At 36.7% G+C, this 144,179-nt stretch overlaps 9 protein-coding genes and 3 long non-coding RNA genes across 27 annotated transcripts in view; 6 read left to right on the forward strand and 6 right to left on the reverse strand.

Annotated features, from left to right (window-relative positions):
- The first annotated feature begins 554 nt into the window (after positions 1-554).
- Positions 555-21,957, forward strand: nfascb (neurofascin homolog (chicken) b). 3 transcript variants are annotated; one of them, XM_055188446.2, is made up of 28 exons: positions 555-749; positions 857-926; positions 1,764-1,881; positions 1,994-2,099; positions 2,679-2,869; positions 2,963-3,085; positions 3,631-3,801; positions 4,095-4,206; positions 6,683-6,867; positions 7,350-7,481; positions 7,559-7,702; positions 7,784-7,895; positions 9,621-9,784; positions 11,530-11,677; positions 11,768-11,892; positions 12,179-12,280; positions 12,372-12,584; positions 12,911-12,987; positions 14,022-14,247; positions 14,432-14,547; positions 14,830-15,040; positions 15,125-15,247; positions 15,474-15,647; positions 15,732-15,863; positions 16,671-16,737; positions 17,103-17,114; positions 19,372-19,407; positions 19,741-21,957. In XM_055188446.2, the coding sequence occupies exons 3-28, from the start codon at positions 1,779-1,781 to the stop codon at positions 19,970-19,972; spliced, it is 3,537 nt and encodes a 1,178-aa protein (XP_055044421.2). In that variant the 5' UTR covers positions 555-749; positions 857-926; positions 1,764-1,778; the 3' UTR covers positions 19,973-21,957. The 3 variants fall into 3 exon arrangements, with proteins under 3 accessions (XP_055044421.2, XP_055044422.2, XP_055044423.2); XM_055188447.2 differs by lacking the exon at positions 17,103-17,114; XM_055188448.2 differs by lacking the exons at positions 555-749; positions 857-926; positions 1,764-1,881; ... (1 more) ...; positions 2,679-2,869; positions 2,963-3,085 and adding an exon at positions 3,902-3,947 and having other exon boundaries at positions 3,709-3,801.
- A 5,702-nt stretch (positions 21,958-27,659) lies between these two features.
- LOC129431244 (acidic mammalian chitinase) lies at positions 27,660-36,741 on the forward strand. Its single transcript, XM_055189030.2, has 12 exons — positions 27,660-27,789; positions 30,605-30,674; positions 30,761-30,787; positions 30,867-31,071; positions 31,164-31,220; positions 31,300-31,465; positions 32,591-32,715; positions 33,060-33,183; positions 34,013-34,195; positions 34,297-34,413; positions 34,703-34,835; positions 36,127-36,741. Exons 2-12 carry the CDS (start codon positions 30,647-30,649, stop codon positions 36,480-36,482), a joined length of 1,521 nt encoding a protein of 506 aa, XP_055045005.2. The 5' UTR covers positions 27,660-27,789; positions 30,605-30,646; the 3' UTR covers positions 36,483-36,741.
- Positions 36,742-37,573: 832 nt separating this feature from the next.
- On the reverse strand, positions 37,574-46,274 carry pm20d1.2 (peptidase M20 domain containing 1, tandem duplicate 2). 2 transcript variants are annotated; one of them, XM_055188068.2, is made up of 13 exons: positions 45,990-46,273; positions 45,711-45,797; positions 43,423-43,658; positions 43,248-43,334; positions 43,026-43,159; positions 42,816-42,935; positions 42,642-42,717; positions 42,446-42,507; positions 42,287-42,365; positions 39,787-39,858; positions 39,374-39,539; positions 39,165-39,264; positions 37,575-39,082 (listed from the first exon to the last, which is right to left on the reverse strand). In XM_055188068.2, exons 1-13 carry the CDS (start codon positions 46,207-46,209, stop codon positions 38,953-38,955), a joined length of 1,569 nt encoding a protein of 522 aa, XP_055044043.2. In that variant the 5' UTR covers positions 46,210-46,273; the 3' UTR covers positions 37,575-38,952. The 2 variants fall into 2 exon arrangements, with proteins under 2 accessions (XP_055044044.2, XP_055044043.2); XM_055188069.2 differs by lacking the exon at positions 39,787-39,858 and having other exon boundaries at positions 37,574-39,082; positions 45,990-46,274.
- Positions 46,275-47,818: 1,544 nt separating this feature from the next.
- On the reverse strand, positions 47,819-55,642 carry LOC129430661 (N-fatty-acyl-amino acid synthase/hydrolase PM20D1.1). Its single transcript, XM_055188070.2, has 13 exons — positions 55,301-55,642; positions 54,958-55,044; positions 51,514-51,749; positions 51,351-51,437; positions 51,143-51,276; positions 50,942-51,061; positions 50,390-50,465; positions 50,231-50,292; positions 50,076-50,154; positions 49,912-49,983; positions 48,369-48,534; positions 48,162-48,261; positions 47,819-48,087 (listed from the first exon to the last, which is right to left on the reverse strand). The coding sequence occupies exons 1-13, from the start codon at positions 55,503-55,505 to the stop codon at positions 47,973-47,975; spliced, it is 1,539 nt and encodes a 512-aa protein (XP_055044045.2). The 5' UTR covers positions 55,506-55,642; the 3' UTR covers positions 47,819-47,972.
- A 19-nt stretch (positions 55,643-55,661) lies between these two features.
- On the reverse strand, positions 55,662-72,007 carry lemd1 (LEM domain containing 1). 10 transcript variants are annotated; one of them, XM_055188080.2, is made up of 12 exons: positions 71,856-72,007; positions 71,514-71,732; positions 64,289-64,372; positions 60,846-60,951; positions 60,609-60,758; positions 60,432-60,487; positions 59,776-59,838; positions 59,358-59,462; positions 58,686-58,781; positions 58,519-58,605; positions 56,502-56,566; positions 55,662-56,417 (listed from the first exon to the last, which is right to left on the reverse strand). In XM_055188080.2, the coding sequence occupies exons 4-12, from the start codon at positions 60,925-60,927 to the stop codon at positions 56,147-56,149; spliced, it is 975 nt and encodes a 324-aa protein (XP_055044055.2). In that variant the 5' UTR covers positions 60,928-60,951; positions 64,289-64,372; positions 71,514-71,732; positions 71,856-72,007; the 3' UTR covers positions 55,662-56,146. The 10 variants fall into 10 exon arrangements, with proteins under 10 accessions (XP_055044055.2, XP_055044053.2, XP_055044054.2 ...); XM_055188078.2 differs by having other exon boundaries at positions 64,168-64,372; XM_055188079.2 differs by lacking the exon at positions 64,289-64,372.
- A 14,336-nt stretch (positions 72,008-86,343) lies between these two features.
- mfsd4ab (major facilitator superfamily domain containing 4Ab) lies at positions 86,344-96,070 on the forward strand. 2 transcript variants are annotated; one of them, XM_073875118.1, is made up of 10 exons: positions 86,344-86,837; positions 89,709-89,907; positions 90,317-90,535; positions 90,614-90,770; positions 91,005-91,123; positions 91,207-91,380; positions 92,886-93,033; positions 94,596-94,666; positions 94,747-94,864; positions 95,096-96,070. In XM_073875118.1, the coding sequence occupies exons 1-10, from the start codon at positions 86,608-86,610 to the stop codon at positions 95,179-95,181; spliced, it is 1,521 nt and encodes a 506-aa protein (XP_073731219.1). In that variant the 5' UTR covers positions 86,344-86,607; the 3' UTR covers positions 95,182-96,070. The 2 variants fall into 2 exon arrangements, with proteins under 2 accessions (XP_073731219.1, XP_055044389.2); XM_055188414.2 differs by having other exon boundaries at positions 86,354-86,837; positions 90,999-91,123; positions 95,096-96,068.
- A 782-nt stretch (positions 96,071-96,852) lies between these two features.
- nucks1b (nuclear casein kinase and cyclin-dependent kinase substrate 1b) lies at positions 96,853-103,786 on the reverse strand. Of its 2 annotated transcripts, XM_073875120.1 has the most exons (9): positions 103,652-103,786; positions 103,384-103,543; positions 102,045-102,094; positions 101,886-101,940; positions 101,665-101,693; positions 101,430-101,567; positions 100,934-101,104; positions 100,237-100,377; positions 96,853-98,299 (listed from the first exon to the last, which is right to left on the reverse strand). In XM_073875120.1, the coding sequence occupies exons 2-9, from the start codon at positions 103,398-103,400 to the stop codon at positions 98,001-98,003; spliced, it is 900 nt and encodes a 299-aa protein (XP_073731221.1). In that variant the 5' UTR covers positions 103,401-103,543; positions 103,652-103,786; the 3' UTR covers positions 96,853-98,000. The 2 variants fall into 2 exon arrangements, with proteins under 2 accessions (XP_073731221.1, XP_073731220.1); XM_073875119.1 differs by having other exon boundaries at positions 103,384-103,741.
- A 3,767-nt stretch (positions 103,787-107,553) lies between these two features.
- LOC129431507 (chemokine-like protein TAFA-4) lies at positions 107,554-112,347 on the forward strand. The gene is made up of 6 exons (XM_073875121.1): positions 107,554-107,743; positions 108,751-108,815; positions 109,010-109,165; positions 110,824-110,986; positions 111,608-111,732; positions 111,964-112,347. Exons 3-6 carry the CDS (start codon positions 109,022-109,024, stop codon positions 111,973-111,975), a joined length of 444 nt encoding a protein of 147 aa, XP_073731222.1. The 5' UTR covers positions 107,554-107,743; positions 108,751-108,815; positions 109,010-109,021; the 3' UTR covers positions 111,976-112,347.
- A 3,995-nt stretch (positions 112,348-116,342) lies between these two features.
- On the reverse strand, positions 116,343-119,357 carry LOC129437642 (uncharacterized). Its single transcript, XR_012372885.1, has 2 exons — positions 118,163-119,357; positions 116,343-118,074 (listed from the first exon to the last, which is right to left on the reverse strand). It is a non-coding gene; the product is annotated as an uncharacterized lncRNA (long non-coding RNA).
- A 15,616-nt stretch (positions 119,358-134,973) lies between these two features.
- The window catches only part of tafa1a (TAFA chemokine like family member 1a), a 59,616-nt gene continuing 50,410 nt past the window's right edge, over positions 134,974-144,179 (reverse strand). For both annotated transcript variants that reach the window (XM_055189113.2, XM_055189114.2), the window contains exons 4-6: positions 142,265-142,389; positions 137,058-137,131; positions 134,974-135,654 (exon numbers count right to left, since the gene is read on the reverse strand). In XM_055189113.2, the coding sequence (XP_055045088.1) occupies positions 137,105-137,131; positions 142,265-142,389 (152 nt within the window). In that variant the 3' untranslated portion in view covers positions 134,974-135,654; positions 137,058-137,104. The remainder of the gene's footprint in view (positions 135,655-137,057; positions 137,132-142,264; positions 142,390-144,179) is intronic.
- LOC141369391 (uncharacterized) lies at positions 138,289-140,055 on the forward strand. Its single transcript, XR_012373067.1, has 3 exons — positions 138,289-138,534; positions 139,374-139,464; positions 139,578-140,055. It is a non-coding gene; the product is annotated as an uncharacterized lncRNA (long non-coding RNA).
- LOC129413528 (uncharacterized) lies at positions 140,155-141,319 on the forward strand. The gene is made up of 3 exons (XR_012373068.1): positions 140,155-140,289; positions 140,438-140,526; positions 140,616-141,319. It is a non-coding gene; the product is annotated as an uncharacterized lncRNA (long non-coding RNA).

Consider the following 144,179-nt stretch of genomic DNA (forward strand, 5'->3'; position numbering starts at 1 on the left):
ATCATACAGCGATTACAGCATTTTCAAGCATTCTGCAATTCAAAGCAAAAATGCAAAGTTGGGTTTATTTAATATTAAATGCTTATAATCCATAAACAATGTAAATCTTTTTTAGGTGAAGTCACGGGTCGCATGACCACATTTAAATTTTTCAGGAGAAACAAACATTTCATTCATTCAGTTTGCTTAGTTTTTCACGGCCGAACAATGAGGCCCACACATTGATGTCATATTCAAAAAGAATGCAAAATATCTTTGAGATCAGTATGGGCTATTTCTGGCCTAAAGATTTGTAAATCATATTTTAATGTAAATATGGGGTATAAAAAGTTACAAAATTAAAATAATAAAATTCATTCATTTACTTAATTTACATTATTTACTTTATAATAAAGCGTTTGTCATTCTCAACAACAACCGTTGTACTTTGTAGCATTCTTATTAAAAAATGAGCTAGTTAGATTTAAAGGATGTGATTATGAGAGAGAGAGAGAGAGAGAGAGAGAGAGAGAGAGAGATTGTGTGACAGTGAGAGAGAGCGAGGGGGTGGGACGTCATTCATGGTCAATGGGCAAAGTGGACAAATGGATTAAGACAATGAAGAGAAATGAATTACAGACAACATCTGCTGAGCCATCACACTCAGTTTTTGGATGTTTATAAAAAAACAAAGGAAATTATTTTGGAGTGGAATTCTGCCTTTGGAATATGATGAAATTATGACAGCTTAACATTGCCATAATAAGAAGGTAAATAGATAGAAATGTTAAATGCAAATGTGTGTTTTTGTTATATAACCATGTGAAATTTAGAACTGTTTTTAACATCAAATGTCTAATGCAATATTGTTTATTAGCATTGTGAAATGACCTCCAAACACAGATAGAGAAGAATTTGTGAAACTGGATACTACTGTTCTGCTATAGGTGAGTCACTTTCTCTATATAGTGTTTATAACCTAACACTGTGTATTATAACACTGTACACTGCAAAATGCAGCATTAAATTAAAACAACTTGGTTTTGCAAATCAATTCAACCTACAATTATTTGTATAAATATTTAATTTTTTGACTGTGATAAGTTGACATAACTTAAAAAACAATTAGAAGTTGTTTAACTTAATTTTTTAAAGTTAAAGTAGCATAAAATATATGTTGATTTGACAAAAATGCTGCATTTTTACAGTGTATGTGTTCAGAAGCATATTTGAAAGCAAAGCTTTTACAGTAAAATGCTAAAATTTGTAAACTAAGCTATAGAAACAGATGATATGCATATTCACTGTAAAAAAGATTTGTTGTTTCAACTTAATATGCTGCCTTTAAAGTGCAATTCAACAATTTTTGAGTTAACTAATATTTTTAAGTTGAATTAACTAAAAAATGTTAAGGCAGCACGAACACTTACTTTTTTAAGTAGTAGTAACCACATCTTTTTGCAGTGTGAATTACTAATGCAAGTTTCTTTTATTGCAACATTAGTGTGTTTTACTGTCTACAAACAAATTTCAATTCTTTTCAAAGCATAAAAAGCAAGTAAATGTGTTTGTTATTGTTTGCACCTCCATTGATGGAGTGTGTGAATACAAAAACCTCTATTATGAGCAGAGAATCACAGTTGTTGGCTACTATGTGAAATGCTTTTCTTTTATTGCTCACCATTAACAAACATGAAAAACAAGATGGATTAACATTTCACCACCGTGTTTTTTCAAACAAGATGATTCAAAACATAATCGTTTTACATTTTGTTTGTTGTCAGAGCGCAACACAGCAGATGTTGTCTATAGCAGACATGAGAACTCTGACATGTTGGAGGATTTCAGCCTTATTTATTATACAGCAAACATGGATATTAGCTATGGAAATACCACCTGAAGGTAAATGTTCTGCTGTTATTTTAATGACTGAAGGTCACATGCCATCCTTTACTCTCATACATTGACATTTTAATTGGTTAAAACATGACATTAATAAATGTGTAACCCACAGTTAGACAACCTCCAATGATCATCAAAGAAAGTGTTCAAGATCACATTGTAGATCCGGTTGATCCGATTATAGTGGAGTGTGAAGCGACAGGCAACCCTCCTCCAGTGTAAGTAACCAAAACTTTACTTATACTTAATCTGATTTTATAATGTAATAGATGTGTATTGTTATAATAATGTCTGATATGGCTGTACACACTTGGAAAAATGGTCCCTAGATGTTATCTGGGTCTGTTCCTTTTCTAAAAGTACCCTACCTAAAGAAGTCATATTAGTACCTCACAGGTACATATTGGTGCCAAACGTCTTAATAATTAAAAGGAAAGAAAATTGAAACTTAAACTTAAGTCTCTTGCGTCTCAGATATTTCTCCTGAGAAAAAGACAGAAATCTCAACAATGTCACAAACTGAGCTCAGATTTGTCAAGTTTGCAAACGTCAATATTTCTTATTTAATTTACTCAAGTCTATTATTTTAACTTTACAGTCTACAATAATTTTACTGTACCAGTGTCTCATTTGTATCTATTTAAATTATTTTTAGGAAAAACATCCAAGACTAAATTGATCCTCAAATGAAACACAGCTGAGAACTCCATTAATTCTCCTATAGCTAAAAGCAAACTCTGACCAATATGTTTTATTACACATAATGAATAAACACTTCCACTTGTTTGCCTCTGTAGCTTTACATGGACGCGCAATGGTGTGTACCTGAACGTAGCTCGAGATCCCCAGGTCAGCATGAGAAGACGTTCTGGCACGTTGGAGATCTTCTTTTGGGGTCGTCCTGCAGACTATGAGGGAGTGTATCAGTGCACAGCAACCAATGAGTTTGGCTCTGCTTTGTCAAGTTACATCCACCTGCGTGTCTCTAGTAAGCAAGCATTCACACTTAAACTGTTACTGAACTAGAGTTTATGTTTTTTTTAATGTGAGGTTATTGTTGTTTTTGCCATTCTGTGAATAGAGGCCCGCACGTGGTTAAAAGAATATCTGGAGCCAGTCTCGGTGGTTGTTGGACTTCCTCTGATTCTCCCCTGCAATCCTCCTGAAGGTCCTCCAAAACCTGACACCTTCTGGTTGAACAGCAGTAAGTATTCAGTTATATAGTTATTGCTAGCTGGTTATTTACTCGCACAAGTTTACCACACTGTCAGAAAACAATGATCACAAATGGTCCCTATAGCTGTCACTGGGGGTGGTACACCTTTTGCATCTAAAGAGTTCATAGTAGTACCACAGAGGTACATAATGGTACAAAATATATACATATCTGTACCTAATGGTACATATTATAAAGGGTACTGCAGCAGTGATAGCTGGCAACATTTTTTGACAATTTTTTTCTGACGGTGCATTAGCCAGCTTGGCACTCTTTAGCTGGTATGAACATCTGGTAGCTGGTTTGGTGCTGGTCTGGGGTGGTCTAACATAAAACCAACATTTTTGAACATTGAATAAACTAGTAGTAAATATACTTTCATTTTACATTTATCCAATTTTTTCAGATGCTTTTATCCTAAATGACTTGCAGTACATTGAAGCCATACATTTGACCAGTATGTTTATTCCCTGGGAATCAAACCCATAACCTTTGCACTGCTAGCATAACATTACTTTGTTTTTTTTCCAAAGCTATGGCTCCAATCCGTCAAGATCGGCGAGTTTCCAAGGCAGAGAATGGAGATCTGTACTTCTCCAGTATCGTAGCAGAAGATGCTCTTACCAATTACGTCTGTGTTGCTCGCTTCCCCTTCACAAACACCATCCAGCAGAAGCCACCACTCATCCTACAGGTGCTCACAGGTCTGAAACCACAATTTGGTTTCTCTGTATAACAGCACATTTGAGTTTTTACTCAGTTGGTCTAATATTTTACTATGTGTCTGTGGTTGTGCGTGTTCAGTCGGTGAAGAACGATGATTAAACCCATCTAACAGTCTAATACAGTGGTGAGTTGGGAGTCTTATTATGGTTATGCTTTTTAAACACTCAACACGATGCTACTAAACCACTAATTCATTGCTTTGGCCTGCTGTGGAAGTATGTGAGTGTTATTAATATACATGCCTCTTATGTGTTGATTTATGTTCATGTAGCTCGAATGGCGGCCAACGCAGCACCCAAGTTCTTGAAACCTAAAGGATCTATGAGCACAACAATTGCAATGCTGGGCAAAGAACTCATTTTGGAGTGTTTTGCTGCTGGAGTGTGAGTTTTAAAAGCATGATGATAAAAGTTCACCCAATAATGAAAATTACCTCATAATTTACTCACTGTAATGCCATTCTAGGTGAATATGACTTCCCATCTCCAGTTGAAAACATTTAGAGTTATATTAAATAACATCATGACTATTACTTGCTTTATAATGGCATTGAATGGTACCTGTTTTTTAAGCCTATTCATCATCAGATAAAGGAATCCAACTCTAGTGGGTTAAAGTGATACTTTACCCCAAAATTCTAACTAAACTGATCTTGAGCCCCATTTACTTCTATAGTAAATAAGAATACTAAGTGAATAGGGGTCATGAACTGTTTGGTTACAAACATTCATCAAAATATCTTCCTTCGTGTTCATTAGAACAAAGAATTTTATACAGGTTTGTAACAACATGAGAGTGAGTAAATAATAAGAGAATTTTCATTTTTGGGTGAATATATGTCTTTTGAAGTGAAACGATACATTTGTGAAAGGAAACAATTTGCATTTTGGCATATTTAGCGACTGATACATTGTATTTTAATGTAAACGCATCTAGATAAAAAATAGCAGCACGTTGACTCCACGTCAGTACGCAAAAACTTGTGACTGCGTGTTTGATCACAACACTTTAACTGGTCATGAGATTTGTGAGAACTAATGATCGTTTTACTTACTTATGTGGAGCCGGTGTGCTTGAATTGTTGATATAACTCTAACCCTGCGTCCAAAATCGCATACAGTGACAGTAAGGAATAGAGCCACATTACCGCTTTCGAATATTTTTTAATGAAACAACACTTGTCTTCTTCGTTGGATAACTCCCCGGGGGCTCACGGAATAGTAAAGTGTCCTTCGAATGAACACTTCGGCCCTGTCTCAAATGGCACACTCTGGACTTGTGTACTTCCTCAAAGCCCACACTTTGATGACATCATAAAGTCGATCCTTAGGGACCCTTGACGTGAGTCCATGAGGGTGCACCGGAGTCGTATTTTGGGACCGGGTTGTGTAATTCTCCCGTTTTAGACACGCACTCGCAAACTTCCCTAAACACTTCCCCTCGGGGGAATACCTGTCACCATTTTGAAGTGCGTTCCACTTCATCAAGTGGACGAGGGAAGTTTATATGGACAGACCCTCACTCCCTTGATTTTGACCGAGGGAGCGAGTTTATTTCATATACAAATGATGGAGGGGGCGGTCTCTACTTTCCATGTGATCAAGGGCTTAGGATGATCCATTTGAACCTACTTCAAGTGTTCCAGCAGTAGTGGGCACTCGTACAACGTTAGCAGTGACGTATATCCGAGTGAACGAGACTGAGGGAAGTTAGAGAGGGACATAAAAAAACCTGGAATGCAGGGAGACTCAAGAGTCACGCCGGAAATAGGAAGAGAAGTTGCCCATCAGTGTGAACTCTTCCCTACCCTCGTCTGATTGGTCTGATTGCCCTTTCGCAATGACTTCTGGGTTGGCAAAGTGCGTAAAGCCTGTTGCAGTGCGGGCTTTGCCGAAGACCGCATCAAGGGTGCAAAGGGGGTGCTGATGGGCACACTTCGGAGCGTAAAAATGACAGATGGGACTCATAGAGTAAAGCCCGATTTATAGTCGTAGGCTATCCGTAGCCTGTGCGTAGCCTGACGTGCACCGCACAAAAATTTTAACAGCGCGTCAGTTCTACACGGACCGCAAACGCTGTGACTGGTCCACCAGAACCCCTCCCGTCAGGTTAAAAGACTGCGTCATAGGTATTTTCGTTTGCGACAGTGAAAACAAAGATGAGCCAAGTTGAGGAGTGATTTAACTCAAACTGTAACGAAAGTCACTGTTTATTTACTTCCATCATTGCTGGTCTTCTCAAATCATACACAACAAGTTGCTGTTTCTTCTTCGTTTGTGGGTTACCTTGCCAAGCTTCTTCTTCTTTGACGGTCACGCTGCTACTGTGGTTACACGCGTGGATACTGCCTAGCCTACCAGCGTCCTGCGCGTGTGTTTGCACTTCGACGCGGACGACGACGCAAAAGTATAAATGAAAAGCGACGCGGAACCTTCGCCGTCGCGGTTACGCCGTAGGACCTATGCACGACTATAATGAGCACTTTAGCGAGCACACGCAATTTAAGGCCACAAGACCGAAAGTCCACATGAAATGCACCATTTGGGACAGGGCCTTTGGCATCTTGTCGGAAGTAGTTGGTCACCTGGGTACATTTTGCCTACTATGATTTCATACATACTACTCGCCTCGCTTACTGCTTTTGGCCTACTATATAGTGTGGAAGTAGGCGGTTTCGAGGGCAGTCTAAATGTGTTTGACTGAAAAAAGAAGTCATATACACATTAAGGTGAGAAATTCCTTAAAAAAATATTAAAGACATGATGCTGATCATCTAAACTGTTAATCTTATTTAAAAAAAAAGATTTTAGTCATCAACATTGAAGAAAAATATGACTGATTCTCTTGTATATATTGCAGTCCAACTCCCTCCATCAAATGGACTAAGAATTGGGGCGAGCTGTCCATGACAGGGAAGAAATTGGAGAACTTCAACAAGACGCTCAGGATAAAGAGGGTCGGCATAGATGATGGAGGAGACTACATCTGCACCGCTTCCAACAGAATGGGCAGTCTGGACCACACCATCACTGTCAGGGTCAAATGTAGAATACTTCATTACTCTTTAACTATAGCTCAAGTCCATCATTATTGGCTTATTAAGGAACAGTTCAGCAGTAAACTGATGTTATTTTTCATGTAGCCTACAGCACAAATTCTCTACGAACCCTGCTGGGGAATCCAGCTGAGGCCAGCGTAGGCTGGTGGCTGGTTTTGGCTGGTTAAAGGTGGTTTACGCTGGTCCTCCCAGCCTGACAAAGCTGGTCATGCTGGTAGGCCAGCTGGTATTCCAGCCTGACCAGCTAAGTCCAGCTAGACCAGCTTAAAATGTGACCAAAACACAGCTAGACCAGCTTTCTACACCAGCAAAACCAGCTAAAACCAAGCTGGAGACCAGCTGAAGCCAGCTCATCAGCTTATACTGGTCTTAGCTGGATTTTTCAGTAGGGAATGAGAACCTGTAATGCTTTTTATAGATGCAAACAAGCTTTTTTGGTTTTCTCGAATCAAAACTCTTCTTCTACAGCGGTTCCTTTCTGGGTGGAGAAACCTGAGAGTCTGGTGTTGTCGCGTGATGATGGTGGCAGTATAGTGTGTAGAGCTGATGGTATTCCTCGACCTCAGATCCAGTGGATGGTCAATGGAGAGCCAATCGATGGTGAGAAAGACAACATTATCATGAACAACCTGGTGAACAGTAGAGCTCTTTAACCCTTGTTTCTGTATTTACATCAGAAGCCCCTAAGAGCCCCGGCAGACAGGTGTTAGGAGACACTTTGACATTTCGTTCTGTGGTTCCCGACAGCGTTGCGGTTTTCCAGTGTAACGCTTCAAACCCCTATGGTTACATCATGGCCAATGCATTCCTGGCTGTGATGGGTAAGAGCTACAAAAGGTTGAATAGAAACATATTAGCATTTGTATGTACCACTAATGCATTCAACTGACTGTTGTGTGTAGATATGAGACCACGTCTGTTGGGACCCAGAGATGAAGTTGTTAAAACAACAGAAGGCAATCATACTCATTTAGACTGTCCATATTTTGGCTCTCCCAAACCCAACCTGCGGTGGTGAGTATACTTTGTTGTTGTTGTCATTATCCATTAATGGAATACGTAAAATCATATTCACCATCATGCCATCCCAGCCCATTTCACAAACTAATAATTTTTTATTTAAATGACATGACGATAGTGTTGAATCTCATTGGTTTTTGTGTGTTTTGATATGCATTGTCATATGTTTCATCACTAGACACATGTAAACCAATGAGATTCAAGGTTATTGATGTGCCAACTTATTTGAACTTACCGTGAACTATGCAGTTCTGAATTGTGAATTTACACCGTCAGTTTATCCACATTTTTGTGTTATGGATTATTTGGGGGGGGCTATAACTGAGCATGGCCCCGCCCCTTACACAATCGCAAGCATCCATTCACGTTGTAGCGTTTTTTTAAAGGGTTCTGGCTAGAGGGGCTACAGCTCCTCTGGGTTTAGGGTTAGGATACAGCTACAGCCTAAATCCTGTAAAATGTTGGGTTGAGGGTACGGGATAGGATTAGGATTAAAAAAGCACTCTTCCCGCGAGATTTCATGAGATTTTGGCCGTAGCTGTATCCCTTCTAGCCACAACCGTTTCAAAGTTGAAAGAGGCGGCAGCTTTCCCTCGAGTGGGCGTGGTTTCAGCATCAACAGTGGACACTCCCCAAGCGTTAAGGTACATAAGCGACTTTGTCGCTGTGTGTTGCTCGTCTCTTTCAAAAGAGGCATATTTAAATCTGGTTGAGACAAACAAGTGAGTAACGTCCACTCCAGTACCTGACGAGAGACAGATGACGTGAGCTCCCCTGCTTCGTTCTCATTGGTAGTCGCTCCTGAAAGTCGCTAATAATATGCATAAAGATAAACATTTCTCAACTTTGTCGCGCTGCTGGACACACCCCATCCAGTCGCCAATGGTTACTGTCGCTCATGTTGAAGGAAGTCGCCAAGCTTCCATTGAAATCAGTGAGATTCTGTCGCTCTGCTACTGCTAGTCGCTGCTAGTCTGAATGCAGCTTTAGACAGCAGAGAATCCTGCCTGTTTTCCGTTTTATTAATCATTCAAATTTGGCTGGGTGGTTAATGTCATATTTTTCTGTGGTGTCATAAAATGAAAACACATTCGATATCGTTCATTACACTGACTTTTTTCTACCGACAGCTCCATAATAACAGACAGGAGTCATTTGGTTTACTTAAAGATGGATGTATGTGCTAGAGCTTCGACATGTTGACCCTTATGTGGCATTTTAATATCAAGTTAGTTGTTGGTTTTCAACTGAAGAAAGGAACTCATATCATCTGCGATAGCATAAGGGTGAATAATAAGATAATTCAGAATATTTTGAACTATTCCTTTAAAGGTGGGGTGGGGTGCATGATTTTTGAAAAGCACTTTGGAAAAGGAAGTCGGGCCTAGTACCAAAAGCCACTTGTAGCCAATCAGCAGTAAGGGGCGTGTCTACTAACCAACATCATTGCCTGGGTTGCATATGTGTGGGGTGGGTTTCTGAAAAGAAGGTCCAGATTCTATTGCAAAAGTTTTTTTTTAGGTGATTTTAATGTCAACATTGGCTTTCAGAGATGCACCCTGTCTTTTTATTAAAAACTACAACAGACACACTAAAGTAATTCGAATGTATCTTGGTAACATTGTTTAATGTTAAAAATTTTAAATCATATACAGTATATGTACAGTATATTTTAAACTTTAAGGTAGAGATGATAGCTTGTCATACATATGTGTGTAGGTCAAAAGGTGTAACAGGTTCCTTAGGAGGAGGTCATTATAGGGTTCTTCCAAATGGCACACTAGAGATCCAAAACACGAGGATGCAAGATCAGGGAACCTACGTTTGTACTGCGAGCAACGTCATTGGACAAGATCAGAAGGAGGTTCAACTAGAGGTCAAAGGTTAGTTTGCTTTTTAAAATATCAGATATATTTTGATTTTAATATAAATGTTTTTGTTTCATAAATATGGACAAAATTAATTGTAATTTTTTAATATACAATGAAAAAAGATCACACGACTTGAGATATAATTTAAGATTTTCTATGCTGTACACTATTTTTCGGACAGTGTTTAGATTATCCCAGGACTGAGCCTTTGTTATATTAGGACAATTAAGTAGTTTTTACAAACATACCTTGAAAATAACATTACGGGTGTGCATCTTGAGACAAAACATTTGCATATATATACTTAAGCAATATCGCTTGAGTGTGATATAGCTCTATAACATCACGGCTGTGATTAGGCCAGAGGCAATCACAGCCGTGATGATATAGAGCTATATCACACGACTCCGAGAGCGATATTGCTTTTATACAACAGTTCGACGGCACACGTTTGAAAAACGAAAACTAGAAAACAACAACGGAGTAATTTTAAAAGCCTCTTTGTTTGAGAACTACTTCTTCCGCCACGGATTTGAGGGCGGCCAGAATGACAGGTAACACTTTCGGCTGCTTTGAATCTCATATTAACTCAATGGACGGATTTGCCGTTTGTAAATATTACAATTTCTTGGTCACAAAGTGTAGTTTTAAGATTTGTTCAGTCGAGAATATATATGTATTATATTTAAATCTACAGTCGTTTAGTAAAGATAGCGCCTGTTTGAGCGTTTGCTTCGTGAAATTCAGTACGTATGAGAACCAAAGCATGAGCGGACGTCAGTGTTCACTCGCCCTGCTGACCACCGCCCTCTCTGGGCTACATCTCTGACAGGGATTCCCTGGCTCTCATGTTGGCCTGATGGTCAAAAAATAGATCAAATCACCAGTATTTGGTGTCATGATGAAACTATTACTTGTTTTCTTATTCATATTTAGTGTCTTTTGTGTTGTTATTGTTTTGGCGCGAGGTAAAAGTTAATAAAGCTATACTTCTATAATGTTACTGTTGGTTTACCATTTCATCTTAACGCGATACAAGCACTCGGTTATTATTAGACTTCGTTCTTGTCAGTACTATATAAAACTGTTTTTTATAAGTGTCAGAGAGATGTTTTTGCATGCTGCTTATAAATATACCAGTGGCGATATCTCATAACATGTTTTAATAGTCACGTCGCGATTAAGTAAATGATCAATGTCCACATTTAAAAGCTGCGGTGCTTACCTGCAGTTCCACGGTGTTTTCGCGTTCTGATAAGAGATATAGCTCCAGAGAAAAATGAGTGTTTACATTCCTCTTTGCAAGTGTTAATCATCCACACGATGTGACAAGACATTACTCCCATTAACTTTAACGTAACATCCAAGAGCGCTGATCTTTGACGGAATAATAACTTCCGATTGGGGATTCACAGACTGATTTATGAGCTAGTGAACTAATGAGACACACGGAGAGTTATTCAAAACAGCGCGGTTGTGTGTGTCTGCAGTTTTTCCATTCAGAGATGAGCCTGTTTAGAGGACCTCCATTCACTAGGTGGCGGAATGATACGAAAGGTGAAGCGGTTACTGTGCCGTTATCAGTAGAATATTGCACGCCTCTTAGCCAATCAGATTCGAGAACCAAAAAGAACTGTTGTATAATTTACGATATGTCAGTACATGCTGTTTTCAATTAAGGCAGCTCAAAAAAGCACTTTAGTCTTGGACTAGATTGTCTCGGGATCTTTGGTTATCTAAACCTGTTTATTTCACAGAGCCCATTAAAATAATTCGTGCCCCACACAATACCGAAGTCATCAGAGGGAGTCTCGCTCGCTTTGACTGCAAGATTAATTTTGACCCGACTCTGGACATTACTGTTACTTGGCTTAAGGACAAGAAGTTCTTGATACTTGGAAGAAGGTAAACACGAATACCATTTAAGCTCTAAAATCTAACTATCCTGACCGATGTGTTATTTGTACTGTATGTCTTATTGTGTATGTGTTATAGGATGACAAAGGATGAAGATACTCTGAGTATTGTTGATGTGTACAGAAGGGATGAAGGCTTGTACACCTGCAGAATTAAAAGTGAACTGGAGGAGGTCACTGTTTCAGCCAAACTTACTGTGATGGGTACCTAGCACACTTACTCCCATCGTGCACTTAAATGCATATACTGTACACCAACTGTGGTACTGGACACATGTGCATATATCTCTAATATATAAACATGTCATCCAGTCTGTGAAAACCCATCTAAAGTCATCTTTTTATGATTTACTGTAAAAATGTAACCTTGATATCTTAAATATTGACTGAGTAAGGTCATGTCAAAGATTGAAATCAAATCTCATCATTAGATTATGAGACTTCACCGTGGATTTCATCATCAGGGTCACATATATACTTTTGCTTTTAGATCGTCCAGATCCCCCCACTGATTTAGAGATCTCTGACCCATCGGAGAGGAGTGTTAGACTCACCTGGATACCAGGACTGAGCAACCACAATCCTATAAAAGGTACACAATACTGAGATTCATCCTAATCCTCAAATATTTAGGAAAATGTCAAGAACTCTATAGCCATACAATAACATTCATTATTTTGTAGAATACTTGGTTCAATATACTGAAGATCTGCTCGCTGACTATTGGCTGATCCCCAGTGGCTGGAAGAACCTGACCAGTTATCCTGGCAACCTAAACTCTGTCGTTTTACAGCTGACACCATTTGTGGAGTACCGATTCCGGGTCATTGCTATAAATGGTATCGGACCCAGTAAACCCAGTTGGCCATCTGCGTACTACCAGACTGGTGGAGCAGGTACAGATCCTGTTGTCATATACAAGATCCATATGGTATTATATTATGACACACACATATATTGTGTGCGCGTGCGTGTGTGTTATATACTGTCAGACAAAAGCTGTCATGGGACAGTACCCTTTAAGGTCCTAAAATGTACCAATGTGTACCAATATGTGCCTTTGAAGTACTAACATGCACCCTTTTGGTAAGGTGTACTTTGTCTTTGTGAAAGTGTACTGGCCTAGTAACAGCTTTTTACCGTTTTTCTAAAAGTGACATTATTTGATGTATATTTATACATTTGATTTAATTTTTATTTTTTATTTAACTTTTCTCTTTAGTGCCTGATGCCATTCCAAGAAACATCCAAGGACTGGGCACAGGAGTGTTCAGAAATAACATGGAAATTAGCTGGGAGGTGATGGAAAGATGATTGACAAATGTTACTGTTAATTTATTATAATATATCCTGTTTCAGGACCAAAGCTTGAAATGATGTGTAAGATTAGCAATGTGAACACAACCACCCTACAATAAAAAAAATCCACCCACTCGTTTTTTAATCCCCATTAAACCAAAGCAGACTCATTAGACATGCTGTTATGATTGTCTTGTTAATGTGACATCATAAAAACAAAGCCCCGCCCAAGACCACTGACTGACTGGTTAAAGGGAAACACCGCCGTTTTTCAATATTTTAATGTTCTTACCTCAACTTAGACAAATTAATAAATCTTTATTCAATACGTGCACTTAATCTTTGTACAGCATGTCGTGAATGTGTTAGCATTTAGCCTAGCCCCATTCATTCCTTAAGATCCAAACAGGGATAAATTTAGAAGACACCAAACACTTCCATGTTTTCCCTATTTAAAGACTGTTACACGAGTAAGTATGGTGGCACAAAATAAAACATGGTGATTTTTTAAGCTGATAAAAAAAGAGAACTATATTGTATGGTGGAAGAGCACTTAGTTGTTTGGTGGCTTCTAAATTCATCCCTGTTTGGTTCCTAAGGAATAAATGGGGCTAAGCTAAATGCTAACACATTTACAACGCGCTGTACAAAGATTAACTGCACACATTGAATAAATATAGGTATGTATTCATTTCTCTAAGTGGAGGTAAGAACATAGTAAATTATTAAAAAATTGTGTTGTTTTTTCTTTAATTTTACCCAAAAGCTTTGCTTAAACGTGTTTGTTAGCGGCTAAGGATACTATTGTCCCATACTGTATTCACAGGAATCAGATCTATTTTTAACCAAAAGCAGTAGCTCATTTGCATTTAAACATACACACATGAAAACAGCACTTTTTTGCTTCCGCCCAAATAGTGGAACTTTGTGACATGCTATAACAAATGATCTGTGCTGTGGGGTATTTTGAGCTGAAACTTCACAGACAGATTTTTAGGCATAATATTGACCCTGATATTTTTTCCTGTTTGAAGCCACTGGAATACAGGGAGTGGAACGGCCCGAAACTAGGCTACATGGTTTGGTGGAGACGCAGGGATTCAAGGGAGGAGTGGAAGAACTACACAACATATTGGTGGTGCAGCTACATCGTCTATGACACCGACACCTTCACGCCCTATGAGATTAAAGTTCAGGCCATCAACTTCTTCGGCTATGGCCCAGAATCCCCCGTCATCCTTGGCTACTCCGGAGAGGACCGTACGTTGCATCACACAATTCTTTAACATTTCCAAACACTTGCCCTTGGTCAAACAAGAGATTGACCACACGATTGGTGTGCCAGCTTTGCTGTGTCTTGCGAGTTGGGATTCTCAATGGAGAATTACACACACTGCATTTTATAGAAAAGATGTGCTTTACTCAACTTGTGTTTTTTGAACAGGTCCTATTGCTGCCCCATCTGATCTAAGAGTAGATGACATCGAAAGCACAAAGCTGACGGTTCATTGGGAACCAGTGGCACGAGCTGACATCATGGGTGAAATAAAGGAGTACAAGGTAAGACTTTTAAAACAATGATGTCATTATGAGTCAGAGATGAGATAAGTACATACTTCTTAATTTTTTCTTGCAGTAGAGATTTTTTGTTTTCCTGTGTAGCTCAATTGGTAAAGCATTGCACTAGCAACACAAATGTCATGGGTTTGAATCCGAGTAATCACATAGCCTATTGATAAAAGGAAAACAATGTATAGATTGAATGCACTGTAAGTCACTTTGGATAAATTTCCATGCAGTAAGTTATATAAGCCACCAATAGAGCTGTGTTTGATGTTTCAGGTTTATTACTGGCGAGAAAGCAGCCGCCTAGCGTCGCATATTGTGAGCAGGAGAATTAAGACCAAGAGTTTTAAAGCGAATGGGCCACGTCTGTCTGGAACATTGACTGGTCTTGTCCCTTATAGTAACTACAAGATGTATATTGTAGTGGCCAATAATCGCTTTGAGGGTCCACCTAGCCACACCATTGAGTTTCAGACGCCTGAAGGAGGTATTCACAGCAGAAAATGTACATTTTTGACTAATTGTACACACTCATGAATGTGAACAAAAATATATTTCCGTTCCACCGCAGTGCCATCGATTCCCAGATCGTTTAGGATAATGCACCGGCACTATGACACCATCTATCTGGACTGGGAAGAGCCTGCAGAACCCAATGGTGTTCTGACCGGATATATTCTCAAATACCAGACCTGTAAGTGTTATTTATGCGCACATGCAGGGATATAGGTAACAATTTTGGGGCCCATGACCCAAATATATTTCCAGTATGATCTCACTGAAATTCATATTTAACAAGATGGATCTATTTTCTTAACATTGTTTATGACACTGTGGCCCCGTGGTCAAATTTCACGGACACATGCTTGAACATACGTGCGTTCTCTCTGAATAAAATTGTGATGAGATTTCTTCTGTAGTGAACGTAACACTTGGGGACCGAATCAAGGTAGAAGACATTCCTCCAAACATCACCTACTTCTCTCTCCGCCGTTTTGACCGATACACACGATACAAGTTTTCACTGGCGGCACAAACGCAGGTCGGAGTCGGGGAGGCGTTCACGGAAGAATCGCCACATTTTACAACCGAGGGTAAGAGCCTACGATTATAAGAACAACTGATACTTTCTTTAAATGATTGTAAGCTCCTCACCACGTGTTTGTGTTCACGAACAGAATACGCTCGGGAGCAGGTGGACATCGTGACACAGGGCTGGTTCATTGGTTTGATGTGTGCGGTTGCCCTACTGGTTCTCATCATGCTTATAGTGTTTTTCATCAAGAGAACCCGTGGAGGAAAATACCCAGGTACAAAATTGTGTCACTCAAAAAAATCATCAGTTATACTGATACCAATCTTAAAGGCGGGGTGCATGATTTGTGAAAGCCAATGTTGACATTTGAAATCACCTAAACAAACACGCCCCTACCCCAATAGAATCTGGACCTTCTTTTGATAGACCCGCCCCACACATACGCAACCCAGGCAATGATGATGTTAGTAGACATGCACTTTACTGCTGATTGGCTACAAGTGTGTTTTGGTAGTCGGCCCGACTCTTCCTTTCCAAAGTTTTTCTCTAAAATCATGCACCCCGCCTTTAAGTAGCATTGGGTATATTTGTAGCAATAGCCAAATATACATTGTATGGGTCAGGTTAGGATTAGGATTTTCGGATAGTTACAACATCTCCCCCAATCCAGCACTCATTTGGAAAGATTTGAAATAGGGAGAATGAGGAGAAGGCATGGGCAGACGCATGATAGACTATACCATGTCGCCTGTGATTGTCATTAGGATATTATGTTAAGGTCATGTTCCATGATGATATTTTGTAAATTGTTTACTTTAAATATATCAAAACTTTATTTTTGTGAGTGGATGCAGTTGCTAAAGACTTCCTTTGGAGACGATAAAGACGATTTTCTTCTTTTTTTGTTTTTTTTTGAACCCTCAGATTCTAGATTTTTTAATAATTGTATATCGACCAAAGATTGTACTATACTAACAAAGCATACATAAATGTAAAGCTTACTTGAAATAATAAATATTTAAAAAATATATTTTTGTGGTCCAGGGTCACAATTTTTTTTTGGTATTTTGTTTATTGATAGTGCGGGACAAGAAAGATTTTGCATTGGAACCAATGGATGATAGAGAGAACGGGACATTTGACTACAGGTAAGTGTTTGATAAGAGAATGCCTGTAAGGTAACAACACCAAAGTAAAAAGTCAGTGATTGGTCTGTCAGGCATATGGGTTGCACTAGTGATGAAAGTTATTCCTGTGATCCTGTACAACTCAGTGGTAGAGTTGCATAAGCACCACAACAGGTCATGGGTTTACACACACACACACTTATCCTGTCATATACATACATCATCATAATATCATATTAGCACAGATTTGAAGTACACAATGTATGTCACAATAATTGTCCCTCTTTCCCTCCTGATTTATTCATTCATTCATCACCATCATTATCTGTACTTCTCTCATCACTCCTTTATTTTTCACTCCATGTGTTGCGATTGGACCACTGAAGGTCTCTTGAGAGGTATGATACATTTCATACATAACAAGTGTTAACTGTATGTTTTAAAGGGATAGTTGACCCAAAAATTTAATTCAGTTTTTATTTACTTATTCTCATGTTGTTACAAACCTGTATAAATGTCTTTGTTCTGATAAAGAAAAAAGGAAGATAATGCGTGGCAATCAAAGGGGCGCGTCATGATGAAAATTAAAATATTTTTATTTAAAACTTAATTTTGAAGAAACTATGACAGAAAATGAACACATACTAGATTATTGGTGAATTAAATGTTTTTACCTCTAATAGGAATATCTGCGTATTGAAGTGAAACTAAAGGGTTAAAGGTAGGGTAACAGATTTGATCCCGAAACACTTTTTAGTTATGCTGGGCAAAAGTCTCCCCACATACTGATAGCAATCACTGTGTTAAGTTGTTTAAATGTATTTGTAGAAATGTATGTTATCTGTGAAAGGCGTAGGACCAAAAAATGTTTAACCAATCATAGATTTTGGTTCGAACGGACGTTTCCTTTTTTGTCCCTCATACGTAAGTGTAATTTGAATGCCCACCACGCAGCGAGTCCACGCAGACACCATACGTCATCGGCGCGTTCACGTGCGCTCACCTCCTGTCTGTAAACAGCGAGAATAGCAAACTTTTCTGCTGAATTGACAACCTGCACAGGAGGCACAAAACGAAACACATGTTTTATAACAACAACAGCAAAAACTGCCTGGATCAGCAAAGAGCAAAAACCCAAATTAACATCAGTAACTTTACTGCTTTACCACGTGATGCAAACAGCTGCAGGAGGCAAAGGGTCTGAAAGGGTCGTTGCACTGTTTATTTTGGTAAAGTAGGTACGCGACATGTTTGTATCAAGATGGATTCAGATATTCTACTTTGATGAAACGTTGTGTTGCTTATGAAATTTGTGTTCGTTTACGAATTAGCATAACAATATAGTTACTACCTCTACACAACCGAAAGTGTGCTTAAACTAATTCTGATGTAAACCAGTTGTTTATGTTGGTTATTTTGGAAATGTTATTCACTTTGTACTGCAAAGGTTTCTCACTGCTGAATGAGACATGAGATGTGACCGTATGATCTGCCCGTGTTCATGTGTTTTGAAAGAGGCGTGACTTTGGATGGCGATTTGACTTGAGGGCGGGATCGTGATTTCATTGCTAGGCGGCTACCGTTAGCATTTTTCAAAATGTGAAACCCTAAATAAGTACAAACTAAAGCAGATGTTGTAGAACGTCTAGCGAATGATGATAGATTTTAAATTTTAAAAACTGATTATTTCCCACTATTAAGTTAATTACATTATCTTAAAGGAGTGTAACTACTGTAGCATGTAAATAATGCACATAAATAACAAGAACAAGATCGCTCAATAATTATATCTAATCAACAGGCACGTGAAACCTAGCTAGCAGGTTGCTCAAACAACAAAATCACAAGCTAACTTACTTTAAATTTACAAGAACAATAGACTAATACAATAACAGGCTTAAATAAACCCAAAACATAAGTCCACTTACAGTTCTCACGGACACGTGTTTTATCAACTGGCTATCCTCCATACATGAGGACCACGCCTTTATCTCATTTCGGCCGTGTGCCGCGCGTGCACGCTTGCGTTGTGAAGCGCGTCCACGCTATTCTCTGAGATGTTTTATTAACTGGCTAGTTATCCTCCAGTGACCGTCCGGACCACGTCTTTCTCATTTCGGCCGTGTGGCGCACGTGCCCCCTCGCGGTGTTAAGCGCGTCCGTGCTATTCTCCGAGATGCACTTGACTGCCTTTTGTGCAGCGAATTTATTTATTTATTTTTTGGACGACCTAGTTAAGGCGGTAGGGTTTCCCAGCTTAGGCGGGCCGCCCGAACTGCAAAGTGCTGTCGGAAACCCTGCTATGGAAGTGAATGTGGCTCACAAACTGTTTGATTACAAATATTTTTCACAATATCTTCATTCGTGTTCATCAAAACAAAAGAAATGTATAAAGGTTTGTAACAACATGAGAGTAAGTAAATGATGACAGAACTTAAATTTTTGTGTGAACTATCTCTTTAATTGTCTTGTTTGTTTTTCTTTAGTACTTAACATAATAACTGCAAGGGATATTCTTATCTATAAAATATGAAGCTTTTATTTTTTCTATTTTTATTGACTTTGTTGTACAATTTATTTCTCAATTCCTTTATGTTCCGCTTTTCCATTAAGATATGACATTATTTGAGTATTTGACTTTGATATCTACTGCAGGATAACACGAGCGCCCACGCTGCCCTACTCCAGACGGTACGTATCTTTTCAAGCTTTGTTTCACACACTTTATTTAAAATAATAGTTACCTAATTTCCTGTTAAATAATGGTAATCTTAAAGGAATGGATCAGTGGAAAATACATACTCATTCCATCCTAGATGTATATCACATCATGAAACATATATATGACAACTAGTCATGACGCATGCGAGAACAAATGAGATTTGATGTTATCGATGTGCGGTCACATATGCATTTACTGCATATACACAATGCATTGATTGAAAATATGAATCGCCCAAATTCATCCCAACAGCTGTTATATTTTATTAATGATATAAATTTCATTTGTATCGTCCTAACCAGAGAGGAGGAAAGCTATCAAGGACGCGGTCAAGGTTCAATTGAGCACATTGGGAGAAGAGCGAACAGTGATGACAGCCTGATGGAGTATGGAGAGGGGGACGAGATCGAGTTTAATGAAGACGGCTCTTTCATTGGAGAGTACACGGGCGTCAGCAAGAGGAACATAGACAGGAGCCCATACAATGACAGCTCTGAGCCCACATCTCCTGTGGCCATCTACTCTTTTGCTTAGAGCTCACGGTGGTCGAAATACAGAACTGAGAGTGATACGATGCTCCACGTGACCTGTCGAACAGGTTTTTAAAGGTATTTGGGCATAAAGGTAAATGAAGCGGTGTTTCTGGGGATTTTCCAAATCACAAATCATGTTATGATTGAAATCAAGGAAGCAAGACAAGGACGTCCTGATGATTTTATCATGTTGATAAGACGACAGAAGAGCAACTATGACTGATGGATAAGCTGGACAAACCTGTGTTTGTTCACCAAAATTCAAGAACTTCAGCAATGCTTTGTCACATAAAATCACTGATAGTTCTTACTAATGCTTGATTATTTTATATTGCAAGATACATTTGTATTTGTGTGTTAATTCTTTATTAATGTTGGTGACATTAATAGGATACAGTCTACCCCTAAGCTGCTGGTTGTGGTACACTAATTTATTGTGCATGATGTTTATTGTGTTTATCTATCACAGGTGTTTTAGTGCTTTAGTCATTAAAATGCATGAGCTGAATAAATGACTGTGTCTGTGTGAAGCAGACCTTCAATATAGGCTTCATGTGCATGTAATGACTTTTTATGCAATACTGGAGTGTACACTGTCAGAAGAAATGGTAAAAAAGGTCACTGGGGAAGTACCCTTTTAAAAGTACCATTTGTGTATAGATATGTACACTCTATAAAGGTTATTTTCGACCCAGCGTTGGGTTAAATTAACCCAGAAATGTTTATTTCACCCAACAACCCAGTATTTTGTTACATGGCATTTGGTCACACACATCAGAGACAATGCAATTTGTCAGTAAAATCACAAACTTTGTTTAAAATAATAGTTACCTAATTTCCTGTTAAAGGTGCAGTGTGTAAATTTTAGCAGCATCTAGTGGTGAGATTGCGAATTGCAACCAACGGCTCAGTCCACTGCTCACCCCTCGCTTTTGAAACACATAGAAAAGCTACGGTTGCCGCCACCAGACAAACATGTCATCGTCGGAGACAACTTAGTAAAAAAAATTTGTCCATTAAGGGCTTTTGTAGAAACATGGCGGCAAAAAATGGCGACTTCCATTTAAGGGGACCCTCTGTGTATGTAGATAAAAACGTCTCATTCTAAGGTAATAAACACATAATGGTTTATTATGAAAGGTCTTTATACACCCCTAATAATATAGTTTTGTATATTATTTTGCATTTCGGTCAAGAGATCCTTGTAAAAATTACATACTGCACCTTTAAAAGTCATCTTAAAGAAATGGTTCAGTGGAAAATCTAAAAATTCTCTCAATGTACACACACTCATTCCATACTAGATGTATATCACATCATGAAACATATATATGACAACTAGTCATGACGCATGCGAGAACCAATGAGATTTGATGTTATCGATGTGCCCAAATGCAATTTCTCAGTCAAATCAATACACATGTTTAACTAATAGGATTTTCCTGTTAGTTAACTATTACTACTAACTAACAGGATACTCTCCACTAGATGGCAGACCTTGATCTAGTATCATTTTTATCACAATACAGGTTTACAACAATCATTAAAAAAGCTTGAGATTAACATTCTCACATGTGAAATTAGCCAGATAAAGTTAATGATTTTTGTTCAAGTTCCCTGTGCTAAACAAAGTATTTTACGTCATTTTCTTGCAGCACTTCCTCATTACTTAATCCAGCAGCTATTAGTTTAAAGATCCATCCAGTTAAAACACTAAATGAGCGATTTAGTTAAAGCCAAATGGATCCAATAACACACATGTAAATGAGTAAATGACCCCACACTGTTTTATGACCACATCGCCAGTTTGCTATGTAACACATTTATCCAAAGCTATGAATAGTCTCTGATGTGGCAAAGTAGTTATCTTTAAAAATGAAAGACAAAGTTAGTCATTAGACAACTATTGGTTCTGAGAATTAATTTTTGCACACAATGTTTCAGTTTTTTAAATATTGTTTTATGTTTGGAGGGATAGTTCACCCAAAAATGAAAATAATGTCATTAGTGACTCACCCTCATGTCGCTTCAGGCTCGTGGGGCCTCCGTTCACCTTCAGAGCACAGTTTAAGATGTTAGTCCGAGAGCTTTCTGACCCTCCATTGAAATCTATGTACATTTTGGTCCAAAAATATAAAAAATTACGACTTTATTCAGCATTGTCTTCTCTTCCGCGTTTGTTTTGAAGTGCATGCACAAGACTAAAGTCACGTGACTGCAGTGACGCGGATGATGCATGATGTGTTATCTGGTGCGCCCCAGCTGTTTTTTTATGCGCCCGGGCTTCATTTACAGTCTGAGGGAGAAGCACGCTGTAAGTAAAAAAAAAAAACTTCACAAACATGTCTGAGGATAACACGTCATCCGTGTCATTGCAGTCACGTGACTTTAGAAGACAGTGCTGAATAGAGTCGTAATTTTTTGGACCAAAATGCATTTTAGATGCTTCAACACATTTTACCTGACCCACTGATATCACATGGATTACTTTGATGATGTTTTTATTACCTTTCTGGACATGTACAGTATACCGTATACGTAGATTTTCAATGAGGGGTCTACAAGCTCTCAAACTGTGTTCTGGGGAAGAGCGGAGGTCTTGTGAGTTTGGAACGACATGAGGGTATATTTGTGACATTGTTTTTATTTTGGGGTGAACTATCCCTTTAAGATACATAATGAATAATAAAAGGGTAAATTTATGGGTAAATTGCCTATTACGTTCAAAAATCAATGATGTGGTACACTTTTTTAAGGTGAAACACAAATAGATATATACAAATACAAGCAATCTACACAAATGTGGATTGCCGTAGAAGCTAGCCAGGGAAACGTCATTGGCAGGGAGGAGTTTTCTCTTGGAGGGACACTCCACTTTTTTTGGGAGTGGGCCCATTTTTTAGCTCCCCTTGAGTTGGGCACTTGATTTTTGCAGTTTTGGGGTCCATTCGGCTGATCTCCGGGTCTGGCGCTGGCACTTTTGGCGTGGCTTGGCATGATTCATTGGATCTGATTAGAGCATTAGCATCGCACTCGAAAATGACCAAAGAGTTTGGATGTTTTTCCTATTTGAAACTTGACTCTTCTTTGGTTGCGTTGTGTGCTGAAGCTGACAGAAGGTTGAAAGTTGCCATTTTCTAGGCAGATGTGTCTAGGAACTATTCTCTCATTCTGTCGTAATAATTAAGGACTTTACTGCCGTACCATGGCTGCAGGAGGCGCAATGATATGACGCAGTGCCCGAAAATAGTCCCCTGCTATTGAAAGTTACTAAGGGGACTATTTTCGGGCACTGCGTAAAATCATTGCACCTCCTGCAGCCATGTTACGGTATAGTTCCTAGCCATATTGGCCTTGAGGATCGCAGCTTTGGATTTTCTGGCGGTTTTAGTGCACGGTGTGGCTACAGAGGAGTCAAGTTTGGAAGGGGAAGTATCGGAACTCTTTGGTTATTTTTTAGCCCGATGCTGATCAGATTAAATGGATTAAGCTAAGCTATGCTAAAAGTGCTAGCGCCAGACCTGGAGATTAGCTGAAGGGATTCCAAAATGGTAAAAATCAAGTGTTTAACTCTAGAGGAGCTGAAGGGTGAGCCTATTTTCAGGGAAGTGAGGTGTCCCTTTGAGAAAAAACTGCCAATGATGTTTCCCTGGCTGGTTTTTATGGCAATCTATATTTCTGCTATTATCGACTAGGTGGCGCTCTTACACCCAACTTATAAAACACTTAAGCACCCACTGATTCAAAAACAGTAAAATCTCTATGTATTTTGATCATCGCTTCGAATCTGATCGCTAACAAAAATCCTTTACAAAAATGCATTTATATCAGCCTTTTGCTCAAAATTTGGTATTTTTAAAGAAACCTACCCATATTTTAGAGGTGATAAAAACAGAACAAATAAAGATGGATGAAACTTTTCAATGTATTTTATTCGTTTGAAAGCAGAGTGTCTGTTCTTTTTTGATTTGATATATTGTATGCTGATATATTTACAAAGGAACATTTTCTGAAAGGTATTAAATTTTTGTGAAAATCATAAAACTGCTGGCACTGGCTGGCAACTACTTTAAATGCTGGCAGGGAAAGAGTTAACTTCATGTTGCATTTTTTTATGTAACAAGAGCATCATTATTAAAGTCCTTTGACATTCTGTTTGTCCATTAAGGTTGTATTTATTGAAGGGATTAACAATTGTTTCCAATGTTAGGAATTAAAATGAGCAGATGTCATGCTGTTTAACAAAGGCTTGACATCAGTGCTACGTTAAATGGGTGTTACTTTGTTTTGTTATTATTGTTTTCTGCATAACTGACATTTGCCCTAATGATATGGTAATAGCATTATGTTTTTACATTTTGGAACAGAAAACTGTCATGACTTGAATAGCTGTCATTCATCTTTATGTTATTCGTTTTGTACAGATACATTATTATGAAATTAAATAAAGTAAAACTAAAAGTAGGCGTGAGCAGGGCACAACCCAACACTGGGGTAATTTTAACATCATTCTTTTACATTACAAAGGATCAACTGTTTTGTGCTTATTTTGAGGACATGAAAGTACCTTTTGGTCATATTTTTGTATTTATTTCTAAATTAGACGTATATGTCTCCAAATGCAACATTAGTAGTTTAATCACTTCAAAAACAATGCACTATTTGGAAGCAACAAATTTCATACATCAAAATGTTAACTGTATTTACAATATCAGAACAATCCACATTAATATCACAGATTTTGAAATATTAGTGGATATACACATGTATATTACTGTTAAAGTAGCTCTCACAAAGTAATTGCTGATAAGTTACTGATATAATATTTAATACAACAGTATTTTAAAATGTTGTATATGATGCACAGTATAACATAAATTGTTATTTGCATCCATAATTCACTACTAAATCATAAAAAACGCTGGCGCTAGTTGGCAACTTTTTTAAAATGCTGGCAGGGAAAGAGTTAACTTCATGCTGCATCTTTTAAGAGCAGCATTATTAAAGTCCTTTGACATTCTGTTTGTCCATTAAGGTTGCATTTATTGAAGGGATTAACAATTGTTCACTACTAATTCACTACTAAATCATATTTAGGGATATAAAGGGGGCACGTCGGTATCATAAATATAGCAATATTTTATTTGAATTGTGTGTATTTTTAACAAAGACTTGAGCTTTGTAGTCCAAACCATTACAACATTTAGAAACTATTTAGTACTAACAAATACAGTGAGTAGTGTAAAAATAGTCCTGTATAGAATGAATTTTATTAACAATGGCCATTCATCATCATTCATTGACAACCAATCAAATAATGCACATTGCGTGTCTGCAGGTGTTTGCTAACTACTAAAGTGCGTCAAACAAGCACAGAACAGAGTAGCACAGAAGCGCATTATTATTTGTTAAATAATAAGCATCATTTCAAAATCTTGAATTAAGGGCCCCTAACATGCAATGCCCATATATACTTCTATATGTCACCCTTCCCCACACACTTAACATATAAATCAATTAATTATAAAAGAGGGATAGATATCTATTATTGATAGATGTACAAACAAAATCCACCTCCACTTCATGAATAGAATAGAATAGTCAGTGGTGGCTCGTGACTTCTCTTCCAAGGGGCGCAAATTCAAAATATACGTTCGGAGTGTAATGTATGTTGCTCGTGTTTCAAAATATATGTTTGTTGCGTCATGTGAACCATGTGCATCACGTGTTTTGTTAAAATAAGTGCCTGCTGCACACGCGTCAAAACCGTTTATGATAAGAGAGACGCTCACGGTCACAAAATACACGCAAGACACTATCTTAAAGGATTAGTCCATTTTCTTAAAAAAATCTTGATAATTTACTCACCACCATATCATCCAAAATGTTGATGTCTTTCTTTGTTCAGTCGAGAAGAAATTATGTTTTTTGAGGAAAACATTCTAGGATTTTTCTCATTTTAATGGACTTTAATGGACACCAACACGTAACAGTTTTAATGCAGTTTAAAATTGCAGTCTAAACGATCCCAAACGAAACGAGGCATAAGGGTCTTATGTAGCAAACGATTGTCATTTTTGACAATAAAAATAAAAATATGCACTTTTAAACCACAACTTCTTGTCTATCTCCGGTCATGTGATGCGCCAACGCGACCTCACCTAATACGTCATCACGTCAAGAGGTCACGGAGGACTTACACGAAACTACGCCCCAGCGTTTACAAGTGTGGAGAAAGAGGACCGTTCCGACGTTGTCGAATGATACTGATTAATGTCTTTGTGTCAGATTATTGTTTAAAATGGTCAGCAAATGTGCGTTTCATATATGTAACACGTGACCTTTCCACGTCATTACGCAATTACGTGAGGTCGCGCTGGCGCATCACAGGACCGGAGATAGACGAGAAGTTGTAGTTTACAATCGTTTCGCTAGAAAAGACCCTTATGCATCGTTTGGGACTGTTAAGAGTCCTTTGAAACTGCAATTTTAAACTACATTAAAACTGTTACGTTTTGGTGTCCATTAAAGTCCATTAAAATGTGAAAAATCCTGGAATGTTTTCTTCAAAAAACATAACTTCTTCTCGACTGAACAAAGAAAGGCATCAACATTTTAGATGACATGGTGGTAAGTAAATTATCTGGTTTTTTTTTAGGAAAATGGACTAATCCTTTATCAGTAAACTCTGATTACGCATGAGATTATGCAAGTATTTGGCAACTGCGAGCGTCTCTTTTATCATAAACCCTTTAGACGTGTCTGCAGCAGGCACTTATTTTGACAAGACATGTGACGCACACACTGGCCGCCACTGAGAGTAGTATTGAAACATTTCTGTTAAAATAGAAAAGTGTTACAACAAACTCTCTTGTCTGTTACAATTAACCCCACATATGGGGTAAGTTGTAGCATTTGCACCAGTGGTGGCTCGTGACTGCTCTTCTGAGGGGCGCAAATTCAAAATAAGTGTCATGTGTGTTGCTTGCCCTTCCAAAATATGTGTTTGTTGCGTCATGTGAACCATGTGCATCATGTGTTTTGTCAAAATAAGTGCCTTCTGCATACGCGTCAAAACTGTTTATGATAAAAGAGACGCTCACGTTCACATAATACACGCAAGACACTTAACAGTAAACTCATTACGCATGAGATTACGTATGCGAGTATCTGGCAAACGCAAGCATCTCTTTTATTTTTAGCAAGCATCTCTCTGCAATAGTGAATGTTTATTTTTTGGCTCCAGGCTCAGTTCTTCACAGTATTTTCTACCAAAGAAGGAAGAGTACAGAACTGGTAAAGTAAGATTCCTGTTAAATAATGATCATTTAAGCGCTTGACAAAAATCCCAAGACTCTCAAGTCTTTTCTAGTGATCTGATTTATGGAACACAGACTTTTTTTTTAAACTGGTATGAAATACAATAGACCAGTCCATTAGTCTGGTCAGGTGTGTGCATTGTCCAGAGGAAAGTAACATAGAGACCAAACCACTATCATATCTTATGAGGAAATCTCATTTTCCCCCTTGTCTCAGTTTATCTGCTCACAAATCAAAAACTGCCGCAAGCTGTCCTTGTTTGGTATCTCCTACCTTGTCATGTGGGCGAGTTTACATAAAGGTAGTTTTAAGGATATATATACAGGAAGAGAACGAGCTTGTAATGCACAGGCACGTATAGTCTGCACGTGTAACAACAAATAGCTGACAGTGTGCTGACAGGCTTTAGTCTCGAAGCTTTCGGCTGTACCGGTGTGTTTTTGGATTTATCCGAAAAAATCAGACTGCAGTGTGGCGCCATTTTCATCTGTTTTAAAGGTATGTAGTTATGAATTGCATGGTCTACAATGTTTGTTATTGGGTTAAAATACATATAGATAATTGCTTATTATTAAGGATATAAATAAAGAATGTTTTATAATTGCTTTTATAAAGGCACTTTATTTAATAGTATGAGCATAATTACAGCGCACTTACCCAACAAAATATTACTTGTAACTACATGTTTGGATTAATATGGATTAGGTTTAGGGTTAGGTTCAGGGCTTGTATCTGGTAATTACTAAATTACCCAGTAAGTAAAAGCTATCTGTACCTTACATGATGTCACTTCAAAACAAAGCATCTTTCACATCCACTATTAAAACTTTACAATAATTTGCCACCCTATTTTTCACTTCTGTGTATTGTATGATTGTATCTTTTTCTCTTTTCTCATGCTTTTACTTCTCTAGATTACTTCTGAAACTCATTTTTACAGTTCTTCATGTATAACAGGCTATTGTTTGTTGTTCCTCATTTATGATTTGCTTAGGATGAAAGCATCTGCTAAAGGACTAATTGTAAATGTTCAGATTTGGTTGTTCCATTTGAATGCTGTCTAATGAAGCACACCGTGTAACTCATGACTCACGAGCAGATACTGAACCAATCTGTAACTTGTGTAAATCAGATACAAATGTATAGTATAACTTATTTTAGATGATGTCATGGTAAATTGTTGGAGAATAACATTTTAAGAAGGAAGTTTTGTTCATTTTGCCACCCGCAGCTGGAAGCAGCTTCCAGATAAGATCGGATGCGCTTCAATAGTAACACTTTGAAAAACAAACATTTTTCTAGCTGTACATTTACTAACTGAGGACTGTGCTGTCTCACACATACTGCACTTTTATGTCAGTCTTTTTATTTCTTTTTATGTGCATTTATAATTTTTTTCCATTTTATTTCCTTTCATTTTAAAGTTTTAGGCACTGTAAAAAGTGAAACGTTGGATCAAACGTTGGCAACACTTAAAAAATAAAAAATGTAAATGTTACTTTAGGTGAAAGATTTAAGTTTAAGTGTTACCAAGTGAAGTAATGTTTTAAGTGTATCTGACTTTTTACTTCTTGCAGTGTATCTAACTTCTCTAAATAGCACTTGGTGAATTACATTAATTACTACATTAATTACATGTATGAAATCTGCTATAAAACTTTTCTTTCCTTGATATTGTAAACACAATGTTACAAGAAAAAATGTGATATCACAGTAATAATAATAGGCTACCAAGTTATTTGCTTTATTATTGGAAATGGGTGCAGAGCAGTGTTCAATAAGCATTAAGGCATCCCTATAAAGCACAAAAATATAAATTGGGGGGGTCACCTGGTTTTTATTAAAAATAAAATTTAAACACAAAGCATTAGGGGAAAGCAGGGGCATTATCATAAAAAACTTAATTTTAAAAGATAATGTTATAGACAGAGATATATTTTTGCTGGTCAATAACTCACAAGTGTGGTCTATCAATACCAGGTTGAATTTTGTAAAAATTTAAAACATCTTAAGTATAATTTCACTTTAAACATAAGTAGTGAATTGTTACTTTCAACCCCACCTGCAGGGACGAAAGTAACACACAGGTGGATCAAATGTAATACAACAAAACAAGATTTTTTGTGTTACACGTGTTTTTATTAAATATACATGACTATGACCTTGTTAATATGTAACTGCAAACATATTTTTTAATTTATCTTTGTAAAAAAATATGAAATTACATTTTCATTTAAAATTTCAGTTTTATCAAATTTTTCAAAAGCAACCAACAGTACAAACTTCAATTGTTGAAAATAAACTTTTTTAACAGTTTGAACACTACGTAAATTAAATTAAATCAGATTAGAATAATATACATTTTCAACGTATACAACAGTATTAGCAGCAGGACAAAAGTAACAAGTGTTACTTTCAACCCGACAGGATCTCCTCACATTTAAACCAGATTTACTTTTATTTTGAAAAACTCAGAAAAGTCAAACTTCAGGATGTGTTAGAGCACTAAATAACCTTTAGATTGATCAATACTTTAACACATGAAACCAGAAACACAACGGGTTATAAGAACAAAATTACCGCTTTTTAGGTACCGCTTTGTGACAACTTTTGTACATTCTTGTATGATATGACTTAATTTGTGTTACTTTTACTTAATTCTTAGAATAATTTAATTTAATTTAATTTAATTTAATTTAATTTAATTTAATTTAATTTAATTTAATTTAATTTAATTTAATTTAATTTAATTTAATTTAATTTAATTTAATTTAATTTAACTGTAATCTTATAATTCTACAACTGTTTTGAGTTTATACTCAAATTATGAATACTTTGATCTCATAATTAACATCTTTTTATTTAAAAAAATGTATGACTTCTCGTACTTGATGCAGAAAACAGCATACATCACTCTTACTAGTATTTTTTAAGGAAAGCTGTGGTGAAATCCAAATGATTGCATTAGTTACACCAGATTGACTGTGTCATTTTTAAATCGGTTCGATCATCAACTGCGTGACAGGAAACTGAACTTGTTTATGACCTTTAGAGATTTATTTAAATGGATTTGAGTCCCTCAATTATGTTACTGAAAAATCCCCTAAACTAAAGCCTACAGCTATTGTGCAACGTTTGCTTACCAAACATGTAATTTGTGACATTATCTGAAGTGGATGACGTCACAACAGCTATATTTGGGCATTTTGGTTCATTTGCATTTTGGTTAATCATTGGTGTCATCCAGGGGGTGTGTGTTGTCTGTGTTGGGAAATAAGAGGAAAAATATAACCAATGTCACTTTCTTTCTTAGAGCATTAGCAAGCAATCTCGTGCCTGACACAACCACAACCATATGATGGCTAAATTCATTTGTTTAGCTGGTGAGTATTTTTTACTTGGTGATGTATTTACTTTTTGGAGTTTGATAGTGTTTAATTTTAGTGTTTAACATTTCCCATCTTTTCAGGGTTTTGTTTGGCATTTTGTCATTTTGGTAAGTTTTTTCCTCAAGTAAAATTTGATGTTAATTTTAATAAATTCACATTGTTTTAAATTCCTTTTTGTCATTCCAGCATTGGGTTCTGATCTCGCATGCTACTTTACAAACTGGTCCCAGTACAGGCCTGACGTTGGCAAGTACTTGCCTTCAAACATAGACCCACAGTTATGCACCCATTTGATTTACGCATTTTCAGTAATTAATCAGGCAAATCAGCTGACCACCTATGAATGGAACGATGAAACTCTCTACCAATCTTTCAACGGATTGAAGCAAACGTAAGTGTTATCAAATTATATAAAGTATATAGCAAAGTGATTATTTGCCATTTCAAAAGGCACGTTTGAATAATGAGATAAATATTTGACAGAAATCCTGGTTTGAAAACACTTTTGGCTGTGGGAGGCTGGAACTTTGGCATAACTCAGTAAGTGTCCTGCTTCAATACTGCAACATTGAATGGTTTTCATCAAACTGAACTGGATTTATTCTTGCCATTATTTCAGGTTCAGTGCCATGGTGTCAACCCCACAAAACAGGCAGACGTTTATTCAGTCCACCATCAGTTTTTTGAGGCAACATGGTTTTGATGGTTTGGATCTGGACTGGGAATATCCTGGTTCCCGTGGAAGTCCACCAGAAGACAAGCAAAGGTTCACATTGCTCTGCAAGGTACTTTAGCATTTACTCTTTGAAATAATCAAAACACCACATTGTCTGGGACACAAATACATAAAAATGATTTTAAAAGTGTAAAAAACTAGAAATAGAACGCAATTATTATTATGAATGGGAGAATATAGGGTATGCATTGACATCACTTCCACGTGACCACCCCCGAACTTGAACTGTTGAGTGGCAAAGGTTCAACAAAATGGCTGGTTTTCATAGCGGGTGCTGCGAAAATGCCAGTAAAACTGCCTATTATCAGCTTAAATTGAATTTAGTTGGACTTCATAGCAGAGGTGAACAATACTTAGTTACATTAGTTTCATTTCCCAAGCATCTGTGCTTTATTACAGTGTTTGTCTTGGTAAAAAAATTAACTTCACTACAAGCAGAATCATACTGTGTATTCTTTAATATTGCATATTAAAATTGATTTAATACCTAATTACATTAAAATTGTGTACTTTTACTTGAGCAAAAGTATGTTAATGTACTTAAATATTAAATGTAAAACAAAAACGTGTATTTATGAAATGTAATATAGTAAAATATGCTTTGGAATGTATGTTTTCCCAAGAAAACACGGATAAAACACAAATACTTGAAAAAATACTTTTAAGTAGAAAGTAAAACCTCTGTTTTAGTGACCCTAGCAACTTATCAACCCACCTGTGGTCTGTGGACGTTGGCATGAACGATCAATTTACTTCTCCTTTCAGTGTTTTTTGGCAGTCTGTAAAACAATAGCTCCAAATTCTTGTTAATCTGTTAGTACAGTCTATCGCACAACAGATTTTTCCAATTTACATGCGTTTTCACAATGTTTTCGCCGATTTTACACTGTACATAAATGCTCTGTCTTTTGCCACTCAGTGGGCGTAACAGCAGTCACTTTTGCCAACGGTGACGTCACGTGCATACCCTTAGCCCCAATCATCAATTGTTCGTCAAGAGTGACGATTCTCAGGGGTAGGGGCTATGTACGGAGTGTTGTCAGGTCTCACCAGCTTTTGTAGCCTATATGCGTAGTATATGAAAATGCACCCTGGAATTTTTTTTATTTTTTATTGCAAAGTTAGAGGTTTAAATTAACACTTTTTAACTGTATTATAACTGTGAACTTAACAGGAGCTCCTGGAAGCTTATGAGGCAGAGAGTCAAACTACTGGAAAGCCCAGACTCATGCTCTCTGCTGCAGTGGCTGGTGGGAAAGCGTCTATTGATGCTGGTTATGAAATTGCAGAAATTTCCAAGTATGTCTTTTGTGTTGTTTATTAGATAGATAGAGAGTTTTATTCACTTTGAATCCTGAGTATCTACCTGTTAAAGCAGTGTTTCCCAACCCTGGTCCTCGGGCACCCCCTCCCAGAAAGTTTTAGATGTCTCCTTATTTAAAACACCTGATTTGACTCATCAGCCTCCTTCTAAAATGGTAAACATGTCTCCCTAACAAGCTGATGATTTAAATCAGGTGTGTTAAATAAGGAGACATCTAAAACTTTCTGGGAGGGGGTGCCCGAGGACCAGGGTTGGGAAACACTGTGTTAATGCATGTGAAAATGATACCATAAACTTGTGGTTGATCATGGTAATGCAGGTATTTGGACTTCATCAGTGTCATGACTTACGACTTCCACGGCTCATGGGAGAGTGTCACCGGACACAACAGTCCTTTGTATCGTGGGTCTAAAGACACAGGGGACAACATCTACTTTAATACCGTAAGAATACTTTACAATGTTCTTAATTTAAAGGTCACATGTTATGCCAATTTTTACAAGATGTAATATAAGTCTCAGGTGTGCCTTAAATCTGTCTGTGAAGTTTCAGCTTAAAATACCCCACGGATCATTTGTTATAGCATGTACACAAAGCCCCTATTTTGGTGAGGTTTAAATGCAAATGAGCTGCTGCTCCTCACTCCCTTATTAACAGACAATAAGGCGCTTTCAGTTAAAAACAGATCTGATTCCTGTGAATATAGTCTGAGACAATAGTATATTTAGCTGCATTAGCGCGACAATGTGCTAACAGACACATTTAGAAAAGCTTTTGGGTAAAACGAACCAGTTAGTCAGTGGCCGTGGGCGGGGCTTTGTTTGTTTGATGTCGCATTTACAAACAAATCAAAACAGCATGCTTTGGTTTAATAGGGAATAAAAAAGAAGGAGGGTGGATTTTTGAATTGTAGGGTTGTGTTCACTGCCAACAAACATTTATGTCCAAACACCTTAAGTGGATTTTGCGTAAAAGGTGCCCTAAGTCAAAATGTAAAAAATATACCAGCACAATCTCACAGTAATTGTATTTTACAAGGTGGATACCTAGCAACCAATCTCATCTGTACATTTAAGTACGATCTGGTATTGCCCCAATGATGTTAAGAGAATGAGCTTCCTTATTGTTTATTGTTTTATAGAAATTCATATAATTCACCACCTTGTAAGGTAGAATCACATTTCTTAGAGATCAGGCTGGACATACAAATATGAAATGTTATTGACGCAGTGAAGCATCAGAAAAACTAAATATCTCGCAATGTCAACGCAGGATTTTGCAATGACATACTGGAGAGATCAGGGCGCTCCCGTGGAGAAGCTGAGGATGGGGTTTGCAACATATGGACGAACGTTTCGTCTGTCGTCCACGGCTAGTGGAGTGGGAGACCCAGCGGGTGGTCCGGCTTCAGCTGGAACGTACACCAGAGAGGCCGGATTCTGGTCCTATTTCGAGGTCTTGTCTATAAACTCATATATAACGCATTATATTCTTGTATGAAGTATTTTATACATGCAGCCTAATTGCAATATAATCATTTGCTTATTTCCCATCAGGTCTGCACTTTCCTTCAAGGTGCCTCTTTGCAACTCATCGATGACCAAAAAGTTCCATATGCAACCAAAGAACAAGAATGGGTGGGGTTTGACAACAAGGACAGCTTTGAGACGAAGGTAATTGTGAAAATGAGGTTAGCCTACAGCCGGGATTATAAACCCTGACCTCTTCTACTGCATACTTTGGTTACCACCCTGCTCCAACACACCTGCCTACAATTTTTAGATAGCCCTGAGCAACTTGATAAGCTGGTTTAGGTGTGTTTGAAAAGGGTTGGAGCTGAAATCTGCAGGACAGTAGCCATCCAAAAAAAGGGTCGAGACCTCTGGCCTACACACTGCACTACATTGGATGTCTGTCAAACAATATTAAGGTACTAATAAATGTAATCTGGTTCTGCTTCAGGTGCGCTACCTCAAGGACAATAAGTTTGGAGGAGCCGTTGTCTGGGCTCTGGATCTCGATGACTTTTCAGGACAGTTCTGCGGGCAGGGCAATAACCCTCTCATCGGTCACCTGCATCAACTTCTTAACATTGGTAAACTGATAAATAATGAATATTAAAAGAATAGTTTACACAAATATGAAAATTATCTTATAATTGACCCTAATGCCATTTTTCCCCCTTCACAACTTCCTATAATTGGGTTAAATTTAAATGCCATTATTTCATCTTCTAATATGGGATAATCTATAAAAAGCAAATCCATTCATCATTAAAGTAATCCAAATGCCAAATATAAAAGGTTTGTGAAAGACAATTATAATATTTTTAAGCTTTTTAGTGAAACTGAAAATAAAGCAAACAGTTAATTATGGTGGCATGACAGCTTTAAATCTCATACACTGTAAAAATTAAGTTTAACCAACTTGAATTTAAAATTAATTTCCACTTTTCACTTTGCTATAAATTATAAAAAATAAAGTTGTAATAACTAAAGCCAATTCAACTTAATATGTTTAATTTATACCAACTTCGTTCTCACTAGTTGAGAGGAACTTTTTTACAGTGTACAGGTTCATGAGAGAATATACTTTAATATAAACTGTATTATGCATTAATATAATTAAATATTTGGTTGAACTATTCCTTAAAAGATTGACAGCCTTTATACATACAAAGATGGTATGAACCTATGAAAGGAGCACATTTCCGCCACATAAGAAAAATCATGTTCTGGTAAAAGTTGAAATTATGACTTTTAACGTCAAAATAATGAGATAAGAACTCAAAATTATGACCAGAAGTGGACACTACTTAGGTATTTAGTTACATTTTTCAAGCATCTGTGCTTTATCGGAGTGTTCGTCTTGGGAAAAAATTTACTTTACTAAAAAATGTTCACTACATTCTAAAGCATAGAATCATACTGTGTATTCCTTTAATATTGCATATGATTTAATACCTAATTATATAAAAATTGTGTACTTTTAATTTTCTTGCGTAAAGTACGAAAGTACTTTTTACTTAAGTAAAAAATTACTAAATGTTTAATGTACTTAAATATTAATTATAAACCAAAGACTTGAAATTATGAAATGTAGTGGAGTAAAAATTATGATAATATGCTTTGAAACGTATGTTTTTCAAAGAAAAACACTGATAAAATACAAATATTTAAAAATTTACTTTCATGTAGATACTTTTCACTTTTATATGACTTTTATATACCTTTTTATATCAATCATAATTTCTTTAAAAGTCATAATTTCGACTTTTACCAGAACATGTTTTTTTTTCCTTATGGCGGAAATGGGCTTCCATATAAACCAAATGAATGATGCAAAAAAATTAAATAAAGTATAACATCGCTTAAATTCTTCTCCAGAATTCTCTCCAAATGCAACCCATCAGGCTGGTGGGACAACGAAAACACCTTATGCCCTGCCAACAAATACAAGACCTAATGAACAGCCAGTAAAAACAACACTTCCTCATGGTCAGCCAACAAATATGCCTACAACAAGACCTTATGTTTTGCCAACAGGTACAGCTGGAGGAAGATATTGTGTAGGCCAACCAGATGGTATTTATTCTAACCCAGATGACGTGGCATCCTTTATTCAGTGTGCCAATGAAAGAACATTTGTTCAGAAATGTCCTGCAAGAACTATCTTTAATACTGCCTGTTTGTGCTGTGACTGGCCTCCTGCGCTTTCTAATGTGGCTGTGAATGTGGAGTGACAGGCCCATGTAATCTAATGTGTAGTACTGTAACACTCCTGTAGGAGAAATGTGTGCAATGTTATTGGTCCAGTGCATCTGGTAACAGTCACACAAACGTGTGCTTTTGATATTAAAATACTTTCTTTAAATTGGGATGGGGAAACCACATACTTTTATGTATTGTGTTGTAATACTTCTTTATACTAATATTATGCTACACCGTCTAAAATTGTATGATTATACTAACCTGAATAAAAAAAGGCTAATTAGTTTGCAAGATTGTTGTACAGGTTTATGATTTCACATATAGCAGGACTGGATGCCGCTTAAATTTACACAGTGCACCATTAACTATTAAACTGAGCTAAAATTATTGTAAAATGAATGTATACAATGTTAGCTACAGTGCAAGTCCCTGAATTCCCGCCTGGCTGCCAAACCTCTCCACACAGTTGTGATCTATCCTCGTCGTCTCCCCTCATCTTTAGCAAACCCAAACATTTTATTTTCGACAAATTATTTAATTCAGAGATCAGTTTAGCCAGTAGCCAGACTGATAAGTGAATACAGACCGGAAGTTCATTTTGGATTAGGCCTGTGCGTAAAACATCTATATATCGTATCTAAAATATACAGTACTGTGCAAAAGTCTTAAGCCACCATGCCAGAATTAGATTTGTTGTTTTTGCAATGTTATAGTGATCATATATAATTGTTTCCTCAGTCTCTTTAATAGAATACATCCAGAAAATACAGGAAATGTGTATATAGTATTAAAATCTATATAAACATGTAAACTGATGTGTGTTTTTAGGATAAACTTCCACTAGAGCAATAGCAGGAAATTGCAGGATCTCTGAAACCTAAATAAAAATAAATCCAAGAGAGGTCACACTAAACACTGGCGATGGCTAAAGACATTTAGTTCTGAAAATGTAAGTTTTTATTTTTTGTACATATTTCCTGTATTTTCTGTTTGTATCTTAATAAAACAGATTGAAAAATAAATATGGATGGACATTAAAGCTTCTAAAACAACAAGTCTGGTGGTGGTGGCCTAAGCCTTTTGCACAGTACTGTATAAGAGATCAATTCCTCTGAATCAGTAAAAATACTACATATGTTTGTGTTTTTTAATTATTTATTATCCATCATGAAATGTTGAGATAATCAAAACAATACATTAAAAAAATTACAGTACAGATCAGTGCAAAACAGAATCAAGAATTCAAGGTAACGTCCAAAAATCAAAAGCACTCTTTGTTTAGCTCAGTACAGATCTCTAACAGCAAACTTTATGTAACTGATCTCCAAAAGCAACTTTGGGTTTATTGACCCACACTTTAAACCTTTCACCAGACTAAAACTTTTTACCTTCCTTTAAGGGTGAAATAAAGCACTTCAGTCTTTTTCGGCAGATGATTATTAGACAGACTGAATCTAAAAAGAACCTGTTGGCCCATATTTGAAAAAAAAAACCCCATACAAATGCAAAACACATTTGTGAATAACTAGGAAGTGCTCAGGGTATGTCTGAAACAAAGGGTTTATCCAAACCGGTAACACGGCATATCTGCACCTCGTAAACAAGCATGTAGGATCCAAACAATGCAAACTGGTAGGATGTTTTTTCAAACTGTATTCGTGTATCCCTAAAATACCAAACACTGGCTGTGATTCCCTACAGTAAGTGTGTGAGGAACTGTATTGGTGATCAGTCACTTTAAAGGAGTTTTTATATTTCAGCCAATAAAGTTACTCATAGCAATCATTAATATTTTCAGTGCAATGCCTTGTTCATGATATCACTCCATTAAGAGTTCAGGTTAATGAATTGTTAGAAATGATGCCCTTTGTTTTCCTATCACTACAATCTATCTACTAGGGCTGGGTATCGATTCAGATGTTCCGGATTGATTCGATTTTGATTCATAAGCTATCGGATCGATTCGATTTCGATTCTCGGTTTGATTCAGATTCTCGGACCGATTTTTATAGTCGATTCAACTCAATGAATATAGATTTAATACAAATACTTATTTTTTGTTGGTAAGGTGGGTAATTAATAAAAAGAAATTAAAAATTACACTTTTTTATTTTAGGTACACTTGGGTACATTAAAACAGAACCCATCTCTAATTTTCAAATGCATACAATTATGTTAAATACAATGCAATTTTGATGCAAGATGAAAAATGTATGCTGAAAAAAATCAAAACAGCCGCAGTCCTTATTAAACAGGATCAGCTTATTTCATTAAAAAAATTTGATTCGTGGCCTTTGAGAATCGACCACGTAAAAAAATATTAATCGAAAAATCGATTTTTTCCCCAGCCATACTATCTATGTCACTAAAATGTATAGGGCCCCAAAACGCCTTTCTGTAGTGGTTCTACTTATGATTTTGTATACATTAAAATTTTACATTCATTAAAACAAATCTCCCTATGCTGAGTGTCAACCTTAATGTCTTGTATTGCCGAAAGTCCTACAGCTCATGCTGGCTGCTGTGAGGTGAAGGCAACGTCCTTACATCATTATTCTGGATGAGCTGGAAGTAAAACAGCACGAGCTCTTCATAGTTCTTGATGGAGATTCTCTCATTCACTCCATGAAATCTATTAGGGGGACATAAAGGTAAAGACATTTCACTGGGACAGCCATACAACAGCAATACTGCAGTACAAGCATGTGTCGTACCTCTGAGGATCACCTGGTTTAAACCACGATGGGGCAAAGCGATAAATGTCTCGAGCGATGTCCTTATAGTGACGACTGTCAGTATTGCCAACACAAATACCTGGGAGAGGAAGTCATTGAACAGCTAAGAGTGAATGATACCTCTTCATGAGTCGATTAAGTGTGTAAGAGGCACTCAAGTAGATATGAAGTACCCAATGCGGACTTACCAGGAGCCACACTGACGTGAGGAAACATGCCTTGCACAGTTTTCTTAATGATTTGGTAACCAAATGACCGTTCGTCATAGGAACTGATGGGCAATGGATCGAACCCGTTGACCAACTCTATCTTCACACGCTCATCTGATACAATTGACCCGATCAAGTCCATAACCTAAAAGAAAACAAAGTGGGGTATGATAATATGTAATACTCATTTAAATAGAAAGAGTTGGATTCTGAACATTTTCACTTTTGGTACTCATATCGTATATTGATTTTAGGTTGTTAGGTCTTTCACCTGAAACATGTACATAGCAAAAGTTAATAAATAAACTTTTAGAAGTGAAGCATGAACTCTGTGCTTTAGTTTAGGTTGAATGTGTCAACATTATTGCTGTGGTTACATCATGACCCCTCACCTCCTGCAACGTTTGGGCCGAGTGGATTCGCAGATTGACGAAAGCTTCCGCGTGCGGCGGTAAGACATTAACCTGTCAAGAGACATCAGGAAAAACAACGTGACAAAGTCTGTAAAATCCAGGCTTAAACGGATACTCCAGCCAAGTATCAAAATTACCCCATGATTTACTCACCCTTAACCTGTTAATCCCACTTTTAGCACCAACCATGAAAATGACATGCCCACACTAAACTGTTTTGCTCCTAAACTATTTGACGTACAGGCATGATTGTGATATATTCTGAAAGGAGACACTTAATTTTCAGAATGTAAGATTTAAGATAAGTAAAAAAAAAAGTTATAAATGTTAAGGTACATTGGAATTTTTTTATTTAAAAAATATATAATAGAAGTCCAATAGCAGACTAGAAAATCAATTGTCTTAAAGCCACAAATCTAACCAAGTTATTTTTAAAATTTAAGATTTATATCACATTAAATGTTGCTTTTGTAAGATTTTATCTTTATCATGGCACATTTCCAAAAACGTCATTACTGGAAGCTAGTTATTATGGTTTATGAAGTTTAAAATATTTTTCTTACAATTTCGCATTGATTACCTACGGTAGACCTTTATTAACCCCTTGTAGCCGTGTGAATTACTTCTGTAAATGATGGATGCACTTTTTTGGGATTCAGTGCCAGAAGTTGTTCCCTGATCCCTGTTTTCTATCGTTAAAAAGCTTGGGAAATCAAGGACATTTACTAAAATAACTCCAAATGTGTTAGTCTGAAGATGATGGACATGTGTATCTCGGATTGCTTGATGGCGATTAAATTATGGGTTAATTTTGATATTTGGCTGGAGTTTTGCTTTAAATCTTACAATCTGATGAGATTTGGAACATCAACGTTTCATATTGATTTTAATCTCTTACTCAGTCAATATTAAAGATATCAAGATTATATTTTCACAGAATGTTCTTTATTAAACAAAAATGACTTTAGCTGACTGGGTCACAAATAATCTGATATTTGGTTATATGTACTACTATATCTATTACAAAAGTAGGTAACACTTAACTTAAAGAGGAGTTCATAAGACTGACATGACGCCTTCATAATCATGACATGAAGGCTGATTTGAACCAAAATAAGGAAGATTTTATGCACATATTTATGACAACTTTCATTAAAGGGTTCAGTTTAAAATCAACATTTTATAATCATTTTCTCATCCTCATGTTGTTCTAAACCTGTATGAATTTATTTTTTCTGATGAACACAAAAGATGATATTTTGAGAAATTATGATAAACACACAGCAGTAAGTGATCATAGACTTCCATAGTAGGAATAAAAAATATGAAGGAATTTAATGGGTACCATCAACTCTATGCTTACCATCATTTCTCAAAATATTTTCTTCATCATTTATTACAATACTTCCAAAATATTTTTTCCCTACTATGGAAGTCAATGGTCACTTACTGCTGTATGTTTACTATCATTTCTCAAATTCTAAATATATATTTTTGTGTTCATCAGAAAAAAAATCATGCAGGTTTAGAACAACATGAGGATGAGTAAATGATGACATGATTTTCATTTTTGGGTGAACTCTCTCTTAAAGTGTCATTTGCTCAATTATGTCATTTTTAACGCAAAGATGACATTGTTTGAAATGTCTTTGTTATGACAACTTGACATAAACCAATACATCATAACTTGTCATAAATCTGTCATAAACATGACATAACAGTCATTTAAATGTCAAATAATTTTGAATACCTTAACAAAATGCAACAGACATGTCAAAAGATTATACTTAACTTTATGTATGTGCACAATACATAAAAAACTGACAACTAACAGAACTTGTTCTTCCTCACAAAGAGGGTTCTGATATTTTCTGACATAGAAGAAAAAATAACAAAACGTTTAATTAAATTTAATGTAGTTAACTTTGCGGCAATATGGACCCAACGCTGCATGGCTTAACCCATTATTGTATTGTTTACATTTAATTTTGGGTGAATGGTCTCCAAATGCAATAAAATATAATTTTAACAATTTTAATTATTATTATTAATTTTATTTCTTGAATAGATGAAGGAAACTTAAAAAAAACATTATGAACTAAAGACTATTCATGATGCTGTTATAAAACGATTTGACAGAGTATTAACACTTAATGACGTTTTAATGACAAATTCAATTTGTATTACTGGTAAAAGTTGGTCAGTTGTGTTGTCTTGTTAATGTCAAGTTGTCGTGACAAGTTATGATGTATTGGTTAATGTGAAGTTTCCATAACAAAAACATCACAAACAACGTCACCTTTGCTTTAAAAATGACACAATTGAACAAACGACACTCAATGACAGCTGTCACAAAATCTCCTTCATGTTCACGACACGTGTCATGTCATAACCGTGAAGGTGCCATGCCAGTCCCATGAACACCCCCTCAAGTAAAGTGCTACCCAAAAGAAAAATGCATTTTCTATTTTATGCCCACCTTTACACCGGAGTTAAACATGGTTACGGCTGTTGTTGTCCTCACAAATGCGTTTGTATCAGGTTTTCGCTCCATTACTCTGCAGGTGTAAGAGCCACAGGTCTATGTGTTATTACATGAGATACTGCAGTGAGTTTAAACACAACAAATGTGAATTACCTGCTGATCAATGGAGAGAATAACCACAGATTAGACATGATGAATCTGAGAGGTAGGCCAAACTACAAAAGAAAGATTTATTAATCTTGCAGTATATGCAAAAAGCAACTCATTATTTTTGGTGGTGCTCGGTGAAATGTGTTTAAGGTTGTGACATTCTGTTAATCTTTTAAATATTAAGTTCGGATGGTTTTACCCGATGTGCCAGGTGTTCAAATGTGCCACGTTCAGGTCCATAACCAAACAGTCTTGGCATTGGATTATCCTCCAACCTGTGATATTATGAAAAATCGAATTCTTTACTAATGCTTCATATTTCACTTTTCAGTTATGTTCATAACATTAAAGTGTGTTAGGGTTTTCTTCTTGCCTTCTGACTGCTGAAGCCAATATGCCAATACTGGTTTCTCTTGGAGGCATTGATGAATGTCCTGGTGCAGTATTAACAGTCAGCTTTACTGTGGCCTGACCTTTTTCACTGACACCTATTCTGCAAAACACAAAGCAGGCTTCAAACACTCACTTATTCAATAATGAAATAACTATTTTAGGTGAACTGTTGAAAATAATATAGTCTCACAAAGCAACAGGTCCATCCAGACCGTTTATGATACCATCCAGCACTGCTAGACCTTCATCTAAAACGTACTGAAGCTTCACCCCACGACTCTTGAGAACCTTCACAATATTCACTGCACCCTGTAAGCCATTCACCTGTGAAAATATAGTTTTGGGCTACTTAATAATTTACCTATGGGTAGCAGGCCAATGGTTATGAAGGGTCAGTGGTCTTGAGACTGACCTCCTCATCGTGACCCAAACCAATGTAGAAGGTGCGTCGAGGAGTGTAACCTCGTTCCAGTAGATATTCCAACGCCTGAAGGATCCCCTTCAAGAGTAAATATCATTACAGTGAATAGCAGGTTAAACTGAACACATGCATTATTATGAAGCACTGCTGATTCATCATACTGTACCATCACAGACTGTTTATTGTCGATGGTCCCTCGTCCATAAATGAAGCCATTCATTTCTTTAGCAGAGAAAGGAGGAGCATCCCACCCGTCCGCCTCATCGGCGGGCACTACATCAATGTGTGCCAGCAACATGTAGGGCTCCAGATTGAGTTCAGTGCCTGACACTGTAAACAGGTGACTGTAGTTTGATATTGTCTCATGTTTGACCAGGCTGGATGAGAAGACCTTTGGGAAAGCTAACAAAGAAACACAGTTACTTTTCTAAATCTTTTCACCTATTTTTATACAAAAAAAAAAAAAACATGTTTATTAAGTATAAAAACAGTGATCTTGAACCTTTTTTGCATTAACAATTTATTAACTTATTCTGCTAAAAAACAATGCTCTTTCACCATTCAAGGGTTAGTACATAAAAAAACCTTAACAATTTGTCATAAATTAATAGTTTAAACTTTTTAAAAAAATGTTAAGTGGTTTAAAGGGCATAAAGGTGAGTAAATTACAAATTTTTAATTTTTGAGTAAACAAACCCCACCTAAACTGCTAATTGCTACCTTTAATTCAAGAAGAAAATAGCTGAAAGCAGCAATTACGGGGTAAAGCCAAGAAAGACACAAAAGGAAATAAACACTCTAAAAATGGCTTGGTTATTTTTGGTTATTGGACAGAAGAACACATGCTAGGTTAAAAATGTCCCATGCTGGGTTAAAAATGACCCAATGTTGGGTTGTTGTTATGCAACCATGGGGTATAATAACCAGGTGGGTTAAAACAATCCAGCATTGGGTCAATTTGAACCCAGTTGTGTGTTCTGTCCAATATTTACCCATTATGGGTCAAAAATAACCAATTTTTAGACTGAAGCTGAGTTTGGGTGAGCAGTTGAAAAACTTGTGAGTGGTGCTTGCCGTGGCAAAAGTTGGGTCTCAAAATTTAACAATATGATTAATAAGTCAAAAAAGATCCCAACCTCATGCATCTACAATGTTCTGATGCAGAGATATAGGTCTTGCTAAATGGTTGCTATGGTATTCTCATTGGTTTCTTATGAGTAAAATGGCCCCCAATTATTGATATACTCCAAACCACCAAGTAAAATGAGACCACCCCTGTGTCTCTATGATGTACTGACACCTAGAAATAAAATGCTAAATGGTTGCTAGGGAACTGTTTAGTTACTAGGGAGTGAATTGGCATTCACCAATGATTATACTCCAAGCCACGAAAGGAATCATCCATGATGACTCATGATTTTAGATCCAAGTTTGCAATAGATTTAAGCCAAAAAATATCACCAATTTTTCATGTCTCGAGACCACTAGTTGGCACTCTGACGAAACCTCGGGTCATGACTATGATGACACAAAACAAGTTTCATGACAATATACTCTAGTTTTGCGAAGATACAGCTGTATAACCATATGGCTTGATTGCCGTCAAAGGTTTCGTTCAATTATAAGGGCCTACTAGTGTCGCAGGAACAACTTCTAATTTGTGTGGCCTCAGACAGTACCCATACATCAGCGTGTCAAATCTGGTAAAATATCTCATTTCGTTGAGGTGTTATACACATTTAGAGCTAAAACACAAAACTTTTCAGTTTTGCAATATTCGGCCATTTCTAATGAAAATGTTGACGTTCGTCATTAGTAGTACATAGTCTAAAAGCTATACGTATATGTATAGGCTATCTGGAAAAAGTGGTTTTAAGTAGATCGGAAAAAGGCTTGCGTAGATATTTGCAATTGTTTTTTTTAAGAATCATTTTCCACCGCTGGACTAATCGTACACAAACACGGCAAAATCTGGTATGGATACTGCCGATATATCCCTCACTGTAAAGCCAGCTTGGCCAATCAGAAGCCGTTACAAAAAGCCATTGACTCATGAAAAAACGAACTTTTTATAAACCCACCCCAGATTGCACAGGAGATCTAGAATGCATCTGGTTTGTTAAAAGGTCTTAGAAACAGCTGTTTGTGTGTCTACATCTTGCAGAAATCTTATAATGACATCTTTTAGGAAATGTCTCAGTGACGTTTTGCAGATGAGCAAACAAGCAATATATCTTGCAGACGTAAATATTGACATTAAATAGACGTCTCCGAGATGTGTGTGTGTTATTTGTAGTAATAAATTCCGAGAAAACGCATTAAGTGTCTCCAGTTGCAAATTCCGGACAATAATTAGTATGTTTAAAACATAATGCAGCTTTAATCATGACAGGTACATCATCTCAAATGACTGATCACTGTAAAGGTCATGCTTTACAAGCATGCATTTCTCACCTCTCCTCATCAGCGCGTCAAACTCACGCAGCGCATTCGTGTTTATATTCGTCTCCGTAAATGCAACTGTGGGAATCTGAATAGCAGCTGTAAATAAAAAGAAGACAATAAAACAATTACACTTATTATTGATAGGTACAATAGCGGTCAACACGCGTTAACAACACATCCATGATCCATAAATGTTAACCGCGTTAGCGCTTTCACGTGATGCGAAGATTTTAAAGCACATTTGTCCGAGATGTTATCTAGACTTTAGCGTTTTAACGTTTTTGTTACCTTTGAAGTTGGCCAGCAGATCCTTTCTCTGTTGTGGAGTTAAACGAGGAGCAATTGTGTTTGTATTTTCCCATTTTCCTAAATGAAGTCCCGCACTGACATCAAATGTAAACGTCCTAACTGTGGCAACAAGAAACAACAGCGTAACCGATAAAATAAAGCTCAGCAATAATACTTTAAAAAGCGTGAATAATTTCCACTGAGTTTTATAGCCCGTCATGACTCAGGAAGTACAAACAGCAGTCATTTCATAATCCATGTTTGTTTAATGCTGCTCATTTGATGATGTTACATGATCGCCCTCTGCTGGTTTAAATAGATTGTACTTTTGTATTGTACATTAACAACACAATAAAGGCCTTTCAATTATTTTTGGATTGAGGAGGAAGCAGAGGCCCTTGGTACATATGGTATAAAATTGAGTATTTTACGTCTGAATTATAACATCAATATAGCACAATATGGGTTTACATACTTTATGATGCTTGCATAACATGGCACACAAAATCATACTACAAAAGATTTTAATTAACTTAATAGATTCTAAGGTGGACAATGTATGCAATTTAAATTAGTTTTAAAATGTATTATTAACTTGTTGCACTTTATTTGATGCCTAATAAACGGAGCACCTGCACCCAACCATAAACAATACCAAATTTAAAACGGACAAAAACAAATGCAGTAATGTTTTATCTAATTTAAACTAAATGTTCAATATATACACGCATTAAAGGGCAGTCTAGTCATGTTATAGCAAAAATATTTCAGAATGTCTCAGCTTTTTTAGGCGACACGTTACATAAGGTTGTTTTTGTTAACATTAAATGCATTAACTATGAAGAAACAATAGCTAATATAGTTTTTCATCATTTATTAAGGTTATTCATATTAGTTCATGGTGCATTAACAAATGTTAACAACTTTTTTTAGTGAATGCTGAAATTAACATGAACTAAGATTAATAAATGCTGTAGAAGTATTGTTCATCGTTAGTTCATGTAAGCTAATGCGTTATAATACAAATACATTTTTTTATAAATTAAAAAAGAGAAAGCAAATTATTGAGTGGAAATTGACACCAAGGAGATTTACAGTATATGATACAAAGGTTAAATACGTAACAGATGTTATGAAATATTTCTGGTCATGTTGGAAAAGAGTCTTTATCAGGTCTTTGAATCTTGATGAATTTATAGAACAGTTTTGTGTGCAGGGCAACATAAACATTTTAACACTATATCATGCTGTAATAGTTTGACACGGTAATACATCAAAAATACAAGCTGCTATTATTAAAATTACATAGTAGTTTTACTGTTCCTCAGGTTACCGCCCTATGACCTCTCTCAAACAACAGCACCTGAGATGCAAAGTTATGTGTAGGAAAGCTGAATGAGACGTGTGTGTGAGAATCAATAAATATGAGATAATGGCCAGCAAATTCAGGACATAATGTTAATGAGCTTTGCAGTAAATTTACTGTAAAAAAATATTTACTGTAATTCTCCATCTCAGTACAGACCATTTCACTTACTTAAAAAGCAAATTGATCACGCAAACAGCCAAAACATCCATTTGTTTAACTTACAGTGATATAGGGGGACAGTAAAGCTTTATTGAGCTGCTTTGTAAATCTTTCACCAGACATTATCAAAGCATTCCGATTGTACGATCTTATAATAAAACACTTTAGTCTAACCTTGATAATCCTGTCGCTGAGTTTGTTATCTTCAACACCAAAGCAATCCACAACAAAAGATTGTTGAGTAACACTCCCTAATTTAAAATAAAAAAGCCCAATATAAACAAAGACTCAGAATACAGAGTTGAAATCAGGGAGAGAAATTTATTTCAAGACAAAAGCAACAATTCCAACAGCAATTGTAGGCAGGACTGAAAACAAATAAGTATGAAAAAGACCAAAAATAGACATAAAAGTAAAGGGGACGTGTCAATCCATCCCTTCAAGCTCCATTTATGTTATGTGTGAGGTAATGGCAAGTTCCTGACATCACCGTTCTGGATGAGTTGCATGAAGAAGAGCATAATGTCCTCATAGTTTTGAATGGCGATTCTCTCATTCACACCATGGAATCTAAATAGTTTAATAAACAGTTTTAGGTTTTGTTGTTTGTATGCGTGTCAGTATGCTATACTCCATCATCCTACCTTGCAGAGTCACCAGGTTTGTACCACGATGGCACAAAGCGATAAATGTTTGAAGTCAGTTCTGTATAATGACGGCTGTCAGTGTTGCCAATACAGATCCCTGTAAAAGGAAATCATAGAGTACCACTGTTGACAAAACAATAAATAAAGGCTCTTTCTAGAGTCAGTAATGTATGTTCAAGACACAAAACTGACTAAACGTCTTACCGGGGGTTACAGTGATCTGAGGGAAAATGTCCTTTGCTGTTTTCTTAATGATCTGGTAGCCAAACGTATATTCATTATAGTAGCTGATGGGCAGCGGGTCAAAGCCTTCGATTAACTCTACCTTCACACGTTTATCTGATATTGTGGACTCAACCAGTTTCAAAACCTAAAGAATGAAGAAACATCTATAAAAAAATGTGAACGTTTATACAATAACTTTCCGAAACGGCACAAACTGAATCTGCTCCCAAACACGTTTTTTTTTTTTTATTATTATACATGCAATGTGGTGTTTTGGTTCATTTCGAATTTTAAAGGGGTCACTCCAATTTTTTTTGAAGATATGCTCATTTTCCAGCTCCCCTAGAGTTAAACATTTGTTTTTAAAGTTTTGTAATCCACTCAGCCAATCCCCAGGTCTGGCAGTACCACTTTTAGCATAGCTTAGCACAATCCATTGAATCTGATTAAACCATTAGCATCATGCTCAAAAATAACCAAAGAGTTTCGATATTTTTCCTATTTAAAACTTGCCTCTTCTGTAGTTACATCAGGACAATTTTTAGGTGCTGCGTAATATCATTGCGCCTCCTGCACCCATGTTATGGCAGCAAAGTCCTTGATTATTGGTTATTTTTTAGTGTGATGCTAATGGTCTAATCAGATTCAATGGATTATGCTAAGCTATGCTAAAAGTGCTAGCGCCAGACTGGAGATCAGCTGAATAGATTCCAAAATGGTAAAAATCAAATGTTTAACTCTAGGGGAGCTGGAAAATTAGCATATTTTCAAAAAAGTGGAGTGTCCCTTTATGCATTTTAAGATTAGTGTGTTTTTTGCGACATCTAGCGGTGAGATTGCAACCAACAACTGAGTCCACAGCTACGGTAGCTGCCAAAGGACAAACACGTCATCGTCTAAGACAGTGGTTCTCAAACTTTTTCAGCGTGCGGCCCACTTTGTGTACGATGCATTCCTTCGCGGCCCCCCCAAAGAAAAAATGTTCTAAAACGTCACATTTTAATTAAACAAAACATTAAATTACACAAAGTAGTGCTGCCTTATTTTTTTAGGTTTAATTTCACAGAATTCATGATAAATAATGTATTTTACAAAATGTCATAAAACTGGGGCCCCCCTGGCACCATCTCGCGGCCCCCCTGAGGGCCCCGGACCCCAGTTTGGGAACCACTAGTCTAAGACAACATAGTGACGAAAAGTGCTCTGTATAGCAGTTTGTCCATTTAGGGCTACTGTAGAAACATGATGCCGACTTTCAAGTAAGGAGACCCGCGGAGTATGTAGATAAAAATGGAAGATGCTAAGGTAATTAAAACAATACAGTTCAATGTGTAAGGTCTTTATACACCACTGACAATATAGTAATGTATATTATATTGCATTTCAAGTCCCATTGCACCTTTAAATAGTGTCTTATTAACTTTCATTGCTAGAATAATAAAGATTAAGTATATGTCGTCTATTATCTGTTTGCAAACAAATATATATGGGCCATTTATTCATTTATTTGAGTGCGATTTACCTCATCCACTGTCTGAGATGAGTGGATACGGAAATTGACAAAGGCCTCTGCGTATGGCGGCAATACATTAATCTGTCAAAGAGAGAGAGAGAGAGAGAAAATAGGAGATCTTTATCCATCATTAAAGTGTGAATAACAGAGAAAAGATACGAATGACAGCCCACCTTTACACCAGAGTTAAACATTGTTACAGCAGTCGTTGTTCTCACAAAGGCATTTGTGTCTGGCTGTCCTTCCAGAATACTGTGATGTGAATGTACTACAGATCAGATCATGTACGCATTACTTTAGTGTTTTATTACAAAGGAGATGTGCTTACCCGCTGAGCAGTGAAGAGAAGAGCCACAGATTAGACATGACCATTCTGTGTGGAAAGCCGAACTAGAAAGCAAAAAAAAACCTGGGTTGTACATCAGCATTTTTATGAGTGTTCAACAAAATCTATTTGCTCTGTAAGAATCATTTTTGTCGTGTTTACCTTATGTGCCAGCTGTTCAAATGTGGCACGCTCAGGACCCCGTCCAAAGAGATTGGGCATCCTGTTCTGCTCCAATCTGAAATAGGTTATAACCAAAAAAATAAAAACTTAAATTTGTTGTAACTTACTGTATCACTTGGGTAATCCATTAATATTTTAACATAACATTTTTGGGGTTACTTTAACCAAATGGTTGGGTTTCTCCATTTTTGACCCAGCTAAGGGTTAAAAATAACTCAATCACAATGTGCACCTTGTTGTTTATTGGCATCTCATGGCACACTTTTAAGATATTTAACAATATTTTCATTCATCCTGCAGCTAATTTTTATAATAAACTGTTTTGTTTCTTTTGTTAAGGTGACATCACACTGATAAAGCCCCGCCCACAGCCACTTACTGACTGGTTAATTTTACCCCAACGCTTTTTTAATGTGTTTGTTAGCACATTGTACTGTTAATGCACTAATCACAGACACACCTGAGAATTAAATCATATATTGTAAAAATGGGCATAATAGGTGCCCTTTAAATATCGAAGTTTCCTCTTGCCTTCTGACTGCTGAAGCCAATATGCCAATACTGGTTTCTCGTGGAGGCATTGATGAATGTCCTGGTGCAGTATTAACAGTCAGCTTTACTGTGGCCTGACCCTTCTCACTGACACCTATTCTACAAAACACAAACCAGGATTCGAATACACACTCAAAATTATATAATAAAATTAAACATTTGCTCTTAACATAGTCTCACAGGGCAGCAGGTCCATCCAGGCCATCTATAATTCCATCCATAATAGTAAGACCTTCATCTAAAACATACAGAAGCTTCACCCCACGACTCTTGAGAAGCTTTACAATGTTCACTGCACCGTGTAAGCCATGCACCTGACAAAACAGAAGAAAGTAATCATGTTTATTTTGTTTGGCAGGCTGGACGACCCACTGATCTTGGGACTGACCTCCTCATCGTGACCCAAACCAATGTAGAAGCTTCGTCGAGGGGTGTAACCTCTCTCCAGTAGATGTTCTAACGCTTCGAGAATCCCCTTTAAGAGTAAATATCATTAGCAGATTCTGAACACATGTATTATTATGAAGCACTGCTGATTCACCATACTGTACCATCACAGACTGTTTATTGTCGATGGTCCCTCGTCCATAAATGAAGCCATTCATTTCTTTAGCAGAGAAAGGAGGAGCATCCCATCCGTCCGCCTCATTGGCGGGCACTACATCAATGTGTGCCAGTAACATGTACGGCATCAGATCGAGTTCAGTGCCCGACACTGTAAACAGGTGACTGTAGGTTGATATTGTCTCATGTTTGACCAGGCTGGATGAGAAGACCTTTGGAAAGGCTGTGAAAGGAACAAAGCACAACAATATCACACAAAAGTTTAAATTTGCCTTGTACTACTCAAATCTATTGATAGAAACATTAAATATTTTCATTATTTCAACAAATCCCAACATGTAATACTCATTTTAAACCTTAGAGGGCGCCATTGGCAGTAGTCTACAACCTTGTTCAATCCGTTTTTTTCTAATCCGTTTCAGGCTACATCCAGAGGTGGTTTGAAATCCTTTTCAAATCGCATTTTTAGAAATCCATTTCAGTCTGATTGCTCTGATCGTATTTGTGCAGCTTTTCGGTAACGTCATGCTGCCGCGTCACGCAAACACATCAGAATGCTACAGGACGCATAGATTGGATCTGAACAGTTGTAATACACAACGTGGACAGTGAGTCTGTCACATCGGATATGCACCAAAATCGGATTTGACCGACAGTATGAACAAGGTCTATGTTTTTGTATTTAAAGAATTTACTACCGACTAAACCACGATTCAAACGCGAGTTTTGTGCGGTGCAGAGTAGCGCTGCTTGTTTATCGTTTCTAAGATCACAAAAGCAGACATGGTTTTGATGTTTTAGTATCCTTACCTAACCAATCTGTTACGTTCTGCTCAAGCCGCGCTGGTAAAGTTGATCGATCAGCTTGGCCATCTGCATTTTCTAGATCAGATTCCGCTCATATTGATAAGGTAGTAAAGCCGATATTAACTTCTGTCTGTATTGCATTAGAAGCTGATCTTCCAAACATGATAAGGAGCGTCACATTTCTGTCTGACGACAAAGGTACTCAGGCCAATCATAACGTTCTGGTTACTTGGCCAATCAGAGGACACTGACCTTTCAGACAGATGAGCTATGCACAAAATCAATGCGTTTCAGGGAGGCAGGGCATAGAGGAGCAACAATAATGTACGGAATGTGGAAAATAATAGCCGTTTCTCAATATGCGTTCTTGTCTGTACTTGCGTTCTTGTGGACTTGTGAAACGTCATCAGTCGCGGCCCAAGTACTGTTCCAATTCAAAGTTCGCATCAAGCCCAAGTTCACATAAAATCCCCGGATGTGTTCTTGATCCGCCCATTTTATCGAGGATGCATCGGAGGAGACTTGTGTGGACTTATGACAGCGAAGTTTCCCAGAATGCATTTCGCGTCAGGAGTTCGTTCTTCCGAGTCTGAACTTGCAAGTTCGAACTACGAAGGACACAAGTCCGAGTTTGGGGTACTTGGTATTGAGAAACGGCTAATGTGTGTTTTGAACAAGCCTGCCGCACAAGCCCTGAAAAGTGAGGCCAAAATGTCTCGATCGCCCCCCAGTGACTGGTCCTAGTATAGGTCATACACCCCGCCTCCCCCATGTTATTCATGGGACTTGAGACCAACTAAACAATTTAATTACACTTCAAATAACTTTTTTATCACGCTGATGTAAATTCAACACTGAAAAAAATTATTCATTGAATTTAATAAATTTTTTTAAGGTAAGTGGTTGCAATCAATTTATTTAAGCTACATTTAAACAAAAAAGATTAGTAAAATAAAATATAAAACTTGTTTAAATGTAGCTTAAAAAATTGATTGCAACCACTTACCTTAAAAAAATTGATTAAATTCAATGAATCATTTTTTTCAGTGAAGTGTTTGTTTTTAAAATACGTTTTTTTTAGTTAGTTATTTAATACTATAAAAACGGTGGTGTAACGTCATGATGGACAGCTGTGATATGCGCATTATGCGAAAGCGAGGGCGGGGCCTTGATTTCGCTGCTTTACTTCCTGCTCATGCTGCGCAGGATGGTCCCAAAATCTTTACTGCACAGACTCAAGACCCAAGATGTCAGCGCCATATCGGGACATTGGCAGCTTCACTTTTTTTACAGCCTATGGTTTTGAACCATAATTGATTGCAAACTTTTGACCTCACGTATTAAGGGTGTCGCACACCGGACACGCAGCTCAGCGCCGCGTTGCGTCTAGGACAACTCAGAGATTTCTTAAACCGAAAGTGCACATTAAATGACGTGAGCTTAGTCTGATATCGTGTACTTCAAAATGCAAAATATACGCTAGAAGCCAATGTTAATCGCTAACGATTTGGGACAAATATGATGTTATTTAATGTTAAACTGAGTGATGCTCTGTGGGGCGACAGGGATTTGAGCAACTTCCTGAGTCAAAACTGGGCGCCGCGGACAGGCGCCACCTGTGTGCGTATACTCATAGAAAACAATGTGTTCGATTTTTTTTTAGAACGGTGCGGCGCGTCTGGTGTGCGACCCCCTTTAACACTGAAAAAAATGATTCATTGGATTTAATCAATTTTTTTAAGGTAAGTGGTTGCAATCAATTTATTTAAGCTACATTTAAACAAAAGTTTTACATTTTATTTTACTTTACTAATCTTTTTTGTTTAAATGTAGCTTAAATAAATTGATTAAATTCAATGAATCATTTTTTTCAGTGAAGTTGTAAACAAAATGGCGTCCTCTGAGTTGATCAAAGTTGTTGAGTTCAACGTTGATCAAGCTATGACTTTTGTAGGGGTGGTTTCCCGTACAGGGATTAGCTTAAGCCAGGACTAGGCCTTAGATTTAATAGGAAATATAACTAGTTTTAACAAACATGCCTTACTAAAAACATTACCTGTGTGCATTTTGAGGCAAAACAAAGGGCACTGATGTATTTTAAGATATGTCAGTGCAAATTGTTTTCAGTTTGGACAGCTCTTACATTTATTTGAGTCTAGGAGAAGTCTAATCCCTGTCCGGGAAACTGTCCCGTAGTGTTTTTAATTTCACATGCATACACACTGAAAAAAATGATTCATTAAATTTAATAAAAAAATTTAAGGTAAGTGGTTGCAATCAATTTATTTAAGCTACATTTAAACAAAAAAGATTAGTAAAGTAAAACAAAATATAAAACTTTTGTTTAAATGTAGCTTAAATAAATTGATTGCAACCACTTACCTTAAAAAATTGATTAAATTCAATTAATAATTTTTTTCAGTGCAGTATAGCCAATCCTAGTGTTAATCTATTACGTCATACATGTGTTTATAACCGGGGTACCCTTTCAACCTTTCACTCGTCATGTGTAAGCTGTGCAAATTAAAACATAAATTACCACTTATGCATCATTATTATAATATGGTCCCACAATTTAAAGACCATTTTCCAGTTAGTATTATATTTAACAATCAATCTTTAACCTCTTCTCAGCAGCAGGTCAAATTCATGCAGGGCACTTGTGTTCTGTTGTGTTTCTGAAAACGACACGGTGGGAAGCTGGATTGCCTCTAAAAGAGATACAAAGAAAAGTCATAAGCAATGAAATACGCATTTTTTTTTAATAAAATGTCCATATTGTGGTTATGCATGGGGTCCAGAAAGTTTATGCATGAGGTTTTTGCATATTTTGCCCAAATAGGTGTTTGGTAAATAAATGTACTATATCCAAAATAACACAAATAAAAAGTTCACATTAAGCAAATTCATATTAATAAGCTATAAAGTGTGTGCTAAAATAAACTTGATATGTTCTTGTGTTTTTACCTTTAAAATTTGCCAGAAGTCTGTCTTTCTGTTCAGCATTTAAAACTGGATAAATGATGGTTGTATTTTCCCACTGTCCAAGCTCTGTGTTCAAGTTGAATGTAAATGTCCTGCCTATCACAACAAGAAACAAAATTAAAACGGGAAGAAGAACAATTGCCAGTAGTATTAGAAAAAATCTCTTCTTGGGAATTCTGATCTTCATCTTTCAGGACGTTCAAGACAAATGACACTTTGTCAAAGCAATCTCACGGCTTTTGCACGATCAGGGTTCACATTTTTATTGCTCGACCTGTAATTCATCACAAGCAGCCTCTGCTGGCATGATAGATACAACTTTATGACCACACACACAACAATCTTAGGACAAAAACAAATTTATTTATTTACTCACACATAAAAACAAACATCAGTACACAATAACTTATAAAATTGAAAGGGCATAATGCATTACATAACAGTCCAGCTAGATAAGACAGAATGTAAATGTTCCCTTGTGAAGTCTGCTGTGTCACTGTGAATTAAGAAAAGGTACAAACAACCCACATTAACTTTAAATGAGGAAAACCTGCATAAAATACATGGTAAAAGATCAATCAGGCACGGACAACACCTTAAACTACCCAAACCATCAGTAACCGTTCAGTTTTAAAATCACATACTGTTTTCTAAGGCAGGTTTGTGATTAACAGAATAACTTTAGCACCCAAAGTAGCGTTGTGATGTAGATCGTCTTCATTTTCATTCAGTCCAAAGTCCACACAGTTTATCCAACAGAGACAGATTAGAAGACAGGACGCCTAGTATTTACATAACTATTGTGTTTATATCCTGTGTATGGTTGACCTAAGCAGCAGAATCAGTTGTATGCATGTACTCGTATAGCCCATCTAGCAGAGGAGTGAAAGGATTGGACGGTGGCTCTTCCATGGACAAGTAGATGATGTAAAGCAGACAGGCCACCAGGAGAAAGACAAGGATCTGAACCCACAAAGGCACCAGACGCTGCTGGATCTCTTGCCTCTCTAATGTAGTGGGACTTAGTAGAGGCATCTCTGGGTATTTAAACTGCACGGGACGGCCTGCAGCTCCCTTTATAGGTCGCCTCTTTGTAGCGCTGCAGATAGAAAAGCAAGCATGTTGGTACAAACCTTTACTGTTAGAATAAGAGAAGTTAAATGTACAGGTAGGCGTTACTCACTAGATTCCAGTGGGAGTTTTGGCAGTGTCGGGGAACAACTCTGTGAGAACATCAGTTGCAGAATCCTGGAAACCAAAAATAAGGTATCAGAAAAACAGGATTTAATAGTGCACTCTGTAAGAGAGGTACGGAGTGAACCAGATGTCCCAAAACTCCAACAAGACTGGGGAGAGTGAATACAGAGGATGAGCAGCCCAAAACCATAATGTGAAAGATTTGAACAGGAATGATTTAAGAGCACCACCCTAGTGTAAAAAAAATTCTCATGCATAAATGCATAATAAACCGAAAAGTTTAGAAGAAACCGTATTTTCGCATTGACTTTTATAACCATTATGCATTTTTGTACATTTGCAAACCTTTACAAAAACATTTTTTTTTACAAATCCATTTTATAGTGCAGTACAAGAAAGACAATCATTTAGCTGCAGGGTGCATAATGTTTAAGGATAAGTGCAGACTTTTCTAAATGAAAGTCTTGAAAACAAAACTACGATAACCCAAAATAAAAAAACAACAAAAACTGCTCTATTGTACAGGATTTGAGCCTCACATGAGCTGAATGTCCACAAAAATACCATAATTTAAAAGGCTGTTTATAATATTAAGATGTGTTTTGGTCCAACAACATAGGAGGTCGAAAGTGAATGAGCTCAAAATGTTTCACACCTCATTTACACCTGTATTTAGCGCTGTCCACTTATGATCCGGTCGATCAAAATGCATCTGGGTGATTCTCACGAAATTAGACTTATGAGGTGTCATGAAACATTTTGATAAAAAAATTTAAATGCTATAAAAATAAGACAACTTACATTTAAAAAAAAAATTGTTGGAAGGGACATAATTGACTGTGACATTCAAGATGGCTACCAGTTAAGCAGTTCTTACTTTTTCTCTCCAGATAAAAGTTAAAAATTTTGTTTGTAATAGTACCTACTACCTAGACAACTTTGTAGTTCTCATTACCGAAACATGAGTTTGTAAATGCATATATTTAATTTAATATCATGTTGCGGTAATGATAATTTTTGATAATGATAATCTAAAAAAATGAAATATTTCTATAGGAAATATTTTTTAAATCCTCTAAAATTAATGGTTATAGTAAGTTCAGACCTTAAACGTGCAGTGTGTAATTTTTAGAAGGATCTTTTGACAGAAATGCAAAATAATACACAAAACTATATTATCAGGGGTGTATAAAGACCTTTCATAATGAACCGTTATGTTTATATTACCTTAGAACAAGACCTTTTTATCTACATACACTGAGGGTCCCCTTACATGGAAGTCGCCATTTTGTGCTGCTATTTTTCTACAGAAGCCCTTAATGGACAATTTTTTTACTAAGTTCTCTCCAACGATGACATGTTTGTCCGGTGGCGGCTACCATAGCTTCTCTGTGTGTTTTGAAAAGCGAGGGGTGAGCCGTGGACTAAGCCATTTATTGCAATTCGCAACCTCACCACTAAATGCCGCTAAAATGTACACACTGCACCTTTAATCTTATATGTGCAAAATTAAATTGGCTTCAAGGGCTTTTTAAAAATTCTGATGCTGGATACTAAATCTGGATTCATGAGAATCACCCATCTTAATTCCACGTATAAACAGGGCCTAAGTCCTTTTGATATGACTGATGACGAGTTAGACGGTAGACAGATCTACTGTACCATGGCTACTCATCGTACCTTTGAACAGCCTACATTTGAACCAGCAGGAAGAAAATAAAAACCAGACTGTCCCCAAAAATTAACTACAGATGTCACGTCTTGATTTTTCTTTTATACATTTCACACAATTTTAAGCTCTCAGATGTAGAAACTCAATGCAACACAAAAAGGAAGAGAATTCTGAGGGATTTCCCACAGGACATAGAAAGAGTGAGGACGCCCATTAGATTTGAGGCAATGTGGCAAGCCTGCTGAATTAAACATCCACCGAAACAGTGAGGACAAATGAAGAGACGGACCCTGAGGAGAGGAAGTTTGAGAGGAAAGAAGAAAGCAGTTACTGTGACGGTTTGTTTCTGATGGGATGGCGGAGACATTAAACACAGGGATCTGCCGGTCATGGTGTCTTTATTTAGCCTCATGAAATCCTTATGAGAAAAGCAGAGATTATGTGAGATTTATTGAGCATTAGAATAAAAATGTATTGTCTGTGTGTGTGGCTGCAAACCTGCGGGGTCTTGCCGTTTGCTACATAGTCAGATCTTTGACCGGACCTTCTTTCGATTTCTGTCTGTTTTGACTGAGGACTGAATCTATTCTCAATCTGCAGACAAAATAAGTGTAATCCGACAATATATACTCACAATACAAGTCAAACAGGGGATTAACAATATAATTTATGTATCTAAATGGGTGCAAACCACAGACTTTATTATTAAGCTAGTCATAATTGTTATTGACTAAGGGGGGGCATGTACGTTGACACCGACTGTGGGTGCTTGCCAGTACATACTTTTGCTTTGTTTATCATTCGTTGAACGATGCAGCGGTTGATTGTTATGATTTGTGCCGCCCCGCCTCCACTGCGACTGAGTGTACACACTTTACACTCATTGAACATTTCCCCCAATGTTAAACATTTTTCAACTCTGGGCGCTTAGCGCTGAGAGCGAAAAACGCAAGAGTGCGAGCGTTTTCGAAAATTGGGGCACAAAACAATAAAAAAGCAGGGGTGGTATACATGCCCCCCTGAGCCAACCCTAGAAAGAAATTTCCCCTTAAAACAAGCATTTGCTTTATGACTCCAATATTTAAACCTAAATGTCTCCAGGGTAGCTTTTTTGTCATATTAGCTCAAATTTAGCATCACATTCGGCTATGCACACATATACACACTTCCCTCTTCCACCATCTGAGAGATGCTGAAGGATCTACATGGAGACTCGATCAAAATCAAAGAACCGTTTTTGCTGGTGTCTGATGCAGACCTGTGCCGAGTCTTTCCCTGCAACGAGCAAAACTGTGTGAAGGACAAAAGTAAACTGTGCACAATATGACACAAATGACCTGGAACTCTCAATCATCTGGAAATCAACAATCCCACAATCCAGCAGTGCAATGTGCCTAGAGAACCAAAGGTGCAAAGAAAAATAACTGGTTATAAAAAAACAGTATGATAGAAGACATAACAATGGGTGACCAAAATCAAAACAACTTGTGCAAGAAAATATTTTGTGCCTTTTAACTCTTATCCCCCGCAAAAAACAAACAATTATGTGAGACTTGTGCCAAAAGATCAGCTCATGGTGTACATTTACCCATCCAGCTGAGGGTAAAAAGCATTGCGGGTAAAAATCTTTGCTCTTAGAGGACGTCCCCATCTGTGGATGTATGAAGTTTAGTATAACATTACTTAATGACATACCAACTTTGACCACAGTGTGGTGCAACTGTTTAAACCACTAGAAACCAAAAGACATTAAAGGGATAGTTCTCCCAAAAATGAAAATTCTGTCATCATTCGTTTATTTTTTGCTCTGCTGAACACAAAGGAAGATATTTTGAGCAAGGTGTGTAACCAAACCGTTTTTGATCACGATTGACTTCCATAGTATTTTCTTTCCTACTATAGAAGTCAATGGTGCTCCTGTTTCCTACTTGATTACAAATATCTCCCTTTGTGTTCAGCAAAACAGAAATTTATACAGGTTTGTAACAACCTGAGGTTGAAGAAATGACAGAATTTTCATTTCTGGGTGAAGTATCTCTTTAAATTTCATCATGCCACCAGAGAAGAGTAGAAATGACAAGTAATGATCAAGGACCTGTTTGAAACACCCGGACTCTGCCACATACATCATTTATGACGATACACAAAGAAAGTGATGGATAGCTTGTTGCAACTTTATACACAAAAATTCAAGCAATATGTACACATGTAAACACACAGATTTAGAGATTTTGTGACACTCACTCTGCTTGTGCTGTTCTCTGTCTGGGACGCAGTTTTAGAAAGGTGTTGCTCTGTCTCTACAAAATAAAACAAAATCATATTACTAGCAGGAACATCAATACACAAGCTTACTATAAAAAAAAGTGCAATAAATTTGCATTTGACAACAAAGGGTTAAAAAACTATTTGCTCTCTTACCTGACTCTTTATCTTCATCTCCCTCAATATCTTCCTCACTGTCAGAGTACTGGGTAGTCCAAGCTGTGCCATTAACACTGTGCTGTGATGTCTGTGCTGGACCTTCCATCAGCCTGTGCAGCTTCTTTTCATATAAGGCTCTAGTAGTAGCTATTTACAAACAACACACTATTTTATTGCATCTGCTCAGTTTATTTTCTGCTTTGAAAGGAACGGACTTCAATTTGATGGACTGACCTACAATGGGTCCAGCTTTGACTCCATATTGGAGCAGCATGGCTTTCAGCTGGTCATCAGTCAGTTGGTGCAGGTCTACCATATCTGACACCTCTTCGTTCTCTACCTGCACGGTGAAATACACAAACAACACACAATTTAATCAAAAATACTGTTGAGGCAGAGAAATTATAGCAATTCATCACAGCGGATTGTGGAATCAGCACATTTTAGCATAATCTAATAAACACACACTGACACTGGCTTGCCAAAGGGTGAACCTCGACTCACGCAATACTCAATAGACTGTTGTTCTGCGCTGTTTTTGCCCTCATATACGCATTGATAGATTCTAAAAAGGAGGCCACATTCAATATTAGCTGCTCTAGCAGTTTCCCAACTCATACAATATTCAGGCTAAAAAGAGATTTTTACTTTTTTACATGATGAAAAGCAAAACAAGATGTGTGGGGGAAAATGTGCTGTTAAATCAAACTTCTACACATTTGAGATGGAAAGTTGGTCATTTTGTAACATTCAGTAATATCCCACTTTTATTAAATCGCAGGGGAATTTGACAATAATGTATACAAAAATTTGAATTACAAAAGCAAAGCTTTTTTGTCACTATGAAAAGGGTGTTACATAAATATTTGACTTGCAGTGTAGACATGAATATTACAAAAATCCCATCTGTTCTGAACCATTAACAGTGCATTGTATTCATCTGAGCAGTCTTGTAACATTTATTCGGCTATCCCTCTAGCATAAACTTAAGTTATGAGAGTTATTTGATGCTATAACTATTGACGCTATGGTATTAGAAATATAATAACAACTGGCAGAGAGTTAGTGCTTCATTATGTATCGCAAATGGTTTAAACGATTTGTCCATGCACCATCTATCTACAGTGGCAAACTAATACAAGATGCATTATGTAATGAATCTTAATGGTTTTGGGCCATACTGAAAGTGCAACAATCTCCAACTCTTTAAAAAGTGTATATACTTTACGAAACTAAAAAAGGGTTGTTGGTTTGTTACGAAACCTGCCGAAGACAAACTGCTTTATACTGTGATCACACACTGGTCATCACGGTCAGCACTTCTAATCATAAACTGAGAATTTGACACCTGAGTCTAAGATGGCTGTGACCCAGATTTCCCAGCCCCCTTTGACGGGCCCCTCTGCCCCCCACAAACACCTGCAGTGGTCTTGCATGCCACCAGAGATCAGTTACACTCACAATTTGAGAAAGAGAGAGACAGAGCAAAAGAAAGAGAGTGAGCAATGTAGCCTATACTTTATCAGTATGCACATTTCTTAATATTAGGGCTGTATAAACGATTCATCGCAACCAATCGCTTGCAAAACAAAAGTTCTTGTTTACATCATATATGTGGGTGTACGTGTATAATAATTATGTATAAATAAATACACACAAATGTAGATATTTAGGTATTTACATGTGTATATACATTTTTATATTTATATTATATATAAATATTTAATCTATAATATAAAAAATCTTTAAATTATACAAGCATGTGTGTGTATTTATATATACGTAATTATTATACACAGTACACACACATATATGATATAAACAAAAACTTTTATTCTGCAAACGATTAGTCGCGATCAATCGCTATGCAGCCGTACTTAATATTGAACCTATGACCTTTGCACTACTAACGCAATGCTATACTGACAGTTAAAAATGTTTCGGTCACAGGAAAAGTTTTGTGGTGTTTTGACATGCGTAACTGTTATAACGTTAACTATAATAGAGATCTGACAACCCATTGCCTACAAATTCCTCAACAGTTTGTGTACGAATAAAAGCAAAGACCATGCGTGTATCATCCATCATAAAACGACAAATCAACCCACTTGGTTTACACTGTTAGATAGATAATAAGAAAATGTTAAGAACTTTTATTACAGAAGCTGTGTTCGACTTCATGCAGTGCTGCGCAGACAAATTGGAGTATGACGTCAAGCTACCGCGAGAGCCAATCGTTTTGCGGCCCTTTGTGTCATACACCGATTGCCCTGCGCAGCAAAAAACAAACACGCATATCTGTTTGTTTGCACATTGCAATATATTTTAAATCTCCGATAATAATATCAGGCATTATTAATGTGACCTCTACAGCAGTAAAAGCGCTATCAACTCACGTCGCCGACAAGACCGTCGTCCTCTTCGTCGCTAGAAAAATCTGGGCTGTTTGTCTTTACACTTGTGAGATAAAGCTCCAAATAAACACGTTTCTTGCTGTCGGCGGGTGGCAGCTCCACATTATTCGCTATAAGCTCAGACTTCAGTCTCTCTACAGAGAACTGATCGGGGTCTTCAATAAACGCTGGCATTAACAAAACTGCAGCAGGTGTGAAGTGAAGAACTAATAAAACCGAACACCCCAAACTATTTTCAATACAAACCGGTTGGCTTTGTCACCCAAGAAGCTTTCTGTAGTGGGCTCACTGTGTTTCGAGAGCGTCAAAACAGCCGTGCCACCAACAACAGCTGCTCAACTCACAGACGTCTCCCTATATGTGCTCCCTGACTCTTGATTCATTCATTTTTGGTTCCTAAACTTTTAGGAGCCTGCACTTGTTTAGTGTTTATTAACTATCAAAAAAAACAGACCACCACGTTATTTCACATTTACATTACATTTAACTGCAATACACAAATATTCACTGTATACTGGTAAGCATTAAAATCAATGTCAGTTTTAGATAAAATAAAATAACTGTTGTTTCATACCTCCTGGTGAGAGGATGCCGTTTGTCCATTTTAATTTATCAATGTAATAGCAAGCTATTAAATAACAATGCTAACGTTAATAAAACTTCATATGAAAAAGGCGGAGTTATAGTGACGAAGCCTGTAATCAGGAGATGAGGAAACTAGTAGCTTTCTTTAGCTCATAAAAAACTAAAACATTGACATATAAAGTTTATTTTAGTTCAATATGTAAATATTTAAAGACAACTAATATTTTCCGCCATTAACTTACAACATACAAACATTAACTCGGGCACCCAAGTTTAGGAACCGCTGGTTCAAAAGAGCAAACGATGTAACGTTAACTTATCAAATTAAAACACGACTTTACAACATGACGCCATGATTAAATCTGTAGTGTTAACACGTGAGCATCAAATAACACCAAAACTAGGACTTAAAAATGGAAACGCAGTCAAGTAATTTATTAAATAAATACGGCGTGTAAAGTTGCAGGCTGCAGGCGTGTGGCACATTTCACATTAACATCTTAGTTCATAAATTATTTAGACTGAAGAATATTTTTTTGTTTGTTTTGTAGACTCACCTTGCTTAAACAGTAGTGTTATTCACTGAGTACAAAGTGAAATATGATTCACTTTTGATATGAGGCTCCAAACGGTGCTTTAAACAAACGTCCCTCGGTTTAAACTCAAATGAAACGTTACCTGGATGCGTGATGACGTCTTCCGCGGACAATAAGTGACGTCACACACTTGGCGTTCCCCCGCTTTTCTTCAATGAAATGGCAACTGCAAAAAGTATATTATGTTGTTAGTGTTTGTTATTGATTTAGTTCAAACTTGACATATTTACATTTAGTTAAAATAATGAATAGTGTAATAATGTAATGAATATTGCAATGGACTCACTGCTGAGCTTTCTGTCAATAATTGCTTATGTTATTTAAATAGCTATTTATACACGAAGATATTTTTTCCTTATTCTTTTCTTATTTTGACAGGATGTAGGTTTTGGATTCTATGCTGGCCTGGCTGCATTTTGGTTATTCACCAGGCTTATATCTGTCTGATACATTACTCTATTGGGCTCTGAGCAAAAGGATTATCCTGTACTACAAGCCACTTTAATAAGCTTCAAGAGTCCAGAAGGATCTGCCAACTGGAAACGTGCCGTGCATCACAACCATGCTCCGTCTCCCTCATGTCACGACGGGTGCGGGCACAGATGCTTCACTGCTGAGGTGCATCCCGAGTGGATGAACTGTGATTTAGTCAGATCCTTATTCGGGAAATGAAATGCTTTGCCTGTTGCCCAGATTAGACTGGGATTCATTCGCTCATCTACATGCATAACCAATGTGTTTCCAACCCCCAAGCCCCATCACACCCCCCCCCCCCCTGGTTGTCTCATCTTTTTTGTTTACTGTTTTCTCTGTTCATTCTCAAATGAATGCATCTTTTCTCCTAGGAAACCATGATGGAAGAGAGGGCAAATGAGAATATACATCACCCCTAAACCTTGCGCGGTCAGGCTTTGAAGCAAATAAATATAAAGAGGCTGCCATTGCATATACATTCAACTCTGGCATCCTGATATCTGTTGAAAGAGTATTATGTTGCTGTAAGTACTTCTAAATGCACTTTTACCCCATTCAACAGAAAATTTAGCAGAAATCACAACAAAAGTGCTTTAGCAACAAGCGTTATTGATCTCAGGAGCTTTATGTAATGAGTCAAGTCATGTTGATAAGACACTCTGTACCTAATGGCTTTGAACCCTACATGATAAACTGTATCAAAATCACATAGGAATAGAAAGCCATAAAGCACAGTAGTATTTTGAGTTGAACCGGCTGTACTGACTTGTGTTTGATTGTAACATTAACGTACAACCATCATGATACACGTCTTAAGATTCAACCACTTGAGTCAAGTTGCAGAAAGCAGAGAAGATTAAAGCGCAAAAAATATATATCTACATGAATAATTAAACAAACGAGAGACTATTATTCAGTTTCCCTGGCCTGGGAGGATTAAAGAGTTTGCATCTCATTGTTCTTTTTCAAGTTTCTCCTGAGGGAAAAGTATGGATTTTCTTTATTTATGTATTCATTTCTCTTAATGTATTGCACCCTGCGATCGTCCCACTTCAATGGAGGTATCTGTTTTTTGTCAGTCAGTCTCCGAAAACATTTCAAACTGTCATTAAAATGTTGACAAGAAATTTAAAGGTACGGCTGTAATCAAAAAAGGCTTTCGTGATTTCCACAGTGGCTTGGTGAATGCTGAGGGGATTATGTAAACATTCGATTTACAATTAGACTCCAGAAGTCTTGCTGACTTTCTGGCTTTGACAAAAGACTATAAGAATTACATCATTGCTCAAGTCTGGTGCCCAGGGAGTTCATTAGATTTGATTAATGAACTAAGTCTTTGCCGAAACTGTTGAGTGAATTTGTAGATCAGACATCAATAAAATGCATAATACTAACTGCATTATAATCAGATTTACCCATGCTATGATTTATTCGCATAACTTAGTCAGGTACGTGTTTTGGGAATCCAAATAAAGTACAAAATATTATTGATTAAGATCATTTTCCGTAATAGAATGAATGATTTATAATAAATTTTATTTGCTCCATACGCATTACATTTATGCATTTAAAGCAACACTATGTAGTTTTTTTTACCTTTAAATAATGTCTTTAAAATTATTTCAGTGTTAGAACAACTTTTAACTGGACAAATTGTACTGTTGCTGCAACCTGAGCAACCTCCTAGCTGCTACAAGCACACTCTGAAAGTGGCGGTGGAGGGTAGAGCACACAGCCCCGCCCCTCCCCCTGCCTGCAGAAGAGTGTGTGATACCAGGCACTGTTGCGCTTTTCAACCACATGGGGGAGCTGTAAGTCATTTTTACATGGAAACTACATAGTGTTGCTTTAAGCAGATGCTTTATCCAAAGTGTCTCATACAGAATGTAAGGTATACATTTTTATGTGTTTTTTTTTGGGTTTGAACCCATGCCCTTTTATACTGCTGCTAACGCAATGCTCTACCACTGAGCAATAAATATGAATGTATGTTATGTATGTGGGTGCTGACATTGCTTCTTATTGTCTAGATTGCAGGACATGTTTCAGTACTTAAATAGTTTTTCATCAGAGAGTTTAATGTTTCACAAGCATTAAAGGGCACCTATTTCATTGCTAAAAAACAACGTTATTTTGTGCATTTGGTATAATACAATGTGTTCGCATGGTTTATGGTTACAAACACTTTATTTTTTCACATACCGTACATTTTTGTAGCTCCAGATTTCACTCTCTTACTGAAACGCACTGATTTTGTACAAAACTCATTGATTTGAAAAGCGCTGTGTCTCTGATTGGCCAGCTAATTTGTACGTTGTGGAAATATGACGCTCCTTACCATGTTTGAAAGATTCGGTCACAGGTGCTAACTTACTGAGTTCGAAGTGGGAGGAATTATGATAATGTCAGTCTTTACTACATCACCAATCCCAGGGAGCAAACTGTCACCTACAATCTGTGTGCTTGTTGTAGTCCAAGAAAAGAGATTTACGTTTGGAGACGATAACTTGCGTCATCGTTTACTTTGAGGTATGTACCTTTTGCATATTGTTAACATGTACTAATACACACACACCAAAGGAAATGTAAAACCGTGAATCGGATAATTGGTGCTCTTTAAAGATTCAAATATATTTTAAGACATTTATTTAGATAACAGTCTGTACAAGCATGCATCATATTTTTTTAATGTTTATCTGTTTAAAATAATAGACAGTTGTTTTCTTTGAGCATCACATTGTGCCAATATTGTCAGTTTTGGCAGCTGGCTCTCTATTTCTCTGGATATTCTATGGAAATAAGAATATATTGAATGTCTGTGCCCATTCACCCTCATAAAAGCTTGGCAGAGATCTGATTAGTGTGTGCGTGTGTGTGTGCACATGTCATCAAATCCACTGTTTATCTCAGAGATTAATATTTGATTAACATTTATATTCATAGTGTATTGTAAAGCTGTCTGAATAAAAATGAAGTGTGTGTTTGCCTGTACGTGGTCTTGGTAATCGTTGTGGGGATCCAATTTCCCCACAAAGCTAGTAATACCAAATATTTTTTACCTCTAGGGGACATTTTTTGGTCTCTAAGAGAACAACAGTTTATAAATCATACTAAATGACGAAAAAGAAAGGACCACTAATTATAATGAAAATTTGCCAATATTGGCTAAATCTGGCGCAATTAGCATATTTATGTATTATTAATGTGCATGGTCCCTGAATAAATTAATAAATAATAATTTTTTTTATTTTAAAATGTAAAAATGCACAAAGTTTTCTGTTTGGGTTAGGTTCAGGAGTTGGGTATACAGTCATTATGTAAAGTCTCTACAATGTATTAAAAACAAAAGTGTGTGTGTGTGTGTGATGACTACCAAATATATTTGCATACTGTAAATTATATACGTAACATTTCATATCTGAGTGTGATAACTGATAAGCTCAGACATTACCCTTAAAGGGGCCATGGCACAAGACTTTTTTAAAATGTCAAATAAATCTTTGGTGTCCCCAGAGCACATATGTGAAGTTTTAGCTCAAAATACCATATAAATAATTTATTATAACATGTTAAAAATTGACACTTTGTTTGGTGTGTGCAAAAATGTGCCATTTTGGGTGTGTCCTTTAAAATGCAGATGAGCTGATGAAATTTAAACACTGATCACAATGATGGTGGTTTGTTGCAATTGAAACTCAATTGTGCTGTCAATTATTTTTTCTCTCTCTCTTTTCTCTGCACTAAATGGAAGTGCTGTGATTGGATAGTGCAGATTAAGGGGGCGGTATTATTCTTATAAGAGCTTCTTATGACATCATAAAGAGGGCCAAATTTCAACGACCTATTTTTGTATGTGCTTGTAGAGAATGGTTTACCAAAACTAAGTTAATGGGTTGATCTTTTTCACATTTTCTAGGTTGATAGAAGCACTGGGGACCCAATTATAGCACTTAAACATTGAAAAAGTAAGATTTTCATGCCATGGCCCCTTTAAATCAGACCAATATTTGGAGAACCCAAAACATTTGAAATGTTTGCAGGCTAACCAGTAATAACTTCATCAATTTGAAGACAGATCACCAACAAAACTAAATGAATGCCTATCTTTGATAAAATATTTGTAAAACTGCTTTATTTGCACACAAACCTGTTCAAAATGTAAACCTGTCTAAAATTATAAATTCTTCCCATAATGAAAATAACCATATCATCTTTGCACCCAAACATTCCCTAAACTGATCCAAGATAAGGCATTTATAATCTTCTTAGAAGCCTGCATAACACTGATAACACACGAATCTTCAAAGTACTAGTTTCTAAGCAAAAAAAGGTTGTTAAAGCCCATGAAAAACCTGTTGTTTTCTGTCTTTGTCAGTCATACGGGTGGGTGTATGATCGTAACACTACACACCTTAACTTATAGCAATAGTGTGTATCAGAGCTCATTAAATCTCAGATATCAAGCAGTCAAGGCTATCTCGCCCCCTTACCGAGGATTGTTCAGGGATGTTCATTCAAACAGCATAACTAATAGCAACAGCAAGACAAGTGTGGTAAATCACCATATCTCAGCTCATGCTTTATGTCTCACGTATGTGACTAAGCAGCAAACCTAGCCAATTAAAATTTTGTCAAAATGGGTGATAGAAGAGAGTTACAGAGTTAATAATCTCATTCAGGTTTTTCAGGCATAACAGTAATAACTGACATTACCATAGATAACACACTAATGATCATTATGCCAAGCCTGTGGGACACAGTAAAGCACTCTCTTTAGAGGCTCTTAGTCTTTCTCTGATTGGCTGATAACTGTGACTCTTGCCAGATTAATGTAGGACTCACGAGCTAATCAGACAAAATCATCACAGTACTCAACAAATGATAGAGCTTGATAAAACTGCACTGACAACCCAGCATTTGTGTGTATAATTTAAACATAATTATATATTAAAGCATGCATGTACTTTGCCTCCAGAGCCCCATCAGTATGACGCAAGTACCTCTTTGATCAATGTTTGGCAGATCTAGGCTTTGCACTTATGCTAATAAAGTTGTAAATACTGTTCAGTTTCTTGCAAAAACAAAAAATCGATTGGCTTCACAAGATGTCAATATGTCATGGGAACTCTCAAAGTGGTGGAAACATTTACTCTAAAAATGTCTGGGTTATTTTTAATCCATGCTGGGTAAATATTGGACAGTACACAGCACTCAGTTAATAATGACTCAATGCTGGGTTATTGTAACACAATTTCTGGATTATTATAACCCATGGTTGCATAATAACAACCCAACATTGGGTCATTTATAACCCAGCATGTGTTTTGTCCAATATTTACCCAGCATGGATAAAAAATAACTCTGGCATTTTCAGAGTGTTGCAATATATACATCACAGGGCACTGCAGTTTCTGCAAAATATCATCTTTATTGTTCCACTGAAGAAAAAATGTCACCAACATATCAGATGGCCTGCCTGTGAGTAAATATTATTATTGGGTAAACTATCCCTTTAAAGGTGCAGTGTGTAAATTTTAGTGCATCTAGTGGTGAGGTTGCAAATTGCAACCAACGTTTCAGTCCACCGTTCACCGAAACGCATAGAAAAGCTACGGTAGCCGCCACCGGACAACCATGTCATCGTTGGAGACAACTTAGTAAAAAAGTTTGTCCGTTAGAAACAAAATGGCGACTTCCATGTAAGGGGACCCTCTGTGTATGTAGATAAAAACGTCTCATTCTAAGGTAATAAAAACATAACAGTTCATTATGAAAGGTCTTTATACACAACTGATAATATAGTTATGTATTTTATATTGCATTTCCGTCAAGAGATCCTTATAAAACGTACACATTGCACCTTTAAGATCATTACCTAATTTTTAACGGAGGTGGCGTTTATTGGCTTTTGCATCTGAGCTCTTCATATGTACCATGCTATTAAAAATAAACAAAATACTACAACAAAAATACAACAACCTTGGGGGCAGTCCACAGTCTCACAAAAAGCCTTAAGAAATTCTAAATCTGGTCATAATGTGCAATGTTAGTTTGGAAAACAAGAAGTGTTGAACCGAAAAGTGCAATTCAACAAAAAGAAGTTTGAACATTTTCACATACCCGAAAAAAATCTGAACCAAGGGTGAAAATGGGCCCCATTCTTTACTAAGCCTCTGTCTTACTGCATTCAATAAGTCCTTGTGCTTCAGTTTTGGCACTGAGCCGATACCTTTTAGATGGGGTTGGGGGGGCTATTGTATGCGTTCCCCTCTACTCAACACCACAACTGATATTTGAGTCACACAGACACCGGATGCTGTGCTCTTCATAGTCCGATGGTTCAACCGCTACTGAATGGGACCACCAGAACATGCCCTTTTCAGGTGAATTCTCTCATTTGAACACAAATGCATTTATTATTGTTTAGTCGGAGGTTTCCCACAGCAGCCATTTAGGAAGTTCAATGGCACAGCATCTCGGATGGGTGGGGCTCAAAACTCATGGCCGATCAGATGGCATTTCAAGTGGGGAGGGCAGATTCACGACCAACTGTTGAGATCATACTTTTACCATCTTACATGAATATATGTGACCCGTCTGTGAAATCGAGGCTAAAATCTCATAATTATAAGTTTCAATCTTATATCAAAAGATATCAAGGTTATATTTTCCAAGAACGTTCTTTATGTAGGATGACTTTATGTAAAAAAAAAAAATATATATATATATATATATATATATAGGCGTAGGACTGTGCTTTATAAAAAATAAAATCTATAATATACATTGCATATTAATAACAAAAACAGATGCAACAAATAAATGCGTCTTACCTTCTTTCAGTGTTTTGTTGCATGGTCTTTTCTTTTGTAGTGCCCCATTAGGTTGATGGAGGAACATAAGGGTCTCTGTGCAGGTGCTCTACCTCTTCGCCGTGTTTTCCTCCAGTGCTCTTTTTCTGTTTCACTGTCTGTCTCTTTCTTTTTTTTCCTCACACCACCATCTCCAAAATACCTCTCTTGAAGGAATTCCGGCATACTTTTGCTGGAAAACTGGTGGAAGAGAAAACAAATTGCAAAAATTTCAATACTATATATCTTAAGAACTCTTTCCATTTAAAAATCCTGCAATGAACAGGTGGGAAAGACGATGTTCGGTTCGGCTGCACGTCTTACTCTTTTCATCTGACACACACGGAAAACAGGGCAGGTGTGAAGGAATGGAAAGAGGGATTGTTCATCTGCCTCTGTTCTCCTCTGCATCCCTGTAGTGCTCTATACTCCGTCTCTCTCTGCAATAGTACACACACACACACACACAAAGCCCCCACCTCTTTCCCCTCTTCTTCTGCTCCGTCAAATAGACACACAAGCTTACTTCATTACTATTCACTGGGTTTTCTTCAGACGCACATCGCTGCCCTACTCAGACAGAAAGAAAGCGAGGAGAAACAGCAAAAGCATTTATTGCAAACAAACAGTTTAATATGATCAAAATATATCAAAATATTCCCCTAAAAACCGTATCTGCTTAAAAATGCAATGCTGCCATGTAATATATATTCCTTTGTCTTATAAACGGCCTTTTGTTTCTCTGTAATATGGTACTAGATACGTGATACATGTATGTGCAGTCGTATCTCAAACTTCCTCTGCCACCATCCTAAAATGCTGTCTGAGCCCATTCACCAAAAACCCTCTCCTGTTACCTCTTGTTTTTCACCTTTCTCCCTCTGCTAGCATTTGTTGGGGATCTGTCTCGCTTGGTTAGAGAGCTGGCAGGAGGGCTTAGATGAAGAGAGAGAGGGTGGGCACACAAAGGTTAGCCATGTGAGCTCTCCGACACACCGTGTACAGCCACTCAACTTTAGCAGCCACTTTACTCCAAGGAGCCGTGTGCCTTTGGGCTGAAATATCAAAAAACTATTTGATAGAGACTTTTTTTTGGTTATTTGAAGCTCTGAGTTTTTTTACTGTAAGAACTTTGATAGATTGAGTGCAGTGTATGAGAAACTAGTTGACATGTTTGAATTAAATTGCCATTTTAGTAAGCTTGCGATGTGCGTGTTGGTACAGAGAAAGTGTTTGTGTGTGTTTTTGGCGACAAATAGCCTACCTCTTAGAGGTATTTTACTTGTGCCAAATTATTGGCAAGGACGAGGTTCTTGTGAGTGGCCTTTCTTGTATTCCAGCTCCCAGCCTCACGTTGTCAGCAGAGGATTGAAATGGGAGAAAAAATCCTTTTAACTATGACCTGGTCCATCAGTGGAGCCTTTTTGCTGCTTTTGGCTACTTGTCATTTTGCAGATGCAATTTATGTAAGGCTTCATACAATAAGATGTAAGGACAGATTCCTGGCAAACCAAAAATGTGGTTAAGTCTCTTTTAAGTGTGCAATATTATATTAAGTTTTGTTTTGTTTTATCCTTTTTAAATAGCTATTAAAAACGAGGTGAGCCCATCATATGTTGGCTATTAGTGAATAGTCTTTAGTTTACTTTACAGCCATGAATCCTGATTTACAGCTTTCTGTTGCTAGATGAAACAGGTGGTATAAGGAGGGAAAGACAAATTACTAGAGACAAAAATTTAGATGTGAGTGCAGGATGAGTCATCCATATTTTTGGAATGTTTCCCAGAAAAGTACATTTTAACAACAAATTTGATCATTTTTCAATTAGTCAATTTTGTTCCCATTTAAGAGTACTCCAGCATTTAAATGACTTCATTGTAAAAACTTACATTTTCATTTTATGCTGTTTTTATAGCAACACTATGTAGTTTCCATGTAAAAAGGACTTACAGCTCCCCCATGTGGTTGAAAAGCGCAACAGTGCCTGGTATCCGACACTCTTCTGCAGGCCTGGGGAGGGGCGGGGCTGTGTGCTCTACCCTCCACCGCCACTTTCAGAGTGTGCTTGTAGCAGCTAGGAGGTTGCTTAGGTTGCAGCAACAGTACAATTTGTCCAGTTAAAAGTTGTTCTATCACTGAAATAATTTTAGAGACATTATTTAAAGGTAAAAAACTACATAGTGATGTAATAATTTTAAGGGAACTTCAGTCTAAACTTAATTCAATAAAATTAATTTCTTTTACTTACACCACTGGCAGATTTTTTGTTATTTTAGGCATTAACTCACTTAATTTAGATTTTTTTTCCCCAGAAAGCAACTTCTTAGGTTCTTCATTTTGCTTCTGTAGTACACTTTTAAGTTTTTCATATGATGCTATAAAACTCTCCTGCATCCGAAACTGCCTACTTCCATACTATATAGTACTCGAAAAGCACTATATACACTCACCTAAAGGATTATTAAGAACACATGTTCAATTTCTCATTAATGTTATTATCTAATCAACCAATCACATGGCAGTAGCTTCAATGCATTTAGGGGTGTGGTCCTGGTCAAGACAATCTCCTGAACTCCAAACTGAATGTCAGAATGAGAAAGAACGGTGATTTAAGCCATTTTGAGCGTGGCATGGTTGTTGATGCCAGACGGGCCGGTCTGAGTATTTCACAATCTGCTCAGTTACTGGGATTTTCATGCACAACCATTTCTAGAGTTTACAAAGAATGGTGCTAAAAGGGAAAAACATCCAGTATGCAGCAGTCCTGTGGACGAAAATGCCTTGTTGATGCTAGAGGTCAGAGGAGAATGGGCAGAATGATTCAAGCTGATAAAAGAACAACTTTGAATGGAATAACCACTCGTTACAACCGAGGTATGCAGCAAAGCATTTGTGAAGCCACACCACGCACAACCTTGAGGTGGATGGGCTACAACAGCAGAAGACCCCACCGGGTACCACTCATCTCCACTACAAATAGGAAAAAGAGGCTGCAATTTGCACAAGCTCACCAAAAATGGACAGTTGAAGACTGGAAAAATGTTGCGTGGTCTGATGAGTCTCGATTTCTGTTGAGACATTTAGATGGTAGAGTCAGAATTTGGCGTTAAACAGAATGAGAACATGGATCCATCATGCCTTGTTACCACTGTGCCGGCTGGTGGTGGTGATGTAATGGTGTGGGGGATGTTTTCCTGGCAGACTTTAGGCCCCTTAGTGCCAATTGGGCATCGTTTAAATGCCACAGCCTACCTGAGCATTGTTTCTGACCATGTCCATCCCTTTATGACCACCATGTACACATCCTCTGATCGCTACTTCCAGAAGGATAATTCACCATGTCACAAAGCTCAAATTATTTCAAATTGGTTTCTTGAACATGACAATGAGTTCACTGTACTAAAATGGCCCCCACAGTCACCAGATCTCAACCCAATAGAGCATCTTTGGGATGTGGTGGAACAGGAACTTCATGCCCTGGATGTGCATGACACAAATTTCCATCAACTGCAAGATGCTATCCTATCAATATTGGCCAACATTTCTAAAGAATGCAGCACCTTGTTGATCTACTTCCGATTAGATTTTGAAGATTGCATACGACGGACACTTCACTATCCCATGATGCTCCGGAGCGGAGTTATCCAACGAAGAAGGCGTCATCATATTAGGAAATGCGGCTGTATTCGCGCTGGTATGACATGACGTGATGATGACGTATTTTATGTGATGTATCAACATGGCGGATGTAGTACGTCTGAATTGCATTCATACTACCAGGATTCATCCTATACAGTACCTTCTGTTTTAATGGTCAGTAAGTAGGTACTTAATCTCATTCAGTACGTACTGCACAGTATGCGGTTTTGGACGCAGTCCATGTCTCTCTAACAAGCTGATAAGCTAAATCAGGTGTTTTAAATAAAGAGACATCCAAAACTTTCTGGGATATACTTTCGAGGACCCGGATTGGGAAACACTGCCATAGAAGAACCCTTTTTGGTTCCACAAAGAACCATTCAGTCAAAAGTTCTTAAAGTCTGCCTGTGGTAAAAAAACTACTATATTTTATGACCAAAGAGCACTTAGTTTGCAGCACTTCGACCTCGGGTGCAATAATATTAACGGAAGTTTGAGCGAGAGGGGGAGTAGTCAAGAGTGATGATGTTACTGCACAAGTGCTCTTCCGTCATACAATATAGTTATCATTTTTATCCGCTTAAAAATGGCCACGTTTTATTTTGTGCCACCATACTTACTCATGTAACAGTCTTTAAATAGAGAAAACTTGGAAGTGTTTGGTGGCTTCTAAATTCATCCCTGTTTGGATCCTAAGGAATAAATGGGGCTAGGCTAAATGCTAACACATCCATGACATGCTGTACAAAGATTAAGTGCACGCATTGAAAAAAGATAGATATGTATTAATTCATCTAAGTTGAGGTAAAAACATAATAAAATATTAAAATATGGTGGTGTTTTCCTTTAAGAATTTGTAGGTATTTTACTAGAAAACAAGACAAAAATACTTAATAAGAAATTCAGTTTTTGCAATGTATAAAATCACAAATGAATGCTGAGCACTACTGTAAAGCATGGTTTGCATCGAATAACCTTAACATTGGAGACCCATGCTTTTATATTACATTCAGGTTTGCAACGGAATGAGTAAATGACGAATGAATTAACATTTTGAGGTGAGCTATCACTTTAAGTAATTTGTGTGGTGCTTGGTGCACTAATGGGGACATTTTTCATCTCTCTCCCTGTCTTCCTCATGCTCTCTCTCTTTTTCTCAGCTGTCAGTCTGGTCAGGTCCAGTCTGTTTGTAGCTCTATTTTAAGCGAGGACACAGGCGGGCAGAGGGGAGGGGGAACACACGGGAGCACGGGAGGATGGAAGCTTTAGGGGCGAGAGGGCGTCGTAATGAAAGACTTATCAGCAGGGCAGAACCCCCATCCAGACAGTCTATATGAGATAAAGCAGCAGGTACATTTTCATATCTGTCCATTGACACTCACCTCACATATCAAAACCGTCAATAATTAACCAAGCCCGAAGCCATAATTATTCATTATCCATCAGAGGTGATCGTAATCTGGTCATGGGCATTATGATTCTGCTGAAGGTTATTTAGAAAAGACTTTTATTAAAGTGACCTGGTGTGCGTATAAAAGGTCTTATGCACAATTATAAATCTACATCATCAAATAGACCACGTCCTGCTATTGCTTTTATGAGAAAATGTCCATTTTGGCGACGTTTGGCAGCATCTGGCTTTGAACCTCAGAAGTGAAGCTGCGTTTTCATATGGCGAGGCTCAAAACAAATTGTGGTTGATGTGGCTGCCAAAACAAGAGCTGTCTCATCAGAATTATGGTCATCTTATCTTCTCTCAGCCAGACGGCGGTGTGCGAGCACGACATAAAACTCTCAGAAGCCTTCAGAGCATCTTCTGTTTAATCTGCATATTCAGATGCTATTTAGTGTTGTTGTTGTGATCATCACATGACTGCTCTTGTGTAAACAGACCATTCAGATCTCTATAGACATTTACCAACTGGCAGAAGAGCAAAAAGGATTTCATTCTTATTCATCAAAAAACTTACAGACAGCTATCAATAGAGAGATCGACCAAAATCACATGTACTCATGTAGACACCTCATCAAGCATGCTAAATTTTTCTTATAGGAAATGCACATCTGTCAAAGGCATGCATGTAATACAAAAACATTTTTAAAATAAACCGCATAAAGCACATAGCTCATACCAAAGCAGTCATATACATAAGTAGTGGTGTGAAAAAGTGTTGGCCCCCTTCCTGATTTGTAATTTTTTTGCATGTTTGTCACACTTTAATGTTTTCTACCGAGCCCCTAAGGTTACATTGGAGTAAAAAAATCTAAAGTTTAGCTTCATGTGCTCAAGTGAAACTTTCATGTGCTCACGCGAAAGCTTCATTTTTTACAATTTTTTATTTTAAAACTGCATGTTGTGTTATCTTTGATTAATATTGATTTGAAGACTACGGAGCCCCTAAGGGGACATGGAGCAAAAATTAAATAAAGTTAAGTTAGTAAACTATCGCGGGCGCACGTGAAACTACCAAGTTTAGTTTCACGTGCCCACGTGAAAGCATGTTTCACGTGCACACGCGCAAAAGTTTCATGTGAGCACGCGAAACTAAACGCGGTAGTTTACAACACTAAACTTTATTTAATTTTTGCTCCATATCCCCTTAGGGGCTCCGTAATCTTCAAATCAATATTAATCAAAGATAACACAACATATAAATAAAAAAATTTTAACATTTAAAAAAAGTTTTTAAAAACAAAATCGAAACACACATGGCCCTGTGTGAAAAGTGTTTGCCACCTAAACCTAATAGCAGGTTTAGCCACCCTTAGCAGCAACAACTGCAATAAGCGTTTGTACTGTGGAGCAATTTTGGCCCACTCATCTTTGCAGAATTGTTGTAATTCAGCCACATTGGAGGGTTTTCGAGCATGAACCACCTTTTTAATTTCATGCTACCACATCTCAATAGGATTGAGGTCAGGACTTTGACTTCGCCACTTCAAAGTCTTTATTTTGTTTATCTTCAGCCATTCAGAGGTGGACTTGCTGGTGTGTTTTGGATCATTGTCCTGCTGCAGAACCCAAGTTCGCTTCAGCTTGAGGTCACGAACAGATGGCCGGACATTGTCCTTTGGGACTTTTGGTAGACAGCAGAATTCATGGTTCCATTTATAACAGCAAGTCTTGAAATGTCATGAAGCAGCAAAACAGCCCCAGTCCATCACACTACCACCACTATATTTTACTGTTGGTATGATATTCTTATTCTGAAATGCTGTGTTATTTTAATGCCGGACATAATGGGACACAAACCTTCGAAAAGTTCAACTTTTGTCTCGTCAGTACTCTGAGTATTTTCCCAAAAGTCTTGGGGATCATCAAGATGCTTTCTGGCTAAACTGAGATAAGCCTTTATGTACTTTTTGCTCAGCAGCAGTTTTGGTCTTGGAAATCTGCCATGCAGGCATTTTTGCCCAGTCTCTTTCTTATAGGAGAGTCATGAACACTGACATTAACTGAGGCAAGTGAGGCCTGCAGTTTTTTGGATGTTGTTGTGGGGTCTTTTGTGACCTCTTGGACCACATCGTTGGAAAGCTTAGACTTTCAGGATTCCATTAAGCGCACACACAAAGCATAATATGATTTATAGCAGTCCTAAAACTGTAATCTAGTTGTTAGTTACCTGAACCGGGCGGTGCCGATTTAGGATATTTAATAACCTTCAAAATCTTCCCTTTATCCACTTCGGTGAAATTGTCCCAAAAATTTTTTTCATAAATCCCCAAAAGTCCAAGGAAATGGAATATCCAAGCCTTTTAATTCAAAACGATTTGTTCGTCTCACAATCTTGACATTTCTGACCGAATTACGATATAAATAGTGTATACAATTAGTTCACTAACGGACATTCGTTCCAATCTCACTTTTCATTCACGATTTATAATGAATATATTCAGATGTCACGTTTATTATGCAACGTCTGAGGAACAAATACGCCCCCATGTGGAATTTCAGCCATTCCATAAGAGGCTACGTGATTTCTTTATTGCGAACAGGTGTGGCAGTAATCAGGCCTGGGTGTGGCTAGAGAAACTGAACTCAGGTGTTAATTTTTAAATTTGTTTCATGATCTGAAACAATAAAGCGTGACAAACATGTAAAAATATGGAAGGGGGTCAACGCTTTTTTTAATCCATTGCATGTTTTTCAATGTCAGGAAAAAATGACTCCACCTGTCCCTATGGCAGTACCCTTTTACAGTTAAAGGTCTTAACATGTACCTATACATTTGGTACCAATATGTACCTCTGAGGTACTAATATGAACTCTTTAGGGACAATGCTGTAATTTTTGAAAGGGTACCGCAGTGATACATATTTTGACAATTTTTTCTGACAGTGTACTTCAGTATTAGACTAGTAATAGTCTTCCCTTAGCTATAAAGCACTGCATTATTAATCCAAAGGTCATGGGTTCAATCCCAGGGAACACATACTGATAAAGTTGCTTTGGGCATAAATGTAAAATGTACATAATATAATAATGGATTAATAAACATCATAAAGCAAAAACAGAAGCATCATACAGCAACGGTAGCATGCATACCAGAACACCAACAACAAATAGGATCCATCTTAAACATCATACTGCACTAATAGGGTGCATATAAACATTATGATGCAGCAGCAAGGGTGCATTCCTCGTCCAGGACTCCGTTCAATCTCCGTCAGAGGAGTAACTATAGCGAAGTCTATAGGTCTCTAATTATGACAGAGCAGTCTGGCCGTAACCAACCTGCAAACAGCCTCATCTCACGCCTCTCATTTATCTTGTTTGCAGCAGGGGAATTGGGTTTCAGATAAAGCAGGGGATATGCTCCTGCTCGTGCCTCAAGGCGGTGGGATAGATAGTCTACCTTGGTGTGTCAAGGTGAAATAGATTGATTTGCCGTGGTTGAGACGTGTGCGACTGATGTTGGAAAATCTTTATTGCATTTAAGGCCTTGTGAAGGTGTGTTTTGCATTGCACACCAGAGAGCATTTGGTGAAGATACCAGAATAGGCATTCATTCAGGTTTTCTCCGCCACCTTGCATTATGTGATGAAACTTTCGGTTTGAGTAAATCATAAAAAATGAAATCACACGTTTGAATACTGTATTGAATACGCCAATACTGTGCAAATTTCTTAGGCCACCACCATTAGAATTAATACTGTTCTTGGTGTTATCTCGAATGGCATCATGTAATGACATCACGTACATGCCAACATTTAGCATAACTTGACAGATATTTAGAGAAAGACTTTTTTAAATATTTCCTGTTTATTAACGTCAACCTGTCCTTTGGGAAATCCTCCCAGATCCACTTAATGTCACATTCATCCGAGCTTTCCCTGCTGTAACTGTACAGCATTCATTAAAAACCTGCAGAGATTTTGTGTGTGTGTGTGTGTGTGTGTGTGTGTGTGTGTGTGTGCAGTGGGGTGTACGTGAGCGAGAAAATGAGATGGAAGATATTTAAAGATTCACTGTGTGAGATAATTAAAAATTCACAGCGGAGGAATCCAACAATTATTCCGTATACAGATTATTAATTATGCTCAATTTACATTTGTACGTGTGTACACATTTGTGTGTTTGGTGGGAGTAAATGTGTTGTTAAATGTCAAGCAGGGGAAGAGGGTCATGCCAGCTGCGCCGAGCATGCAGACGTGGCAGAAATACCAAATTACGGCAGACATAAACTAAATACAGGAGTCTGGGTTCGTGTTATTTTGGGCTTGATTTGGTTGATGTGGGACATTGTTTAATCTGATAAATAGCATAGTTTTGTGCGCAGATGAAGGTTGACTTAATGACGTAACTAAAGTTGAACTTTTTGTTGATTTCTATAACAAGTATTACAATTCAGAACAGGCAGAAGATTCAACTTTTGTACTTTATTATGGCTGTAAATGCTGCAATGGGCTTATATTTCATTTCCAGTTAACATAGCTTTGAGCAATAAAAGTGCATGGCTGTGTGACTGAAACTATAACAAAATAGTAGCCTCTAAAAATAAATGAATAAATAAATCAAAGATTTTTATACCGTGTTGTAATTTTCATCTCTTTTTATTTTTAGGGCCTACATCATGCGGTTTACCATCGTCTACTCACAACCTGAGATGATTTACTAAGTCACATCAGATTAATAAATATGAACGTTGATAGTTGTGTGGTTATATTAGCAGTTTCTCAAATTTCTTTAAAGGGATAGTTCACTTTAAATGAAAATTCTGTCATCATTTACTCATCCTCATGTTGTTCCAAATCTGTATGAATTTCTTTTTTCTGATGAACACAAAAGAAGATATTTTGAGAAATGATGGTAAACACACAGAAGTAAGTGACCATAGACTTCCATAGTAGGAATAAAAAATATGATGAAATTTAATGGGTACTGTCAACTGTATGCATCATTTATCAAAATATTTTCTTACTCATTTATCACAATACTTCCAAAATATTTTTGTCCTAACATGGAAGTCTATGGTCACTTACTGCTGTGTGTTTACCATCATTTCTCAAAATATTTTCTTTTGTGTTCATCAGAAAAAAGAAATTCATACAGGTTTACAACAACATGAGGATGAGAAAATGATGACAGAATTTTCATTTTAAAGTGAACTATCCCTTTAAGAGAAGGCTGAGCTCATATATAAACCTCAAAATTATTCAGTTGCATTGATTAATCTTCGTTTTATACTGCCACCTAATGGTAGCAATAAGAAATGGTATCACTTTGATCATCAATTATTTGAGATTCAGTTTCAAACAACTAACATCAAACTGGAATAAAGACAAAAATCCCCTTTGTATGAGACTTTCAACATCAGTCCCTTCCTCGTCTTTTATGACGCAAGTCTCTCAGGAGCAACAGCATGAAAATGCTACAATAGTTAACTAATGTTCATAGTGTCTGAATTCTCACGGTTATAACTTGGAGGGATTAAGTTAAAAATAATTAACCTGGATGTTGTGTACTCTCTATTGCTATGTGTCTGACATTGTTGCATTAGTTTTGCTGAACTGTGTTAGCTATCTGTACCTGTTGCTTAAGTGATATCCAAGCATGATAACTCCTCTTTCATGACAAGAAAAAGATTTCTTCATAAAAATTGTGTATAAAGCAAGTTTGCTATAAAATATGCCATTTGGGTAAATGTGCAGAATCACAACTCATACAAACTATTTTAGAGTTGATTGAATTCGAACTACTACAGTATATATTGTAGAAAAGGGATTACAAAAATCAATACTGCCAATTGTAGTTGAAATAAGCAGTAACATTTCAAACCAAACAAACAAAAAGAATTCACAATTAAAAGTTTTCCAGTGCAAAGTCACCATTAGGGGGATTTGTGGTCCCTTTGTTGAACTTTGTTGCACCCTGCATAATTAAAACAATTTCTCACCCTGGTAAGTGCAATGTAACACAATGTGATGTTGTTGTATTGTAGCATATTATGAGGGAAAACACATGCTGGAGGATTGACCGCTATCTGGTCATATATTACAGCTTTCTCAGTCGCTTTGGAGCATTTCTCAATTTTTCAATTTTCAGTTGCACTTTGTTCAACCTGTACACCATTAAGTCATTTATTTTGTGCACAACATAAAAGCAAATATTTATTGTTTTGGAAAAAATTGCAAATGCTTTTATATAATCATGCAGATGATTATGTATCCAATTGTCTGCTGTTTGCAACATTTTCAATGGCTTATATCATTTTCTATTTAAAAAAATGGTTTTTACTGGTTTCTATTGAATAGTACATCAAAACATTTAAAAAGTGGTTCATCGTACAAGTCATGTCATGCAAAATTGTTGACCTTTGTGTCATAATCTGTTATATGCATGCCTTCCAGTTTTTTTTAGTCTTTTGTAAATGTGAACCGAATTAATAAATTGCTGTCAAGTGAATCTTTATATTTATATTTTGAGTTATAGAAAATGTGACGTTTCTTACAGTGAACAGTGATCCTTTTAAATTTTGTAATTTTTTATTTGTACTGTAAAATATGATTTTTTTCAATGTATTTTGTTTACAGAAGAAACGTAAAAGGTTTAAATGTGAATTTAAATGTGAAATAATTGTGCACTGTTGTTATATTGACAACATGGCTAAACATTTTTGACTGTCTTGTTCATGAACAAGCTTGCTATTTTAATGGGACTGACATGTTCACTGATGTAAAGATTTACTTTTGAGGGATGAACTATAAGGACTTTAACCAAGTTACAGGCTTTTGCAGGAAATCAATGATGTTGCACAGTTTGTAGAAATTGTTCTGAGAAATGCACGCATTATTTTGCTCATTTTAAGAAATGCGACTAACAAAAATTGTAATTAACATTACACTGTTACAAAAAAATGTTCAAAATCTGTACCCCAGCATTCACTGGGGCAGTTCAGATACTTTAAGAAGTTAAACATTTTAAATCATTTGCAATAATTTTTCACATAAATGTTTTAGTAGCTGGTGATGCCTACATTTGAAGGCAAATGTAATATGCAATAGCTGATGAAAACTGGGCAATACTTTTAGTAATCAGTTTTATTTTGATCTCTGATCTTTCAGAATGAGTTCAAAGCCATATTTTCATAAAGCCTAGTGGACTCAGTACCTCAAAAATTCATTCTCAAACATTAATGCATTTACATTCACATTAAGCAAAAGCTTGTATTCAAAGCAACTTCCTAATGAAAAGAAAAACAAAGGGGCTATTCGTCTATGCAATAATATGAAGTTCTGTACAAAGTTACTTTTAACTTATACCGTGCCAATGTTTTTAAAGACACCACATGTTTATGGAGAGAGAAAATGTTAAACGTTTTTTATATACATATAGGGCATTCAAATTGTTCCTACACTCTAAAAACAAACGGTGCTATATAGCACCAAAAGTGGTTCTTTCTTTGCTCATAAGAAGAACCGTTTTAGTGCCATATAGCAATGGTGAAGCACCTGTGTAGAACCATATGAGGGCCATATAGCACCACTTTAGCACCACATATGGTTCTACATAGCACTATGTGGTTCTACACAGGTGCTTCACTGGTGCTTCACCGGTGCTATATAGCACTAAAAATGGTTCTTCTATGATTACGAGCAAAGAACCACTTTGGTGCTATATAGCACCATTTGTTTTTAGAGTGTACGTATATGCAGGGCTCCAGACTAACTTTTTTCACTAGGAGCACATTGGCCCCCAACTAAAAATTTTAGGGGCACAACCAGAAAATGTAGGGGCACACACCGTAAATCAACATGCTAACCAATTATTCATATTTCTACTAACTTCCACTGTATTACTAATAAATACGTTGATAGATAGATGCAGAAAGTACAATGTTTTGTTTCAAATTCAGTGTCACATTACAAAAAAAGGTCAAATTTACTGGTTGCACATGTGCGACTGGATGTAAAATTCAGTGGCACACTCTCAAATTTGGTGGCAAAATGCGACCATTTGGTAGCAGTCTGGAGCCCTGATATGGACAAAACTTTTTCATCTGAGCTATTATGTTTTTAAATGTTTTTTTGTGAGGGACCAGGCTGACAGACAGAGTTTAGAGGAAGTTCACCCAAAATAAACAAAGAAGTCACATGTCTAAAACTCTTCAGATATGCAAAATCACATACAGTCCGCACGACACAAAATTATAGCTGATGTTAAAAATTAACACATCTTCATTCAGAATGTCAGACACATTCGAGATCTTAGTCTAAAATTATTATAATAAGTGACTTTTGGTTGAAATAAATTGTGTAAAGGAAGATGGACAATGTTTAAAGGTGTTAATCAATGTCTTTTATAAAAACACACATCTGCCAACAGCTTCCACTTCTAGAAGATCAAAGGCAACCATTTTATATGCTCCTCAAATCAGATCTCTCTCTCTCTCTCTCTCTCTCTCTCACACACACACACACACACACACACACACACACACACACACACACACACACACACACACACACACACACACACACACACACACACACACACACACACACACACACACACACACACAGCATTACTGGCTATTGTTATCTAATCATACTTGAGAAAGAAATAATCAGTATATATGGAGCCTAACTGATGATGATTTAAGATTTTTAAAAGCTGGATCAGTAGTTGTAGCGTTCATTAAGTTGACATGCACTGAAAGGTTTTTGTTGCTAGGAGAAATTCACATGATGGTTTCTGTAAATTCCCAGACTGGTCCCTGAAAAGACATCTGGGATATGCAGATTTGAATATGTTGCAATGAGAATATGTTGTTGTGCTGTTGTCTGACGGACGGACAGACAGATAGATAATAATGATAAATTCAAGACACATTTAAAATACAAGACATGGCTATAAATGCAAATGTGTATTACTTATTTCACAAAAACATCAATGCTGGATCAGCACAGATTATTGCACGTTTTAACTAAACTGACAGGGAAAATGTTTTTTTTTCTTTCTTGGTCTTAGTAGTTTCATGCCGCCAATAGTCCTTGATGTCTATCTGAACTTAATGTCTATATGGCAGAATTGATGTAACCTAAGGCTGTCATCTACCACTGAAAATAACTTCACCTAGCCTTCCCATAAGTGATCTAACATAATACTTTATTTAGGATCAGGCCATTCATATAAATAAGTGACAAATTGAAAATGTGAAAGAAAATTGAGGGAGAGTCTGCTGAGATAGATGTCCATGAAACAATACTTTGTGTTTGTACAGTGTGATTGAATGGTATTATAGTCGAATGAATAAAAATTTGACCTACAGCACAAATGCATCGGAAAGTAAAAAAAGCAAAGATTACATTTCAAACAAAGCCTTAGGATGAGTCCATAGGGCATCGTTTAACCCATACTTCAGATATAAGTAACACTGTGTGGATGTAAAAAGCTAATGATTCTCCCCTTGCTTTCTGGATTATAATGTAAATCATGTAGCTGCACAAAACCGCATAGATTTTGACTTAAAAAGCCAAAAATTTAAACTCAGTCCATGTTATTATTTTTTATATGGATTTGGTCTGTTTGTATAGGTTAAAGACACATCATGCCCCATAATGCCGTATTACACATGATGATTCAATAGAAACGTTTTAGGTTCACAAAATCACAAACGTCCTTAAGGATCTTTGGTAAGAATGTTAAGGTTATAACATTCTGATCCACATCCCTCATCAAGCATCAAAATCATTGACAGCTCAACAGAAAATCATTGACAGTTTCGAAGAGCTCAGTTGAGATGGTCATTTTTAGGCATTAACTTCAGATTCATTGCACAAAGGTACAAATGGGAGGAGTAAAGGAATATAAATGCGGGGACGTGAATGCTTATTCTGTGATCTGCAGTATCATCTAAGCAAGTGAGTTGCTAAAAGAACTAACAGGATTACCTACAAAAAGTACAGGAGGAGGGAACGTTTGGAGACCAAGCTATGTTAATTGAGGAGCGAATATTGACACTTTTCAGAAGGAACTGTCAACATACATTGACATACTGGAGCGTGTTCTTCAGTTTTGGACTAAGCATAGCTTTCCTGGGGCCTACGATTTTAGATCTGAAATATCAAACCAGCTCCACGCTACAGGAGATCACCTGGGTGTTCTTCTCTCAGCAGTTTTGCTTGCTCATCGGGATCTCATTCGGCGGCGTTTTCAAAAAAACGTGAGTATCTGCAGGTGAGCTGTGCAGATACTCAAGATGAAGATCTACACGTGTGGTGTTCAAGTTAACTCTCTGATGCATAACACAATTCTATAATTTACAGTTATGTGTAAAAAGCTGTGCCTGGAGTATTTATGCATCTCTTGATCCTTTTTTTAGCATTGTGTGGTTTAGACAGTAGTGGTTTTTACATTGTTTTTTTTTCTGTGCTGTTAAAAATGGTTAATAACATCCTTCACCAATGTGATTTGAACATGGCAATGTAAAACGTTTCTACTGTCACAAAACTGTAAAAAAATTATCATTATGTCTTTTAATATATCTCCAAACTATCACGTTTAGTTTTGCGTGCTCACGTGAAAGTTTTGCGTGCTCACGTGAAAGTATTGCATGCGCACGTAAACTATCGCGTACGTACGTGAAACTATCGTGTGAAACTACCACGTTTAGTTTTGCATGCTCACGTGAAAGTTTCGCGTGCTCACGTGAAAGTATTGCGTGCGCACGTGAAACTTTCGCTTACACGTGCGCACGCGATAGTTTACGTGCGCACGTTTAGAATCTAAACTTTAAGAAGTTAAACGTGAAACTATCTCGTGCGCACGTTTAGAATCTAAACTTTATTTAATTTTTGCTCCATGTCCCCTTAGGGGCTCCGTAATAAGCCCCTCCTATTACTTCTAAAATCTTAAATCATGCGATAGTTTCACGTGCACGCGAAACTAAACTTAAAAAAAAATTCTGCACATGAAGGTTTCGCATGAGCACATAAAACTAAACTTTTGATTTTTTTACTCCAATGTCACCTTAGGGGCTCGGTAGCTTGTTAATCTTATCCATCACACTGATTCTTGACAAATTGCACACCTCATGCCAGCAACTTTTTCACAATTTTCTTATTACCAAAACTTTTTACTAAACATTTATTGCCTTTATCAGATTGTACATTATAAAGTAATAAAAAATTATAAAGTTGGTTTAACTTAAAAAATTAAGTTACCTGGCTGCCTTAAAATTTTGAGATAATTAAATTTAAAAATATTAGTGAATTAAAAAAGTGTCAAAAGGTTGTGTCAACCATGTTGAACCAAATTTTTACAGTGTATAAACTGTACTCTACTGTAATACAATTAAATAAAATAGTTTGTTATATAATACGCTATTTTATTATAATTAGTTCATTGGAGAAACTGAATTCAAGTTGATGTTCCAAAGTTACACTAATCATAAAGTGCTGGGTTATTTTCAACCCATGTTGGGTCATAAAGGGACAAACCAAGTTGTTGGGTTAAATTAAAAGAGATTGGGGCGGTTTCCTGGACAGGGTTTATACTAGTCCCAGACTAAAATGGATGTTTGAGCTGCCTTCATTTAAAAAACATCTTGCACTGACATATCTTAATATATCACACTGTATAAAGTGAAAAGTTGGATCAACTTAAAAAAAAAAACTTCAAATGGTAACACCTAAAAAAAATATTTTTTTCACTTATATTTTTAAGCTAAAAATACTTTGTGAAAGTACTTTGTGTGCATGTGAAGAGGTTGGTTCTAAAACGAGATAACTAAAATAATAAAATGTTTGTCAAAACATGTTTATTATTATTTAATCATGTTTTTATTGTGTTTTAGTGTGCTTAGCTGTATTTTTTTATATTATGAAGGCTTAAAGGAACAGTATGTAGGATTGTGGCCAAAAGTGGTATTGTAATCACAAAACTTGTGGCTAAGACTGGTACTGCAATCACACAACTGGAGGCCAATACACAAAATGACAACATAAACATCAGTTGAGGGCTGCAACTCTTTTTTAAATGACAATATCCTGGCCAGACCACTGTTGTGAGTGATATAAGTATTTGAAATGAAAATGATTTCTTAATGTCTAGTGACATATAAGAGCCATTTTATGATTAATTGATATACATTTCTTACATACTGTTCCTTTAAATCAAAACAGCCCAATTGCAGTTTGATTGATATGAATTGGAATGCAAAATCAAAAAACGCGATTTTCAAGTTATTGTGTTTTGGAACCAAACTCTTTATATTGTACTTTGTTATGTTTGTAAAAACATTACTTAAAAATTAAAATTACTTAAATGTCGTAATATAACTAATAAGTCCTAGTCCAGGATTAATATAAACCTTGTTCAAAAATGTCCCAAAAATGTTTATAATTGATCCAACAATGGATTAAAACAACCCACAGGTTACATTACAAACCAATGGGTTGGGCTTGGCTCTGTTTGATCCAACGCTGGGTTGAATATGATACAGCATCTTTAGAGTGTACACAAACGGTACTAAATAGCACTAAAAATGGTACTTGGCTCATAGAGGAACCATTTTAAGTGCCATATTGCACAAATTAAGTACCTGTGTAGAACCATAAGGTGCTATGTAGAACCATATGTGGTGTTATGGCCCCTGTATGGTTCTTCAAAGGTGCTATATAGCACTAAAAATGGTTCCTCTATGAGCCAAGAACCACTTTTAGTGCTATTTAGCACCGTTTGTTTTAAGAGTGTACAGTAGGGCTTTAATTTAATTAAATTTCTTAAAAATGGTATTAAGTCAATTAAATTTGTGTATTTGTGCTCTCACACAAACAGCGTTGGGCTATAATCTGTGATAATCTGTCTTGGCTACAGCTATATTGGAACTTCAGTAATATTAAATGTAAGGTGTTAATTGCCATAGATCATGACCATATTTAGCTTCCATAAATGGCAACAAAGAATACTGTATTGCTATCAGATTTGTGAAATCTACATGTTATATCATCCAAGTGGTATCATCCGTTGACTCAAAAACGTATAAAAACTCTCACGCAATATGCAACCAAGCTGTTTTCTTTCTCTTCCTCAGGTTGTTGAGTGCCCTCACTGCCCTCTTCCTCTCCTCCTTCGTCATCTCTCTGGTTTTTGCTGTCATACCATTTTGCTATAATGTGCTCTTGCTGGCTGTTGCTATGGCAGTGTCAGGTCTGGCTTTGGGATTCATTGATACTATTGCCAACATCCAGCTGGTGTCTATTTATCAGAAAGACTCGGCTATCTTTCTGCAGGTGAGAACCACTATAACTTCTGATAACTATAGTAGGGAGATTCATATAAAAGCAATGCAGCTGTACACTTTTATTTAAACAATAAATGTAAAATTATAGCATAAGCATCTAACCAACGCTCTATAAAAGTAATTTTAACCCAGCGTTGGGACAAAAAAATGACAAACGCAACCTGTTGTGTTCTAGGTTGCTTTAACCCATTGTTGGCTTTGTCCATTTTTGACCCAACACCAGCAATTTTATTTTAGTCAAAAACTCACTAATATGAATATTGTTGCTCAGTAACAATATTCATACAACAAAATTAGTATTGTTATACACTATAAATGCATTTCATTTTATCCTTCCCGGTAGACTGGAAATGGATTAACATTTTACTGCTCACATGCCGTTTTAACTTTCAATGCAGGCACTGCACTTCTTTATCGGGCTCGGTGCTCTGCTGAGTCCTCTTATTGCAGATCCATTTCTATCAGAGTTCAGTTTGAGCAACAACAGCACAGAAAATGCCACAGCGATACCTCACCACTTCAGGATGCCAGTAATCCATGACAATTCTGCACAATCTGTGCCAGTTGAGGGCAAACCACGTGTGCAATACGCCTTCTGGATCATGGCCCTCATAAATGTAAGATTACGCACAGCACTCATGTGTATGGAGAAGGTTTGGATGGTTGTGAGATGTGATCACAATGTTTCCTCTTAGTTGCCTGTGCCGATTGCGGTTTTCGTCTTGATTTACCAAGAGAAGCTGCTTTCCTGTTGTCCAAGCAGCACTCCTCGGCTGCTTGATAAAGACGAGTTAGCCATGGAGACCAAGGCACAGAGAGATGGCACAGAGAAGTCGGAAACAGCATCTGAAGGTACGGGTGTACCGCTGCCGCATTAATGTGATATACTTGATTTGCTATATTATATAAAATCATCCTACATAATGAACATTCTGTGGAAAATAACTTTGATATCTGGAATATTGACGGAGTAAGCTTATGTCACACATAGAAATCCATTAATAAAATCTTTGTAAATTGATTTCAAGGACCTACATATTCAATACTGACATTTTTGTGATTATATCCTCCAAACTAAAGATTCAGGAGGACATGGAAATCTCTTCAGCTGCTGTATGAATGATAATCTGCGTGGGTTACCCGTCACGTTTTTTGTCATGCACATCTTGGGTGGGATTGTCCTGTTTATGACTGAAGGCATTATGGTGAGTGAGCTTGATATGGTTCATTATTTTTGTTAATTTTTAAAGTTATATTCTGACGCTTGCCCTTTGAACCTCATCTTTAGGGGATCTACGCTGGCTTTGTTTACACATACGCTGTTTCAGTTCCCATGTCATTGCATGCTAAAATGGCAGCATATCTAAACTGTGTCTTCTGGGCAGCGATCACTGCAGGACGGCTTGTGTCAATCCCACTATCATATCGCTTCAAACCGGTTTACCTGCTCATCATCAACCTGGTAATGAACCTCCTAAATTTATTCTTTATGGTAGTCAAATAACTGCACAGCCATGTTTGCAATGCTTCCATGGAAATCCATTCATGGATTTCAGATACTGGGCATACGCAAAGTCCATCCCCAAGAGGATGTCATTCTGGTTAACAATTGCCTCTTAATACTGGAAGCCGAGACTAGACCATTATAATCGCCCACATTCATTGCAATAGCAGTGACGCATCTTGTTATTATTAAAGGAATATTCCACTCCCTAATTTGCTCACCCCCATGTCATCCAGAATGTTGATGTCTTTCTTTGTTGAGTCGAGAAGAAGGTGCGTTTTTTGGGGAAAACATTCTAGGATTTTTTTCAGTTTGGTGGACTTTATTGGACCTTAACAGTTTACAGTTTCAACGCAGCTTAAAATTGCATTTTCATAGCAGCTTCAGAGGACTCTAAACGATCCCAAGCAGAGCATGGGGGTCTTATCTAGCAAAACGATTGTCATTTTCTGCAAGAGAAAATATGCGCTTTTAAACCACAAGACAGTCGTTTTGCTGGATAAGATGCTTGTGCCTCATTTGGGATCGTTTGGAGTCCTTAAGGGCTGCGCTGAGACTGCAATTTTGAATTGCGTTGAACCTGTACACTGTTAAAGAGCACCTATTGTTCGATTCACGATTTTACATTTCCTTTGGTGTGTAAGTGTGTATTAGTACATTAACGATATGCATAAGGTACAAACCCCAAAGTAAACAATGACGCGAGTTATCGTTTCCAACGTAAATCTCTTTTCTTGGACTTCAACAAACACACGGATTGTAGGCAACAGTTTACTTCCTGGGATTGGTGATGTAGAAAAGACCGACATTATTATAATTCCTCCCGCTTGGACTCGCAGGCTGCAAGTTAACTCCTGTTAGCAACCAAATCTTTCAAACATGGTTAGGAGCGTCACATTTCCTGCTGACATCAGAGGTACAGATTAGCTGGCCAATCAGGGACACAAAGCTTTTCTAATACGTGCGTTTCAGGAAGAGAGTGAAATCTGGAGCTACAAAAATGTACGGTATGTGGAAAATAATGTGCTTTTTTTAACCATAAACCACGCAACATTGTATTATACTAAATTTACAAAATAACAGTGTTTTTTTAGCCATTAAATAGGTGCTCTTTAAGGTCCAATGAAGTCTATTAAATTCAGAAAAATCCTGGAATGTTTTCCTAGAAGGACGTAGTTTCTTCTCGATTGAACGGGGAGGGACATCAACATTTTGGATGACATGAGGGTGAGTAAATTATCTAGATTATAAATTATTTCTGACCTCCTTCACCTCCTTTATTCAAAAGAACATATATCAAGCAGATTTTTAACGTTTATAAAAAAGGGTCAAAGGGCTCTGTAAGAAATGGACACAATTGTAACCAAATCAAAATTGTCATCCAAACCAAGATGTGACTAGTAAGAATAATTGTGGATTGGTTTGGTTTTGTTATCGTTCTCTTTATTCTCTCTTTTGGAAAGGCTGGTGTGAATATAATTTTGCTGCTGTTGTTGATCTTCAACACAAACAGTGTGTTTCTGTTTGTGGGGACAAGCTTTCTTGGGCTTTTCCTCAGCAGTATTTTCCCCTGCTTACTGGCTTACACTGAGGACATCCTGAATTACCAGGGTAAATTGTACACACACAGATACATGTATATGTACACACCTTGTATACAATATTGGGTTGGTTTAAAGGGACATTCCACTTTTTTTGAAAATATGCTCATTTTCCTGCTCCCCTAGAGGTAGCCCCTTATGGAACGGCAGAAACTCCACAAGGGGGCGTATTTGTTCCTCAGACGTTGTACAATAAACATGACATCCGAATATATTCATGATAAATCGTGAATGAAAAGTGAGATTCGAACGAATGTCCGTTAGTGAACTAATTGTATACACTATTTATATCGTAATTCGGTCAGAAACGTCAAGATTGTGAGATGAACAAATCGCTTTGGATTAAAAGGCTTGGATATTCCATTTCCTTGGACTTTTGGGGATTTATGAACAATTTGTTTTGGACAATTTCACCGAAGCGGATAAAGGGAAGATTTTGAAGGTAAGTAAAAATCCTAAATCGGCGCCACCCGGTTCAGGTAACTAACAACTAGATTACGGTTTTATGACTGCTAAAAATCATATTATGCTTTGTGTGTGCGCTTAATGAAATCCTGAAAGTCTAAGCTTTACAACGATGTGCCGCATGACCGTATATTTTGAAGATTTAATGCTTCAAAGTTACAATGACGTAATGCAGCCTCACGTGCAAGGGATGGGGCGTGCCGTGTACGGCACAGTGTTCCTTATCAGGTTAAACATTTGATTTTTACAGTTTTGGAATCCATTCAGCAGATCTCTGGGTCTGGCGCTACCACTTTTAGCATAGCTTAGCATAATCCATTGAATCTGATTAGACCATTAGCATCACGCTCAAAGATAACCAAAGAGATTCAATATTTTTCCTATTTAAAACTTGACTCTTCTGTAGTTACATCGTGTACTAAGACCAACGAAAAATTAAAAGTTGTGATTTTCTATGCCGATATGGCTAAAAACTATACTCTCATTCTGGCGTAATAATCAAGGACTTTGCTGCCGTAACAAGGCTGCAAAAGGCACTATGATATTACATAGTGCCCGAAATGCCAAGTTTTAAATAGGAAAAATATCAAAACTCTTTGGTTATTTTTGAGTGTGATGCTAATGGTCCAATCAGATTCAATGGATCATGCTAAGCCATGCCAAAAGTGCCAGCGCCAGAATCGGAGATCAGCTGAATGGATTCCAAAACGGCAAGAATCAAATGTTTAACTCCAGGGGAACTGGAAAATTAGCATATTTTGGAGTGTCCCTTTAACTTATGGTTGGGTAAATACCGGACAGAACCAACTGTGGGTAATAAATAAACCGGCCACCACTGCAAATGAGTACTTTTGCAAAACAGTGACAGCTTTTGTATCTATATTTTTGAAAACATTGGATTATGCAACACACATTATACAACACAACACAGTGCCTTCGTGACGTTAATTGTTGGTTTGTTGCATGTGCCTGCTTAATGCTATAGGGATATGCTGATACTAGTTTTACATCGAAAATCTGCTAATAAATATCTGGCTGCTTTACTGCTATTTTGGGGCAACCCAGCAAACCAGAGCATGCATGTACTAACACTAAAACTTTTTTCAGGTTGTGCAACAGCAGTCCTAGTGGCCACTGCTCAAATGGGTGAGATGTCTATGCAGGTGTTGGTTGGATCAGTAAGTCCTTACAGTCATATTTAAAAATAAAAAATATTTCTGAAAAAGAAAGCCACTGACTGTGAGTAACTGTCTTCCAGCTAATTCAGGCTAAAGGCAGTTTCAGTTTCTTGGTGTGTGGCTTGCTCCTCAGTTCCGTCGCTTTACTCGTCTTCCTGATCTTAATCGTGTGCAACCACTTTCACAAAAAACTCACAGGTAAAAACATCACATTGCACAATAATTCTCAAGTTTTGTGCTGTAGCTCAATTGGTAGAGCATTGTGTTAACAGCACAACATATTGCATTAACAGAGTGACAAAAATAAAGGCTACCTTTTATGTAATACACTGTAAGTTGCTTTGAATGAAAGCATGTACCAAATGCAATAATGCAAAGTTAAATAAATGCCCTGCTGGCCTAACCTGTTTTAATTTCTTCACCATCTAGGAACTTCTAAAAAAGCCAGTATGGTGGAAGACCCATCAGCATTCCCTCCACCAGAGAAATCTGAACAGAAAATTCCTGTAACATAACCGAAATGTGACTCTTAATGAAGACATTTGCTGGAGTAGCCTATATGCTGAACTGTAAACATTAATGGAAAATTCCCTTTTTGTTGATGTAAAAACCTAAAACATTCATTGTGGTCCAGTACGTTATGTAAGTGTTAATGTATAAGCACCCGGTTGTTATTGCAAATAAGCCTTGACCATTATATAGCTCCAATCGTCTTGTATCACACTGAAGGGGTTTATTTCGCAATAACAACCGGTTGCCTGTACAATATCCCGCTTATTACACGGCTATTTACCTCATAAGTACGGTAAGGAACATTAAATATTGATTTGAAATATTTTATTTGCTCATTTTTAACCAATGCAGACCTTCCGTTAGGGAAACCCTTTTACTTCCGGTTTTAAAATGAGAACAGACGAACACACTATTTGGTTTAATAATTTGTAAATATAATGTCATATGTTATTAAAAGACATATTTATATTAAAATTTTGTGTAATATTGAACTGTACCTGTCAAAATGATTTGCAGCATCCGTGTTACTGTCTCATTAGTGGCTGTTGTTACCTCGGAATAACAAACCTGCAAATGTCGCGACTGGCCAATCAGAATCAAGCATTTCAACGAGCCGTGTAATAAAAGTTTTTTATGTATCTATGTTAAGTTTGGTACTATTATTGTGTTTGTTTGTTTGTTTTACAGTTTCTCACAATCTTGGCTGATTATTTCAATGAATGTAAAAAACACACTGTAAAAAAGCCTGGTTGCATTAAAGGGATAGTTCACCCAAAAATGAAAATCCAGTTTTAATTTCAAACCTATATATTTCATGAGAGAATTTTCATTTTTGGGTGAATTAACTTTTTAATCTTGACTATATGAATTGCTGTAACTTGACGTTTAAGTAGCTTAACTTATTTCAACTTTATTTGTTTAAGATACAGCACTCTTTTCTAGTCAACATATACATTTAAACAAGTATAAAACAAATAAAATTTATAAAAATTTTAAATGACTTTTAATTAAAAATTGATTACAGGCTACTTAAGTCAAAAATTTTTTTTTTTTTTTTTAAATATAACCACACATTAAAGAATCTAAACGGTGCATAAAGCTGACAAATACAGGTTAAGTTTAATTGTTAATAAAATAAATAAAATAAAATAATTTTGTACTTCACCCATCATACTCAAGAATCATTGACATCAAATAAACAGCAGATTATTCTCCAAACATCTCAATTAATCATTCACCAAACTAAAGGAATTCTTAGAAGTTCCCATCTAGTTAACAGTAAACTGGAATGTTAGGACAAGTGTAAACTATAGCAGTTATTTAGATATAAAACATTACACATTTAACTCTTAATAAAAATGGCTATAATTCTAGCTTAGTACATTGTTGAAGCCATCATCGCATTTTGCACTGCTGAGGCATTTACAGAAAAACATCATAATTCTTTTTCCTGAAAACTTCCAGAAAGATATCTGCAACTTTAAAATCACAAAAGATCAATTTATTATCTCCAAACAACTTCTTTGACTGCCCAATGTGACTTCCAGCTGTCACTAGAGTATATTTCATATACTAAAAGAAAGCACAGAAGATTAAACTTGATAAAGATATGAAAAAAAGATATACTGTGTACTTTTCATTAGTCATAAACAAACAGCCAACGAGCTAGTATATTTCTTTAAAGATACATTTTTATTTTTCCTTGTAAAACAAATTTTACAAAAATCAGAATAGTGTAATTAAAACAAACATTTATTTGGATAAATTATGATATAGACTGAAGGCTACAGATTAGGATGGCGATACAAGCAATAAAAATGTCAAAAGAAGCAGAGAAAGCTATGAATAGTGTGCACAGAATTCAGGTCATTTTGCCATTTTAATGGCTTGACAGACCGCTCATTAAAAAGGCATCTATAAGCATCAAAATATTCTTAAAAAATGCACACATGAAGCGTCACAGAGGTCAATAATAAGATTTTCACTAGCTCACGTCTGACATCACTCATTCTCAAAGGTTACATCATTAAACAGGACAAAGTCTCACCCATCTAGCATACTTTGCCTGCATATGACGCACCACGCACATGAAAGCATGCCAACCATGAAAGAGATTCGATTCCATAGAAAAATCATCTTAGTTCAAATGCTCAGACGGGAAAAAGCTGTTTTACTAGACTGAATCACGGAAAGTGGGAAAGAAAGTAGCATACTAAAGCTATGTATGTAACTTACACTTTATGTAGCAATGCAGAAGGAAATCGCGTGACTGAACTGAAGCCACGAGTATCCAGTGCAGGACAACAAGCATGTGTTTATTATAATCTTGTGTGGATTTACCCATCAATGCATCTGGGATGAGATCATGTGCATTCAACCAAATCTGAAGATGCACTCAGTTACTTTCAAATTCATTTTTAAAAATATTTAAGGTGCCCATTGTGAAGCATAAAAGGCCTACAGTATATTCTGTATTTTTGGGGGGGTCAATTAAACAATCTTCCTTCTTTGTTATACACCGAAGGACAACTGTAACAAAAGGATTTCAGCAAAAAGTTTGCGAAGCTGTTATTGAAACATTGAGAAATATTAATACGAAATACAGCGTTTAGATTGAAGAAAATCCCCGTTTGGGGATTAGGCTAAAACATAGATTTGTAGGATCGGCCTGATGATACTTTACAGATTTCTTAAAGATATGGTATTTACACGCTGAGAGACATTAACAAACATCCAAAAAAATCCCCATGACTATTATGGGAAACAAACTGCTCCTCATTCAGAAAAACAGAGAGACAATTTTACCAACAGGTTAAAGACCTTAGTCTTCACCTGATGGAGCCTCTTCCTCAGAAACATCGTCCTTTTCCTCTTTCTCATTTTCCTTCTCTTCCTTTTCTCCATTGTCGTTGTTTTCCTCCCCTTCTGCGCCGCTGTCGTCGTCCTGTGTCTTCTTGGGGGCGGGAGACTCTTTTTTGTCGTCCTCATGACTCTCATCCTCTTTCTCCTCCTCCTTGCTGCTCTCAATTTCTTCATCTTCATCTTTAGGCGAGACCTTCTTCACAACTCTCTTCACCTTCGTCTGGCGTTTTCCTCTCTTCTTCTTGGGCCCTCGGGTTGCTAGGAATGAAGATTAAACATTGAGTGACTGTTTATAGGCATCTCAGGCCATGTTTACATTAATGCATTTACGTTTTAAAACGCATTACTTTTGTCACGTTGAGGTCTCATTTAGGCTACGCCACCGTTTTTGACCCTCATAACCGAAGTAGTTTGTGAACGCTGCAACGCAGCTTCAGTTTGAAAACTCTGGAGTTGCGCTACAGTGTAAATGAACGTAGACGAGTCTTATGTTAACTAACAGCTGTTTGTAAAATGCCAGTGCATCATTATCAAAGTAAAATTGATTTATTGAGGTAAATGGAGGTTTGCAATGGAGGTTTTGTCCAAAATAGTAAACTTAGTGCAACCAACAATTATACATTTTTTATCAGATTGTTTTTAACATGTATCCTAGAGCAGTGGCTCCCAAACTTTTTCAGCGTGCCGCCCCCCAAGAAAATTTTTGACAAAAAACTGTTCTAAAATTCAACATTTTAATAAAAAAATTAATTATACAAAAAAGTAGTGCTTTTGGTTAGTAGCCTATTTTTTTACGTTTAATTACACCGAATTCATAATAAATAAATGTATTTCATAAAATGTCATAAAACTGGGGCCCCCCTGGCACCATCTTGCTGCCCCCAGTTTGAAAACCACTGTCCTAGAGAATGTCTGTTTTATATTTATTTGAGTATTGTTGGGCTCAATTTTGTTGTTATGTTGTTTATGTTTTGTTTAAATTTAATTAGATAATTACGAAAGACAGACTGTAATTTAAAAACACCATTTATAGGGCCAGTATGACGGGAGAAATGTAGTGGGTCAGACATAATTTTCGAGTTTTTTTGTTTGCTACTTTAAAACGAATTTTGTTTCATATAATTTGTCTCTTAATTTTAATCTATGTTTTGTTGATAAGTTTTGTGAATATGAATTAATAAGAACATTAAAAGGAACATTGTGCATTTAATTGACGCATATACAAACCACTATGACTTGCTATCGAACGCCAAAACATGCAGTATTTTCGTTTGCAATAATATAGTTGTTGTTTGTTTTAACAATGTGCAAAATCATATTATCGAGTATTTCACTTGCCTTCAGTGCACAGAAATGTAATTTGCATGCGCAATTCTGAGCATGATGTAGCATCACATTTGATTGCGGCGTACTTATGATTTTAAAAAAAAGGTCACATTTTTTTTCTAATACTTTAGCCGATTGCGCTTTTTGCAATTTCTGTGTCGCTAGCGAACACGCACAGAGAACAGCGACAGGTAATAGGAAGTTATTTGCCCTTTTTCTGATGAATGCAGTCAGTTCGTAAGCATATTTTCAAATGAACTTAAAGATCACCAATATGAACTCTGAACAATAAACTATTATAAAACATAACAGCGTGAAATGGCTGAAGAGGAACTCGCTACATTAAAGCAATAAGCATTTATGTATTTTTGCTTCAAGTACACTACTATTTAGTACGGTTTAGTTAAATGCTTCCATTTAAATCATAAAGACCTTTCGGTTTGGTTAATAACATCAACATTAACCTATTGATCATATTAATATGTTGTAGGGGGAGCTAGAACAATATAAGACTTTCCCAAACACATTTTTATAGGATATAAAATATTGTCTGCTATCGTTACCGGCAAAATGATCCAGATATGAATTTTTGCCAATATCGCACAGCCATAGGCTGCATACATGTGCTAAAGGTAGAGAAAAAGTTATTTTACACTGTTATGCGCATGCCCAGTGTGTGTGAATGGTCGTTTCATGTGTTTATGGTCGTGTTTAGTGTGGATTTTTTTTTTTAAATGCCAGTATAGATGAGAATTGTTTTCATTTTAAAATGCCTTTTTAAAACACAAAGGCTCTAATGTAAACAGGGCCTCAGCTTATTACAAAGGCCAATAGTTGTTTTCCCTGCATGAGATTAAAGGTGTCTCTACCTGAAGCCTTTATCTTGGGTTTAGGAGATTTCTTGTCTTTGCTTCTCCTGCTGACTTTCGAGATCTTCCGTTTGGGTCGCCCATAATCGCTGTCATCATCGTCATCCTCTACCATGAAGTCTTCATCACTGCCTGAGTCCTCTATGGGCACAAAGATAAATACAAATAAATATAGATATAAACATTGTGGCAGACAAATAACTCTTTGAATAGACAAAAAATGGCTTACAAAGTCAGTATATTGTTCAATTCTTTTCAAAATGATTGAATATAAATGTATCACTGGCCAGATGTCCAAAGCAATACATTTTGCAACCGAGCTGGTCAATCTGTCTGAGGATGACTTTGGGCTTGTTCACACAGTACGTGTTCTTGCATTCTGTTTGTGCTAATTTGTAATTGTTGGTCTGTGTACATGAGTCAGACTAAAGTCTTTCAACCTCTGGCACCATGTGAAGTTAAAAATCAAACTTTTGAAGACGTGCAACCCTGAGATCCCTTTCGAGAACTCTGTTACCCTCCATTGTGTTTGAATGCAAGAATGATTGGCTAAAGCATTTCACAATGAAATAAAAATAAATGTTGTGTTAATTTCAAAAAAATTAATTAATGTACTGAAACTACTCCTAAAACACCCATATTTGATCAAAAAGACATTGCTAAAGTGTTTTAATGTATAACATAATAATGTTTGTACCCCTGGTGTAAACGTCACTGTCCTCTTCCTCCTCTTCTTCTTCCCCCTCTTCATCCTCACTTCCTCCATCACCAAGAAGAATCTCCCTCTGTTTGGACGCAGCTTTAGTGGCTGCCTGACGTACCTGCCGGCCCTTCTTCCTCACGACCTTACCATCATCATCACTATCATCTGCGTCACAAACATATATGTAAAGTAGTGTGTTTGTAGAGTAACACTCGAAAATTTGTGTCATTTCATAGTTTTGAGGTCTTTATTTTTCCTCAAGTGAGAAAAATGGCAATAACATTTAAGTGGTAATGTAATTATTATGTAAGAATACAAAAATTACATTATATTATATACTGAAATTGTGTATTCTATTTTAAAATGGCAAAACCAGTCAAATGATTTTAAAATTAATGCTCTCTTTGAAGTTTAATATTATGAAAATATAACACAAAAATGTGATTAGAAGGTAGCTAATGTAAAGCACACAGCGTTTTATTGGCATTACCTGCAGGCCTTTTCCGTTTGGCTGTCGCCTGTCTCCCCCTGCTGGCCTCTTTAGCATCAAAATCACTGTCGCCTCCATCATCATCCTCTTCCTCGTCCTCTCCATAGTCATTATCATTGTCATCGTCACTTAAGTCCTTCTGAAAAATGGAAAAAGCATTTGGTCAGATTATTCAATAGCTAAATCAACACCAATATACATATAAATATGTAATAAGAGCAGAAATCTGACTTACTCTTGTGGTCTTTGACTCGAGAATCATCACTACACAGAAAGAGACACATGATTATAAAATAAAACTTTATAATATATATGCAAGTTTATAAAATATTGCTTATTTAACACAACACCATGATGATAGTTATTTAAATGGAAATATAACTTTGTTAAATTTGGTTTGTTAACATCTTACACATTACATATTTGACAACATTACAATGATTTAAAGGGACCGACCTGCGTTTAACAGCAGGTTTTTCAGGTCGCTCTGATTCTTCTCTGTATTCCTCATCTATAAAAAAAGTCAGATGAATCAAATCATAATAGTTGTGATACACAGCATCACTTCACAACGTATTTGTTAATTTTGTTCATTTTAATGGGACACAAGCTCACCTGCATCATCAGACTCCTGGAACTGTGCATAGTCAACAACTCTTTTATTCCTGCAAAAAAAGCATAGAAAGAAAACTATATATATTAAAAACACCAAACATATACAATATGTCTATTAATGTGTTATTACAGGACTCACATAAAGTACAGTTTAATGCAAATGCGCAAAGGTTTTCTTCAAAGTCTGAATCTTTACACACTTTAACAAACAATACTTCATCCACCGTTTCAAAAACCATACAATTTAATTTTAAATTTAATTTAATATAATTACAATTTGAGAGTCGTTTGAAAATATTTATAAAATTCTGTTTCTAAATGGCAACTGTTGCATTTTTATTCATTGTTTCTGTGGTTACAGTTGTTAACTCTTATTTAAAGCTGCCATGTTTTTGATTGGGGCAGAGGAGACAGAGGTGCCATGTTGGAGCAGTTTATTGCCATGCCAACAGCAGCACTGTGAAGGCTGATCTGGAGTCAGTGTGGAGACAGGCCATTGAACTCCAGGCCCCGTAGGTCAGATTATATTAACTGTCCACAAAGCCTATTCATTACACATGCGGTCAACGTTGACTCCCAATTTAAATATATTTTACAAATTGTGTTAAACTTGGTTTGTGATAGAAAGAAACGAAGGGCGCGCTGCTGCATTTACATTTTTCATTACCATAAAACGTAAACACATTTGTTGATCAACTAATAGCTTTGTATTAAAATCTCCTCATGATTAAAATCTGATACATAAAAAGCGTTAATTTCTGTGTGAGCACAAGTTTTCCAGAAGAAATGACTGAATTGTTGTATGTAAAGTAATGGCGCGCATTGCGCTGAGGGAGTTTCCACGCTGCGCTGTGTTCAGTGTGCAAAACACGTGAAACTTCTCAGTACCTTGTTACTGTACTTCTATAACCTTCACCAAACGGGTTAACTAGTCGTGCAACAACCATATAACGAATTGTATTTTTGATTCTTAATGGCTGCCTCGTCGACTTGTTTTGCATTACTTAAGACCCCATCGTAAACTACAATCCCGCTTTTTATTTGATTCTGACCGCTTGTGGTTAGCATGGGTGCGTTTGTGTATGTACAGACACGCATAGACGGTTCTTTAACGCAACTTTATTTTTATTAATTAAAACATGAAAGCATGAGTGTTAACGATACGTTTTTTGGTGTTTTGTTGCGGTTATGTAAACACGTAGCAGCGCGGGCTCGCGGAGAAATGCTGGCTAGCCAGTGAACGTTAGCAGTTAGCAAACATGGAGACGCGCATACAGATCGCATCATGTGCGAAACTACACACACAGTAAACCAGCAGACAACATTAAAACGCACTTACCTAGAAGGCCTCGCCATTTTGCAGACAGGCTGTGAGACTTTTGCTTTTTAAGCAACCTTTATTTGTAGACCAGAATAGCTTTGCTGTGATCGGCTGGCTTTTGCAGCTAAATCCAGGTGTCTGCACGGAGCTGTAAGAAACTACCTAGACGCGAGACAAACTGCAAGAAAGGCCAAATATGCGCGATCTAGATCATCTGCTCGCACACGGTGTTGATCTGTGTAGGTATGAAATGGAAAATGTTAAAGGGACTACAGACCGGACTGACCTGGTTAAGCCTGTCGTCGAATTGTAGCTAACTAGTAAGCTAGCTACTGCCCGGCCTGCCAGCCAGGATACATCTATGAGTAAAAGTGGGGTTGGGAGTCTGAGGTACGCAAGATGATCGCAAATCAGGATTGGATGAGAAGACTATGCAACAGTAGTTTACTTCTCACGTTCACATCGAGCTGTTGTTTTCCTGTTGATTAGATTATTTTATCTTATTCGTTTTAAAATCCTATTTGGTCTGATGGTGTTATTAACACAAATTAGCTTTAATTCATCAATGAAGTTTTTAAGATGCTAACATTAACCCTAGATTTCATAAGAAAGCCTTTAGTCTCATTTGAAGGTGGGTAAAGATTAAAGAAAAAAAAAAAAGATTTTTAGGATGCCATTTTGCAACCATAGGATGCAACAGGTGTTTAATTTTTATACAAAAATGCCTGTTTTTATTACTGAGACTATGAAGTGGTTTCCCAGACAGGGTTTAGATTAATCCAGGACTAGGCCTTAGTTACTTTAGGACATTTATGTAGTTTTTGCAAACAAATGCAAAACAATGTACAATCATTTATCAGTTATACATCAGTTAACAGTTTTATTTGATCATTTGATAATTAATGTGTTATATACACTAGTTATAAATCAACAAACTTACTTGCATAATCTAAACCAGAAATAATGATGCATTTTTATACCATAGGGCAAAGTTTTCTGCGGGACACAATTCATAAAATCTAAAATGTAATATAAAAGTAATATAAAAATACATGAAAATTATCAGAATAGTTGCATGATGCAGGAATAGGTTAAGTATAAGTCAGGGTCAGTGTATAAAATGTGCAGGCCTACATTTGAGAAAACCACAGGAAAAGGTTTATAATTTATTTAAAAAATCTACAAGAATTTTTTTTATCAAATGTGACGTTTAAATATCTAAAAAAAAAAGTAGTTTATCATCTAGGCCCAGCCAGTAAATTTGTGTCGATATGCATAAAGTAATAATTTCTTTAGTTTGAGGTTGTTAGATAATTTGGTATTAAGCAGATTTATAATGATTAAATTCCAGTAACAATCTCCTAGGAGCAGTTATAGTACCGTAGGGCAGTGGTTCTCAAACTGTATGACATTTTAAAAAATAAATTAATTTATCATGAATTCTGTACAAGTAAACCTATAAAAATTAGGCTACCAACCAACAGCACTACTTTTTATCATTTAATATGTTTTGTTTAATTCAAAGTTGAGTTTTAGAACAGTTTTTTGTCATAAATTTTCTTTGGGGGGGCCACGGAGGAATGCGCTGTACACAAGGGGGGCCGCACGCTAAAAAAGTTTGAGAACCACTGCCGTAGGATACAATAGAGAAAGAGACAGTATAGTGTTGCGATCTCAGTAATTCTCATGTTTTGGGTCACCAGCCATTTGCAGCCATTAACCATAAATCAACCAACAAACCAGTTAATTAAACTTTAACTGTAAACGTTTTAAAACACACATACAAATTGCAATAATCATAATATGCAATAAAACAAAAAATGAGCAAGTCGTCTGGAATCTAGACAGTTTTGTATAACTATTAAAAATACCTTGTTAGACCAGCAGAGGACGTAGTCCTGTCATAAATGCAGTGCAGTGTTTTCAAAAATAATAACATCTCTAGAATATTTAAACAGACTCTATTTAGCACTATAATTATAAATAATTCTATTTAATAATGACAATGAATTAAAAACACATGCTCAATGAATTGCTATTTACAGCATTTGCTTGCAGTGTCCCACAAAATCCTATACAAGGATAGTAATCTTGTCATCATTTCAAAATTGAATTAAAGCCTGATACACACTGGTAGTGTTAAGACACTTTGCATACAAATGTAAATTTTGTAAAGCATGCTGGGTAGGAATGGAACTGTGAAAGTATGGAGGGTGGCACAGAGGCCTATAAGTACACTGAAGACTTGTTTAGACATTACCACATGAAAGCTTGTTTGATCCTTCTTTTATTCTCTCTTTTCACTGAGAAGATAAGAATGAAAATAGCAGAGTTGAGAGGGAAGTTAGTGATGATGTGTTAAAAAGCTGGCTCCGGGTTGGGGCATTGCTCACCATAAGTGTGAAAACTCAACATTTATATGACTGATAAAGAAACTTCACCTAAATTAAGCTCTTTTTGGACTACTTTTTGTTGAGGTGAACTAATGTTAACTCTTCTCGTAATGCTGGATTTTGCAGCCATTATGCTACAGCTAATGGATTTTCACATTAATGTGATTTAATTAACTTTAGGCTGATGGTTTTCATTTGATGCTGCACTGGACTGTGAATTGTCATTAACAGAGATTATCTTAGATCTTATCACAGTCTTTACAACATATAAAGCTATTTTAAACTTTAGATATTTAAGTGCTTTATCAGAAGAGAAAGGGCTGTGTGTTTGTTTGCAGTGTAAATAAAAATCGTTGCTTTTTTGAATTGAACCAATTGGCCGTTCAAGTCATTTTAATTTTGTCTAGTGATGCATTGCTAACACATTTTTTGTCTTATTAATCATGGCCACAGAATGTCAATCATCTGAACATAGCCTACCTATCTGTGTCATCGGTTTGCTATTAAAAATCTGCATTATAAATCTACAGTGTTCCTTATGAAGTGCTTGAGTGAACTTACTATTATTTATCTTGACTAGAGATGAGTTGTTATAACTACAGGTGAGTTGTTATAACTTATAAAATTAAGTTGACTTTTCTCAACTATATTTTATTAGTTGTGACAACTCATCTCTGTTGACATGACTTGTAAATCTGAGTTCATTTAACAAAAAATTTTAAGGCAGCAAAGTATTTTTTACAGTGCACCATGGTAGGTATAACGAAAAGTTCATGTTGAATTCGGTCAATGAATGATGCTAAACATGATGCTATGAGTAACATGAAGCTGTATTATTTAGAAAAACAGAACCACTGTGCAGAAACAATATTGTCTCAATTGTTACGGTTTTGGGGGCCACTATTCTGTAATTTATGTATAATATATAATTTTGTTAATAAATGTGGATGAATTATACACATATACTTTTAAAGCAAAATAAAAGGTAATAATGTTTTCAATGAGTTATTTGTCAAATAAGTTACATCTGATCTGATTATTAATTAATTATTATTTTTAATTGTTAAAAAATATATAGTGAGAGATTGGGAAATTCTTCACTAATATTTTAGAATAACTTATTGTTTAGCTGGGTGGTTATAAAAATACTTTCAGTATTACTTTTAACCCAAAATACTAATCCACTTTATTTAAATTTCTGTGTTATGAGAGCTTGAAGAGTAATGCTGCAAGACAAATCTGAGTCTTTACCCAAATGCAAAGTTTCCCTAAACTTACGTACACACAGATCGTCACAATCATTTCCAACAGAAATAAATAAATGAATAATTTATACTACACTGTTTGTAACCATGTTTGTACATGCAGTATATGTCCTGGAAACAGAGATGTACTTGACATTTTAAAACAGATAGTGATTTTTTTCACACGGGTGTTTACAAAAAGTACAAAAAAAATAACCTTTAAATTAAATTGCTCACTGAATGTGATATTTGTTCTTGACATGTTCTTGAAATGAAAAATAACATTGGAAGTGCTAAACAAAACATAAAATTATACAATAGTGCTGTTGGTTAGTAACCTTATTTATCTGAGGTATAAATACACAGAATTTATGATAAATAAATGTATTTTATAAATGTCATTATACTGGAGGCCCCCTGGCACCATCTCAGTGCCCCCCAGGGGGGCAGTGCCCCCAGTGAGAACCACTGCATTAATGTACACAATTGGGGTGATGTGACTGTATAGTTAGTACAAAGTATTGAAACTGAGCTCAGGATAAGGCACAAAATAAATGTTCAAGACTCTATCAGCGAACACTAATCGCCTTTAGAGCAGTCATAGCCTAGTATGTGAACAGATGGTCTTTTGATTAAAGTTGATACTGACGCAGAAAACCGAAGCTCATGAGGACTTTTATGTGACATCAGTGCTGAATTAGCTCGTGTGGATGAGAGACAGGTTCTCCTGACAAACTACAGGTAGGAACAACTATCTGAAAACTATTATAAAACGAAGCACGTGTAAATATTTGTAGTTTTCCTTTGGTTTAAATAACAATCGAATCGACACCCATATGCGTAGCTATAAATGATGAGTAGCTACGTGAACGCGCGTGACTCTGTCAGCGATGTCTAAAAAGTTTATGTTATGAATATATTTACAATCGCAAATATTTAAAGTAATTTTTGGGCATATTCCTTGTCCTCACTTTTTTGTATTTCATCAAGATCTATCTTTATATTTACAAGAGAAAGAAATTGCTTTGTAAACCTAAAATGCTTACCTTGCGTCAAGTTTATCCCTCAACAAAAACTACTTTGGTTTACCTATTTTTGTTTTTGCTAAGGAATCATAATGTCTGTAAACTAATAAAGCAGATGTTATCTAAGCACAAGCAAATTTTAGTATTTGTGTGGATTTGTTTATAGCTTTCTAATAAGTTTGTATTGTTTCAGTTTGGTACATCATCAATACATCATCAACCTGCAAAAGTCTTGTGTCCTTCATCTCTTCATATTTTTTGTACATTGTGCACTGTCCAAAATAAAGGTACAAAAGCTGGGGCTTATATGTATAATTTAAGCACATATATGTACATGTACATATACTTTTGAAGTACCAATATGTGTACCTTTGGTACTTATATACATTGTACATTTAGTTTTTAACTGTTAATAGCTTTTCATGATGACCAGCATGAGTTTGATGTGAAGCGACGCTTTGGACTGAAAAGATGGGAATATCTTGAATATTCAAAGTTGTCACATTGTGATCTCCCCGGGGAAACCTGGAAAAGCACCAGAGAGAAGTTTCACTATGCAGGCTAAATACACTTATATTTAAGTTAGAGTCGTCATTTCTCATCACTGATGTGAGTGAAGCTGGATTGCAGATCAAGAAGATCAGATTAACCCTTTGAACTCAGCAGTAATACTGACATTGATCACTAACACTCATTTCTCACACAGTCTTTGTTTCTTTGTAGGCTTGGCATATGATGGTGATTATACTGAACCTATGGGACTTGGATGGACATACTAAAATATTCAAGTACTGTCTTCTGCTTCCACCATCTGAGAAGGTTTTTTGGACTGACATGCTTAAGTATATGTGGTGTTCATCAATCTTGATGTTTCTCCACCAGCTTATAGTCCAAGTTTAAGTGCTATTACTATGTATACTAATAACTATTTTTGATAAGTAATGATCAAAGTACTGATCAAAAATCTTTATTCTTACTATAGGAAGGTGTAACCATGTTTTGTACAAGAGAACACTGCGTGCAGTTTGTCTACAGAATGACCGTAAGCAGAAATCATAACCAGAAAGCATTTCTGCTGCTGTGTGTGTGGCTCCTGTGCATGCAGCCAGTGTCCAGCGGCAACCAAAGCTCTCGAGGACAAACTGGTGAGTCAAGATACCCAGTGCAACAGACCCCCCTTCTGTATTCCCCTTAGGTCTCATTACACACACACTGGACACACATTTATACAGCTCCTGTGGGATCACAGACCATTACTAATAACAGCTAAACAAGCGTTTATCACCTCTTATCTTTTCCTTAGAATAGCAAATATATTGAGCAACCTTATTAACATTTATAAACATAATGTAACTAGTCCCACATTTTCTGTAGCTGCTTATTTTCTTCTTACTTTTAATGCTTTGGTGTCTTTAGACTGAGTGATGTCGAACACATTTATGACACATTTTAATTGTTTTATCACCTGGAATTAAAAATGGCTTTTATGGATTTATGAAATCATTATATATGGGTAAAAAACACAATACTTTTCTTGGCCTGTTGGTAACATGGACAATGAATCAGTATCACAAACAGTTAAACTTACATTTTTTTCAAGAATCATCATATTAATTCTTCAGATTCACAACTTCTCTAACATTGTTTTTAAATGAGAAAAGAATAAACAAGAGATTTGTGGTGTGCCGGTACAAATTATGCCCTAACTTTGGTGCTTTTTCCAAATGATCATACTGTTGTTTTCATAAATGTGTTAATATCTATTTAGTTGCTCTCCTAATGTAATAATGGCCAAGATTTAATTTTACATTTTAATATATTCCTGAAAGGCAGGCATGTGATTTGGAGCGGTATTGTGATTTAAAGTGGACATTTCACAAGACTTTTTTAAGATGTAAAATAAATCTTTGTGTCCCCAAAGTACATATTTGAAGTTCTAGCTCAAAATACCATATAGATAGTTTATTATAACATGTTAAAATTGCCACTTTTTTCAGGTGTGAGTAAAAATGTGCTGTTTTGGGTGTGTCCTTTAAAATGCAAATGTGCTGATCTCTGCACTAAATGGCAGTGCCGTGGTTGCATAGTGCAAATTAAGGGGCGGTATTATCCCCTTCTGACATCACAGGGGGAGCCAAATTTCAATGACCTATTTTTTCACATGCATGCAGAGAATGGTTTACCAAAACGAAGTTACTGGGTTGATCTTTAACACAGTGGTTCCCAAACTTTTTTAGCGTGTGGCCCACCTTGTGTACAGTGCATTTTTTGCGGCACCCCGAAAGAAAATTTATGACAAAAACAGTTTTAAAATGTAATATTTTAATTAAACAAAACATATAAAATTATACCTAGTAGTGCTGTTGGTTAGTTGGCTTATTCTTTTTTAGGTTTAATTACACAGAATTCATGATAAATGAATGTATTTTACAAAATGTCATAAAACTGGGGCCCCCTGGCACCATCTCGCGGCCCCCAGTTTGAAAACCACTGCTTTAACACATTTTCTAGGTTGATTGAAGCACTGGGGACCCAATTATAGCACTTAAACATAGAACAACTCCGATTTTATGATATGTCACCTTTATACGAGTGTAACTGCAATGTCGTCTATGTCCATGTGATGGCGCCAAAAGATCAGAAAAGTTTTCTATACCCCACAATCTCTAAAACCACAATCTTACTTTGGATGGCAAATGTCCACATGTAAAATAACAATCTTTTAAGCAACGCAGTAAATGAATTGCTCTGCAATTAAGCGATGCAATAATTTTTTTATTTTTGTTTTCTGTCAATCAAACTGGTCGCTTTGAGATTAAGCCGGGTACTTGTGAAGTGGTGGCAGCTCATCGTTGCTGTAATAAGAATAAAATCGAGGAGAGATCACAGACTGTGAAGTGCTCCTGTCTGCCTGGACAGGTTGCTGGGACCACCCATGCTAAACCATCATGTGTGGATGGTGAGTCCACCACCATTTCCAACAAATCAGGAAAACCAGACTATTGATGAAACAATTATTGTATGTGGTCACTCTGGGCAACGGAGATACTACAAATGTTCTTTGTCCAAAAACGTGGCATTCAGCTGGCCACCCACTCCATGTAAAATAAAACAGCTTTTTAGGGTTTTACTATGATGTGATTTCTAAGTGATGTATACAATATTTCATTATGTGTAAACCTTTTTAATGAAAGAAAAACGACTGCATGCACATTTAGGTGTTCTTAATGCTTTTGTTCCACTTCCAACCCTACTTTACATGCAGGCCAACAAAATTTAGATTCAGTTTTATAATTTTGTTACACTAACAATTTTTATAAAAATCCAAATTAAAGCCTGTATTTATTATATATTAATAATATGTCCACAATGTTATTTTTACGGTTGCAATGAATTCTGGGAATGACTTCTTTGCAAGTGATGCATACTTTGTGTATATACAATTTTAGATTTCACAGACCTTAAGATTCTGCAGTATCTGATCCAATTCATTAAATTTTTTTGTGATAAAAATTAGTTTTTTAGTTGCTCTTTCTTTCTCTTTAAGTTTTTCTTATCCTGTTTTTATTTCGCCGCTCAGCATCTGTCGTTCGGTTGAAGTGGTGGTGTCAGATGGAGCCCTGTTTAAACAGTGAGGAGTGTAAAGTGTTGCCTGACCTCACCGGCTGGTCCTGCAGCTCTGGGAATAAAATCAAAATTACCAAGGTAAATTATTGTAAAACAGAGGAAAGTCTACTGTTAACTAAAGTCAGCAGTTTTGTTGTTACTGTAGCGTTGATGCTATATATTCACCTCCATATGTTTTGAGCTAAACGTCCCAAAAGTGATGGTTATGCGGCTGTTTGGACCGTTTATGCATCTGTTTTATGCTATGGTAATTTTACCTGTCATATGGAATATCATCTGAGATGTATTTTGGCCTTTTTCCTTGCGTAGGTCACACGTTAGATGAAATCTTCAACTCAGACCATGGACATGTGATGACAGCTCATAATTTCACAGAAGCAATTTTTATAATGAAATGCAACGTCAAGAAAATTGCTGCTGAAGGCGGAAACATGCAAAGTGTCGACTAAAAATGTGAGAGTGCAAATGTTGAGAAGGGTCGGATTTAGAAAGATCATAAAATGTCAGGTCTGTCTATCTGTTTTGAGTACAGGATGACTTGAGACCTTTTTCACTTCAAGGCCCCCCTTTTACCCACAACAACATTTAAGGCTCCCCCACTCAGTTAAAAAGGTGCAATTATCTCTTGACAGAAATGCAATACAATATACATAACTATATTATCAATGGTGTATAAAGACCCTACAAAATGAACTGTATTGTTTTAATACCTTAGAATGTGCCACTTTATCTATATATACCGTGGGTCCCCATTAAAGTCGCCATGTTATTACATCATGTTGCTACAGTAGCGCTAAATGGACAAACTGTTCTTTAGAGCTTATTTGGTTACTACGTTGTCTCGGATGATGACGTGTTTGTCCTGTGGCAGCTACTGGGTGATGCAAATTTTGGATCCTCCAAAGGATTTTAGTTCTCTTCATGGACTTCAGAGACTGCCACCTTCAAAGACTGAGTGTTCGCCTTGTTCTGAGGTCGCGTGACGCATCCTTAGAAGGTCACAGGCCCTGAATTGGGACACAGCTATGGTCTTGCCACTAGATGCCGCTAAAAATTACCACATTGTACCTTTAATGGGCTATGTGCACGGTAGTGCATGACATATTTCTGGTGAAATCTCAGGATACCCGATTACTTTCCCCCTATATATCGCTATGATATTCAGGAACGTTAGTTACCAAAACAGCCACAGCTAATTTTGCTGACACTTGTTTACTTTATATTGATATAACTAATACTTAATACCATAATGTCATTTAAATGTACAAAAGTATATTTTTAACTCATTCCCCGCCATTGACAAGTTATCTTGTCAATTGAGAGAAAACATTTGCATGAAAAAACGTGTTCCTGATGAGTTTTTATGGTTATCTGTAATATCGCAATTATCCACTATCCAATTTATCTTATCCAATTTATAAAAAAACTGAAGCAAAAAATTATTTATTAATTTTACACTTCATGTATGTTTTGATAATCGTTCTGAATCTGATCTCTAACAAAATTCCTTCACAAAAATGCAATTATTTCAGCTTTTTGCTAATAATTTTGTATTTTTTGAAGAAAAATACCCATATTTAAGAGTTTTATAAGAGTTATATAAATATAAATAGGATGAAACGTTTTTCCCTCGTTTTGTTTGTTTGTTTGTTTGTTTGTTTGTTTAAAGCAGAGGGTCTGTTCTTTCATTTGATATATTTGTATGTTTATATATTTATAGAAGAAAAACAACATGAAACTTTGCTCAAAGTATCACCTGGATCTCTACACATGAACCGCCTCATTCACGCGTCTAGTTCGTGCTGCGAGACCTCCAGATGCGCGTCAATGTGTCTTCACATTGACTTAACATTGAAATCACTTGCGCTTGACGCCTCTACCGCGGCTGGTGTAAACGCATTATGCTATGTACACACCAAAAGCGGGGCATTGCGTTACTCGCTCTAAGATTACTCGCGGAATTTAACTGCGTGTCATGTGAATTTTTCGTTCGAGTTGAATATTTTCAACTTGGGCGAAGACGCGTTTGAGGCGAATAGCGTGTGTTTTCACGGGAAACGCGCCGCCCATATCGCATCATTCGCATTGCCCCACTCGAGGATGCGTCTGATCGCGTCTTTGCGTTGACTTTGTATGTAATCTACTCGCGCAAATCGTTGAACTCGCATCCGGTGTAAACCCACGGTTAGTGTTGTAAAATAGTGGTAGTTCGGTAGCAGCAGACAGCGGCTGGAAGAACGCATTAGGGATCGAGTAGGTATCACACCCTAACCAAGAAATTTTTTTTAAAGTAGCGTTTCTTTTCATGACAGCCGGGGTGCGAAATGTTGTCTTTCGTAGCCATTTCCCGCATCTGTAAGAATCATAGACACTAAAAGATAAGAAATATTAATATTATACTAATATAACATCTGTGGTTATATAAGCTGAACAGTAGTAACGTCAGAACAGTAACAAATAATTATTCTTTATTAATAACAAATGCAGAAGACAAATAGAAAAATAAAACACACAAAAACAAAACTGTATGTACAGGGGTATTAAAATAACAAATAAATTATATTAAAGAATATCAAAAAACCTCTTTAACAGCACACTGACACTTACACACACAATAAAACACGTTTCTCGTTTCCTCATTTTCATCTTCCTGACTTGATAAAACACCTGCAAGAGAAGCCAAGTAAACAAGAATGTCTGAGGCAAAGCAAGACCTGTTTGATATGGAAATAGATCAGAGGTGTGTATGCGTCCGTGTGCGAATTAGAGAAAGACAGATAGGAAGGGGCCGTTTACACAACAACATTTTTAACTGTAAACCTGTTTAATGCGATTTGGCTGTTCGTTTACACAACAATGGCATCCTTAAAATGCAAACTTTTTACAAGTGCAAGATTTTGAAAACGACGCCTTGTAATCTTCATGTAAACAGTGTAACTGTGAATCTGTGGTAATGGTGACGTCATGCTTATTCAGTCTGTAGGCATGTGTGAGTTTATTAACGCTTCTCCAACAAAGTTTACAACATTTTGGCGCTTCAGGGTCACACATTGTCCGTCTGAACAAACTGCTTGATGCTTTTACAGTCATTGATTTGATTAACTTTATTAATCCGCGAAGGGAAATTCACATGGCAAAGCAAGCTCACCCCTCACAATAATAAATAGTATAATGTAAAAAAATATTAATTGTTTGTATTCATTACTCTGTAGAAGAATGTGTATGTGCGCATGCATGTCGTTTTTCTTTACAAGGTAACATCGCCATCTACTGGCCTGACACATGCACGTAATAAAGTGTATTTAGTAAATGTGAATCTTTTTGACAGTGTTAAGGTCATGGGTTCAATCCCAGAGCACACATGCTGATCAAAGAAATAGTTTGAATGCATTGTAAGTTGTTTTGGATAAAAGCATTCCCAAATGTAGTAGTATGAGTACAGTATGTATTTTTCATGATAGTGGTGTGTGGTGGGGCGTTGGTTATATAATGACTTGACACCAGGGTTGTGAATGACAGTTTTGAATGATTTATCTCATTAATTGAATTGACACTTAACTGAATTAATTCTGCTGCTTTGACTTTAACGCGCTGAAAAAACACATTTCTCAGTGTTAATGACTAAACATTTATTATCGATGTGCCTCCTGCCATACCATTATTTAAACATGAGGAATGTTGATTTAAATTAAAAGTGGTATTTTTTTCACCTTTTCACTCTTTATTACCCATAAAATTACACTTGACAGTTTAAGTGGCAAGAGGGAAAATAAATATGAATGTATTTAAAATAAACCCATTTCAGTTTTAATGATCTAGATCTCTCCTGGAGAGAATAATTGTTTTGTTCAGAAAGCAGTGTATTACTTATGCATGCTGTGCCTGGCACCAGTCCCCCGGGGAGGGCCAGCACATTTCTCTAGTGTTTTTTTTAGAGTTAAGGACAGTGCGTCTGAATATCCCTGCATGAATTTAAATGATGTTGACATCCATAATGAGCTTTATGTCATTGTGCTTGAGTTTCTACATTCTGTTCTAGTTTGCATTGTGTTATTAACAATAAGAGAGCGGTTGACTAAATTAACCGATGCGCTTGTGTTTGCACACTTATAAACGAGTAAACTAAAAAAACTCTTGTTGTTGTGCCAACTTGCTACGGCAAAGGTTTGTTTACAATGCATCACTCAGTGAGCGGCGGAAGACACAGAAACAAACATAGTTTGGCTTGGTGGGAAATGAAAAAATTCACATTATGGACAATTTTACATTTTGGTGCATAACAAAGATTAGGCAAATAGATGATGGGTGCAGTTCCTTATACAAAAAATGTTTGTTTACTGGTCAGATTGTAGTTGAAACCCTAACTTACATCTAACTCACACTGGGGTTGAAGAAAAGTCATGATGAAATCACATGATATCCTTGTTAAAGTCACATCTAAATGAATGAGAAAGACAAATATCTCTAAATTCATGTGCTAAAGTCACAATTGAGCAAATTATTCTGACCCACAATTGCATCAACTGTACCATAACGTTTGTTTCTTGAGCTAAAATTGCAATATAACACCTTTTTTCAAGGTCGTTTCAGCTACACTATGCATGGACACAGGTTAGAGCCCCTCCCACAGTGAATCATCAGTCTTTATTGATTGATGATTGGTTCTACCAGAAAGACTCGAAGATAGGTTAAGAATTGATATGCGTTTATTTAACAGTAGTTAGCAACCAAGGTTGGAATGTAACACAGTATAGTTCTTTGGCGTAGGCCCCGACCATAGTTCAAATCCGGGGGTCACGGATTCTTGCGGTTCCTGTCTGAAGATGAAGACAGGCCAGAATCTAATCCCCCTCAAGTATGGACGGAACCGACCTGGTGATGGTGGTAGGGAGGGTGGGTTGTAAATGCTGGCATCAGTATCTGCGAACGCAAAGACAGATGAGTACAAGCCTTATATACTCTCAGGGTGATTGATTGCGCCTTGTGAAATGAATGACGTAACATTCGAGTTTCCTGGTAGAACCTCCGCTACGCTACGCTAACATTTCTACCAGAAAGACTCGAAGATAGGTTAAGAATTGATATGCGTTTATTTAACAGTAGTTAGCAACCAAGGTTGGAATGTAACACAGTATAGTTCTTTGGCGTAGGCCCCGACCATAGTTCAAATCCGGGGGTCACGGATTCTTGCGGTTCCTGTCTGAAGATGAAGACAGGCCAGAATCTAATCCCCAAAAATTGATCACGATGATCAGTACCCACCAGTGTTTCTTTGAGGCTCCTGAAACAGATAAGAGAAATTGTTATCTACTGACATTGACGTATGCCGTAAGAGGCCATGGGATTGCTGCTTAGGCCATAGAAGGCAGCAATATGCCAGAGAGAGATAGGCTGGAGAGATAGGCTGAAAGATAGGCCGCGTAGGCCGTAGAAGGCAACGATATGCCTAATGGGAAAAGGCCGCATAGGCTTTAGAAGGCAACGATATGCCAGACAGAGATAGGCCGCGTAGGCCATAGAAAGCAACGATATGCCTAGTGAGAAAAAGCCGCTTGGGCCTTTGGAAGGCAACGATATGCCAGAGAAATAGGCCGCGTAGGCCATAGAAGGCAACGATATGCCAGACAGAGATAGGCTGGAGAAGTAGGCCGCGTAGGCCGTAGAAGGCAACAATATGCCTAGTGGGAAAAAGCCGCGTAGGCTTTAGAAGGCAACGATATGCCAGACAGAGATAGGCCGCGTAGGCCATAGAAAGCAACGATATGCCTAGTGAGAAAAGGCCGCGTAGGCCTTTGGAAGGCAACGATATGCCAGAGAAATAGGCCGCGTAGGCCATAGGAGGCAACGATATGCCAGATAGAGATAGGCCGCGTGGGCCATAGAATGCAACGATATGCCAGATAGAGATAGGCCGCGTAGGCCATAGAAGGCAACGATATGCCGAGTGAGAAAGGCCGCATGGCCATAGAAGGCAACGATATGCCGTGTTGAGAGAGGCTGTGTAGGCCATGAAGGGCAAAGATATGCCAGGGTTAGATAGGCCGCAAGGCCGTAGAAGGCAACGATATGCCCAGTAGGAAAAGCCAACAGGTTAGCTTGCAATAAGATTCACCACCACCAGTATTGATAAAAGGTACATACCATAAACATGTCCATAAATGTCGAACGTAATATCAGCAGTAGAGGATATCCGTAGAAGGCTGCCACGTTAGGCTTGATAGCAGAGAGGCCGCGTAGGCGCAGAAGGCAACGTTATGCCAAAGTAAGAAATGATATAAATGGCAAAGGCCATGATTTAGCATGGTTAAATACACCACCACCACCAGTAGTTTGCTTAAACATACCTTGATTACTGCTTGCCGATATTGAATTGACCGTCATTGTGGTTTCCTGCACACAATGAAATAAGGAGCTCGGCTCCTGATGAAGAGACACAATTGGTGTATGCATGCTTTTATATTGTCATTATAAAAGTAGGGAGAAGATTATGGTTACAAACAAATCTGACTGATGCTAAAGATTGCACGGTGTCACTGTCGTGTCTTGGGTTTCCCCAGTCTTGTACTCTTTATTTGAAGTTCTGTAAGTCATCCATGTCTGTAGTTCTTGTAGTTCGTTGGTCCTTGTTCTAGATTGTTTCCCCGGGTGTGTCTTGATATCTTGTTTACCCACATGAATATATAGTCCTTGTGTTTCAGTTGTCCTTTGTCGAGTGTAGTTTGCCGTCATCACTTTTTAGTCCTGTATTCTGGTCTTCATTCTAGTTCTGCTTTGTGCACTTTGGGTTTTTAAGAATTAAGCCATTGCATTTGGATCCGTTGCCTTGTCTTGCCTGCTTCGCCATGACTCACAGATGATTATAAAATTCTCCGTTTACGATGTAAATTAAAACCCCCAAAAACTGAGGCGCGGTATCAGTAGGGTTGTGCAGTTGATAGATGGATGTACTCCGAAAGTAATAGCCTTCTAGATTAAAGTTTACAGCTTAAACTTTGACTAACCATAATAGCATGATTAAACATGACATTTTTGTGCTAATAGTCTTACATGATATGCACTTAAGAAGTTCTGAATTATTTGTTGAATGAAGATCCTTTGCCACACTGGCGTTCCATAAACGATCGAAGTCCGCACCATACACGACCGCGTACGTGAAACGTGACAAACTGAGTGCACGCGGCAAGTGTGCATGGCCAAATACTAACGAAAGCTAATTTCTTGTACATGTAGCAATTATGCATGTTCAAATCCTTACAGCCGTTTGTAATAAGAGTTCCTGGAAGTCGATAAGGATGCCTGATGGTAATGCAGGCACTGAAAATAAAGCACTTATAGAACTGCATGTCCGTAGTCTGAGTAAAAACATGTATATAGTTTTAAAATAGCTTGCCTCATGTATGCAGCCGCGCTGTTATAAGTTTTAAATCCTAGCAGCTGGTGTAATGTGGTTATATGGAAAGTTGATGCATGTTTCGCTATTTTCTTAAGGATGCAGAGTAAGAAGATTGTATGCTTCTAATTCCAGACAAAGTTCCTTGTAAAGTTATCATTTAGAATCACAACTGCATGATTTTTGGCCTTCCCAAACGAAAGATTTCCATCGTGAAACAATCATCGCGATTCCTATGATCGTGGCTCTTCGTCGGTGGTACAGTATCGTACGGTGGGAAAAGTTCAAAGACGTACGTTTTCCTGGTCTTGCGTCCAAGATAGCCTATGTTGGACTTTAGGGCGTCCATCTGCATGTTCATAATTGGAGGAAAGACACAAATATCTAAATTGAATATTTATTGATCAGATATGAAAAAGTTTACAGCGCCGGGTTGTCTCAAGTCTTAACAGCAAGATTCGACCAACAACAACCAGCTCAGGACAAAAACATGGGTATTTATCGTCGTTCTTTCTTCAACATTCTCCTCCCCCAGATGGCTGTTTTCCTTATCAGATTCCATCACCACATACCTGTGGGGGGTTGCATAGCAAACAGACAGAAAGACATACACAGACCATTCTGTTCCCTGGGGCATTATGTCCTTATTTGGACATCTTTGTAACTTTGTAAAACATAATTATTCAACAACACAACAATACTCCATTGTTCATAAATTGGTTAAATGCATTCATTAGTTAAACATACTAATTTTCACTTTCTCTAAATGTAACATAGTTATAAAGCAAGCAACTTGTTTATTGAAACCATCTGTTCTGGGTGTTTTCCCTTCAGGGCTTTTTCTATAGCCCCCCTGGCTCCCACACACACATCAGCCACTTTGTGCCCTCGAGCATTTCATCCCTACATGTCAATGTCTTATTACAGGGCAATCTTCTACATTAGTCATGGGCACAAAGGCATAATCATTTATATATTTTAACACATTAATATTCATAGCAACATGTAATTTTATAAATCCAAACACCTCTACATGTAACAATCTGGAAATGATTGATTGCCAGTGAACTAATATCAAAAGCATGCACTTCTTTGTCTGTGTGTTTTCTCCTTAAAGCTTTGCTCTTATCTCGGCCATCACCAGCTGGAAATTCCTTCACTCAAGCTACCTCCCCCCAATAACCCTCCACACACAGACAGCTCTCTTGTACTCAGCACAGAAATCATTGTTTTAAAAATACACATGAATTAAGATTATAAACAGCACGACTAATAAAATAAAATAAAATCCCACACCTACAACAGCTTTCTGACAGTATCAGAAATTCAGCATGATCACCGCACAATGCGTTTGATGATATAATCTTGTCAGAGTAAAAAAAAATCCTGTGGTATATTCCAGGCTTTAAAAAAAACATTGAATTAAATTAGAAACAAGTTATTTCAGATTCATTCCAATTCTCCAGTCATGTTGGCATTCATTAAAACAGCATATGACGATTAGAATTAAATAGTTGAAACACATAAGATAATCGAACACCACTATATTCGAACATAACACCACTCGAAGAAATATTTAGACATTATTTCCATTGGGTTCCATGCTAAAACAAGAAGGAATTGTGTTTGTATTCTGTATAGCTGGTGACACAACCATTTCGGGCGAAACATATGTTGCCAACGTTCAACAGCACTTTAAATAGGAATTACGTGATGTGATTTATAGCTAGCAGTCACATTACATCTTCAAACCAGTATCCAGACATCCGCTGTAGCCTACCCATACGCATATTCTGTGTGCCTGCGTCGCCAATAAAGCACAAAGCACTTAATGGTTTAAACTGATCCATCCTGTTGTATTCTTGAAGAGGCAAGGCGCGCGTTTTTCAACTTTAAGTGAGGTCTACTGCATACAAACAAACTCGACATGAGGGTTTACAGGCTCAACTAGTTGAGACATCCACATAATGCACACTGATCAAAACACGGCAAGCCCTTAGGAATAACACCAATGCACGTAATTGTATTAAAGACACCACACAACATCAGCTCCGTCTCCATATTACGCTGTAAGACATAGTCATTCTATCTTTCGGTTGTAAAAGCATGTACTGTGCACTATCAGCCAATCCAGCATAATGAATAAGAGAGCTTACCTTAGGAGAAGATAATTCCAAATACATAGATGGGATGTTCAGCGCAACCGAGCTCGGATAAGAAGTTGACTGAGATCTGGAATAAAGTCTCATTTGAAAAGTACAGTTAAAAGTTGATGCATTCTCGTACTTTATACATGTGCATAACTGAAGATCTTAAAGCACAAAGCTTTAGATGGAAACATTTATGCTGAACCCCGTGCTCAAAATTGACAATATGCATTACTGTTGCCATTCGACCACACACACACACACTTACGATTTGCTCAGCAACAAAATGTGTGCTTGAAAACTTTACGCTGTATGACCAGGATTTATTCTCCAATGATATATTAATGGTGTATCCTACCATAAGATTTAAAGTTCGTAAAATAGCGTATCCCCGTATCCTTAAAGTCTGTAATTAGGGTCAGGTGAGTGAAGATCTAACGTGAATATTTGCATTTGATATGAACAGTTTGCATGAATACTGTTAGGCATTAAGCAACTTGCATTGTAGTACCGTAGCAGGTATAGGACGTTGCAAGACCTGTTACATGAATAAATAGTACCTTATATTATTGATGTTTTAGGGAAACACTGAAAGGGACAGTTCAGATGAAGCTCGTATACTTTGCGCATTCCTTATTCCAATGAAACACGCGAACATTAGACCGCGTCATTTGCCTGTTTGCAGCATGTCATGCATTGCATACACGCGGAATTTAATGTGTGAAATTTTCGCGAGCAATAGTCTCTTCATCCAAGTCGATTCCATGTCTTTGCTTCACAAAACATTCGCGTACGGTTAAAACCAATAATAAGCGGAGCATTTGGTATTGTAGATGAAAGACAAAGATCCTGTGATGAGGTAGATATCAACCTTCAGCATTCTTCCAAAGCCGCCACGGCGACTGCCAGCGCAGCGCTTCGCCAATCAATGATGATTACTGACATCTGCTGCGGGCGTTCAGAGTGTGCGACAGTCAATTAATATTATGGTTACACTTACAGATCATCGAAATGTTCTTGCACTGTTCATAAAAGAAACGGCCTGTGGTATCCTTCCCTGTGTACTGCAGGGTTACACACTGTTAAGGAAGCTTGAAGACTTCCCTCTTAAGTCTTTAACCTTCTGTGAGAGCTCCTCGCGATGGTGCAGGTGAAACGAAACGAGATGAGAAAATCCCAGGAAAACAGTTCGAATGCCCGATAAACTCACTCATCATTTGAATCGGCGTGTTACAGGTAACAACGCTTTAGTGTACATATGCACTGAACATCGAGCGTGTAAATGCTGGCATCAGTATCTGCGAACGCAAAGACAGATGAGTACAAGCCTTATATACTCTCAGGGTGATTGATTGCGCCTTGTGAAATGAATGACGTAACATTCAAGTTTCCTGGTAGAACCTCCGCTACGCTACGCTAAGCTAAGGCTGCGTCCGAAAACTCTAAATTGCTGCCTTCTGAGGCAGCTTTCCAAGGCAGCAAGGCATCAAGGCATCAAGGCATGTCCGAATTCAATGTTTGGTTTACTTCCTGTCTCCTGAGATACCTATTTGTGGACGTGCATTAAGAATGTGATTGGTCGAGTCCGGTCGAGTTCAAAAAAATAAAATGGCGGCCAAGGACGCGACTGGACCACCAATTTAGTGTAAATTAAGTTATGTTTTCACTTTTTACACCTTTTGATTGCATTTCTAGTGAGAAATTAGTATTGCAGTTGTCATATATGGGATTAGTTATCACAAAGGCGCTCTCTGTTTAAATTTCAAACACGCTGCCTTAGAAGTGTGTCCGAAAGTCTTTCTCTGAGCTACCTTCATGCCTCCGCAGTCATTTCCTCATGAGGCAGCGAGGCAACGAGTCACTGCCTTGAGTTTTCGGACGCAGCATAACATTTCTTTGAACTGAAAGGTGGGACTTCTTTCAGCAGTGTGGCCATATTGAGCATTGTATTGTCCCCTATTTATAGTTATAGGAGTGCACCTGATTTGGTTATATCCAATATATTTGGGTAAAATGATCCTGTAACGTAAGGTTGCATTTATTTGTATTGGCCGATGCTTTTATCCAAAGTGACTTACAGTGCATTCAAGGCATCCTATTCTTTTTAGTATGTTGCCTGGGAATTAAACCCATGACCTTTGCATTTCTAAGGCAGTTACCAGTTAACTACAGGATAGGGCTTAACAGTATATCTAGTTTTGGTAATACATCTGAATTAATTTCAACCGGGATACGAGATGAGACAATATGGGTATATAAAATATATATGGGTTTGGTCTGATATGATCATTTTTCTTAACGATAGAGGCTCGCCAGAAATATACACTGAGGTCAGACATAAGCGTTTTAACTCATTCAAGTTATCTTGTCAATTAAGAAAAAAAATTGCATAAAAATGTGTTCCTGATGAATTTTTATGTTAATCTGCAATACTGCGATTTACCCAATTTATGTAAAAAATTTAGCCAAAACGTTATTTACTAATTTTAAACTCTGTGTATGTATTGATAATCATTCTGAATCTGATCTCTAGCAAAGTTCCTTCAAAAAAATGCAATTATTTAGGCTTTTTGCTTAAAAAATATTTTGAATAAGAAAATACCCATATTTAAGAGTTTATAAGCAGAGAAAAAAATGTAGATAGGATGAAACTTTTTTTCCCCATTTGGATGTTTGTTTGTTTATTGTTTGTTTGGAAGCAGAGGGTCTGTTTTTTTTTTCATTTGATATATTTGGATGTTTATATATTTTTAGAAGAAAATTTTCCTGGAATGCATTTTGTGAAACTTTTGTGAAAATCACAAAAAATGTTGGCAGGCAACTTTTGAGAAAAAATGGCTGGCCGGGAATGAGTTAATTTGCTTGCATGTTGTCCAGCTGTAATTTTCAAACTAGGGAGCAAACCCCTATTTTTGGTTACATTTTTTTTTTATCATACATTTTAATAAAGGTGATTGTGACATCTAACATGATGGTTTGACTTGCATGTATTTATTCAATTTTGAAGATAATACTAATATATTTATGGATATCATATATCGCCACCCATCACAAAATTACAGCAATATGAATTTTGGTCAATATCACTTAGCCCTATATAGGAACCATTTGATTCACATTTAAGCTTTGGGTTTGTGAGAACTGCTAGAGAATCAAGTAATGGGTGAAAGCAATGATATGGCCAATATGTTTTGGGATTTCTGTGTGTTAGTGTGAATTAGAAGATGTGTCTGGACTTTGCTTGTGTACCCGCAGGGGCAGAGTCAAAGTCCAGAAATGCATGCTAGGTAATCTGTTTTGCACTCACATTAATCATAAAACTCGGGAACATGGTGGATTTTTGCACGCTGTATTGTTTTATGTAATTGCTGGGCAATACAAAACAATATGTTGTTGCGTTCTGATATGTGGGTTGACTAATTCGAGAATTGAAGATGGGTGTGTGCTTTTGTGTTGTATGCTTAATGTTATATCTGTAAATCTATATATTTGAACTGTACACATAAGGTTGACTTTGATTGACTGTATTGGTTTTAATCAGCGGAACTTTTACCCAATAATTATCATGCTAACTTACAGTTTTATCCACAACTGCATGCCGGGTTAACTGAGTTTAGTTATGCATTTGGTAGATGCTCTAAGCTCAACATCATTATGTTTAAAACTCAATGAATAAAATACGAGTAAAATAAAATAAATAAATAACCTTATTATGCATTTATTTTCCTAAAGCATTACAAATGACTTGTTTTCTTTTGAGTCATCATTACTTGTTGTATGTTTCATGCTTTAACTAGTCTGTCTGTTTGATAAAATCTATTCAAACTCTATAATGAGCTGTCAAGTTTTGGTGTGTGTGTGTGTGTTTGTAGATGAGAGATATTTGTTTTGTTTTTGGATCAAGGTGTAAGAGGAGGATGAGACTTGAGAAATGATGCGAGAAGGTGAAAATGAAAGGTGAGGTTTGGGTAAACAAAGTCTATCACCACAGCTTGTGCTATTCTGATTGTCAGGTATGATAATTTAAAATAGAGAATAAAATGCATTCCGGTCCTGGAAGCTGATTGGTCAATAGCCATGCTTTATTTAGGTTAGACCACAGCTATAGCCTCTTCGTTGAGCTACAATTTACTTTAAAGAGATATTCCAGCAAAAAATCATGATTTACTCATGCACCCCCATGCAATTTGAGATACAGTAATGTGCAAAAGTCTTAGGCCACCACCACCAGACTTGTTGTTTTAGAAGTTTTAATGTCCATCCATATTTATTTTTCAAACTATTTCAGGACTAAATGTCTTTTTTAGGCATCGTCTGTGTTTATTGTGACCTCTCTTGGCACTAAACACATCTTGAGCGTTTTTTAGCAGAATGAAGTAAAAATATTAATTTCTTTAAAATTAGAAATTAGGATTTAATTGTATTTAGGTTTAAGAGATCCTGCAGTTTCCTGCTATTGCTCCAGTGGAAGGGTAATTTATCCTAAAAACACCAGTTTACATTTTTATACAGTTTTTAATACTATATACACATTTTTTGTATTTTCTGGATGTATTCTATTAAAGATACCGAGAAACAATTATATATGATCACTATAACTTTGCAAAAACAACAAATCTAATTCTGGAATGGTGGCCTAAGACTTTTGCACAGTACTGTATGTCCATCATCTTTCAGACAAACACATTTGGAGTTATTTTAGTAATTGTGCTCTTCCAAGCTTTATAATAGAAGAAAACATGGATCAGGGAACAACTTCTGACTTTAAAACCCCAAAATGTGCATCTATCCTTCACAGAAGTAATCCACACAGCTCCATGGAGTTAATAGGTCTTTTGTGAGTAATTGATGCGATTTTGTAAAAAAATATCCATATTAACTTAATAAACTGTAATAATAGCTTTCTGGTAACAACCCCATCTTGGACTCACACCATTCACGGGAGAGTTTTGGCGTAGAGAGCGTCGGTTGCCATAGAGACAGAGTGCAGGTATGCAAACTTGAAAACCACGCCCACCGGGGGGAAAACAATCCAATCGTCGACATTGACTTTGTATTACGTGAGGCTGCCTCCTTGTCATGTCTGGCTTATAACAAAAAACATAATGCCCCAAAAAAACGAGCGTTTAAAGACACAAAAGTGGATTGCGACTACATTTACCTCCAGTGGGCGTAGTTCTAATATTAGTAGTACTATGAAAAGTCGCCTGTATCCACTTTTGTGTCTTTAAGCGCTGTTTTTTTGGGGGGTCGACAGCTTACAAAAAAAAACGTATTTCTGGGTTTTTGGCATGTTAGCTGTACATCCTGTGACACAGCAGACATTATTCTGCTTTTTGTTATAAGCCAGAAATGACAAGGAGGCGGCCTCTCGCAATACAAAGTCAACGGAGACGAATGGATTGTTTCCCAGCGGTGGGCGTTTCAGATTATGATGCGTTGCGCTCTGTCTCTATTGGTAGTTGTGAATCATGTGAGGTTCTTAATTGCCTTAAAGGCGGAGTCCACGATGTTTGAAAAACGCGTTGGAAAAGGAGACGGGCCGACAACCAAAACACACTTATAGCCAATCAAATCAAATCAAATGCCGGTTTGCGTATGTGTGGGGCGGGTCTATCAACAGAAGGTCCAGATTCTATTGGGGTAGGGGCGTGTTTGTTTAGGTGATTTAAAATATCAACATTGGCTTTCAAACATCATGGACTCCGCCTTTAATACCAGAATCTAGGTATTATAGTTTATAAAGTTTAAAATATATTTCTTACAAAATCGCATTGATTGCCCACAGAAGACATTTATTATCCCCTTTGAGCTGTGTGGATTACTTTTATAAAGAATGGATGCACTTTTTTGGGCTTACAAGTCAGAAACTGTTTCCTGATCCCTGTTTTCCTCCATTATAAGCAAGGACAAAATAACTCCAAATGTGTTTGTCTGAAAGATGATGGACATTTCGGATTGCTTGAGGGTGAAAAAAATCATGTGGCACTTTTATCTTAATTTAAAGGTGCAGTGTGTAATTTTTAGGAGGATATTTTGACAGAAATGCAATATAATATACAAAACTACATTATCATGGGTGTAAAACTACCTTTTTATAATAAATCGTTATGTTTTTATTACCTTAGAATGAGATGTTTTTATCTACATGCACAAGGGCCATTTTGTGCCACCACATTTCTACAGAAGCCCTTAAAGCACAATAATTTTTGTTTCCGACAATTACATGTTTTTCCGGTGGCAGCTGCCGTAGCTTCTCTATGCGTTTCGGCTGAGCCGTTGGTTGCAATTCGTAACCTTACCACTAGATGCCGCTAAAATTTACACACTGCACCTTTAAGATATACATGTGTGTTTGCTGGGAATCGAACCAATGACCTTTGCGTTGCCTATATATGCATTCTTTAGTTGAGCTATATGCACTGGTATTATTTGCTGATGTTATTTTTGTAGCATAGTTCTGTTACATTAGAGGCTAATGTAACTAATGGAAGGATGGCATTTAATGTTTTCAGAAAATCAATACACATTTATGTCCTTTATATATGCTGTTTTATAAAAGCAACAGGAAAGTCAAGGCTGTGCCCTATTGTGAATTGCTGGTCAAGAGGTTGCTTTAAGTGCCTAACAACGCCCTTCAGCCGTCACTATATTCAAAATATGGCACAGTCTCGAGTGCCTTATTGCTTAAATAACCATAGCAGGCATTTGAAGTGTAATTCTGCATGATCTGAATGGGTCTGTGATTATGTCCAGGCTAACTGCCTCTGCGTGTTGGCCTTTTTCCTATTCTCTATTCCGTTACAAAATGTTTTTCTCATAACAGCGCCATTCTTAAACGTGCTTCAATTGGAAACAGCACTTATTTTCTTTGAATTATTCAGCACAGCACCCAATAATCATATTGTAAGGAGTCAAAGCCAGTGTTTGAGATATTGTGATAGATTATTGCATGCACATCTCCACACATGCCGAAAGCTCCCTGACTCTGTGCTTTGGTTATTAATAATTTTGATTGAAAGCAAGGTTGGTTGAGAAGCTCCAGATGTCAGTTTGAATTAGAATCAAAGAAAAGGTGTTTTACCGTAAAAACAGCAGGTCTGATCAGAAGAGTCGAGCTCAATGGAAAGATGTTCAAATTGATCAATTGATGTTGCGAAGGAGATGGTAAAAACTTTTTATGAACATTACAACTATTCTTTTGGGAAAATTACATTGCCGCATTTGGCAGATGCATTTATTCAAATATTCGGTGCATTCAGGCTTTACATCAATAATTAAATCCACAACCTTGGCGTTGTTAGCTACAGCAAATTACTTGATGACATTGAAACTTGCGGTACAGACAGAGAGCCTCACAGGAGCATTTCAGACGTCCTAGACACAGAAACCTCTCTCAAAGCAAATATCAAAGCAGTGATCTCTAGCATCGAGGAGGACATCGCCGCTTTTATCCTTAAAGCTTCAGCGATTTCATTCTATGTGAGACCGCTTTGAATCTTTAATAGCCTCATTTAATGGACTCTAAATAGCTCAGCAAGCAACCGTCAGAAATCAACACATTTGCTATAGAAAACTTACAATGCATATCAGGTCAATGGGAAAAACACACTATAGAGTATAGACACACATACTGGGAAAACATAAATATACAGAAAGACAGAACTAACAAGTATATGGTAGCCCACTTAAAATGACATACATATTGTACAGTATTGTACAGCAAAACGTGTTTTTTAAATAGCATTTTTCTCATTATTTTCTAATTATTATTCATGAGGCTTTATGACCTAATTTTCTAGAGATTGCACTGAATGTGGACTTTAAATATTAATTTATCACAGTAGAAGTTCATTTAATATTAACTAGTGAAGGCAAAAAGGCCATTAAAATAAGAAACATTAAATATATCAGTGTTCCATATGAAGAGTTCAGATGCAAAAGCCTCTAAGTGCGTCTAATGTGCTTTCTTGTAAATGAGCATTTTCTTATGTTTAGGTTCAGTAATTTCACTTTAATGGCAATGAAAGGGTTATTAGTCAGTATATAATTGCAATGCATTCATTTTACAAATGTCACATTAGATATTTCATTGGGGTTTAAAGTGACACTCCACTTTTTTGAAAATATGCTCATTTCCCAGCTCCCCTAGAGTTAAACCTTTGATTTTGACTGTTTTGGAATCCATTCAGTCGATCTCCTGGTCTAACTGTACCACTTTTAGCATAGTTTAGCACAATCCATTGAATCTGATTAGACCATTAGCAGCCTGCTAAAAAAACAAAAGAGTTTCAATACTTTTCCTATTTAAAACTTGACTCTTCTGTAGTTACGTCGTGTACTAAGACAGACGGAAAATTAAAAGTTGCGATTTTATAGGCCGATATGTCTAGGAACTATACTCTCATTCTGGCATGATAATCAAGGACTTTGCTGCCGTAACATGGCTGCGCCTGAAAATAGTCCCCTGCTATTGAAAGTAACCAAGGGGACTTTTTTCGGGCAGTGCGTAATATCACTACGCCTGCTGCAGCCATGTCCTTGAATATTATTTTTTATTATTAATATATAATGCTAATGGTCTAATCAGATTCAATGGATTGTGCTAAGCTATGCTAAAAATGCACATTTTTTCCAAAAAAGTGGAGTGTCTCTTTAACACATTTGACTGTCTTTCGCTACAAAAAGTCTGCACTTCTAAATAAGTCTTCATTCAGTCGTCACTGTCTTTTACTGAATTAAGCTAATTTGAAGTGAAAGTATTTGATAAGCGTATAATATGTGTCGAGAGCATTCGTCAATATCATTATCTTATTTCTGACAGAGGTGCAGTTTAGTGGCTTTTGCATCTGGGTACGCTCTTCATATTTCAGAAATTAAATTGTGAATTTGCTTGTTTAAATTATGCTAAATGAAGCCCAGACCAACGATAGAAATGTCACATTTAATTTGCATACCTTCTATAATGACTTTACATCTATAAAATTAAATCCACTGATTTTATGTAAATGTGAGCCTCCACTGTAAAAAATAAAAGTTGATTCAACTTAAAAAGTAAGTTACCTGGTTGCCTTAAAAATTTTTGTTAATTCAACTTACATCGGTTGCACATGATAAAATTTTTAAGGTTTTCTTAAAATTAAATTAACGTAAAATAAAATTAATTTCATTTTAAGAAAACATGATTCAATCATGTTGAACTGGTGTACATAATTAAATTACGTAGATCCAACATTTTTAGAAAACATTTTTTTTTAAGAAAACTTAATTTAATCATGTGCAACCGGAGATTTTTTGTGTAACTTACTGTTTTAAGTTGAACCAACATTTTTTTTAAAATGCTCCATGTAAACACCCCAATCGGACTAAAAACAACCAAGCCGATTAAAAATCGAATCCGTTTGATAGGGGTGGTTTATACCTTTTGTAATCCGTTCAAAAGAACATGTAAACACATGATCGGATGGATAAATGAAAATGGGACACTGCGCATGTTCAATCTTCTTATTTTCTTTTTATATGGTGGTTGGCAAACCCACTGAAAGGTGAATTTCTGCCACCTACAGGACGGGAGTGTGGAGCATATGCACACGTGCAATGATGTAGAATTGGCGTAATGACGTGTGACGCAAATAACTCAAGTTTGTTTTGTTGAAGAAAGTCACATGAAGTGATTGTCTTGTCAATCTTAAAATGTTCCTATTCTCCTTCCAATCCCCCATAAAGTGATACGAGACAGCATTGCCCAGTCAGTCCATTATTTATACTATGATCCACAAATGCGTGTGTTTGGTCTCTGCAGCACCGCGCAAAGTAAAATATGCTTTTTTGGCACACGTGAATGGGTGTTTTTGCTGCTGCTTGATAATCAAGCGGCACAAAGCTTCGTGTGCTCATCGTTTATTAATTATGACCTGAAATAGATGCAGAGAGATTTTAGGAGGATGATTTTAATGCTTATCTTGAAACAGCGTGAAACTATATTTGTGCAATGTGTGCATGTCAAATAATCAAATCTGATTTAAATCTTGTGTCATATAAACATGCAGACCAATCCGATCATATTATTTAGTGTTCATGTAAACGCTATAATAGGATTTATCAATTGGAAGGATTTTATTCCGATGGAGGCAAAATGTGTCCATGTAAACGTAACTAGTGTTTTCTACACAAAATCATCCTACATAAAGAACATTCAGTGAAAATATAACCTTGATTGTGGGCATCAAAACCATTATATTTTGGTGGGACAAGACCCACCCACTTTTAAAGACCAATGATTTTAAACCCTCTCATTTAGCGCATTTGTCTGTTCACTTGTCAGAGTGCTGTCAGTCAAATACATTCCACTAAAGGAATCTAACAAACTCTGTTTAATCTACAGCCTTGACTTCCACGCTGCTGCTTCCGCAAATCCATTCCACTTGGCTCATTTAGAGTCCATATCATTTAACCCTTGTATTGTGTTCAATTTTTGTGACGATTTTGATGGAGCGGGTCAAATTGACCCGCATTGGATTCAGTGCAATTCCTTAAATATCACATTATGAAAAACAAGAAGGAATTAGGTATGAACAGAACCATTTTAGTATCATTCTTTGTCACACATTACAAACACTTAAAATTAAAAAGTATGATTTTAAAAAATGCATTTAACCACAATTTTTAACATCTTTGTTTTAACAAATGTTGCACAAAAACTGTTGCAACATTTAACATTTTAAATTTTTATTCAACATGTTTTTTTAACATACCTGTGTTTAACTTTTTCACCGGCAGCGTTTTTTAAAAAAGTTGCCAGCCAGCGCCAGCGTTTTTCATGATTTTCACAAAAGTTTAATGCCTTCCAGAAAATGTTCTTCTTCAAATATATAAACAAACAATATACCAAATGAAAGAACAGACCCTCTGCTTTCAAAAAAAAAAAAACATTTCATCTTACCTTCAGTAGTTCTTTTGTAATCAGCTTTTGAACATGGGTAGGTTTCTGCAAAAACACCACATTTTGAGCAAAAAGCCGAGATAATTCCATTTTTGTGACAGACTTTTCATAGAGATCCCATTCAGAGCGATCTTGAAAACAGACACGGACATGCAGGACTTGCCATAGGGCAATACTTCCGGTTTTAAAAAGTTGCGGAACACCTAGTGGATAATAGCGGTATTGCGGAAAGACGAAAAAATACTTGTCATTGGCGGGGAAGCGTTTTCTCTTGACTGACGAGATATTCTGCTTTCTGACTTCTTGCATTTTACACAAATGGTGCTTATTTTGGTGTCATGTTTTATGGGGCACAGCTGGCATCACCTGTATTCACCTCTGGATTTGAATTCATCTGCTTTACATAGTATTTCTGGATCTGAATTCATCTGCTTTACATAGTATTTCATATACATTGAATATAGAAATGATAGTTCACATTTACTTTGTGTCTGAGGACGTCTTTATCAGTACTGAAAATAGTGAGGAAAAGCTCACTTTTCCCTTTCCAGGGTAGTAAAACACCAAAATATACGCAATAAATGTATTTAATTTGAGTCTATACACAGTGCCTCCAGAAAAATGCAATTGTGCGATCGCGATATATTGCATAATCATATTTATGCGGGGCTGCATTTTTTCCAAATACGACGCACTTTCGCTGCATTAATTACATATTTCCGCGCACAAAATATGCGGGGCTTGCATGATTTTATAAATTTTCGTAGCAAAAAGTCACATATATATTAGCAGAAAGTTGAAAAATTTTGCATTTACTTCCCAAAAGCGCAGCCGTGTCCTCTATTGCCATGGGAACGTTATGAAGTGACGTGATTATGTGACGTGAACATCATTGCAGCTTTTGCAAGTTTCCGCAGTTTTTGCAAGTTCCGCATTTTTCGCAAATTCCCGCAACTCCATCGCATAAATTGCATAAATATCCCGGATATTCCATCGCATTTTTTAAGAAAACATGAGGCAAAATCGAGGATTTTTGCCCGCAACAATCACAAAAAAACTCTGCGTTTTTCTGGAGCCTTGGAACAAACAAATATGGGTCAAATTGACCCGCGAACATCAAAATCGTACCAAAAAATCATTTGTGCTAAAAAAACCCACTTCAAAACACAGCAGTCTATCCTAACTTTGCATGCATGTTCATGGCCCTAAATGAGAAAAAGTGACAAAATTTCTGGAAGAAAACTGTAACTAGTATTTCATATACATTGTAAATAGAAATGATAACTTACTTTTACCATCTGTGTCTGTAAAAGTCTTTTTCAGTACTCAAAATAGTGAGGAAAAGCATTTTTACCCCCATTTCAGGATAGTAAAACACTAATATAACAACAAACACTAAATATATATATTTAATTTAGGTCTATACAGTTGCTTTGGAGCAAAACAAAATGCGGGTCAAATTGATCCGCGAACCTCAAAATCGTTACAAAATTATTTTGGTACACTTCAAAACATATCAGCATGTCCAAACTTTGCATGCATGTTCATGGCCATAAATAAGATAAAGTCACAAAATTTCAAGAATAAATGGTTAACTGTTTTTTCCGACTGCTTAAATATCAAAACGGGTCAAATTGACCTGGAACATAATATGAGGGTTAAACTCCATTGTGTGTTTTTACTACTATTGCCTGTTGCGTTCCTGTGACACAACAAGTACCATAATACAAGAATATGGCATGAACTGCAGTAAATGTTTTGGAGCCACACGCATTTCTTTGGCTGCTGACACCCATGACCTTGATATATTTAATATTGACTGAGTAAAGGCATATCAAAGATTGAAAAAAATCCAACTTTGATGCTCATAATCTGATCATAGATTATGAGACTTTAGCCTGGATTTCACATGCATGGTCACAAACATTTTTGTTTTTTTAATTTTGCACCAGACGACTATAAATCAAAGAAAAGCTCTGCCTGAAGGATAAAATGCTGATATATGCTTAAGATTTCTGTATATTCATTTTTCCACTCTGATACCCCAGTGTCACCTATTTGAAATTCCACTAATGCTTCAGTGAAGGTGAGGGTTAAAGTTCATCCTCCGCCTGCCTGCGTGAAGGACTGTAAATGTAGTGATCTGTATTCACTCAGCCTGTAGTTAGAGCTCCTCTCTGCATGCTGACAACTCTTATGATCTGGGCTCCCTGCTTAAAATGCTGGAGCTACATATTCAGAGTGAGTATGTGTGCTCTGGCCCTCTGCTGCTTGAGTGGAGAGGACTTTTTCTGAATATAAACGACAGGAAAATGTCCCAGCGGGTGTCAGAATTTCCACTGAATGTCCTTCAGTGCTGTCTGTATGCTCCATAGATCCATCACCGGACCACTGTTTTCCCAGTTTAAACCAGTTGTTCAGGAGACCAGAACTACCAATATACATGATCTTAATAGGTCTTTATCAATTTAATGAACAATGGGAAATGAATTTGATTTAGGATATTTAAATGTCATGGTATTTTATATGTGCATGCACCAGCATATTTCAATCAGGCTTCATTAACTTCAGTAATAGATTCACAGTGTTTAAATGTAAATGTAAATGTTAAATATTACTATTACCAAAGCGATGGTCTATTAGTTTTTCATTAGACGTTCATTTTCATAACACTTCAGTTAAGCCCTGATTGCTCAATTTGTCAAAATATAACCAAAGCCATACACAATACAAAACAAATGGGAATATGTAAATAAGCCTCTTGAGTATTTTTTCATTCGTTGCTTTTCACACTGTTTGCAAACACAACAATCAAATGCAATTTTCACATAATGCTCACCTGTTTTGAATTCGTTTTATTTTTTTAAACATTTCTTTCACCTAATTTCACAGCTTTCCACACTGTAATCATGCCGAAGACTTATTTGGTTTTTTATTATTACATCATATCAATTCACTCTGAAGTCTCTCACTGAAACAAAGAGACATCTGTGGAAGAAGGACTGGACAGGATCAGTAATTCCACGTTCAGGCGACCATTAGCTTTTTTAATACAGCTGATGTGCCAAGTGTCCTTAGTTGATGAGTATCAATCAACCCCACTTAAAAATCATCCCGTTTACCATCCACATAAATGGAAAGTTGATATTATTACATACAGCAGGAGAAGTCATTTGTTCGGTCCCTTTTGGAGACCGGATAGCATCCAAGGATATTACAGTTGAAGATTATTTCAAGCTAAGTAAAGCTGGTTTGAGTGCACTCCACACAAATGGATACGAGTGTAATTATCCAAAACTCACAGGGCAAAACAAATATTTGACGGTTGTCAAACAAAAACAATATAATGAACCAGCAGTGTTCACCACGCCGAGAGGTTTTCTCAGAAAGTCTGTGTCCATGTTAGTCAGAATAAAAGACGGATGGACTTTTGAGCAGAGGACCTCTTCATATCATGTCATATGAGACTGTTGCTTTAGAGGTTGGATAACTTCATTCAGCAAGTCATCTTGAATGTTACCCTAAAAACAAAAGATGGATGATTCTTTAGAAAATGATTTTTATATACACTCACTTAAAGGATTATTAGGAACACCTGTTCAATTTCTCATTAATGCAATTATCTAATCAGCCAAACAACTGTGGGAGAAAATTATTTGTTGTTGCTAGAGGTCAAAGGAAAATGGGCAGACTGATTCAAGCTGATAGAAGAGCAACTTTGAAATAACCACTCGTTACAACCAAGGTATGCAGCAAAGCATTTGTGAAGCCACAACACGCACAACCTTGAGGCGGATGGGCTACAACAGCAGAAGAACCCACCGGGTACCACTCATCTCCACTACAAATAGGAAAAAGAGGCTACAATTTGCACGAGCTCACCAAAATTGGACAGTTGAAGACTGGAAAAATGTTGCCTGTTCTCATGAGTCTCCATTTCTGTTGAGACATTCAGATGGTTGAATCAGAATTTGGCGAAAACAGAATGAGAACATGGATCCATCATGCCTTGTTAACACTGTGCAGGCTGGTAGTGGGGGTTTAATGGTGTGGGGGATGTTTTTTTGTGCACACTTTAGGCCCCTTAGTGAAAATTGCGCATCGTTTAAATGCCGCAGCCTACCTGAGCATTGTTTTCGGATGTCCATCCCTTTATGACCACCATGTACCCATCCTCTAATGGCTACTTCCAGCAGGATAATGCACCATGTCACAAAGCTCGAATCATTTCAAATTGGTTTCTTGAACATGAGTTCACTGTACCAAAATGGCCCCCACAGATCTCAATCCAATAGAGCATCTTTGGAATGTGGTGGAATGGGAGCTTTGTGCCCTGGATGTGAATCCCACAAATCTTTATCAACTGCAAGATTCTATCCTATCAATATGGGCCAACATTTCTAAAGAATGCTTTCAGCACCTTGATGAATCAATGCCACGTAAAATTATTGCAGTTCTGAAGGCGAAAGTGGGTCAAACACAGTATTAGTATGGTGTTGCTAATAATCCTTTAGGTGAGTGTATTACTATTAACATATTATTAGCAACAGTGTATAGACGGTTTCATCGGACTCATGTGGCGCTTGTTTATGTTGTTACCGCTGAAACCGTTTATACACTAAAGTAAAAAGTGGATCAACTTAACAAATTACTTTAATTGGTAACATAATTTATTCAACTTAAATTTTTCACTTAAACATATAAGTTGAAAACCCTTAATTTTTTAGGTGTTGCCAATTGATGTAATTTTTTAAGTGAATACAACTTTTCACTTTTTACAGTGTATAATAAAGGAATAACTACTTTTCAGCTATTGTTCATGTTCGAACAGGGCTTACAGTTTTCAGAGTCAGAAAAGTCTCACTTTATGCCTTCACACGATCACACAATGTCAAACCAGGTGAGAAAAAATTAAATCACAAACCTTTGTTAAGTTCCTCCAACATGAGCTTTGCAGTGAACCTTTGTTTGCTACAAGGATGGGTATGGATGGGTATTCTGGCCAAAAATAAAGGAAGAAAAATCACATTTGTGTTTTAAAGTTTATTTTTTCTATTCGTCACTAATGAAACATTATAGTGTAGAAACATTCAAACCAGGCCTGTTGCAAAGACGGGCATTAGGGTTCAGTGCCCTCCCTAGTCATATAGTGATTTGGGCATACTCATTATTTAAGGGGCTCATTTATAAAATGCTGCATAGAAAACGTCCCAAATTACGGATCATTTCTCAAAAGCGTGCATGTGTGATTCATAAAACGTGGGTATGCCTTCACTCTTAAAATTGATGTGTTAAAAATTAACACAAAATATGTGTAAAAGGATTCTAACACATTTTTGTGTTGGAACTGACACATAATGTGTAAATATTATGCTTTACTGCTTACACAATGAATGTGTAAAACACGTTAACCAGTACAAAATAAAATGAAATGCATAATTATTGTAGTTTAATGACGATTTATATTTAAACGAATTAACACGAAAAAATGTGATATAAAACACTATATCCTGTCGTTTTCATAAAAAAAGTGATTTAGGCAGCGTGCACGGACACTGATTATCCTGTACTTTTGTTTGTTATAAAAACCAAATATCATATATAACACATTCCTTTATCAAGTATAAGATGTTTGTGCAACAGGAAATATACAAGCAAGTTCGGTCAAAAGCACAAATAAGTCTGCACTTCACCACAAAGTTAAATAAAAAATATAAAGTTTTACAATGCAACTTTGTCCTTAGTCAAAACGATTTGCCCAGGAACAGATAATATATTTATGAGACCAAAGATTGTCCATAAGACAGTACCGAAAATAAAATATATATAACACTGTTAACCACTACTAACACATAACACCCAGCGGCCAGCGGTGATTTTCAGAAGGACTTGCCGAGATCAAGCTGCGTTGGGCGGGGTACATGAGCGCTAAGTACCCGTTGGTTGTCTGGATCAGAAATCCGAAAAAGTCGGGGCAGATTTTTTAATAAACGCTCTCTTTATAAACCGACCGCAAATTTGAACTTTTTATACATACATTTTCGCCTAAAAAGCTTTTGAACATACACTTTGTGACACAATAAGAGTAATATTTCAAACATTATGCAGGCGTTCTCTTCCATTGGTGGCTAGTTCACACGAATCTGCTGATGACGTTTCACATGGACAGACAACTACGCATTATTGTATTTTTAATTGTATTTTTTGCGTGTGTTATTTTTATTTAATTATTATGAAAATCATGGTCATTATTATTGAGCCTTGGCTGGCAGTCTGTTTTGAATTTGTTTTATTGAAAAAACAAACACACAACGCTTATTGTGTTGCGCTTGCGCAGTGACTTTCTTTTCCAACCGCCTTTCCAGTCAAGAGGACGTGACGAATGTTCCTGTCTGCATCAGGTAAGAAATTAAATTAAAAATTACAGTTATAATATGATATCTATTTTTCATATAGTGTAAGAAACTTTCGTATTAATTGTGCAGGAGACTGTTAATTTAAACGTTATTATGGTAACGTTAAATGCTCGCTCGTTTTGCAAAGTTACGTTTGGAGATTCATGTTAACAGTCATTGTTGTTTAATGAAAGGCACATTGGACTACGTGTTAGTAATATGTGTGACACTTGCTTGCAGCACTGTAAAGTAAATCGTTAACACCGTGTCCTAAATAGACGTGACACGCGGTAACGGTTTTTTTTTCAGTTTATGTCCTTACGTTATAGGACGGGTCATTATAAATTATGCCTTTCGATTATCGCAACGCCTCGTCGCGTTTGGTTAAGCACATGGTGGAACAGTATGCACATCACTGTACCTAACGTACTGTACACCTGTGAGCGGCATGACGAGACAAAAGACGGTAAAACTCATTATTAATCGGTGATGCTGTACATTCTGGATGATGCACAGCCACATTTTATAATACTGTTTTTTATTTTCGTGTCGCGCCGCTCGCGTTCAATATAAAGTTAGACAAGACGCAATTAATTACTGGGTGAGTTGGGGTCTAAGGTTAAGAGTCGAACTTCACGAACCTTTCACTGCAGTAGGGCTAAATTGCTACGTGAATAATATTTTTGTATTTTTGTGCTACTTGCTGTAAAGTGTTTTTGCACTATTGAGTTATAAATACTGCCCAGTAATACTTAAAACTAAATAAAACTAAATAAAACTAAACTAAATAAAACTAGATGTAAATCACAATTCTTGTGTCAATGTTTGTTTTTAATCTTTTTCAGCTATCCATCTGAAAAAGAAAAGCTGGCACTCTCAAAGGAGATTGTGTTTTTGGATTATGGTCTCATTTGGTCAAAAAGAGGGACATGTACCGTAAGGATGCTTTTACATACTTCATTTATGTGTATGAAATTACTTACTTGACAATGTGTATAAAAACTGTACTTGACTCTAACTAAGTGCTATTTTTGCATTGATCATGATAGGAGCATTTTTTTTTTTTTTTTTTTTTTTTTTTTGATGGGCCATCACACAGTGGATTTATAAAAATGAGATTACAGAACATCAGACGGTAGCTTCAACAGAGTTGAAGTGGGAGGACATTATCAATTAAGAATGCCATTGACCAAACCTTCAGTCATCAAAGAAGATGGATACAGGTAATGACAAAATCACCAATTATTGGTGAAATCTTTAAGGAATATCCCCAATTTCTGGACATGCCAGTGTTTGTAATATACTTAAAGGCGGAGTGCACAATGTTTGAAAGCCAATGTTGATATTTGAAATCACTTAAACAAACACGCCCCTACCCCAATAGAATCCGGACCTTCTTTTAAAAGACCCGCCCCACACATAAGCAACCCGGCAAGGATGTCGGTTAGTAGACACGCTCCTTACTGCTGATTGGCTATAAATGTGTTTTGGTAGTCGGCCCGTCTCCTTTTCCAAAGCGTTTTTCAAACATTGTGCACTCTGCATTTAAATGGAGATAACTTTACACAAAGTGTTTCATAATTCCAATATTAATATTTCTTTTTAAATTCACTGAAGGGGGACATACAGTTTTCCAGACTTACCGATGGGAAAGAAGAAATGGGAATGTGACAATTATTGAGAAACTCAGGGAAAAAGCATCTTTAGAGAAGAAAATGGACATCAGACATTTATTGAAGAAAGCTGACAGTCAACATAATGGTATGATTTCCTATCTCTGTTCCAAATGTTTAATTTGGAAAATTATGTTTAAAATGTAACATTCAAAATACGATATAAAAGTAATCCTTTTTAAATAATTTTTTCTCATTTATATTTTGCATGTGACCTGCATGTTTACTAAACCCAGATGAGAGCTGTGTTATACAATGTTAAGGATACTCGTTCATCTTCTGCTGTGTGAATTCTGCTGTGTCAGTCCTGTGGGACTTGATGCCGGTAGGCTTTGTGACTCTAAACTTCATATAAAATAAGTCATTTTCATGCAACAACATTTTCTAATGATGTTCATTGTTTCATTTGTGTAGGCTGGTAGCAGTGTGACGTCTTTGCTTACTAAATGATCAAAGGGTGTCTGAAATCAGCTCAGCCACAGTTGGTTTCAAACGGTTCTTCAGGACATGGAGGCCACTACGTAACTGTTGCAATGAACGATTCTTTTGCCTTTCCACCTGATGTTGACAATCTGACCTGTGCGGTACTGAAAACCACTTGCACTGACATATCTTAAAATATATCAGTGTCCTTTGTTTTGCCTCAAAATGCACACCAGTAATGTTTTTTGTTGAAACCAGTTATATTTCCTAATTAAACTAAGGCCTAGTCCTGGATTAAGCTAATCCACTGTCCGGGAAACCGCCCCTAAATGTTTTGTGACAAAAATTTATTTGAATACACTTGTCAAGTTCATTTTAAGTATTTTTCTAAATGTAAGATAACATGTTAATGTTTCAGGACAAGTTAAAAAATTTTGATAATTTGCATGCTGGAAACGATTTCAGACATTGTTCTATTCAACATGTTTAGCACAGTTGCTTTAAAATTCAATGAATTATTTTATAAATAGTGTTTTAAAACGTATCAATGTAATGTATGTTTGAAGTTATTATACTTGCACTTACATTTATTTAAATTAGCATACATCTAGCAACATAGAGTACTAGCATATTTTCATGCAAGCATTAATTGTCAAATATTTGTTATTTTACAAATAAATAGTTTGTGAACAATATTCAATAGTTGTCTGCTTGATTTCATAATTTAAATTATGATTTTACAAATCATATGTTTTCTTTTCTCTTTAATATTAAAACTAAACAATTACTCGGTAACACACAGTTGTGTTAGATTAATAGAAAGTTACACATTAATGTGTTTACTGAAGCAACACATTTTTGTGTTGCATTTTATAACACACATTCTGTGTTAAATTTAACTCAACATGTGTTGTCCCTGCGCACACTCAGAACATGTGTAAAAAATAACACATGTTGTGTTGTTTTTAACACATTTGTTTTAAGAGTGTTACTTTCAGATGTGAAATCTATAAATCGCAAATGAGCTCTAAATTGTCCGCAGCTGAACAGTTGCAGATTTAAACAATGCCTAATTAATGTCATTGACATACAATAGAGCACCTGTCAATGTTTAAATCAATTGGACAAGCAAAAGTGCGTACGTCTGCTCAGACCCTGACATGGCGCTAATCACTTTTTTACGTTACAGACAGTTTTTATAAAATTGACTTTGCCGCAAATTTTTTTGTACGAACACTTTACAATCAAATCTGTGTGTACGCACACTTTATAAATGCGTTAATATGAGTAAAATAAATTCTACTTTGCAAGGCTGTGTGTTCGACCGGGTGCGTACATGTGAAAAAAACGGACTATACTCCGTGCTTAAGAGTGCATGCATCTATCATTGCACACTGTACTGCCAAAAGTCACACAGCAAAAAAAGATTTGTTGGTTCAACTTAAAAAGGTAAGTGTTTGTGCTACCTTGAACATTTGAGTTAATTCAACCTTTTTACTAAGTTAACTAATATTAAATTAACTCAAAATTTTAAGGCAGCTTTTTAAGTTGAACCAATAAATCTTTTTTTACAGGGTACAGTTGACCAACTTGACTAATGTGAAGAGCCACACGAGTTATACTCGTGTCCTTCATCTCACCCTGGTGGTTTTGATCTTGTTCCCGGAGTAGCACATCCAACCGGAGTTGTCTGGTAAAGTCTTGCACTCTTCTCCCTCCAGACACGGCTCCATCTCGCACCACCACTTCCCAATCACTATAGAGGCTGCCAGAAGAACATAATTAGGTTACACTTTCAACGACCAATACCGCAACTGGTTTTAAAATAGGGTAATCTTCCATTCTCCATCACCCACCGCTCCTTGGGCACCTAACAAATAATGGTTTACATGTCTAATGTTGCTGAATAGCCTCAGTGGATGTCTGCGGTCAGCGCTGTTCCAGAGAGTGACGCTTTTAAAGCATTACTCTGAAATGAAATCCCATGTCGATTTATTCACTTAAACCTGTTTTGTCTTAGGAACTCTTAGGGAAATCCATGATCTATGTTCTAGGCATCTAATGAAGATCGATCTACTGCCATTACAAACAGAAAGTTTTAAGCATGCACATGCTTCATTTCGATGGCACACTGTAAAAAAATGCAGCATGACATTTTGGAAGTCAAGTCAACCTACTATTGCAACAAGTTGTTAATTTGTTTTTAAGTTTTTCGTTAAGTTAAAGTAATAAAATATATATGATGATTTGACTAAAATGCTGCATTTTTTTTACAGTGCACGCATTGTGAGCTTTTTAAAAAGCGATAAATTTTTCCCACTTTGCTTAATTTAAAAGCAAGAAGGCGTGATGTGATAGGAAGTAGTTGGTCGAGAGTTTGAGATCATTTTATCTATGCCTCACTATGATAATGTAAGAATATGATATTGGATACATTAATGCATCCGTGACCGATCTAGTGAAGCCTTTGTTATCTATCAGCAGACACTAAATATTTAATGTTAGTTTCCAATATAATGTACAGCATGCGTATCACTTATACACTATTAATATTTAGGAAAAGCTTGAGTTTAAAAGCTGGTACTTGAGTGGAGATGAAGGAAGTTTCTGTTGACAAGCAGTTAACAAGAGACATTATCATAATCTAGGCCCTAAACCCCTGTATTGTGTTCGATTTTTGTGACGATTTTGATGGAGCGGGACCCTAATTGGATTTAATGCAATACCCTAAATATCACATTATGAAAAACAAGATGGAATTAGGTATGACCAGGACCATTTTAGTATCAGTATTTGTCGCACATTACAAACAGTTAATATTATAAAACTATGATTGTTAAAAATGCATTTAATTACAATTTTTAACGTGTTTTTTTGAACAAATGTTGAAGATAAACAGCTGTAACGTTTAACATTTACATTTTTTATTCAACATGTTTTTTTTAGCATGCCTATGTTTAAAACATCCTAAGAAAAACTATTTAATAAGCTTTTCTTTTCCTAAACAGGCTCAGATTTTGTTTTTGAGGCTCATTGAACAAATTCAAGAAATCACTGTTGACATGATGTTCACACAGCAAGCATGTGCTTTCTGACTTCTTGCATTTTTAACAAATGTTGCTTGTTTTGGTGTCATGTTTTGTAGGACACAACTGGCATCACCTGTATTTACCTTTGGATTTTCTGTGGGTCTGAATTCATCTGCTTTACATAATATTTAATATACATTGAAAATAGAAATTATAGCTGGCTTTTACTTTTCTGTGTCTGAGGAAGTCGTTATCAGTATTGAAAATAGTGAGAAAAAGCTCACTTTTCCCTTTTCAGGGTAGTAAAACACCAACATATAGACAATAAATGTATGTAATTTGTGTTGCCTTGGAACAAAAAAATATGGGTCAAATTGACCTGCGAACAACAAAATCGTTAAAAAAATCAGTATTTGTGTTAAAAAAACACTTCAAAACACATCAGTGTATCCTAACTTTGCATGCATGTTCATGTCCCTCAATGAGAAAGAGTGACAAATTGTCTGGAAGAAAAAGATAACTTAAG

The sequence above is a fragment of the Misgurnus anguillicaudatus genome, chromosome 13 (genome assembly GCF_027580225.2).
Source record: "Misgurnus anguillicaudatus chromosome 13, ASM2758022v2, whole genome shotgun sequence".
In the NCBI taxonomy this organism is placed as follows: domain Eukaryota; kingdom Metazoa; phylum Chordata; class Actinopteri; order Cypriniformes; family Cobitidae; genus Misgurnus; species Misgurnus anguillicaudatus.

Bases quoted from the DNA above. Each gene is read 5' to 3' on its own strand.
- nfascb (XM_055188446.2), top strand. From the start codon at position 1,779: ATGTTGTCTATAGCAGACATGAGAACTCTGACATGTTGGAGGATTTCA. The intron at 2,100-2,678 runs GTAAGTAACCAA...TTGCCTCTGTAG, and splicing joins ACAGGCAACCCTCCTCCAGT to CTTTACATGGACGCGCAATG. The intron at 4,207-6,682 runs GTGAGTTTTAAA...TATATATTGCAG, and splicing joins GAGTGTTTTGCTGCTGGAGT to TCCAACTCCCTCCATCAAAT.
- LOC129431244 (XM_055189030.2), top strand. From the start codon at position 30,647: ATGATGGCTAAATTCATTTGTTTAGCTG. The intron at 31,466-32,590 runs GTACTTTAGCAT...TGAACTTAACAG, and splicing joins GGTTCACATTGCTCTGCAAG to GAGCTCCTGGAAGCTTATGA. The intron at 34,414-34,702 runs GTAATTGTGAAA...GTTCTGCTTCAG, and splicing joins AGGACAGCTTTGAGACGAAG to GTGCGCTACCTCAAGGACAA.
- pm20d1.2 (XM_055188068.2), bottom strand. From the start codon at position 46,209: ATGACGGGCTATAAAACTCAGTGGAAATTATTCACGCTTTTTAAAGTA. The intron at 39,540-39,786 runs GTGAGGGGTCAT...GTTTTCTTTTAG, and splicing joins CGGCCCAAACGTTGCAGGAG to GTTATGGACTTGATCGGGTC. The intron at 39,083-39,164 runs GTACGACACATG...TCCCCCTAATAG, and splicing joins AAACCAGGTGATCCTCAGAG to ATTTCATGGAGTGAATGAGA.
- LOC129430661 (XM_055188070.2), bottom strand. From the start codon at position 55,505: ATGAAGATCAGAATTCCCAAGAAGAGATTTTTTCTAATACTACTGGCA. The intron at 49,984-50,075 runs GTGGGCTGTCAT...TCTCTTTGACAG, and splicing joins TGTTTAACTCTGGTGTAAAG to ATTAATGTATTGCCGCCATA. The intron at 48,262-48,368 runs GTAAGACGTTTA...TTCCTTTTACAG, and splicing joins TCAGATCACTGTAACCCCCG to GGATCTGTATTGGCAACACT.
- lemd1 (XM_055188071.2), bottom strand. From the start codon at position 63,199: ATGCCAGCGTTTATTGAAGACCCCGATCAGTTCTCTGTAGAGAGACTG. The intron at 56,567-58,518 runs GTAACTGCTTTC...TTTGGTTTCCAG, and splicing joins ATCAGAAACAAACCGTCACA to GATTCTGCAACTGATGTTCT. The intron at 56,418-56,501 runs GTGAGTAACGCC...TTCTATCTGCAG, and splicing joins AAAACTCCCACTGGAATCTA to CGCTACAAAGAGGCGACCTA.
- mfsd4ab (XM_055188414.2), top strand. From the start codon at position 86,608: ATGTTAATTGAGGAGCGAATATTGACACTTTTCAGAAGGAACTGTCAA. The intron at 86,838-89,708 runs GTGAGTATCTGC...TCTCTTCCTCAG, and splicing joins GGCGGCGTTTTCAAAAAAAC to GTTGTTGAGTGCCCTCACTG. The intron at 94,865-95,095 runs GTAAAAACATCA...TTCACCATCTAG, and splicing joins CTTTCACAAAAAACTCACAG to GAACTTCTAAAAAAGCCAGT.
- nucks1b (XM_073875120.1), bottom strand. The intron at 101,694-101,885 runs GTCGGTCCCTTT...CTTTCTGTGTAG, and splicing joins AAACCTGCTGTTAAACGCAG to TGATGATTCTCGAGTCAAAG. The intron at 98,300-100,236 runs GTAGAGACACCT...CTTCATTCCTAG, and splicing joins ACCCAAGATAAAGGCTTCAG to CAACCCGAGGGCCCAAGAAG.
- LOC129431507 (XM_073875121.1), top strand. From the start codon at position 109,022: ATGTTTTGTACAAGAGAACACTGCGTGCAGTTTGTCTACAGAATGACC. The intron at 109,166-110,823 runs CAAACTGGTGAG...TTTTCTGTCAAT, and splicing joins GCAACCAAAGCTCTCGAGGA to CAAACTGGTCGCTTTGAGAT. The intron at 110,987-111,607 runs GTGAGTCCACCA...TTCGCCGCTCAG, and splicing joins TAAACCATCATGTGTGGATG to CATCTGTCGTTCGGTTGAAG.